Genomic DNA, 144179 nt, shown 5'->3' with positions numbered 1-144179 from the left:
CCTTGTTTTGTATTTTATTTCCATGTCCTTTTTTAAACATGTTTACATTGTAATGGTTGTGAGTGTGTGTGTGTGTGTGTGTGTGTGTGCAATCTCTAAAAAGCACATTATGTTACAAATGTTATTGTTTAAAGTGCTCCATAAATAAGGATTGGTTGACAGATCGATTAGTGCACATAACATTCCTAACATACTGTATCTGTGAAGGCACCATTCGTGCACAGTGATACATGCAGGTTTAGAGTAACATGGCGTCTTTATCAGAGAAAGCTTCCACCACATCACATTTGTATTCGAGCAGCATGGCTCTGATGGCACAGAATCTACATGGCATGTTTTTAAAAATATGGTTTTATATAGACGTACAGCTGGATAGCTTCTTCACTAACACAACAAATTATTAATTAGTAACATAACTTTTCACCTGGACAAAGTTATGCTAGAACTACAATATATACAAGAGGCAAAATAGTTTTCAGAATGCTCCAAGACATCATGAAGACACAGCCTGCCATCTATGTCTGCTCAGCTATGGTACATACTCTGCTGAGAGTGTCTTGGATGGAGAATGCTCTGCTAGTTAAACAATGTTTTAGTGTTATAAATCATTCTTTTATGCATTACATTGTGTTAAAACACAGGCCAACTTGCCCCCACAGATGCATCTGTGATAGGTCAACATGGTCTGATACATATCAGCTCTATATTAAAGCAGTGACCTTTGAACAGGTTTTCATTTCACCCTTGTCCAGTGTCCTGTGGACCGGCTGTGGCTGATGACAGTGAAACACACCACTCTTGACTGACAGGGACACTACTCTGCTAATGCATATTTAATTGTGGGAGCCATTGCGATGCTAGAATATTTCAATTACATGCATTATACTTTCCTTGGAGGAAGAGCTCTGTGTTTAATTTGATTCTGTATAATTACTGTAAAATGGATTTTAATTGTTATATCCAATCTTAAAATAAATTGGCATATATTTTCTGGTCCCTGCTGTGAGGTGGCTTGGATTTAAAACATTGCAGTTGGACTACATTTGGCTAAATGATGAAAATGGAGTCCATCTAGATAACTTTGTTTAAGATAATCAAAGGACAGTAAGTGCTCTATTAACCCACTTTACAGAGGCAGAACCAAGCCCAATGGAATTTGATAACAGAGGGGTGCACTTTATAGTGAGCAGATTAGACAGTTAAAATCTCATGTTTGTTATATGTCGCCATGTTGTTTCCATCCAGCCATGCCAAAAACACAGTGACTATCACAGTCACCTGAGCATCTGTCATATTTTTTTTTCAGTGGGATGCCGATATGGATTTCAAAATGACACTGGCACCTGGGTCTTTGTTGCTCATGTGAAATCTCCCCTCATTAAAAAAAGAAATATGCATCACTCTCTCTCTCCTCTCTCTCCCTGTCTCTCTTTCTCCATCAGTAACTTCTGTTGTCCGAGTGGATCCAGCAGGTTCCGCTGGGTAGAGATGAGCTTCCCCTATTCGAAAATCAGGAGACACAGCCGCCTCATAATTAGATTTGCTTTCTGTGTGGCGCCAGTCCCTTCAATCTAATCTATTTATGCATTCCCTCTTTCAGGCCTCATTGAGATTCTATCGCCTTGTATTTGTACCCTGCCTGTCAAAATGGCCTTCTTTTCTTCACAATTTTGGGCTCATTTCACTGGCGGAGATGGGCGATGATTGCCCGCTGGTCTCATCGCAAATGCAATGTGCTGGAACTTAAGAGGCTTCTCTTCCCTCTTTAAAAGGCTGGAGTGTGTCTCTGTGTGAGAGTTTGTTTAGCAGGATGAGACATATGTGTGGCTGTGGGATGTGTGTTTGTGTTTGTGTTTTGTTCTGTGTACGTCCTTCTGTCTCAGTAGTATTTTATGTGGACATCAATAAACAGTCTGTCCATGTGTGTGTAGGGGCTGTGGTGCCAGCAGGGAAAGAAGGGGGGTGGCAGTGTTAAAGTAAGATTAACTTTATTGATCCCTGAGAGGGAGAACTGGTTATTGTAGGCACAAAACAATAAGCTATGGATGAAAATGCAATACACAGAACATGAAGATATGTGCCATCGTCTTGTCTCAAAATAGTGACCGTGTACTAAAGGATAAAGCGGGTTCACAAAATGGATGGATGGATGCTGAATCTAAAGACATAACAAATAACCAGTTACATATACAGTAAAGGTTACACTTAGAGGAGGATGACTGACTAAACACACTGAAACGGCAATGTCTGGAGTTTGCAACATGTCCTTTCACATTAATGATAAAATTAACCCAAAATGGTTATTTTACTGAGGTAGAAAAAGCCAAGGCAAAATATAAAATCCAACTTATATACTCCACTTGAATTTACTTGTATAGCCACTGCTTGGTTAGGTTTAGAACGTTTCTATAATCTACATATCTTCTCCCCAATCCATCTTCTCTCATCTACAACCATATTCAGCATCATTTACTGCTGAATATTCAGCCCTAAAACATTACATTAAATCACTATTTGACTGGAAACGGGAGTACAGATAAAAAAAAATGCTGTTTCAGTCACTTAAAAATTCAGCTGCTTTTAGTTTTTCTATAACATTGTGCAATGAACATGAAAATGTATTGATAATAATGTAAACATGCTAACATAAAGTTGATACACCAGACAAAGAGCAACATTACTTCATGTTTTCAGGCCACCTGACAAGCACAATATTTACTTTTGGCTCTTTTTGTCTCCAGGCCCAGGAAAAAAATGATTCTCATTCTCATCACAGTCATTTGCTAATTGCTAATTATAGTGGCTTCCATCTGCAACAGACCATCTTTGTTACCATGGTGATAAATTTTGCATGCATAGCTATGTAAACATTGATCTTGGATTTGTAGTACAGTTAAGCTGTGTAGCCATCAGGTTACATGTGGCCGTACAAATTGCATGTTTTAAGATTAGGAAAACCTTTATGTCCCACAATTGGGAGATTTCTCACTCTCAACTTTAACTTCTATTCTAACTTTTTCAGATAAATGGACAAATGTTGCAGTGTTGTGCATGAGGAAGCTCATGAACTTGTATGTGTACGAGCTGTCAGCATGTGCCTTGTGTGGTGCTGTGTTCTATGTACACGCTATTTGTTCATGTGCAAAGGAGAGCGCCTCAAAGTAAATGGGATCCAGGTGACTTGAGGTGCCCCTGGCTGTCTCAAGTGTTTCACTACATGTCTGTCAGCAATGAGACCTGCCGCAGTTTGTTGCCAATCCTATCAACGTGAATGGCAATGTCCCCAGAAGGGCATGGCAAGGCTTCAGTACATCCGAACAATAAATTACGCAGACAACAACAATGAATGCTATTCCAGACAAGTTGCTTGCTATTTTATCATTGTCCACTTGACACCGTCTCCGCTGCCAAGCTGACATTGGTCCCTACTCAAACCAAATAAGGATTGTGCTGAAACCATCTGCCTTGAAGGACAACCACAAAAAAGGGATGAAGAGGAAGAGGAAGAGATGAAGAAACTGTGAATGAGGTTATGGAACAACTAGAGCAATCCAGATAACAATTTTCACATGAATACAGAAGCCAGTAATAGATTAGCAAGTTATATGTTGCGGAGTGAAGAGTAACGCAATTTCGATTATCTGTATGTCCAGCACATATAGCAGATTTGACAATAAAGCTGACTTTGACTTTGACTTTGAAAGCAAAAGAAAAACCACATCATCTCTTAGATATATCTGAAAGAAGAACAAGAGTCCTTGAAGCAGCATGTCTGATTGTGAGCCACAGGTTAACAAAGCTGGAGAAATAGTAACATTTTAGAACACATGGTTATTTTAGCCTGTCCTCACTGGGAAAATGTGTGATGTTGATGGGGGTGAACTTGCTGTGATAGCAGCAGAAAATGCCGAATGCGTGGGAGTATTTTTTCCTTGTGTTTCATGTTATGATTTTGTGTGTTTTAAGATGAACTTCACTTAATCCCTTACCCTATTTTTTATGCCAAATCCATCTATGGTAAAAAAACAACAACAAAAAAACAACGCTGCCAAAAACTAAACCTAACAGCAGGTGAAAGCAAAACAACTTGTGGCATCGGGAGGACACCTAACCACTGACTCCCGAGTGAATGTCCGTTGCATAGATTTCCACTATCCCTCCGTATGATGAATTTTTGGTTCCCATGATTGGATGTCATGGGTCAGTAGGTTCTGTTAGAATAAGGGGTCATACTGGTTGGATTTATTATCGATAAATGCTGGGTTATTTGGCTGCATACCTGATGTTGGTGTATTTACCAAAAACATTGCAAACACTGCACTAAAATTATAAACCTTCATCTATAAATTTCCCTTTTCAAACAAGAATGTTTACAGCCTGGTCTTCTTAGATAATATCCCTGTTCAAGTACAGATAGGTAATTTTTTATACAACTTCCTCTCTAAATTGCACTAAGGCTTAAAGTTATTTATATTAAAAGGCCTTTTTTTTGGGTCCCTCTTTACTTCGTTGCCTGTTTCTTTGGATTAGCTAAAAGTTACATGGTCTCAGGCACAGCCAAGCTGGCATCTTATCATGTATTTTAAAAGGAACAATGATGGCCATTTCCTCCTACTTACAAGCTTTATGTTAACCTAAGATAATTACTCCTTGGCTTTAGCCCAATATTTAATGCACAGACACACCAGGGTGGTATTAGTTGGCTTATCTCACTTTAAACATGTTGAACCATTTTGTCATGTTTCCGTCTTTCAGACGCTTAGATGAAACTTTGGAACATGGATTGATGTTACTTGAAGGATTAGCTTTTTGGAAGATTTTACAACTCAAAACCACAAAAAGTCTTCCAAGCAAGGCACATATTCTAAAACTATAAGTACCACGAGTCACTGGAGGATTCCACAAGACTGTGACTAAACTGCAAACATCCGGAGTCTAAATGCTCACTCAGTCATCCCAAATGGTGAAAGAAGCAGAGCATCCTGTAGCAGCTCTGTTAATCAACCGCACTGAGGAGAAGTTAGCCAGTATGACAGCCTGTTCCTGTGATGTTAGTTTCCTCTGTGCATTCAGATCTCTTGGGCATGCAGCTACGCTTCCTGAGAGCTCCAACCGGCACCACTGTTCAGATGGCAACACCATTACGGTGAGCGATGGTCTGTCTGACAGGGGCGTCTGTCACCACATGCAGGAGGAGTCAGCGAACTGAACGGTCTCTCAGCAGCTGAAGACTTCTGCCTGTTGCCTGAGGGATAAATACTGTCACTGGTTGGTTTTAATTTTACTCCAGTCTAGTTGAGCATTTGTCAGCAGAAACACTTGAATGTGGTCTCTGAAGCATTTTAGTCAACCATTTGACAAGTGCTTACTTCTTGTGATGTCCTGCTTTTGCATTCCTACATTTGTGGCTACGTGTATTATATTAATATCCTATCTGACACATTTAGTACATGCTCGTGCAGAGTGTGAATCTGCGTGTCTTACCACTGTGACAAACCAAAAGCTCATGGGAGCACCTTGAACTTGCGCCTCACAATACTTTGCAAATAAGATTAGAGCAATTTAATTAGGCAGAAAGCCGCAGTAATAAAGCCATTAAATTAGTCACTGGTGCAGGGCAACAGTGGCGAGGAATCCCACTAATTAACCTGTGTCTCTTCAACAGTTACAGTTGCGACGCTGCGATGACCCCAACATCCTAACCTTGTCCAAAGTAGTTTAGTTCTCATCTAGTTGTAAAACTGGCAGAGTTTATTATTATAAACATGCAAAGTGTGCAACGCCACTGTTTTTTTTTCTAGTTTCGATGTGTGCAAAATGTGTTTAAACATCATCTAATGTGCATACATAAGCTTCAAGTTGTGTTTTTATATTCGTCGCTTTTTTTTACAGCACACACAACCTTAACCTTTCCTCTTTAAGTCTAAACAAAAGCATACTTTTTTCTGTTATTTAAAGTTGTTTGTGGATCAAGCAGTTGCTTTTCTTCTGAATCAGATTTCAATTCTTGACCCACAACTGCACCTAAAGCAGCCCAGAGTTAAAGCAGACTAGAGAATAAAAATAAATCTCATCTAAAAAAATGAAAGCTGAGCAGAAATAACATCACCTCAGCTGCATCCATTCCAAACAAATATAACACCAGAATTACGGTACTTCTTTCTTAGAAAGACAATATGAGATGGTATTAATTACTTAACCTGTTCACATTTTCCTAGCAGTGCAGCTAGAGGGCAAGCTGGCATCTAAAACCATCTCACTGCGTGTATCAGAGGGATAAAGGCTAAAAGCGTGGCTACAAGTTTTATATATCAATTTCATATGATATAAATGAAGGATGAGGAGCATTGTTGCAGCCTGACTGAGCTTTGTGCACTTTAAAGGTCCATTCTTTTCTTATTTTTAAAGAAAGAGAATGGGAGGTCCTTTCTTTCACTTTATATACTCATCGTGTCTCATCTCTGAGATGGACACTCAAACATGTGCACTTACACACATGACGTCCCATGTGAGAATCAGCAACTCATGACATCATGACATGACATCTTAAAGATTTAACATGAAGGTCTGAGCAGCATGCATGTTTCTCTTGGTCTTTGACGCAGCATCCGTTTTGGGCGGGTAGTGCTTTTGGCATGTGTCGGCTGACTGCAGCCCCCATGGGAGTGTGCCTAGCCCCTGGCATTGTCATTCTTCATTGATCAGAGGGGAGAGGCTAACAAGGTCTCCAGGCTACATGCTGCTCTCTGCCTGCTGTTAGAAACCTGCTCCTACTGCTCAATCTGGGCTAGGCTTTCTGTGCTCTACTCCACAAGACAGTGTTCAACAGACCAAGCTACTTAAGAATTAAAAAGAAAAGGGATACTGTTTGTGTAAACTCAGGTCTCATTTCCACAGTTATGTTGGTTTATTTCTCTAAGTTGTAATTAACTAATGAGATCTTAGGGTTGACAACTCTCTAAAAGATTTTTGAGAGGAAAAACAAACCAAAATGGTATCATCACCAGTGTGAGTCACACTGTGTGCTAAAACTGCGCATTTAGTGTTTTCGACACGTTTTCGAGTAGGGATAAGGGACTATTTATGAGTGCCCTAGGCAATGTTTAACACTTCCTCGTGGAGAAACGCATCATTAAGTCGATAATAAAAAACACTCATTGTTACATTTCCAACACATTTGGATGTATTTTTGGACATACAACATTATTCTACGTTTAAATTAATGTAGCCTATAATCGTATTCGCTGACATCTTATCATGACAGCAACAGAAGTGCACAAGTCTGACTATGGCAGTGGGTGGGGGGCAGTGGAGGACTTTCACTCATTAGTCCGAGGTTCGACTCCCCCCGCTCCCTCCTCATTTTTTGGGTTTCGATTTCTGTGCGATAAACTTTCGTTTTTCTTTCATGCTGGCTTTATCTTGAAAAAAGTCTGCTTAATGTTAAGCATGAAAAACTTGGTAAGGGGTTGGTAAACAAACTTATTCATAACATTACACACATTTTACAAGGAAACCACTCACATGTGATCGCCATTATTGGCTGCCGTCCCCATCCCCTATGAGCAGGTGGAGATGTGGCTGGAGAAAAAGGCTCAGTTTTCAAGGACTGAAATATTGACCTTATGCAGTGAGAACAGACTTCAATATGATGTTTAATACATAGTTTTTTGTGCTGTTTCATCCCCTCTGTCCATGTACCTCCTCCTTTTTTACCTGCCAGAGTATCAGCAGGAGGGTCTTTACAAATAAACCTGGTCCTGCTCAAGGTTTCTGCTTGTTAAAATGGAGTTTTTACTCGCCATTCCTGCCTTAACTGCTTGCTTGAAGGCCAGACTTTGAGTTTCTGTAAAGAGTCTACAGATATTTTTTATTGTGAAAGACCAAATGTGTTTAAATAAATTGTAATACTTTGTATTGGCCCTTTTCTGTATAAGTATTTCTCTTTGAGATTACATACATTAAGGATTTAAAGCTGTGCTGCAAAGCTAGTTTAATAATGTCACACACACACACACATATACCCTATGCTACACATATATGTAATTATTACTAAAGTAAAATGACCATTACTGAGATATATTGCTGAGCAGAGTTATGTATAGAGAATAGCTAATTACCTCCACATCATCAAATCCAGTGTGGTGATCCTGGTCCTCTTACCTGCAACCTGCCCTCCCTCTGACCTACTCCACCGACCTGCCGCTTGCCCTCTCTCTACCTACTTCGTCATTAGTGGCTGGCTCTCAATGGAAAATCCATTAGTAATCCTACTATCTCAAACAGCATCATCCAGATTTTTCACCTTTCTCTGCATTCACTTAATCATTCTCTACACTAAGCGCACTTTTCACACTGAAAAGGTTTTAATTTTCACTCTCACTATTCTAATTCCAGGCATCCTGTTTGTCTCTTTCCACAGCTTCACGCACTTCATTCCCTCTGTTCCTTCACATGTCTGTGAAATACCAAGAGAGTGAACATACACGCTCCTTCCCACGCAATCCTCCTCTAGCACACGGTGCATCTAAGCAGGGTGAAAATATGGTCAGAAGATGTCTTTGCCGCTTGGATCTAAATTGGCCCAGTGCTGAACTCTGAGCTTCAGAGGATGGCCTCCAGTAACAAGCAGGAAGAGGTGAAGCCTCAACAATGTGTGATGCCAATCACTCATTAAGTTTGCGAGGGAACTTTGCTGCTCACAGCATGAGGGGGAGGATTGTATAATCAGATAAGTTCTGAAGTCGTTGCATACAATCAGTATTGGGTTAAGAAAAAAATGTGGCCTGCACAGATAAATGGAACCTGGTGATGTAATCATTCAATTAATCTGTTTGTTACCTATGTCACCCCGAAGCTACGTGACGCAGAGTCGACTAAATTACACAAATTAGGTTGCTGTAATAGTCACATTCTCTCCATCTTTGTCCTCTAATTAGTTATTTTTGTGCTTCAATTTTTCTTAATTGAAAACGTCACGAAAATGTGTTTAGCACAAACAAAGCAGAGCTAATTGTGCTTGAAACAATGGCAGGCGTGAGAAATGAATTAGCTTGGAAGGCATGTATGAGTGAGTAGAGGTTGTGTGAAATGAGTATGTGCATGAGCATGGTATATCTGAGGCCATATGCAGCAGGAGTCAGGAAGTGGTAAAAAAGCCTACACAAACACCTCAAAGTGGAACTGACACGTCCTACTTTAAAGGACTGCTCAGGTGATACTGCATGTTAAGCCCATTAGCCACAGTTGTGTACACCGTATGTTACTGCTGACCACTCTCCAACACTACAAACAGCTACTTAAAGGTATCCTAACAAAGAAAGTTTGCACTGCGCACACTGTGAAAGACCTTAGTTTGCTGAAGCTTCAGATGCTTTTTTCATCATGTCCTCATACAAATAATAAACAATTTGCATATTCGGTTCAAAACAGGGTTGTATTCCTGCCTACGGAACATATGAAAGTCTTGACCAACGTCATCTGTTCATGAAACTAACACAGCCGCAAAATTCTGTGTGACGAGGCAGGTTAGAGATGGTGGGTGTACATTCAAGAGTCCAGGGTTTGAGTTACTCCTACACCATGAGTGACTGCAGTTGGAGCTAGGCATAAAGTACAGATTATGCATCAATATGTGGTTTAAGGGGCGAGGGTAACAATCATCTCATAACACACCAATTTATAACATTAAAGACATTTTACAAAGAAAACCACTCCCTTCTGCAGCTGACGAATCCCTAACCCATGAAAAAATATAGAGACGTGGCCAGAGAAAAAGTATGGACTGAAAATATCGACCTCATGTTAGGTTTTTCTGGTTGATTTTCTGGGCTGAAATGGTTTTGCATAGAACAAGATCTATGTATTTTGTCTCCATAGTGATGTGAGGGTTTAAGAAGGAAAACCTGCATTAATTCTAAAGGCCAAAAGGAGGCGACTGCTCAATTAAGGAGAGCTCTAGTCCTTTTTTTATATTATGTCAGTCAGATTATAGATTTAATATCAATATGATATTTTTTTACATATATTCTATATCTCTGAGGCCAATGTGGCAAAACCAAGAGTTCAAAATAGTAATCCACAAACGCCATTAGGTCCACTTCTGTCTGTATTCATATTTTAACTTTAACATGACTTACAAGAATAAATTGAGCATTTCATACCTCTGGCAATAAACAGAAAAAGCTGTCTATTGGAATTATGTATAAAAAACAAAAGAATCTGTTTGCAAAAATAGATCGATTTTTTTTATCAACCCTTTTTGACATTTTGTTCCTTGAGGAAGGAATTTAAGAGAAAAGTGAGTGACAACCAATAATATCTGCAAGAGGCTATTGCTAACATTGGCCAGATGAGGCTTCATAGGGCTGTCATATCAATTGAGCAATAATCTCAACTACACCTGGATCTAACCTTGTCATTTCACCCCCTTGCATCCACCATGATTGGCCTTTCCTCCATGTTACGCTTTCGTGGGTTAAATACATGTGGCCTTTATTCAATCCATCCCTTGATCATGCAGATAATGACTTTAGGGAGCTGGTGAGGCCGAGGGACTAGAAGAGGCTCTGTAGGAATGAGCAGTGAGCAGACGGGATAAAAAGATCGTTCACATGCTGTCAAGATGACAAGGTGCTGGCATTCACATTCTCCAGCAGCATCGTATACTGTCATGTGTGTCCATTTTCAAGAGTACATGAGCTGTGCGTTTGTGTATGTGTATTCATAATCGAGCATTGCGCCACTGTGAAGCAGCATGAGTTTAGAGACTGCAGAGGAGGATGCAGAGCTTTTTGCTGAACTCTCATTGTTTCATATGTAACAGTCACATTCACAGCTAAGGGCAAGGTCGATTCTCCTTTTGTGTCATAAAACAGAAATACAATCAAACATACTTTTACAGTACAGTAGGGCTACAGCTGAATCTGCAAACTCTACTTGTGTACAGTAGATTTAGCGCTTGAATAGTAATGGAGGTCACCTCCTATAAAGTCACAACGAGGCAGATCTGTCCTGACACACACTTGTATTAACTCTAAAATGTCAGAGCAAATTTACTCTTTCTCCGTCTCCCTACATTTTATGCCCTTTTTCTTTCAAGCGTGAGCTTTCTTGCTTGCACAGGAAATTTAGCAAGATGCTCAGTCTCCAGAGACAATACAATTTCCTCCTTCTCACACACGAGGCCCTCAGTCAACGCATCTCACTCTGAATTACAGCTGTTAAAGGGAGAGAGATGGCTAATGTGGCTACTCAAACAGTAGGCTATTTTTTTACTTTCAGACCCCTTTAAATGTGTCTTCTTCACTTTTTGCTGACAGATTTTTCAATCTTTGCCTTTCTTGCACACTGCAGTCTGTGTTTTTCAAATCCTATCTGCAAATCCTAGAGACTTAAGAATTTATCTTAACACTGTCCAGCCCATCCTCATCAGGGAAATGTAACATGAGGTCAATGCTTCAGTCCTTAAAAAACAGAATGTGTGGATATTTCACCGTCTGCTATGTGTTTAACGGGGGTGGGACTGGCCATGGCAGCCAACAGAAGTAGGGAACAGTTTATCTTTGTAATTATGAATTCATGTGCTGTTAAGCAGCAACTTAAGTTAGTATGATGTATTTTAAAAGGTGAGTGTCAGAGACAAGGTAAGTAACTCTGACAGAGAGACACATGAATATGTATCTTTTTATGGGATTTGTATTATTTTGAAGAACAGGTCAGGATGCGGTGAGGCCTCATATTCATTCCTTCAGACTGCTCACGTGCACCCATGGGACCTACTTGTGTATTTAATCCAAGACACATAATGTGGTCATGCATGTTTGACATAGATATGCCACATCCCATATGGGCCCGGCGTGCACAGTGGCTTGTTCCCAGGGAAAAGCCCAGTTTACCGTGCAGATGGCCACAGCTGTGGCACATTGGCATGCACTCTGTTCTGCTCTGGGTGACCCTCCCCTGTGCCGGCCTGGGTAAACGCTGCAGCTGTGGTGAATCCCTTCACACACTCTTGCACTGTCCCTCGTACACTCTCACAAACACACACAAGCAAACAAGCTCTCAGTCTCCGGGGATATATATCTTCATCTGTGAATTCAGAGAAAAACAAACTGCCATCAGAAGGCAGCATATGGCCCGCCTCTAATGGAACACATCTCCTGGGCTCAATGTGATACAGTAACACAAAAGACCCATTGACTTGACTGCTTTGCACCACTAATTCAGCTTTAAGTGAAATTACTTGCCAAGCATATGAAGGGAGACTTTTTTATACAGTTCTGAGTTTTGCATTGTTATTTCCACTGAGGATGGTACAGTGGGTGACTTTGCCAGCTTTGAATCCCAAGGACAACAGAAGGAGAAGTTGGTGATGTGAAGGACCCACAAAACTCTTTTGTGTTGATGCATGTAGGTCGAAGAAAAACAAATTCTTATTTACAAATGCATCCTTGAAGGAGAGAATTGGTCTCCTGAGTGGGAAGGGGAGGAGATAGGGGAGGAGATAAAGGATGAGGTTCAGGAAAGCAAAAACACAGCTTGGAGGGACAAGCAGCAAAAAAAGCAGAGCAGAGAGGCAGCACAACAATGACAATAGATGAGGCAAAAATAATATAAGCATGAAGAGAAGCTACAATACAAAGTAAATTCAGAATAAGGGAGGTTGGGGAAAATACTCTCATGCCTAATAATATCAATAATATTATTTCCTATTGCACTACATAGAAAATTAAACAACAGCTCAGTTAGAACCCCATCCAATATTTGATAAGCCCAAAAAAAGGAAAAGATTTCCCTGTGCATTGGAAAGTACAGCTGTCGTAGAAAAGCCACAGCTGACACCTTTTTCACCCGATCTGCTCCACATTTACAAGGAGGTAAATCCAATTTCTGCATTTACAAGCAAGAGAAGATTGTGTCATGACAAAAGCCCGGAGGTGCTGTGATGTGCAGATGGATGTCTTGTAGGGTACATGCTGCATTACGTGTTATGGCTGCCTGAAAACAACAGTTTGTATTGACCCACTCACCACTGACAAAACCATGCTGAGAATGATTCCCTTGACAAAAATACACTTCATGGCCAAACGTATGTAAACAACCAAATGTGTTACTGTCGACACATAACCTTGGCCATGACTCCACTCTACTGTAACAGCCTCCATCCTTCTCTGAGGCTTCTACAAGCGGTTGGCAGGTAATGTTCCAATTTATCCTAAAGGTGCTGGACAGGGTTCAGGCAGGTGAAAGCTCTTTGAAGGCCAGTTAAACAGTCTAGGGTTTCTATATCAGACTATATTCCAAAATCACACACTATGTACTACATAATCAATATGTGTAATCAAAAATTCACAACATTTTGTCTAAATTAATGGCAAAATGCTCTCTACAGGTACAGTACTGTGCCTGTGGGTGAGAGAGTAGCACAGACAACAGCTACATATTATACAACACAACAACACTGCTTTACTAAGTAATGCTGCAGGGGCAATGTGGAGGCACCTACAACAAAATACACAAACAACAGCAGCCCACAGGTCTGGACATTTAAAACCCAGAACAATAAATAAAAAAAACGATAAATGAGAATTTAAAGTAAAATCAAAATCAACTATATAATATATGATTATGTCTAAGTTAAATGTAAAAATCGGTTATATACTTTAATATATATATATAATATACATATATATATATATATATAATATATATATAATATACATATATATATATTAAAGTATATAATCGATTTTTTTTCTGATACTATCTAAAACAGGCTGTGAGAGGAGCATCAGGCCAATGTAGCATCTAATCTGCCTGATCCTAGAAGAATTGACTGTATATGTGAAAAAGTTGTCACATGACACAGTAAGTTCAATTCTGTTACATTACAGCGTAGCAATGTGTTGCTTTTATATCAAAACAGTTTACATGCTTTCACAAAGGCAGATATGATTGATGTGGCATCTATATTTTATTAAGTTGCTAACTTTAGGCAAGCACACATCTGTGTCCTGTCATGCTAGCACCTGGTATAAATTTAATTGGAGCTGGGAACACCGCTTTTAACCTGGGCTCACTGTGCAGGTGTGGTATTGTTGCAAAGTTTCTATACGCCTAAAACTGCTTGTAAACACTCACAGGATGAACACTTCCATCCCAAATGATGAGACAAGGCAAGTGACTGAATTTAAAGAACTGGTGGTGTATTCATATCTTCCTCTTTTTTTGTTGTTTGCAATTTCGGTCCTACACTCACTAAGCGATAACAGCATGAACAGCACAAGATGCCGCAATTTTTACAGTGTAACCAAAAACACAAAATACAATGTCCTTTTAAAGGGCAAAGGAAAAGGTAAGTTAAGGTTCAAGGAAGTCCTACCGCCATTCTTAGTGTCCCAGTGTCCAAAGCTGAAGATGTGTCGTGGATGGATGAAAATCGAACAGATGACAACAGATGATGGATCAACAGAGACATGGGACCCAGTTATGGGCTCTATAAAAAAAACAGCCTACACAAATAGTAGAGAGACAATAAAGTAGAGAATTACTCCTTTAACCTTCTCCTAATGTAATGATAATATCAGCTTCAGCTTTATACAACATAAGCAGCAATAAAACATCCCATAACAGTCATAGTGCAACATTCAATACAGCAGAGAGGCTAAACACAAAATACGTTTTTAACGCAGCTCCTTACACATTAGAACAGTTAACAACAGTCTTCACATAGCCTATCAGCTAGCTTAACACACGCCACGCCTAGCTGTAGCCTACATGTTTTTATTAACATGTTGTCTCAGTAAAAGTCACGCAAGACTCTGAACGTACATGAACTGAGCTTTTATTCATAAATTAACTCTGTTTTTTTTAAAGTGTGCATCCATTTTAATAGTTTTACTAGCTAAAACAGCAATGCTAAAATGATATGCTAGCACAGCACACAATTTGACTGATGCAACTTACCGGGACTCCTGACAAAGATTTAGAAGTTCAAAGTGCACCAGTTGAAACAGTTAGAATAATGACTACAAATATTCCTAGAATAAATATACCTTACCTTGTGTACTTAGTATTGAGACATAGCTATTTATTTTTTCTCAAATGAAAACTACATGTACAAACAATATGGCCTCTTCACCATGTAAACATGAAAAAGCAGAATTTTAAAGCATGTTTGAAACAAACTCTCACTCGTTTGATCATTGGGCCCTTTTTGTACGAGTCCTCCCAAATTAAATAAAGCGATCTCTCTTTGCAGCACAGAATAATTACATTCTTGCTTTGTATGGCCGTTTCCTCTTTCCACTTTTTGAACCCATGCAACACTGCTGGATTTTTTTGGCTGCCAGTTACAGCTGAAGATCAATGACTTCAACTCCTTTTAAATGTCTGAATCTAATGCATCCTGCAGGAAGGAAGGAAGGAAGTAAAAGAGTCAAACAAAGAATAGATGTTATGGTTATGTAACATTGAGGTGTAGGAGAGGACAGGACACCCCCCCCACACACACACACACTTTATGTGTAGTTTTGTCCATGGAAACAAACCGATGCTCTGTGTCATTTTCAAGTATAGAACTGGCATTACTGTTTAGAAAGTAGTGCTAGTTCAGTGCTGTGGTATGTAGGCTACATATTGCGTTTCATCTGGTATGAAAAATTTAGAACATGTGTTATATCACCATCAGACCCACAGAGACATGAATATCAAAGCACATTCTCTGGGTTTTGTTTCATAACATCCATACAATTCTCTTTCTACTTCTCCCTCACCATCCAGCTGCTTATTGATGCAACATATGAGCATGTATTCTGTACATGAACACTGCACGCCCATAGAAAACACAGAATAATCAATGTTGAAACAATGGCGTCAGGCTACACTCACTCCTCCTCTTCTCCCCCGTTTGCTTCTCTCACTGATTCACTTCAGCTCCTCCCAAATCACAAATGAACACAGTTGCCTCCTAATAGACGCTGCTAACTCAAAGACTATCTCTGTTGTAGCCAAGACAACACAGCGTATGATATATTCCCTCCTGATATTAAAAACAAGTGGGATGAGCGGAGGGATTGTCTGGGCTCTGTTATCTGACTTCTGAGAACCTTCATCTTCCTCCCACCCTGCCTCCCCCCCTCCCCTGCCCCTCGTTTTCCTCCTGCTCTCCTGATTGTCACATTGATAACGCGTGATGAAGGGGGAGGTATGCATTCTGGAGGGATAACAAAGTGTGCTAAAGTCACCCAACCTACCCACCCATATGCACCAGATCCCCCTGATGCTGTCTTTAGATCAGCCTATTTGTTTAACACTGTGTTTTTTCTCTTCTACAAGAGACTTTAAGAGAGCTACAATCCATGTTTAACCAGAGCCAGCCTTGCCTTGTGTTCGTTCACCACGTCAGTCTAACATAGGGATATGTGAGTGCTTTTATCCTGTGGCCCACCATGTTTTAATTGGAAACACCCCAGCAATTTCTCACATATCGTTTACATGTTTACTACCACAGATTATAATTTGATTTGGTCACTGCCCATCAGGTTTTATGGGTTTTTTTTTACCAAGGCAACCAACACAGGTTTTATGGGACCCAAGCTTCAGTGCAGCAGCATCCAGCCACAGATCCGGCTTTCTCTGCAGTGTCATCAGCAGGTTGGGTGGTGTTGCTCTTTGATTCTACTTTGTAATTTTAAATGCACTGCAAATCTGAGGCAGCGCTGCCTCCTCGGGCTTACAGCAACTTCTGCTGGTTTCATTGGCTTTGTCCAGATTCTGTGAGATCAAGCATTACCCCTGACCTATAAGAACTTTAGCTGCTTTAGGTCCAATTTCAGGGACAGCGACAAGAAGACGGCAGTCCTTTTAGTTGTGGATGGGGGGGTCTTTTTACTTAGGACCTTCAAAGAGTTTGGCTGGTAGCTTCTCAGTGACTGTTTTGAGCATGAGGTCATAAGGCTGGTAAGCAGGCGCTCAGGAAATGTACCAAAGATTATCTTGACATGGCAGTGTTTTGATTTTGGTTGAGATGTGAAGGTTTACTGGTAGAAAGCTTGGAGGCACATTAGGCATTAAAAGCCAACCTTCAAAATGATTGCATGCACTCCTGGTCAATGTAACTTACTATTATTTTTTTACAGGTTGCATATTCATTTATCTGCTTTAAAAATCCAGACAACAATATGTAGGATTTTAACTAAATATCATCCCATTTGGATGCATTAAAAAAAATTAGACAATGATAAAAAAGGTATATGGTATCAAAAATTATGTTATAAATAAATAATTTAATAATGGAACCCAGCATTTCATCGAAAAGTAAACATAGTGGACTTTCTCATTTCTCCATTTTACAGCCCCTTGTCTCCTCTCTCCTCTGTCTTCCTGCCAATGACTTGGACCCAGAAATTGATCTCAATACTTTAACATTTTCTCTTAAGCAAGCATGTCTTATTTTGTGAAATGCCTGCCTCCTTGTGTCCCTCTAGATAGACTTTCCCCTCACAAAAATTGAAACTATTTGAAACAATGTTAAAATAATTTTAAGACATTGCAGCTTCAGTGTACAGTTCATGCAATATTGTGTTCTATGGTAAGACTCACTTGGATCCATGTCTCTTATGGGGACCTTCAAATTTAATGTCAAGATTCTAGGGCAGTGTATACACACACACACACACACACACACACACACGATAGACTCAAATAACCACTTAGCAGCATGCATGCACTCTACCAGCCCACATGCACATACACATAACAGCTGCTTTGCATAGACCAATAACTTAATGGAGAGAAAGCAATTCCCTGAACAACACAGTGATGAATAATGTAGAATAATACAGCTGAAAGCCGTCTTAAACTTTTAAACTCACCCCAATCACATATTCAAAATGTCCATAAAGAAAGGTAATGGCAGTCAATAGATGTAATGTTGCAGAATCACTGTACAAATAAGATGAGTTACTTGCATTTGTATCCAATTGAATTCAACAAGAGGCAGTCTGAGCTGGTTTGATTTTTGCTGTGATGGATTGTAGTCGGGCCTACTAAACCGCTCAGTCAGCTCCCCGACTCGGCTCCGCATGGTGGGTGGAGGTATAGCTTTGTTTTGGCGAGTAACTTCCTGTCACGCATCAGGGATGAGGTCACCCCAACAAATTGAAGGCAGTAAGCATGTTATCTTGGTGTGCTGGGGATGTGTGTGTGCTGAGGATGAGTATGTAGATAAAGATGTAGATAAATAGCTCAGTGTGGTGCTGCCAACTGGAGTTAAAAACAGCTATGGTTGGCACAATGGAAGCCTGAGGGAGCTCACAGTCAGCACTATCAAGTTGTGGGTGGGTCTATTCCAAATGCGCTGCACTGTGTTGAATAATGAAGCTTTAAAAATCATCTGCATCACATCTCTGTTTAACCAAACCATGCATGTTCTACATTTCAGAACAAATTAATCATATATATAGGTTATTGTTTCATTTTCTATAGCTTCACTTTTCCTGCTACTACATGCTTCCTGCAGTGAAGACCCATCAAATTCATACTGATGGTACGCCTACACAATTCAGTGAGGAGTCATGCATTTCACTGCCACTTTGCACTTCAGCTTCCCTCACAGAGAAGGCAGTGTTGCATGCAGTGTGCACACACGAGACGTGCAACATCTCCACAACATTGTCCTTTAAACCATAACCGTCTGTTTCACAGCTGTCACAGTCAGCAGCACCAGCTTTTCTTACAACGTGACACCACCAGGCTTCATAGAGATACACATAGCAGGTGCGTTTACACTGCAACACAATGAAGAGCAAAACAAAAGAAATGGAATGGAATGGAAATGAAAATTAATGAGATAAGTACATTAGACCAAGGAACAAGCCAGGAGATATTGAATTATTGATTAATTATGTCCCCCAGTGAGCCTGGTGGGTCTTATGTTACAGGATGAACACAAATGAAAGCATTGTTCCTGTTAACCTTACGTCAGCCCTGATTTTCCTTTGCTCACCACAGAACACGCCACATGTTAATCGACCCAACCTTGCAACGCTGTCTTGTCTGTGGTTTGTTCTTCTATCTTGCGCCGTGTAAAAGATTGTAATTCAGATAATCAGTCAGATTAAGTTCAATAATGCAAAATATAACCATTATGTACTGTAGTAGCAAATCGAATGAATGGATGCTGCAGAGATTTAATGAGAAGTATCACAAACATTCCTGTCTCTACCCTCTGCCCGGAGCCAGAATATTTGGGGATTTTCAGACTGTGACAGTATTTCTTACTTGATGAAATGAACATGCTAACAAACAAATCCCAATCTGTTCAGCTAAAATATTGAAAGTACAGATGAAAAATGCAACAAACCATTAATTTTAAATGTTTATATAAAATGTTTTTTTCCTTCACTTCATGAGGAAGCTGCAGCAAATAGAAACAGAAAGAAGGACACTCAATAAGGACTGTGGTCCAGTGTATAGATATAAAATACCTAGGCTACATAATATGATGTAACATAGGGCACTGTAAAACACAACAAGAGACACACATGTGTCTGGCTGACAATCTCAACCAGCAGATCTACTCAAAAGAAGCCATATCACCACTGTCTTCTCCAACAATTTAACTGTCCACCTCTTTCAAAGCCAGTGTCACTTTGACCAGGTGCAGGTCCTACTGCACAGTGGGCTGGTCTGCTGGGACGCACTGGAGGTCGTATCTAGAAGGGGACAGTACATCAGCTGGACGCTAATCGGCTGACTCACCTTCACAATGCTCCCCTCTGGGATGGGCTAGAGGACTAGCGAAGGGGAAAGGCGGAGGGAAATCAGACTGTGAGCGATTAGGTTAATGAAAGAGGAAAATGGAGTGAAAGGACAGCGAAAGGTGGCCCTAAGGCAAATAAGTTTAGAGGAGAGCTGAACCAATTGCACTGACAGCTTCAGAGCACAGCATCCAGACACTGATTGGCAGAGAAGAAATAAGAAGCCAAGATCCACTGACAGTGGGTGAAAGAAACACTTCAGATGTCCTCTTTTGGAACCTTCCATTTATATCACTGCTGGAAGGTTAATGAAAACAGTGCTGTCACACAAAAGTTTTACAGCTGTCTGGTTTTACTGACTAACTGCAAGTTAACTGAAAATCTCCAATAAAGTCTTCTTTTAAAGCGCCGCTTGGCAGATTTCTAATGTATAAACACAACCGTCTCAGTTAAAACTCACTCACTGCCTGTGAGGTAGAAAAGTTGCATATGCATCTTGATGGAAGGAGGACTGAGATCAAGTGCATCCATACTTTTAATTAAAAAGTTTTATTAGCAAAATCTACATTGTAGTTAAAAAAAAACAAACAACAACCTGTTGGATTGTAAAATCATCACCATGCCAAAACATGTGTATTCACCCGCAGCATTATATTTCAAGGCAGAGACAGTCGGCATGCTCTTCTTGTGTTGTGTGCACAATCTGTTCAGACAATCTGTTTAGAAGACTGAACACCTGTGTGTGTGTGTGTGTGTGTTTGTGTGCCCATGTGACAACCTGTGAAAAGTCAAGAAACTCCAAATCTTTCTGTCCATTAGCTCTTTCACTCCAAACCGTGATGTGAACACTGAATTCTGTGATTGTCATACTGGAGTGTAATGAGTCCTGCCCACACCAAGGTAGTCATTCATAATTCATCACTCTTAATTAAAGCTGCTTCTTTATTTTTGTTTGTGTGCAAAGAAATGTCTAAAAGCTGCTACGTGTGTAATGTTATGAGTGGCAGCACAGTGTGTAGACACTCTAAGTGTTGTGTTTAAGAGCGAGTGTTTAATGGAAACAGCGATGTGTCAATGTATTCTGACACTATTCACTGTGTGCTGCAGGAATAAGTGTGTAAGTGTGTGTGTGTGTGTGCTCCTGACATGTTTTGGGTTGGGTTGAGTTTAATTCATTCTACTCCGACTGAATCAGCAGCCAGAGAGACTCACCAAACTGCAGCAAGGCTGACAAGTTGCTGCCTGCTTACCTCAGAGCTGAGTCTGTCACAACACAATGTGACAAAACGTGATCAGAAAAAGTGATCAAGCTGAATGGCAGCTTCCAGAACTAAACTTGTCATTGTGATGCAGCAGCAGTCTGGTGAATTGTTCTACAGGATGGACCCTCAATGAGCTGCTGCTGTTTGAGGAGGCCACGATGACACTCCAGAAATCTTGCTGATGGATGGAGATGGCGGCCTCGACTGGCACATCTTTACCCATCTTTGGTTAACAGTCTGCCATGATTGACTCGAGATTACAAACTACTGGCAGCTGAAAAGAGGGGAGGACTTAATGGTATGACAAAAGAAACCAGGTAAAGGTAAATATATTCTTTCTTAGGGAGTCTTGTCCAAATCCATAACACCATGAGGTGCACTGGGCCTTATAGTAGGGACATGCAAATGCAAGTATCCAAAAAAAAGGAGCTATGTGAACTACTTTAAACCCCAACAAAATCACTGGATAGCTTCACTGCAAAGAACAGCAAAAAGTCAGAACAGGAAGCAAAACAAAGATGCAGTAAAATACTACAAACTCCACAACATGAGAAAACAACATGACAATAATGTACTCCAGATGTTAACACCTGTCTCAAATATGTCTGTGGCTTAAAACATAAAATAAGGAATAATGATGCAGGGTTTTTTCTTGAAGCACATATTTTCAGAACGTACTGGACAAAATGCACAAAATGACATGTAATTCATAGTGAAAAATACATAATGATGTTAAAATACTATCTCTTCTTCACTGACATCAGGCTTTCTTTGTGATTACAGGCTATTACAGCCCTCCAAACTGAAACACTTACAGTGTGGTACAATAGTGCTGCCAGGTTTTCACTCCATTGTTATATTTAATAAATATATGTTACATACGTTAAAGGCCTGCACCATGATAATGTTCACATAACATCCTTTCTCCATCTCTTTATTAGCGGGGAGTGCAGCATGCAGGACGCTGGATTTCAAGTAAATAAGGCTTCACACTCACCTTCAGCAGCTTTTAAATTCATTTTTTGTGCTAATAAATTGTGACAGTGATGATTATTGAAATTTGCACCTTTGCATGAATGTGTGATTTTGGCCCTGGGACATGCTAATGGCCAAGGCTGTCTCTGTATTTGGAAAAATGTGCTACACATGCTAACAAGTATGTTTCCAGAAAAAGCTTCTATTAGGCAGTGCAGAGAAAACCACAAGAATGATGTGGTTGGAATTGGAGATTCTGACCACCAGGGTATTTTGTTAGATACTAAATCACTAAAAATCCTCAACCACAGATGCAGTGCACTGAATTTGAAGTGCTCCTACAACAAATCCTCCCTGCTGATCGCCTACCAAAAAGAAAGAGTTTATTTTACAAGCGTTTTAAACTTTGAAAGTTCCAAAATGTTTTTTTTTTGCTAAGCTCTTACCAGACTATGGTACATGTTACTGAATCTGTCATGCTTCCTGTTCTCCCACAGCTCAGACACAGCTTACAGTGACAATGAGAAGCAGACTATCAGGATTCTTGGTACATTTTTGAATTGTGAGTGAGTTCTTGCTTTCAGACAGAGGCAGAAACCAGCACAGGCTCTGCAATTCCGCAAGCAGGATTTAATTATGTGTAAATGCGTAGCCAATCAGGCCGATTTAGCCTCATGGCCTGGTTTAAAACCTGAGACTTTAAATTAAACTATGACGTGATATTTAGTTGTCAGAAGACTTTCTGGCTTCCAGAAGGTTCCACCTGCCCACACTGAACCACAATTCACAATTATTTATCGGTTGGCTGAACACTGTGTCATATGACTAATCACAACATTTGAAAGTCGAGAGTAAACTGTATGGTTTACTGTTCAGTTATGACCTTTGAATCAGTTCATTCTTTATTCCAAGCGAACACCTAGGCCAAAGTTTCCATGAAAACAACAGAAAACCTAAAAAACATGTTGCTTAGTTTAAATTTCTTTTCTCTATATGTCAATTCTTGAAATTACAGGACTAAAAGCCTTTAAGCACGTTCCTAGGGCTGTATTCATTAGGCTTCCAATGACGAGTTGCTTGTAGTGATCTGTTACCTCAGTATAGTAACAAAACGTAAGAGCAAACACCTTCAGCCCATTCTCATCAGAAATATATAACATGAGGTCGATATTTCAGTTCTTGAAAATGGAATGTAAGTGTATCTTTCTCTATGGGTTCATGGGGGGCAGGGAGCCGAAAATAGCGACTGCACAATGGGAGTGGTTTTTCTTGTAAAATGTATTTAATGTAATGATTTTGTGTGTTTTAAGATCATTTGTACCCAAACCGTTATGCTAGATTTAAATGTCCCATTATAATTAGTGTTTTGTTGCCAATTCGAACCACCAATAAAAATGAAACTTAACGTTAGCCAACATGAAAGTCAACAGCGAGGGAAAACCAAACAGCTTGTGCTGTCAGGGGACTTGAACTTCAGACTACTGAATAAAAGTTTTGTGACGCGGTGTGGTTAGGGCTGAGGACAGTGTTAAGCACTTTCTTACAGACACTGTATACACTGTTTGAAACAACATGCCACTTGAGGCAACATGTGCATGATATAGCCTTAAATATGTCATTATCAAATCAGGACTACACCATAGATGGAGACACCACAGGTTGATTTCAAGACAACACGAAAGACGCTCAGGAAATACTATTTTTGCAGTTGCCTCTAACAATGTGACTTCACTTTGTTGACTGTCTAAAGAATGTATGAACATGAAGAGAACAAATGCACAGTGGTTCTGGGGCACAACAAAAGAAAACTTTAAAGTTACCTGGGGAATTGTTATAAAGAGACGAGCTAATCACATGTAAACATATGTAATGTTGAGGCCAAGAGCTGAATTCAAATGAGTACACAAAAAAAACATTGTGTCATCTATCGACAAGCTGGGAATTTAGTCAGGTCTCTGTCATTTATAATTGTAACTATTATTTAAGATTGTGTTCATCCATGTGACAGGCATCTAGGAGGTGAACAACAAGTGGTTGAAATTTAAAGACTCATTCAGAACAGGTTTTGTTTTCAAGCAGCTAGATGAGCAAGTATCTTTTACTCTGTGGCTGTTCTTTCAATAATACCAAAATCCCTTGTCTCTCACACAGCTTGTATTTTCTTTATAGTGGATAAAAGCCTCATACAAGGTGTCTAGGAAAGGACAACCTTGTTTGAATTCTGTGAGGGTGATGGGGCGTATTTGATTGCCAGTCCTGTCACCTTTGCTGGAGCCTTAGAGCATTGTTGAGATTGGGCCTGTCACTGTGGTGGTGCTGGAGAAGCATTTATTTTGGTGATATACTCCCAGCGTTGCTCCGCGTGGGCCAATTTTTCTCAAGGACTGGCCCCCTCAGATTATATTGGACTCCTCAGGACATCCCAGAACTCAGCTTTGGGAACAAACAAATGTGCAATGTCTTCTGCAGAAAACAAACAAACAAACAAACAAAAGGATGAGCCATGCAGATTTGGGTATTGATTTTAAAAAAAGAAAAGCTCTTCCTGCTGACTGTGGGGCAAGTTTAAGCATCTACAGGAAGATGACCTCTCAAGTCCTCTCTCCACCCACCTTCCTTCTCAGCAGGACAAAAAAAAGACAACTGCACTACTGCAATAAAGCCCTACGGATGTCAAACCATCTGGACGGGACAAGCTGTGCACAAGCTGTAAACAAATAGCCTTGCTGAGCTCCTAAATTCACCTCACACCGCAGTCCTGACCTGGCCCTCACCCAGGATCCCCAACCTGAGCTGGCAGCACTCACAAATACCTCCCCCTGTTGTCCAGAAGACAGCAAAGTGTCTCAGCAGTGTGTGTGTCAGGGTTGGCCTCATAGGTTAAAGGTTACAGCCTATTGAGAAGTGCTTGCTGCTTCATGTCGGAGATGTTCAGTTTACATCAGGGGCGGATCTTGGTGCAAAATATATATAAAAGAAAAAAAAGTGAAAGATATTTTCGTAGAAAAAAAAAAGATTATTTGTCTTCTGAGCCCCACTGAGAGGCACTAAAGTGAACCAGTGCCACTCCACCCCCCCAGCAGCCTCTCAGTGCACCTTCACAAGAGTGTGAAATATAATTGGACACCTGCACCCAAGGAGCACCAAAAATAGCTCTCCATGTTTACACCAGAGCTCAGAGGAAGGAGAGCAGTGCAGCCAGAGTATCACTGTTAGCCTTTGTTACGCTGTTAGGCTGTTTCATTACTCTCATCTGATTGCCCAGCCCCTCCGCAGCTCTGAAATACAAATCCATCCTAAGTTCCTGAAAGAGAAATGGAATTTCAAGTGCTTTTTGGTGTCTCTGTGCACTCTTGAGCACACAACTAACCTTGACACAAATCTCTCACACCAGATGACTTGTCCTGAATTTGCTTTAGTGCAGCTCATTCAGGAGGAAATTCCAGTACAATGCTAGGATTAATTCCTTTAGAGGGGGAATATGTTGTTCTTAAGTGAGAGAGCCTGCTATGGTACACTGCCTTCCGCCCACTCATTCATTCACCCCTTGTCCTCATCCCTCCAGTCTCGATTTAAAGGATCCCTTTTTCCCCCCTTAGTGAACCGTGCTTTTTCAATAATCAAACTAGCTAAGCACCATCAGAGAATCAAAGAGAAAGACTTTATCTTCCAAGAAATGAAGCAATGTGTGCTGAATGCCGCAGAGAAGAGAGGGGAGTGTCCACATGCCCCACTATTTACAGTTCTCTCATGATCAATAGGCGCTCCAGGCAGTGAAAACCTCACTGAACCAGATCTACTTCTCCACCTCTTACCCCAGGGACGTGGAGATGGCTCTCAGCACACAATTAAAATTTCACACTTGACTGCATTGCACAGACTGTCGATATTAGGAAAATGAGTAACAGCAAAGTTTTAAGTAAACATAAAGTTAAAGGGGACAAATAAGTTAAAAATAAGAAACAAGGTAGAGACGTGGATTTACACAGAGACTGAGCTGTTATAAAAGAGGACTTCTTTTTAAAGCCATCTTTGTTCAAATCAAATGCCCAGCATGTGCTCTCAAAGCTCCTTCTACACTGACATCTAAAGTGTTGTTAGCTGCCGTCCCCTTCACACACAAAGGAGGACTGTTATTCCACTGTGCCTCTCTTCCAACTCTCCATTCTGTGTGAAAGGTATGGAGGTGGAACTGCAGGGAGCTGTTGTTGCATGTAAAAGCAGCAGCAAAGGTAGTTATACGGATGAAAATCAATGCCTGTGTGAAAGGGGCCACACCACACAAGACTCAGCTTTTCACACAAAGATAAAGATCCTTCATTATGTGGCCTTTGCTCACCTTCTTCCCATTCACAAACAGCAAACAAAACCAGCCTCAGCATGCATTTTCATAGGGCAATCAGCAGTAAAGTCTCATGTCAGGTGTCTCCTGTGGAGATGTGACTACCCCCACTGGCGGTGCTGAGGCACAACGTTAGGGCACATTGAACGTCCCTGCCTTGCAAACTCTGTGACGGGGCAAGGCCACACCTCTCTGACTTACATCAATGAACACCAACACACGGAGGCTTTCTTTGTGAATGAGCAACGTAGAAAACAAGAAGCTTCTTAGTGAAATTACAGCACGATATCAGCTGACTACCTCCACCACTAGCTTAAAGCAACATCACTGCCTCCCCAACCAGTCTCCAGAAGCTTATGGTAAAATACTGCTAAACCAATGACAACACTGTGCATTGTGTCACTTGCATACACATGCATGTGCTTTAGGATTGAAAAACACCTTAAAGGTAGGGTAGGAGATTTCATTCTGATGCACTTTTTGTTAAAGTAGTGTAACTGCTCTTAACAATCCGATAGCAACTGATTAGTTCGGCAGTTTTGCTTTAAAATGAAAAATATGAATCATCTGTGGAAGCTATAAAACGCTAAAAACATCAGCCAATCCTGTGAGGCGCCCCTGTTGGCTGGTTGTCACTCTCTTCCTGCTCTCTGCGTACCAGAGAGGTACGTGCATGATGGCCGAAGTCACAGACTGGTTGGGAGGCTTCAGGACATGTTGTGGGAGAGGACCTGGATGTTGGATGATGTTTGGATGTTGTCCAAAATAAAGACTATACTGGACTGTCCCTCTCACATGCTCCACACTGTGCTGACCAACTACAGGAGCTTGTTCAGCAACAGACTCCGACTCCCATGATGCACCACTGAGAGACACAGGAAGTCATTCCTGCCTGTCTCAATAAAACTACAGAACTCTGAACTGTAACAGTCACTCAGACACTGTACATTCATACTGGTACATTAATGTCATGCTCTTTACTATGTAAAGGTTTTTATACAGTGGTAAATATGTTTTTCTTCTTTAGATACAACTCAGGGATTTAAATGCTATCTAGGTATTTAGATTTTTATCATATATTTCAATTTTCATCTTTGATTTCTATTTGTGTGTAACAAAAACTAATTTCCCCTGGGGGATAAATAAAGGAATTCTAATTCTGATTCTGATACATGCAAACCTCAGCATGCCAACATGCTTACAATAGCAACATGAACCTTTTGCAGCCATTGTGTTCAGTATGATCAGTTTTACCCTGCTGTTCATAAACATGAAGTCATTATCATAACTGGAAACTGGTTAGGAAGAGACTGTGACAGTAAGTCTGTCTGTGGTCAGCTCAGACATGCTGCACTATAACCATTTTTTTTTTGCACAATGTATTACAAGCACTCATTTCAAAAATGATGAATTATGGATGGAATGAATTTGTACAGAGAGAGCCAGGCTTGTATAATAGTGCTCGATTAAAAGTTAGGGACGGGATCCAAAGTTACAACAACGTGACAAAATTTCATACAATACATCCAGCAGCAGTTAAGACATTTTAGACTGCAGATGTTAAACCCAATGGCCGCACTAGAGGAGGATTTATTGTCTGGGAACCATTCATGTCTGCCAAATGACAGATTGAATGGAATGCTGACCAGCTGGTGGCGCTAGGTGTTAAAGTAATGTGTAAAAGAGGAATAATTTCCTCTCAAGGTCACATCATACTCATGCATCTTTAATTCCTTTTAGTTTGTAGTATTGTATTTAATTATGCAACATGTCCAATATTCCTTGTTCTCTCGTGGTACTGCTGATGTCATTTAAGCCCTCCATATTTGTCTTTTGGGTACCACAAAAATACATAATGTCACTTCAATCCACCCACACCACTGGCCAGACATTGCATAGGTCTTGAGCCATACATGGCTAAAGAAAAAGAAATACACTGCAACAGCACCAGTATTATATGACAACACCAACATCTCGGTATCAAAGAGGTGTCACAGGCACAGGAGGTACAGTATGACTACAGCCTTGAATTCATTACTGCTTGCTGTTTTCCTTCACCCAGCAGAAGGCTTCATCCTCTGGGAGAAAAGCTGGCACGTGACGGCTGCTTTGTTCTCCACTACACACATGATGGAAATGAAACCACTGCAACTGCACCACACTAACTTGGCCAAAAAAAAAAAAAAAGATGAGCGATCATGCAATGTGACACAACCTCTTTATATCTGAAGGCAGATTCTAAATCTATTTGGCCAGCTTGATAAATATAATTTCACACATGCCACGGAGTTTGCATTCCAGCACAGCTCCACAGCAAACCGTGGCAGAAACAAACACAGCAACTGGATGTCCACAGCTGTCAGAAACAATGTGGGGTTAACACATATCTATCTATCTATCTATCTATCTATCTATCTATCTATCTATCTATCTATCTATCTATCTATCTATCTATCTATCTATCTATCTATCTATCTATCTATCTATCTATCTATCTATCTATCTATCTATCCATCCATCCATCCATCCATCCATCCATCCATCCATCCATCCATCCATGTTTGAATTTTAGTACTGCTGATGTTGAGACATTTGATGGTTAAATTTTCATGTGGACACATTGATGCATTACTAACACTGCTTCATTTGTGCAGTTAATAATGTATAAATTACACACATCCAGATAAATTAAATTATTCTTCGTCATGCTAGAAGGGGGATCTGGGGGTGTACAATTATATCAGTAATATTAATTTTCACCATGTTTGTAAGATAGCATCACTTGTGTTCATGGTGACTCACCAAGTGTAAATTGAATTTTTTTTTCCTGGCTCTGTTTCATGTTGTCTGACCTACTTTTTCTAAAAGGGCAGATGACTTCAAACTGCTATAAAGTGAGTCACTCGGCACCTTCACAGCTTATGCTCAGCCATTTTTTTACAGCACAATTAAAGAAGAAGAAAAGAAAAACCTCTTTTTTTTGCCAAATCAAAATTAAAACACTTGATGCAACTACTTCAAGTAGGGCATTTGAAGTCGTTCTAAATCATAATTCTCGGGCTCATTTCTAATGGCGTGACTGCTGATAAGAGCGCTGAGATAAAGGGAGCGGCGGGGGTGGATCCTTGTGGCATCGTGTAATCAGGACATGGTGATGAGAAAAGGTCATTTGTGCTAATGCAACATTTTTTATTCTATGAGAAAGACGTCCGCGCTGATAGATGATCCAAAGGTCACCCGTGTCATCACGCCCATTCTGTCCTGCAGGGTGATGCAAAACACATGTGATGACTGCCCTCCACACACTCCATCAGAGAGCGGGCCAGCGAGCGGCTCATCCGGTGGACGGATAAGGGCCTGGGTGGGGCTTACTCACTCACTCACATGATGAATAACCTTACTCATAATGGCAACCCACTGCTAGAAATGTTTAAGTTTCAGGTTATTTACTCACTGAGGTGGAAGACGCATGGAAGCAGATTTACACTCTTTTGATCTGTATCAGCAACTTTAACACACTAATGAAAAGCTGGCGTCCTCACACCCGACACGCTGCTTGGATAAACACAAATTCATACTGAGCAAATGAATCACCTAGTTGATATGCAAAGGAGCAGTAATCATTATCTAGCTAGCTCATAAGCATTATACTCATAGCCTAGCAGTAAACAAAGCTTATGAAATCACTTTTTTTGTCAATTAGCTCTTTGAGAAATGATGTAGAAGAAAAATACGGTGAACATGATGGACGTGATGTGAAAGAATGAGTGGCACTCCACTCATGCTGTACTCTCTGCCTAAAATCATTAGCACGGAAACTATACATTGATAGGCAAAGGAAATGACAAAGAAAGTGCTCTGCTAACAAATGCTGAAGGGAGTATTTACCCTGAGAAGCAGAATTAGAGGTCTCATTTAAATGGACCGACTAGAATCAACAGCACAGAGATGAAATGTCTCGTCTGAAGTAAACTCAGAGAAACTTGGTGTTCTGCAGAAACGGGTCATGCTGTACCCATGAGGGAACTGCATGTAAAGCCAAGGCTGGGGTGTAATCTATCTTATATATGAGGTCATATTATGATACAAAAATATATGAGTTGTGATTCTTGTAATTGAATTAGGGGAGAGAAAAAATCTGATTAACCAGAAGTTTAGAAACGCTTGATGTATTGTTTAATCACCTGGAAGGGTGAAACAGTGAAGCTTTGAGGAAACTGCTCTGAATGCGTCCTACATTAGTGATGCAGACTTCAGCCCTGCAGCGCAGCAGCACAGCAGTAACCTCCCATCAGAGATGAGGCAGAAGAGCAGCACGTGTGGAAAAGGTGACCACTGTGCTGTTCAGGTAGTGTTCAGTTCCCCCTTTTGTATTTCTTTCTGGCGGTCACAATTCAAACAAATGTGATGTCTTCCTCCCATGACGTGTGCTCTTATCACACAACACAGATGTCTGAGTGGATGCCAGCGGGCTCAGGTCTGTGATGAGAACTCCTAGTTATGCGAGGTGGCACCCGGTGTGTGTGCGCGCTGGCTTCCGAAGGGCAGACAGATAAATTATTCAGCCTGAAGTTTTGCATCAGCACGGCTCAGATGGCAGCACATGAGAGGGATTAATTTATGCAACATCCATGAGAGAGGACAAGGAAAATGTCTCAAAGCCATGAGCTGAGTGAGAGGCGCTCATATGTAGAGAGGCAGATCACTGCTCATAACTGAGAACTGCTGAGTTACTGTAGATGTTTGAGATGCAGGTGATGCTGATAGAAACAAAGCAACGCCTGGTGGATTGGATGCATTGTTTTCAAATGATTTTTTGTCTTGTGTGAAAACTTTCGAATCTTATTTTAAAATCAATAACTTCTGCTTATTATGTTTGGATGCACTGAGGCAACAAAGAGTGTCCCAGCTAATAATGAAATGAAATCCCCGCAGTGCGACTCTTTTTTTTTTTTGGTTTGTTATTGTTGACGTGTTTTATTTTTGCAAGCAATCAGCTTTAATCATCTGAGCCGAACACAGATTAGTTTAAGCATGACACATGTCGAGGCTGAATAAATGAGGTGTGTGTGAGTGTGTGTTTTTTATTGATATTATGTCAACGCTACACTGGCCGCAGATGTGACCATTGCACGTTTGCCTGAATGACTTTGACAACGCTGGCATTACTGAATAGATATTGTCTGAGTGACACGGGGAGGACTGTCAGAGGAGAATTAGCAGACCATTAGCATTCCATGACATTTTCCCATCCGTCCAGAAAGCAGTGGTGGCCCTGTAAACAAAGTGCTTTTGCTGTGCATGGCAAGGAGAAAAGGGAATAGAATGTAATGTAAAATGGCATTGTTCAGTGGCTGAGATACCAGGTGCGCATTCTAATGCAGATACTACAGGGCAACCTCTGGCTGGCTGAAACAGAAGAGGAGGACGATAAGGGAGTGGACGAATGGGACATGCAGCAGGGTAATTGAAAGTGCTTGGGATTTTAAAGGCCAAATGCTACCAGAGGTTATCGGCAGCAGAAACAATCTGAATTTTTTATGGGAGTAACTTGTTATCCGGAGGTTTGTCAAGCTTCACAGAGGGTACACGGAATAGAAACAAGATCATAAAGGCCACAAGAAAACTTTAAAACACTGTAAAATTACTTTTAGCACCTTGTTTGCGGGAACGATGTTTGGACTGTGTCCCCAACAACCTTTGAATAAATTCACTGACCATTGCTGCCTTCACAGTAATTGTCTGTGTAATGAAACTAACCCTGTAAAGTGTTGTAGAATCCGCATGCACTAAATGAGATCAACCACTGGGACAGCAGTGAAGAGGCTTATGAAAGCACTCAGACCTGAAAGGTGAGCGCTGCAGGATATGACGTCATGTGTTTTGTGTTTTCTGGCCACCCGCTGCATACAGTGACGAGGGCAAGACGCACATACTGTCGTTAACATGCACTCACATATACAGTATGTGCTGCTTAACATACACAGCTCTAACCTTCTCTCAATCGGTGGGCAGCCTTAGGAAAGCCCTGAGGCTAAAGCAACAAAATCTGCATCTCATACAACAATAAAACACTAACCCACTCTTCCCCTGGGGTAGGAAGCTGACATACAACACAAATGGCAGATTCCTACACACACAAACACACACACACAGATGTATTGATGCAGCACGGCCCTGGGGAAAGATGGCCATATGGGATTGCCTGCCTCTGTAGAGGAGCCAAATGATAACAGATCATTCTGACTGTTTATATCAGACTGTTTGAAGCAGTGTCAAATTATTACTGCTGTCGGATAGCTGTCGGAAGATGTCTGATCGGTTTGTTTAGCAGCCACTAATGATTCAGTATCACACCATGCTAGTGTTAGTTTGACAAATCAGTCTGTCACGGTGCTATATTTCCATGTTTAAACACTGAATCTTTACCTTGCTGCCATTACATGTGCTACATGGCTGGTGTGCACACATACTAGAAAAGTGACATGCTGTTAAGAGACAGGAGGGAACAGCTGATCTGTCTCACCAATACCTCCAAAAGTCACCAGTTTGATTGTATACAAAAAGATTACCATCACCAAGTTGCAGTCTGTACATGACAGAGAGGACAAGCAGGTACTGTTGTTTGCCTTTAAAAAGAAAATGGTGGCAAAATGGCAACACTGGGAATACAAGCTAGCCCTCAGTATCTGCCAGATTTTGAGAACAACACTATACATGCTGAAATATAAATCAGATTAATATCACAGGCTTCAGTAGGCTGCACTGGAAATGTGTGTCTAGATTAAGAGGGCAGTTAGCTTCACAAACTGCAAAATGTATTTAAAGCTTGTCCACCTGAAGTGCCTGCATCAATCTAACATGTTGAATGCATTTCCTGTAAGAGGAAACAGACTACAAACTGTAGTTAGTATCAATAAAAGAAGAATTATCCTTCTAAAAAACAGACTGGTTTAGTAAAGCAGGGTTAAAGTCATCACTCCTCTGACATGTGTAGTGTCATGTCACTGGGTTGGTTGGTGTGGCAGATCCACAGTAGCTAACCAGCAGTGACAGCTGTGATACCAAACATTTGTAGTGACCACAGTAGGTGTTACATTTCCCCTCTGTTATTTCTAACCACATATTTAATTGAAGCATTAGGAGTAAATTGACTTTGACCACACTGCTAAAAACAACATGTCAATGTTTACGAACTGCACCACGTCTGTAAGTCAGTCACAACACAGACCCACACCACACAGCAGAGTTATTTCTGTGAGAACATCTTTGTGGATTGTGTGCTCTTCTAGTCTTACATGCTTTTATTGACACATCAGTGTTTTCCATGACAGGCTGCTACCAGCTGATGTTTGGTGGTCAGAAAGCTGCAGAATATGACTTTTCTTTTTAAAACTGTGCTTATTTAAAAAGTTGTTTTCATGTATGTTCAGCATGTCAAAGAGGTGAACTGCTCAGGAAATAAAGAACTGTCACTGTACAGCAGCTTCTGCTCAGGTTGCCACTCAGGAGCCCCCCCGCTGACTAACCTTTGGATGACTTTCAAGTCCATCCACACAGCATTGTTATTCCTCTGTCTCCTTTTTTTTTCTCACCACAATCCGCTTGCAGAAGAGAAAAACAAGCATACTATAGCTCCTCAGAAGAACCACAGCCTGGGAAGTACTGTTAAAGGAACAATTTGCACAACACAAAAGCTTTTGTTTCAGCCCTTTCAGTGGGAGACAGGTGGTCACTGTGGGAATAACTTGGCTTTCTGTTTGAAGAGCTATAGGGACCGAGGTGTCAAGTCCAGGCGAGCCACAGAAACAAGAGGATTTGTGTTTAAGCACCGAGCGTGTAAAATGGAACATTATGTTATACCCTCTCTAATTCTGCTCCGCTCGCTATTAGCCTCACACCGTAGGATGTAAAATTTATTAGACGCAGCACATAAAATATTCCTTTTCTTTATTTTCTCATTAGTTGCAGGTATGGCACAAAGAAATGGGTGATAAATCCAAAGAAATACAGTGTAAAAGAAGCCTGATCGTATATAAATATAGAGCACAAAACAGAGAAGAGTGACAGGTCATCATTACAGGGTGTCCGCACAGAACCAGATAAATAACATGACTGAAACACAGCTTTCTCAACAACCTCGATATTAAAGCATCAGATTCCATTATAGCGGCTTTTTCAAGAGCGAGCGGGGAGGGAGAGGAGCGTCCTCTTCGCTGAATATCTTCTTTTTGTCTCCTTGAACAAATTCAGCTGCACTGATGGTAAATAACTTAGTCAGAGTGAGCCTACATGTCGTAGGAAGAAGAAGAAGAAGAAGCAGGAGAAGAAGAAGGAGCAGGTAAAAGAAAAGAAGAAGGAGAAGGAGGAGGAAGAGGAGAAGGAGGGGTAGGAGAAGAAGAATGTGGCAGTTTTTGCACTGGTAAAGTTGTCACACTGAGCAGATGTGCTTTCAAAGAGCAACATACTGCTTTCCTCTCTGACAGAGTAAAATTAAATCTTTGAAATGTGTCTACCTTTTCCAGTTATTTAGTAGGACTGCAGTCAGCCTCCTGTCAAGTAGTCACTCACTGCCGCCTCGCCGCTGTGTGTGGAAACGCCAGAAGCTCGCTGCATTAAGATGGCAATTTTACCCTTGAGAAGGACTCCACACAGTGGTAATGTTTCAAGTTTAATGTGACACACATTTTGTTCACGTTCGAGTCCTTCAGATGAAAACTCGCCTGACAGCTGAATTCACTGAAACTGCCGGTTCTGCTGGTGCTGGCCGTGTCTTATAACCACAACGCTCCTCACCCCCCCCCCACCGGCATCAATTCTGTGTTGAATCAATACCAAGAAAGTGGGGTGGCTTAGACAGTGGTAATTAGAGCTACCAGCTGAATCACGCTACAGTTTTTTTTCCAAGGGGGGTGTGTGAAGCTAAAATAGCATGATGAATGGCACAATGTGACGAAGCCCTTCATAGGTTGAACAGAAAATGAGAACATTTTCACTCAGAAGCGTTGGGACTGTTCATTTTACAAACCCTCAAAGCACCAGGTATGAAGCGGTTAAATACCACGAGGTGAAAAAAAAAATAATAAAAAATAAAAATAATAATAATAAAATCACTGTTTTGCAGCAAAAAGAGGATTTCACTCTTTGTGCAGGATCTTGTAACTTCTAATATCATAAGGTACGCATTTTCCAGCAATTAAGGCAATACTTGCTATAAAGGACATTTTGCCTCATACATTAACTAGTCATGCTACTTCTCACATGGATGAGTTTAATCAGATTTACCAAAGAGCTGGGAAATTGTTTCAACACATTGCATGTTTAGTGGCATTACTGTGAGCACTGGGTACATTCATGCACGGCCACATCATCCATTCATGAATTCCAATGAAAGAACTTTTAAATGAAACTCAGAACAAGTCCTTGTTTTTTTTTCCCTTGCCTCTCCAATATCTAAAAATGGGTAATTTTATTCGCCAAGGCAGAAAAACAAATATGTAATTTTATCAGAAAGGAAGGTGAAGTTACAGACAGAAAGGAAACCAGAGCATCAGGCTGTTTTCCTTCTTCTACCTTCTCAGTAAAGGCTTACTGCTCACAGGAGGGGTGAGGAGGGAAAGTGACCATTATGATGTAATAAAACTGACCAAAACACCTTATGTTGTTAATGCCTGTATTTGTCATGTCAGCTTGTATTTACAGTGGGTATGTTTATGGAGATTAGAGGTAATAAACTGAAAGATATTCTAACATGTGGAGCTTAGGTAGGTGCAGAAACATCCTACAGCTTTGCATATAATCACAAAGGAGAGCTTTAAAAAAACAGCTGACACGCCCTAACATTCAAATCTAAAAGTTGATCAATTATGGAAAACAACCGATAAATGGGGGTTGAATGCATTGATCGTAATTAGAAATATGGTGCATTCAGTAAGGAGGAGGTGGTCAGGGTAAAGGCTCTGATCTACTCTGCATGTCTGGACTCCAGGTGGGTGTTAAAACTAGAATACCATCAGTTTACACATAGATGTTTTCCATAGAAACCTGTGTGCACAATAAGGCAGGTCATGGTCAGAAGTATCAGGTTATAACTGGTCACTTGTACACCTTTCGAAAGCTGACAGCCGCGATAATGAAACATAATCGATGCACGACCACAGGCTTCTGTGCTTCACGTGTCTTTTAAACGGACAGTCGCATCGGACTGCAGCACTTATCTGTACAATACTAATAGAATAATAGAAAATAAAATCTCTGTTAAATAGATTTATGTCATTGTTAATATGAAGGAACTAAATGGAATAGATTCCTGAAGCATTCATAAAAGAATAAACATAGTTATTTTAGTAATTTTAAAAAAATATGGCACTTAAGCAACAAATGTGTACAGGTGAGATAACACACACACACACACACACATACACACCCCAAAATGTCCTGGACACCGGCACAGTGATGGTAAAAACAAAACACTTATGTGATCACAACAAGCTTCAGCGCCCCAACACTTCACACCTTCCACAGCCACACACACACACACCTCTCGTCGCCGAAATAAAGTCAGCAAACACTGTAAGGAAGCACTCACAACGCTGTTTACATATTCAAAAGCTGTTAATCCGACCAAACTGTACTTTGAAGTAGCTTAGAGGACTTTTTTTATCAGAGCTGAATGTGTAAGCTCCTCACCAGGTTCACATCCCTCCTCTACACACACGGAGGGCAGAGGCTGACAGTGAGTGTGTGAACTGCGCAGAAATGGAAATCAAGGATGTGGGGAGAGCTGCTATGACATGGAAATAAACAATGATTCCTTTCACAGTGCAGTTTCAGCCACAGCTCAGAGGGAAAAAAACAACAAAAACAGACAGTGCTTTAAGGGAGAATTTCAATTTGCATGAATGTACCCAGTTTTAATAATATACACCACAAAATAAGTCTGAAAGGCTACTGTTGTAACTCAAATGTACACACAAAGACTCTTATTTTTAAAGCAATAGATTAATATTTTGGGCTTATCATTCAGAGTGATTGGTTGCTCATGTTTGTTAGCACGACTGCTGTCAATAACACACACAGTTAAATTCATGTTTAGCTTTCTTTATGGTGTGTTGACTGTATCTATATCCTTGGCATAATATCATTATTTATTTTTATGATCACTCTCTCACTCTCCTGCATTAGACAATTAGACTTAGGGTAAGCTAAGCTAAGCTAACCAGCTACCAGCTGTAAAGGGTAACACTCAGCAAACCTGTTTCCCCAAAATGTCAAATTATTGCTTTAAACCACCAACCCTGCTGTAACGTCTAATCAATACTTAAGATGCTTCTGCTCTCATCAGGACGTGACCAGGTGCTGGAGGATGTAAAAGGAACAGATAAATCCCAACAAACTCATCTGTTAGTAACAGTGATGACTGTACGGGGCACTTTGGCACTTTTCAGCTATACAACAGGAAGATATAGCAACTAACTAACTGATGGATAAATTATCTGAGCTTTTATTTTTTGGAAATTTTGTCTGAAAGTCTGTGTCAAAGTCAGACACACTTCATGTTCCTGATGTGTCCAAAACAACCTAGAAAAGTCTGAAAGTCGTCATCATCAAAAGCACACAAAAAACATATGTTTTAGTAAAACATTACATCTATTTGTAAGACTGTAAAGAACTCCCAAGAACTCTGTTTACATTCAGCGTGACCCTAAATGTCTGAACCCATATATATATATATAAAAACAGAAATGGATAGCAGGTAATGTCCGTGATGACTTTATCTAACATCGTACAGCATGACCATGACGTCTGTATGGTGAGGATGCCCTGAAATGTTCATCATTCTGCTCTGTTTTGCTTCAGCGTATTGATCTTCTTTACATGTATCAGTTTCTTATCACACCTATTGTACACAGCTTTATGCTCACACACACGTACCACTCGGACTAACCCAGGCTTTCACAGAAGAGGCTACAATATGCTGGACCTTCACACGTCCGCACTCAGGAGGGGGGGTTTCATATCTCACCTATGACTGGGCTCCAGTTTTGTTTTGTTTTGTTTTGTTGTGGCTGCACCACAAAACATGAACGTAAGTGGTTCAACCTGCTGTTAAGAAGAGAAAAGCCTGAATTTGTGGGAGTAGGTCACGCATGTGAGAGAAAATATAAAATGGATTTCATATGTAGAGACCTTAAACTGTATGTTGTGCTTCCTGTACTCCAACATAAAACATTTATCATAAACCTTTTGAATAGAGCTTCTTTAACATTTACAAGTTATACATTTACCAAATTGGTTTACTTCTTATGCTTCCATCAGCTTTGACATTTCAGCAATGCAAAGGGAGACAAGAAGAAGAAAAAGGAAGTTAAGTCATATTCAACAGAAAAAAAAAATAAGAAACAAGACACAAGTCCTCAAAACATTTGTCATAACCAACAATGAACGGAATTTTTCATTTTCTTGTTTTCTCTTTTTTACAATACATTTTTTTTTAAAAACCCCGCTGGTTAAGGTTATGGTCTCAGGTAGAACTTCCACAGTCAATCTTCACAGTTTGTGTAAAAGCAGAGAAACATTCTCACTAGAGTAATAAAATATCATGACTATTATTGTGGTCATTATTATCTTTTATTCTCATATTGTTCCATATAAATGGTGGAGGATAGGGGGCGAGGCGTACCACCCTAATGAAGAGCCAGCAGGTCCCAAAGTTCTCCTCCCTGTACAATGCAGTGTTTTATTCAGCAGTTGTTCTGTTTTTTGTTTTGGATTTTTTGTTTTTTTCTTTTGTTAAAAAATGCTCGCCCGCAGGGAGAGGAGAATTATGGGAAGAGAGTGGGGTAGTCATTCGGCGAAGTGTCTTTATCTTTCTGTATGATCTTTCTTGTCTTTCTGTGGAAACAAAAACGATCCAGTGCCTTACTTTCACTGTTGCCGTTGTTTTTTTTGTTGTTGTTTTGTTTTGTTCCTCCAACCTGTTTCCAAACCTGTGCTCAGGGTCTGCCAGTACTGCCGGGTTGGCTGCTCCACACACTAAACTATGTGCAGGCATAGGTGCATGCACACACACAAACAGACACACTTGCAATGACACACACACACACACACACAAAGGTGTAGCACAACGTCCCTCTGAACACACATGCCCTGCCGTCAGCACTTGTGGGGCAAAAGAAACATGTAGAAAATAGCCCATCAGAGGAAACATGAACAGAGATATGTTAGATGTCGATTAACACTCAGGCTCACGATTCGGTTTTGTAATCTGAAGGCACTTTGTTTCATGGCAGAAAGTAAAGTGGCTTCTGTTCCACAGGCAGACCGCCGACTGAATATTTGAGTCAGGCCCTGCTCATCGGACCTGTCTTTGCTCTCTGCCTGTTCGTCCTCTCCCTCCACTCTTCCTCACTTCTCCACCTCTCCTCCTAAGCTCCTTCCTGCCCTCCAGTCCGGCTGTCTACACCATTCTGATCCCTCTGCGTTTCTGTTCTGCCACCATACCGTCGAGTTGGCCACTTGGACTCGTGAGCACAGTGTTAAAAAGATAGATAGGCAGCTACAGGGGGAGTAAGCAGACAGAACTAAATGTTGCCAGAGTCCTTGTTTTTCTACAGTACAGCACCAAGCAGATAAAGAAATGCCAAGGTGTGACGTGACGCCGGGCCAGAGTGAAAAAACAAAGTGTCGGTGATTGGCATCTGGTGCAAGAAAATGAAGATAAAGACACAGAGAGAAAGGTCTGATTCCACGTGTTTGTAAGCAGGGAAATGTTATATTGAAAAAGACAGCAGTGTCTGTATTTCACCGCCTTCCACAGACATTTCCATAGCTTCATAAAATTGTTCTTGTGCTTTACAAACTGTCCTCGCTCAATGCCTGTGAACTTTTCTGCCAAAGTCCAGGTTCCTGTCTTTGTGCTCGTACAGACGTCCCGAGTCCTGCACCGAGGAGTGTTTTTCTGCAAAAGAGGTCTGTTTAAAAAAATGAGCGCATCTTCTTGCTTTTATTACTTTATCTGTGTATTGTTTTGATCACTATTTTTTTTTCTTTCTTTCATTAAACCTCAGTCCCTCTGTGGTCTGTGGCCCACCAGGGGACGCTGAAGTTTTCAGGATGCATGAATCTTTGGTGATTGGATGCCGAGGGTATAATTCACAGACGGTGGGTCTGAATATTCACCTCTGGGATGATGGTTGAAAAGGGTCACCTTTGACCTTCCAGGAGGGTCAACACCAAGGTGACACATAGCAGCCATATATGAGAGGATGTAGAGAGAGCTTTGGAGTGGAGATCTAAATGGGAAGAGAAACACAATTGATGCAATTATGCGAAGAATGATGAGCAATTATGGATGTATTTACTCCAGCTTATATACTTTTTCTTATTTGTCCATTAAATGTTATGCTATAGCTAGTAACACTTGCTGAGTAGCCAGTTGCCCCAGTAACCTTCTGAAACTAGAACAAAACAAACAAAAACTGTGGCCTCAATTTTCTCTGCAATACCTCCATGGAAACAGCATAATTATGGCTAGACATACATTAGTTACAGTTGATAGAAAAAAACAACAACATTTATTACCCACATGTGTTATCAACAGTGGAAAAAAAATGAGCTGTAGGAAGATATTTCACCACGCAGAAGCGCAGGTCATGCTCTTCTGCCAGTTCCTACCTAAAATCAGCCACAGTTCCATGCTGCACCTTTTGTCACAGCTGCATTAAAGGGTTAATAGTTTTTTGTTTTATAAAGAATAGCATATATTAGCATATAATGTACTGGAGCTGTCACTGATGAGTTGCTCAGCTACGTTTGAAGATCTGCTGCTCAAATGTTCGAACATGAAAGTGAACCTGATCTTCTCATCTAAGAGCAAATACATGTATTCCCTGACATGTCAAACCATCTCCCATAATGCACAGGTAACCCATGTGAGCAAATCCTAGAACAGCTACTCTGAATCTGTTCTTCATCAGTCAGAAGTCACCTCTGATCTGTCCTCTGGAAATATTTCTCATTTTTTTCTCCTCTTACATCACATAAAGTCATGTAAGATTCATCAAGTGAGATTGAATTGCATAATTCATAACATTACTCTGTCCTCAGCCTGGGCGACCACTCCTTTAACTCTAAATGAATTAATGTTGTCACGTTGAATCATAATGGATCAAAATGAAAAACCTGTGCCATTATTATTTGTCAGTAGTAAAAAGAATGCATCTCAACAAACAATGAGTAAAGTGGAATCAGATCACTGAATCATCAGTGACGTGTTAGAGATGCTTCTGTAAATAGCTTAAATAGCAGGAATTAAATCAAACAAAGACGGTTTGTCTGCCTACCGACATCCATCTCCAACCGCTGGCCGCTTCCTGTGTCAGGTTTTGTGTCTTTACCTTTTGTTTGTTCCTCCACTGTAATTACAGTGCTCCACTCAGCCAGTGTGGCTATCATTCATGTGATTACAACCATGTTGCTATGACAACATCCCCCCCCCCCCCCACCCACCACTTCCATGAGATGGTAGATCAGGGCTGCCAACTGTCTGAGATTAGATCCCCTCTCGTAAAAATCTCAGCCTGGCGCTCAAGACACTGTGAGAGGGGCAGAACAGGGGCTGTTGTAGGCTAAATGTGTGGTGCTACTCACTGGGCGGTGGGTCTCGACACTCCCCTTCCTCCAGCGTGATATCATCGATTGCAATGTCTCCCTCGATGCCTGGTCCCCGGACACCTTCGAGTACGACCTGCAGAGAGTAAAAAAACAAGTTATTATACATCCAGCGAAGACAAAAACAAGTCAATTTTGCAAACTGTGAGATAAACTCAGTGCAGTATCCTTATAAACTAAGGCACAAGTGCTTGTTTCAACTAATGTCACAAATTCCAAAACTAAAAATGCTTATGGTACGAGAACAAAAAATAAAAATATAATTAAGCTTCAGTTCTACATATAAAACTCACAAACCCGATGGCAAAGAGTGAGTGGTATTGTTTTCTTAATATCATATAGATGCTGTTCACTGCTTTGCTTAATATCTAGGCTTGTGAAGTGTTATAACACACAGGCCCCCAGGGGACCATACAAACACAGAAAGAGAGGAAAATAGAGGGCAACAAGGCAAAATCTGCTGCACATTGGGCCCATTAAGTCTTCTGCTCTCACCTGGAAGGACGCCGTTGGATGGATGCTTACTTTGGCCTGCTTCCAGCGATCACCTTGGTTACCAATTAGTGACCACACTGGACCCTCTGAGGTTGCTTGGCCCTTCTGCTTCAGGAAGGCGTTCAGCGTTCCTGCATTACAGAGACAGTGTCAGTTACACGCATAGATCTGCCTGAGAGGTTCACGCTGAGTAGGTGTGGACCAGGACAGAGACACAGAACAATAGCTCAGTATAGAAAATGTTCACGGTAAGTATATGCTGTCATTCTCTCAGGCATTGCAAATGACTTTACAATAATTATCTTGAACTCAGGTCTGCTTATTTCATCTTTCCTCCCTGTGACTGACTCCCACTGACTAAACACTACTTATGTAGGTACTATAGGTCAAAACTTCCCGTCGCCGGAACATCCATAACCACCGAGCACGTAGCAGGTACTCATGAATAAATTACTCCCTTTATGTTGCTATCATGGCTACATAGTTAAATGCATGTAATGGGTGGATTTTAGTTGTGCACAATAAGTACACCCTTTTCATGTTTTACACGCTTAACAGTGCTGTTTATTTCATTTTATATAATACACGTCAAATTTGCAGGTGCTTCTTGCCACCAGCTGATTGCATGGTGGTGGCAGCATCATGCTGTGAAGGTGCTGCTCAGCAGCAGGCAGGCTGATCAGAATGATAAATGCAGTCAAAGAAATCTCTGTCCTCATTTTGTCCATTTGTATGTAATCCTGGCAGATAAGCCTCAAGACTCAAACTGTGATCTGTTCATAAACATAATTAAATCTTCTGTTTCTCTTTAAATCTTACTAAGCAGCAACAAATGAGAAGAACACACAGGGATAATAAACTCAGCTGGTTTTTGGCTGTGGTTACACCTCTGACAGAGTGTGACGGCCTTATCCTCTATCCACATAACAACAATACCATTAGGAAAGTCAGGGTGCCCACTGTGCCTCAGCCACGGGATACCTGATGACCGAATGACTGATAACGGCCAATTATTGGGAGGATAACATTTGAAGTGGGCAAAGTTATAGAGAATCCATAAAAAAAGTCATCTACATATTACAACAAAGCATCTGTCTTTTTTTGAAGTTATTTTATGTGAATAGATAACACACCACCCACACAGCAGCTCTCCATTCCAGTTTAATTGCAAGTCAAATTGGACTCTTAAGGTTAATATTCACCTCCATTCTCTGCATTTTGAATTTTAGTATTCTTCTGCATGTGAAGTGGAGCCAAGCAGTAGCAAAAGGTTAAACGGAGGTCATATGAATTGATAGATTTATTATGTTGGGCTCTGCAGGTGATGATGAATTATTCTCTAGCTCATGATGATCCAGTTTAATTATCACTAATGGGCCATGTGTGATGAGAATTTTTTTGGTCAATGTAAATACTTGTTCCCTGGAGGATGGTTCTTCCTACATTACTATTAGTTTTAAACTATTCCAGCCTCAGTCAGTCCAACCACCTCTGCTGGATTTCCACAGAACTAAGCAGGAATGTCACACTGAAGCCAACTCTGCATTTTAAAAATGTAATGTGACACATCGATTTCAACCAGATTCATATATAACCCTTAAAATAGCACAGAGACACGGCTGTTATTGAGACAGAATAGCCTATATACCAGGTCTGAATTGAAGACTCCCCTCAGTGAGACCCCTTGTCTGGCCTTGGGCTTTGATATAAAACTGTCAGATGATGACACTGAGTGCAACCACTTTGCCCTCCTCTCCAAACACAGATTGTGTTTTATTTGCCATGCAGGAGGGAGGAGTGGTGTGCACAAGAGAGACAGAGAAAGAGAACAGTTTGTTTTTGGAGTCTGGTCAGCAGGAGCAGTATCCGATGACCCAAATCAGGTTAGCATCGACTCCATAGCAGAGCTCAGTGAGACCACTGAAGTCAAGTGAAATTTACAAGTATGGAAAGCAGCACCTCTGTGATGACACAACTGGAGAGCAAAAAACAGCCACGAGTTACTGCAGCCTCGCGTTTGATGCATATCTGCCTCAGCGAGGTGCCTCATTACTGCTCAGCCCCCTTCAAAAAACATCTCTTAGAGGAAACGAGGAAAGGCTATACAGCATGTGCCTGTTCATATTCTCTCATCAGCACTGTATACTGTTTCCCCCACGACAGCACAATCTCCAGTGAGAGATGAGCTCTTGTACAGAACATGACCTGCGGTTTCATCTCCTGTTGAAGTGTTTAGGATGTTGGAGGATTCTTGCTGAGCTGGCTGGCTTACATTTTCTTTGAACTCATTGCGATGTAGGTGGTTATGTCAGTGTCATCACATTCCGAGCAAAGGCATATGCTGTATTTTCTTTGTACCTGTTTTTTTTTTTTTTTTTTTTTTTTTTTTTTTTTCCAGAGCAATACCTTTGGCAGACGCTTGTGAAATTTAGAGAGATCTGAGAAGAGAAAGACGTGAGTCTGGTGAAAAGTGAGGAGCTCTTGGAAATTTTCAATTATGTAGTGAGGACAAGAACCAGAGTTAGAGGGTGGTTTGAGGTGCGGCCCCACCCTTCCTGCTAATGAAAAGATGACTCCATTGCTTCTCAGAAGGTCAGGATTAAAACAGACTTGCTCGGTGTGCTTTGCCGGAGACTTAATCCTATAAACAAATGCGACACAGGCTCCAAAGGCAAACTTTGATGTGCGCTTCAGTAATTAAGTGTGACCTTGTCTCAGGTATCCCCCCGCTAGCTAACTACGGAGGAGTTTCTTTGAGCCTGTGCCACTGTTCTCATCAGTGTGTAGGCGAGACTCCTTATCGACTGATTCTGGCCTTCAGCGCCGCCGTGCCACAGTTTGACTGTGACTCACCTCAACAGCACAGACCCGGAGAGCATCAAACCATTAAGATACATCAGATGGCTTTGTGACACAGATCTAAAAGTTCTCAAAGACGAGATGAAACATACAATATGTGAACACAAATGATTAGGAACATTTTTCATATGCATTCTCTGGGTAAAAAAAAAGCTTGGGGGTGAATTTCTCTCACGGCCGGAGAGGCAGAGCACTAAATGGAGCGTAGCTATGGTGGATCTGAGCTGGGTTTCAAGACCTTGACATTTAGCCCATTCATCATAACATACCACAGTCTGGGCATGGGTTTCACTACAGAAGGGGAGGGCAGAGAAGAGAGGGTCTGGCTGGCGATCAATTTGAGCAAATTGGAAATGTCACGGCCTACTCAACCTCGGCAGGGAGCCGGAGGAGCTCTCATCTCCCTGCTGAGTCGCCCTCCAACACCTCTATCCTTACATTCTCTGCACCTCCCTAGCCTCCACCGCTCCAGATGTTTTGTCCTGCCCCCCTGCTGGAAACACTTCCAGTCTGTCTTTCCATGGAGGACACTCGAAAAGTAGCTCTCGCTAAATTTCAGACAGTGTTGTAGAACAGCTCTTTACATTGTTTTAATACAATCATTTATTGATTTATGATTCAGATAGTTTCATTGCCAAACACAGAGTAATGGGCAAGATAAAGCATGCACGGCTCAGGTGGTGGAACAGTTCGAGTTTGTGGTTCAATCGCCCGGTTGTACATGGACATGACACTGAAGCTAAGCCCGCTCTCGATGGCATTCAGGCACCTAGCTCTGTTCAGATTAGCGAGAAGAATGAAGTGTTCTATCGGTGAGGTCTATTCACTGTTTTATCAAGCTGGTTTGTTCAGTTTGGTTAATGAAGGTTGTACAAAGAAACTAAAGATGCTGAATACTCAGTCTGTCCTTATTACAGCAAAGGTATGTTCATGACCTCTGTTTCTATTTTATAGAAATAATGAATAATAGTGTATAGAAATGTTTTCTTCATTTTTGAAATTAATAGAATGTTATTAACACTCATTCTGCCACTGATAAAACCTCCTCCTCTTCGCATCAAGTGTAGTTTTTCAAGGCTAAAAGGAAACTTGTTCACATCACCTGTGATTATGAGGATGACTGATGGTTGAACCAGATACTGTGTTTAATAAGCACTTGACTTGCCACTGACTCAATATCCTTATTTATACGGATGCTCTTTGTTTACTTGAGTCTTACCTCCAAATCTACGTCAGAATCTTTGATCAGTAGAGTGTGTGTGTTACTGAGAAGGCGTTACACTGTTATAAAAGTGATTTATAAGCAACCCCTGCTTAAATATAGGTTATGATAATTTGTGAATCATACTGGGAAAAACACAGGAGTGCACAGTACAGCGTTCAGTGACCAGATTTTGTCAAATAAATAAGATATTGATGTTAGATAAAAATGCCCTCAGAAGATGAACATTAGTCTCAGTAGAATGATTCGTGGTCTGAGCGATATTAATACAAATAAGAGTCATTAAACACACTTCAAGGAGAATAAAAAAGATGCATAAAGGAAAATCAAGCTTGTGAAAATATATAAGCCGACACATTTAGAGTGAAGAAGACGTACGACCAGAGAAAGCCGAGCGGTTCCAAAGCAGCAAGTCCATCCGGAGCTCTGAGAAGTGGAGCAGGTGGAGGGTGGAGATGGCAAAGATACCACCATCGTCCCACTAGAATACTGAAGTAAATGCAGCCAAATGCTTACTGTAAAAGTCTTATCAAAGCAGAGAGGAGTTCAGCTGCCAGCCTGTCGTTATTTCACAGTTTGCTGAATGTCAGGTTTTATGATATAAAGTCCCAGCTCCCTTTGTGTTTATTCACTGTCAGCACTCTCTCTCCTCTCTTTGCTCATCTGTTTTTTAATAAATGTTTTGATAAAAACAATATATGTTTATATTTTAGTGAGGCACTATTTTTAGTAAACTGCATGTTTTTGAGGTGCACTCTCTCTTTTTTGGTGTCACTATGATTTTGCTTTTTAAAAGGCCCGAGGAAATATTAACATGAGAGACTTTGTGTTTTTGTCTGTGCTTCTCTGTTGCTTAGTGTCTGTCCATTACTGTGTGTGAACAGGCTGTGAGCTCAGAGAGCAACACAGAACTCTTCAACATAGCTGCTGGCATATTTATCAGCACTGAGATTGTACAGTCTCTAAGGTTCTATGAGGTAAAATGTCAGTGAGGTTAGTCACCGAAACAATACATTCATGTGTAGAGAGAATAGTTCAAAAAATATTTAAAACACACAGTGGTGTGGTGATCTAACATTTGTTGCATGTGGTCGTGGTTGATGGTCACATATAGGTGCTTGATCAGCGTCCTTATGTCACATTGTGTCACACACAGATTAACACTTAAGCGTGGGTTCTCCAAACTGTACACTGTAGCCAAAGTGAGTTGGTGCAGCTACTCATCTTTTGTGTGTGTGAGAATGTGCTGCAAGAGGAGCAATCTCAAAGCACCAGGGTTGTGGAAAATACACAACATAATGACGTTTGGAATTGTGTGTGTGTGTGTGTGTTTTTTTAAGTGCATAGCTTCAGCTTGAAGCCTGTCGAGCCTTAACAGCATCCAACCCCCACAACACCAAGATGACCCTGCAACCCCGCCCTGCTGGTGCCCCTCACCTGGCTTATGAACCTGCGCTAATGATGTAAGGGTGAAGCTGGGACAGAGAATTAGCTGCTGTTTTTTTTTTGTTGTTGCTGGAGAGTCAGACTTCCTCACTGCTCCCAAATGCTCAAACAGTACAAACATTGATGCACTCAGAGCAGGAGTGGTTGCGGTTGGCTGATTGGGTCCCCAGTGAAGAGTGGCAGGCGAAAGCCACAGAGTGCTCCTTGAGTTGCTCTGCCATCTTCAAATGGGCCATACACAAGGCTGTTATCTACATTCAGGGATGAATGTAAGAGCTAATGCCCGGGATCTGTGTGCACACCTTTGAAAAGGGTTTGTTGCAAAATGAGATATCTTTTGCTTGAAACATCTGACAGCTGCACTTACAAAATTTTAGCATGAAAGCACCAAATTTCCACGCTGCACCCTCCATGGGCACAAACTCTCTGGAAATTCACAGGCTCTTTTTCTTTTGTCTTTTCTTCAGCCCGACAACTGTGTTTCCTACCTTACCAACAAACCTTGTTTTATAAAAAAAAGGAGATCCCACTGTGAAAACACATAGGTGGCAGACAGCAATTTCCAGATTCTCATCTCTCAATTTATGTTTCAAAGCCAGTATGACAGATGCTTAATGATTCACTCCTTTTTGTAAATAAAATTTGTCGTGGGGTTTTCTCATTGAATGCATTTAGTTCCACACAAATGAGAACGCATCCCCTCCATTTAGCAGAGAATTGCTGAAGCAATCTGAGCTCCACATCAACTTGCTTTTCGCTGCTTAAGCAAACAAACGCAGAGACCAGAGACAGATTCTTTAAAGAATCACCGTCTTTCTTCTCCTCATCCATTTTCATTCTATTGAGAAATGATTATTAAGATTTTCTACAGTGCATACATGGAGAATTATTTCACAGTAAAGCCTGAGGAAGGTGTCTTACCTATGTGTTTTCCATACATGTGGTAGAAGAATCCGAAGCAGTAGGCGGGTGGGTTGGTGATACCGTACGGGTTTTTAGGTGCTACGTTGAAAAATGGACTTATGAGCCGTGCCTTGTCTCCATCCTTCCGCGGTCTTGATGTCTCAATGTACATGTAGAAACCTTCAGACATAAAAAAAACCGCAATTAGACACATTTATACACAGAAGGCTGTAAAATTATGAAATTATGAACTATCATAAATATATAAGTGTAAAGAAGAACACATTTACTGTATAAACCTTTACACAGTAAAGAGCATGATATACAAGAATATACACGTATGAATGTACATCAGGCTACATGAACAAATGCCCAGATCGCAGTAGGTAACCTGTTTTTTGTAGTTATGTATTTCCATAGGATCTGATGACACAATAACAAATGACTGTGGACTCATTATTTTAACAGTAATTGTGCTGTTCTTTGTGTTTACTGTGGCTTCAGTCACTTCATTAAACTGAGTGTAACATCAATAAACAACAACCGAGTCACTTCCTTCCAATATTGAGACTAAAAGCACAAAGCGGTTCATTATTCTGCCTTTCTCTAAACTAGACCACAGTCAGACTGATACATTAAAGCAGCAACATTTCGCATCCCAAACTTCTGTTCATACATACATAATGGCAACACACTGCTGTATATACTTTAACCAAACATGCAGCGTGCTTAGCTCTGGATAAAGGACCTTTAACCAGGATGCTCCAGGAAACTGTTCAGACAGGTGATTGGTTGGAGCACCTGTCTATCATGTGTGTCACAGTATGCTGCCATAGACACCTAAAGCATGCCTGATGCTGCTGGTAGCTCCTTTCGCAAGCACATAGTTTAAAGCCGGGTAAGATGGATGGTTGAGGGATTTGTGAGCACCCAGCTGCCTGGCAGGCTGTCTTTTGAACGCTAACAAATTATTTGTCACTTTGAAACACTGTGAAACGAACCCTTCCATATTAGAGATAAGGAGCAGGGTTTTCTATGAAGTTTTACTGATTACAACAACCTGAGGCAAATCAAGGTGATAACAGTGGGGTTACATTCATGCTCCCTCTTTTTTGACACATGTGGACAGCAGCGTTGATACCAGTAAGTCAGATAGTCCTCTGATTGTGAGTCATATAATCTGAAGCCAATCTCCAGCCTGCCACAGGCACAGAGAAGGTAGCTGCTAGTGAGCGGCTCCACGCCCCTCCAGCCCTCAGCTGAATCTCATATCAGATAATTATACGCACAGAGGAATGGGGCTGCTAATGAAATGCTGGACATTTTGAAACCATTAGGTGATTAAAGCCAATGCATTATTTACTGGTTCAGCTGCTGCTGGTGCCACAGCCCTATAACAGGCACCAGAGATAACTTCCAGCCGAGGACTGAAATAAAATCTCTTAATAGATTCCTATCTATTTTTTAACTACTGTAACATACAGAAACTTAATACGCCGACTCCTCTGGTTTAGGTACCATGGAAACAGCAAGAGAGGCTCATTAAAAGATTATCTCGGCAACACATGATCAAGGTTGCACATTGTTAGTTCTGTTCTGTATTAAATTGAATTGATAGCACAGCTCTCAAAAAGTAGCATGAATAAAACAATTGAAAATATATGTTGCCATATTATTTACCATTAATAATCACAGTTTTCCTGTGCACCCTGTGGAAATAGCTGCATTCATGCATGGATTACATAACAAATAACAGAGTGGTGTCTGTTTAAATGAGTGCAGCAAGCTAACCTATTTCTAATCCAGCTAGCAGATATACAGTATTCTAAGGGCCACACTGACAGCTGGAGAAAATAATCACATAGACTTTCACCGGCTGTGGTTTTTCTCCTATTAGTGCATACTTTTGTAATATGATTGTTCAGCCAAACGGATAAATCCCCAGCTGAGGAATGTAATTAAGTTACTTGCTCACTGGTTTGGTGAATGTTGTGGCAGTTGGTGATTTGTGTTCTACATTTTGTCTGTAGTTTATTTATCTGTATTTATACGATGAGATGATGCGTGTTTTTGTTGGTGTAGCATGAGGTTAATTTTAACATTTGTCCAGGCTAGAGAGACCCTGTCAGGAGACTGACACAGACAAACTAAACAATTCTATTGTGGCCTAATTAGTGCAAGTCTATTGGACTTTGACAGAGAGCAGCAGAGTACACAGTATTAAGCACCATGCCAAAAATCTCAAGGAAATAATCACCTTATGAATTCAATGATCCTTTGCTGAGGCTTGATGATACACTTTAACATCTTTCAGTCGTAGCTTACGCTATCCTGACAGCACAGCACAAAAATTGTAAAGTAGCAGTGGGATGATCCTCTGCAGACCCAGTTCACAATGAAGGTGCACTTCTGCAGGTGCAAATACTGTACATATGTAAAAGTCTCCACCTTCAACAATTAGTTGTAAATCCGAGCTCCACATGTGCAAATATAACCTAAAAACATTCTGATATGTATTAGCAAACACATATACCCAATCTACCTTTTAAGCATCTGGACATGTTCAGAGCCAGGAAGTAACTCAAACAAACAGCAGAGCATGCAATAGATCATCTTCTGTGCTAGCTTTGATACAGGTTTGATTACACACCTTCTCTTGTTTCTGGTATTTTTTGGACAATACAGTCACACACTTTGATGTTCTGCTTGGACAGGCCAAGGTCTAACTCCACTTACCCTGCTTTGACCCACCGCGGTCACCGCTGGGACCGGTGTTGGGTGTGTACTTGGTGTCCCGCGTGGCTGCACTGTGCCTTGTCCAATCAAAATCATCATTCTTGTCCTGGGTGAACATGCAGATGGGCTCCTCCTCAAAGCTGCAGTGGAACTCTCCTGATGAGCGACAGAGCAGAAGCAGGCTCTTACATTCACATCATTACAAAAGAAGGAGAAATCACACCACACACTGCCTTGAAGCTACAGTGCATTACTATATTGTGAGCTGTGTGACACCTACTGTATATTTATGAGTTTCCTAGCAGTGTGTATGTGTGTGTGTGTCTCAGGGGGATTTTACAACAGCCTAGTCCTAATTACACCATGCAATCTGGCGAACAGAATTTCTAAATTAAGATGCGACCTCTCTCTGACTGTAGTGGAGGCGTCACTGTATGTATGCAGTTTTTTTTTCTTTTCCTGACAAGCAGTTTGGTTCAGTGTGTAGGAGCTGCCCTCATAAAGAAACCCAACAGGGGTGTGTTTGTTTCAAACAGCCAACTACTGGAGCACAATGGACAACATCCAATAACTAAATAATACAAGTCCACATTGCACAAGAAAACTGTATGTTAAAGGAATTAGTTAGTTGTAGAAACTGAAAATCTTTTCTCTTTTCACAGGACTGAAAAAAAATAATGAGGGAATTGTCCTTGGGTGTTTCATAACGTCACACTTGTAGCACTTTGTGTGGTGCAGTTTTTCAAAAGTCACACCACCACTTTTTCTATCATCTTCCATCTACTGTGTAGTGGTTGTGAAACTTGGAGATATTGAGTTCACCCCCTCCTTTTGCTTCTCCCCTGTTGCTCTCCACGCCCCTCTGACTGCAATTTTTAAACCACTAGAGTGTGCAGGGAGGGAATGAAAGCGTAGGCTTTGTCACCCTTTAAAAAATAAAGAATAATTGTTACTCTAGCATGAGAGTACGGTGGGTCAGATGTAGGGGACTGTCTACCAGTGAATATACTAATGAAGAATCGGAAACTGCGCATGTGGGGAACTAATGCACTCTGTTTAATGAAGGGGTAGAGGAAGGATCAACAATGTCAGAACCTCCATTTAATCCATGTAGCAAACAAAGCAAAACACCTAACCAGAGGACATGGCGCTGCTAAGCCATGTCCTCGAAGAGATAGTAAGAAAAAGGAGCATTTAGATTCAGGATGCAGGCATGTGCTCTAATAAATATTCATTGATTTATTAAAACTTAGCTGGGAGCAGTTTGGAGTGGTGACCTTGAGAGGAGCAGAATCTGCAGCTTTTACTCAGGTAATTGAGGTAACATAGACAGAGGTGTAGAGTGTGGGTGGATGGACCGAGGGATGGAAGAGGGCTATGATGCTGTGAGACACCAAGAGGGAGAAGATAAAGAGAAAGTGAGAGAAAGAAGTGCTGGAATGGGAGACGCGGAGGTAAGGGGGCTGGGTTGCGGGCACTCTTGACTCTGCTCCTCATAGGCATGCACATTTAAATGGAGGTCTAGCTCCTGGCATCAGACATTAACGCCCCCATCCACTGTGAGCTAAACTAAATGTTTTTTTGCCTTCTGCACCCAGGAGAGATAGGAGGATTTGGTGGATAGGCAGAGGAAGGAGGGAGGAAGAGGAGGCATGCAGGTAAGATAGTTTCCTTGAGGGATTCGGATAATGATGTTGGTGATTAGGATGTTTGTTATTATGTTGGCGATGTTTGTGCGAACACCCACCAAAATATATATTTATATAAATAAATATACCGCTGTGCACAAGAGCGCATTGCAGCAGAGCAAACAATGATTAAGTGAGGATTCTCAAGGCGTGAATAATGTGCATTTGTAAAGTTTCAACAATAAAATGCGTCATAAATGAGACTAAACATTAAAGAATAGAAACAGCACAGATGCATGCATAAGTAATGCTCACAAACACACACAAACACCCACAAACACACACACACACAGAGTATCCAAAATGTCCTGCAGCATGTCCTGTCAACATGTCTAATAGCCTGATGCTATCCTATCCTAGCCTATGCTATGGTTTAGGAAGAATTCCTAGAGGACATTGATGCTCATGTCATGTAAAGAATAGAATACCTAGAAAGACATGCTGAGAGTCAGATTTCTGTGGAAACGACTCCGTTTGAGTAACAGCAGGAGGTCGTTCTGTGATCAGTGATGTGTGCATTACTTACTCAGGTGAGGGTTGATGGGAGCTGTGAAAGAGAAAGGTGAGAGACAGTCAGTAGGCAGTCACAGGCTATCATTACATGAGACACTCGTCAAAAGGGAGCAGCACAAAATGTACAGTACAAGCACACAACCTGTTGCACTCTGTGTGGTTCTGTGTGCTCTAATGTAGGTTACAAATCCCAGTTCTAAGGTATGTACAAAATACTGTTAACCTCTCATCTCAACCTGTCATCTACTTGTGAGCGGTAGAAGCCTGATTGATTGCAATGATGTAAAGAGCACAGGTGGAAGTGACACAGGCCATTTGAAGGTTATCAGCCCAGCAGCTGTCCCTTATCAGTTGATGTCAATGCTATAAGTGTGTCTCTACATAAGTTTCTCCTCTACCTGCTAATAGAGCAAAGAACACATTACACTGGCAATCATTACGTTAATGTGACCATGCAAATGTTAAAACCCTGAAACAAACATCATGTTCCAAGGTAAACTTCATTTGCAACAAGCTTCTACACCATTTTTGGTTACCATGGGGACGAGTCCTATCCTGACTGCACCACTTTAGTTTTATTTAGAAGCAGAAACAGAAAGTAAACATATAACCCATCAAACAATAACAGCTAGAGCGCACAATTTAATGATTATTGAGCAGATGGGAAAACGTTGCAAAGGTGACAGCAGTCATTCTCAGCCTGTTAATCTAATGTAAAAGACAGAGGGATTAGGAGGAACCAGCCCGGACACATTAATAAGCTTATAGCGCAACTGCTTATCATTACTGCCATTTACCGACATTGCCGATGTTCTTGTCCAAGGTGACTTCCATTTAGAGCACTAAGCCTATTTCATACATCCATTTAGAAGCCAATAAATCATAAAAATGAGTAATAATCACAGGTGTGTATGCTAATTACTCAGTGGCAAGATCCTTTCTGTTTTCAAAAACCATCATTATAAAAAGTTTTCTCCCGACGTGCGTCCATTCAAACACATGCAAGGCTTGTTCTGCATTCTGCCCACCTATCTGCGGTTCAATGCCTCCCTCATTGATAATTTAAGAGGCTACAGCCGCAGCAAACACATAAAGGTCAAGGGTATCACACAGAGTTGCAACGAGCCAGTTAGTCGGCACTTCACTTTTTGCAGAGTAAATACCATTTAACCTGTCAAGAAGATTCATGGGCATTTTCATGATCGATCGCTGACCGGCTGAATAGATGCGATACATCAGCTTTACTACAAAACTACGCTGTTGCGTGATTTATGAAACCCTGCTGTTCATGGGGGGAATTGATTTTAATCCAACCAATTAACGTGAGTAATAACAAATCATTCCTACAAAGGAAAACATGTACTGAAGAGCGGGGAAGTACTGCGGAGCTGATGGAATCGGTCCTTTTTAAAAAGCAGAAACTCAGGAAGCTATTTCTGTTTATTGCTGTATGGCTCACGGAAATGCATGTCCACTCGCTCAGTTATAGAGAGAAATGAACAAAGACACAGAGAGAAAGAGAGAGACTTGCAGCAGACATTGCATTTCCAATGTACAACCTTGTTATAAAAACTTTAATAATCTGTTTTTCTCTGTGGAAAAAAAAAAAAAAAACCTGCATCCAAACACTGCTTCCTACTGACTCTGTACTGGACTGCACGGAGCAGTACAGATTACAGAGGAGGAAAAAATCATTCTGGCTGTTGCAGAGAAAATGCTTTCAATGACAACTTAGAGCCTCAGGCCTGTGAAACGGATGCTGAGTTTTCTGACAAAACTGTATTCTTTCTGCCCCCCCTCCCCTCCTGCTGGCAGCCTCTTTCCTTTTAAACCTCCTATTTCCTGCAACTATCTTTAACCTCCGCCCAAATCCCATCATGCCACCAACCCCCCCTCCACCTCCCCCAAACCCCCACCTGCCCCTCCTTCATTCTTTCTTTCTTCCAAGACTGTGGTTATGAAAATGTTGCGTTTGTCAGTAGTTATTTTTTTCACCTGTAGCTTCCCCGGGGTGACTCACTGAGCCTCAGTCCAGATGAATGTGTCTGCTCAAGCAATGTCTCAACCCCCACTGAGGAAATCAAGCTGAGCACAGAGCATGCCCAGAGGCTACTTTTGCTGCTGTCGTGCATGCACACTGACTCTCTCTAAAACACAAACGAACAGAAAATGTAACTTCCAATCCAGATGACCGTATCGCATCTGGAAAAACAAACAAGGAGCGAAACAAATTGAGACTGAAATCTATTGCTGACTAACACTTGAAATATAAAATGTCTTTTCAGACATTTTGAAACTGAAAACATGATCTCTTCAAAGTGCACTGGGCTGTTTTAGCATAGGTGTGAAGAGAACTTCAAGCAAGCTGTGAAGGCTTCAGAAAATATTCTCTCTTGATGCTGCAGCGCCCTGTTTTCCCTTCAGGCTAGAAAAAGCCTCAAACAATGAGTGGTGGTTGAAATGTAATTTTGATAGTTGTCAAGATAAACAATTCCAGTGATCATGGAGTTATCCTGGTGAGCTTTGAAAACTTCTGTTACAAAACAACACCTTAGCCTCATGCCTACTTTTACAACTAAGAGGATAAAACAAACTGCTGCTGCTGCTTGATGCATGAGTGCCTTCCATCCAAACCGCCTAATTTTGATTGAAACACAAAGTGAGCGCATTGACCGCCAAAGGACATTGGTCCGCAGAGGCTGTTCCGGATACAAGCACTGACTTCATCTTGGCAGGAATCCCTGCCCACTGGCCTGCGGCTGTATTACAAAGCAGTAGACAATTCAACGGCTGGAGCCAAGTGTCCTCATAGACAACAGCAGCCTGACGCTTTTTTTCCCCCTTTCCTAACTGACCTCATATACTTTCCAACATTCCCATCCATCATGTTTAGGAGGTCTGGATGGGTGCCACCATTTTCCAAGAATGTCCTGTGACTGCCTCACACCTCCAAACATCAGCTGGAATAATAAGAAGTGGGTAAATGTAATCTGTGTTTACTACAGAGCAAAGTATCTTAATGAGAATTATTGTATCGCATCGCATAGTATCGTATCATATCGTATCGTATCATGTGTTGCTGACTCCTCTGTATAAAACAGGAGGTGAAGGAGATGTCAAGCACCCAGTTAAACACCAAATAACTTCATGAATCAGAGTAGCTCACCAAACCAACAAACTACTCCAGTGCAGCCTAGTGCAGCTGTTAAGCCTACTTCAGCTTACAGACTGGGGGCCATGGCCACCTCCAGTCTATCAGGAAATAAAGAAATCCACCCACCAGCATCTCTAAAGATCCCTAAATAAAATGTTATATCTTGCTTAATTCATTCCAAAAACATACCTTAGCACCGAGCTGTTCTGAGGTGTTGCCAGGCAAGCAGAAACTCCAGAGAGTTACTGCTCCCAGGCTAGCTGTTTCACTCTGTTTCCAGGCTTTGTTCTAATCTGAGCTCACTGGCTGCTAGCTACAACATTTATATTTAATGGGCTGATATGAAAGACATATTGATCTTCTCTTGTAGCTCCCTGCTACAAAATGAATAAATATATACCTTTAAATGAAAGTATTTATTTTTTGATTTTGCTTTGATACCTGTTTTACAAGTATGTGTATCACACATGAACATTATTGGAGCAAAAATACCCCTTAATACCAAGATATTTTAACCAACTTAAATATTAAATTCACTATGTTATCACCCATTTGAACTGATGTTAGCAGCTGTTAACGCTCTAATACCTATGGCTACCAGGTGCTTCAGCAGACATTATTCTTCAGCTAAATAAATTGCTATGGAAGTGTTGGATTTGTATAATGATTAATAATTTGTTTTCCTTGTTATATATACAATATAACAACGTATTCCTTTACTTTAGTTACTGTTATATATATTCCTTGTTATATAAGGAATATAATAACAGGTGTACGAGTCCCGTCGGGCAATCAGGAATAATAAAACAAACCGTTGCTATAGCTGCACTACAACCGCGCATGCTCCGCAGTTGCGTCATTCATGTATACATCCAACAGTCATGAACAACTATTACAGTCAAACACATTACCTTAAACGTCCCACACCCACATTAGGAAATAAAGTTTTTCTACTGGAAAATCCTACATACAATATATATATATTGTATACCAAATGTTGAGTTGGTATGTTTTGGGACATCAACATCACTTTGATTATAATAAGGGCCCTATTTGTAGTGTACCCTCCAATGCACTGTTTTGATAAGGCTCCTGCAAATAAAGTCTGTTTTTCAAGTCTTAGTCTGGCCTGGTGATAAGGAGACTTATTTCACAATCCAAAGTGCTCCTTATCAAGTGAGACCAAGGTTTTCCGCTTTGGCCTTACAGTTTTGAAGCTGTTACTGACTAAATTTGGAGATGTTCTCAGGCTAAAGGTTTTTAGAAAAAAAACAACAGGTGGAATTCAGAAAACTGGAGAGGTTAAGGAAGCCTTAACCTTCAGTTACCTGACAATGCAAGCTGAGAACATTCCTTTAAATATACTACGATAATAAAACACCACTGATTTCTCAGGTAAAGCAAAACACTTGACACCACGGAAGTGCAAAAACTCAGACAGACACACCAAATAACTGATGGCTCAGCTATGGCAAAGAGATTGAGTGTGTTTTTTCTTTAGAAGAAGCATTGTACTGTAAATGTCAGTATAGTCTGCATAAAAAAAAGAATATTAAGAAACAGCAGCCGTGTTTTACTGTGCCGCTGTGAGGGCTGACAGGAGGCTTAAACATTAAATCCTGCATGTTGGAGCAAACCAGGCAGAGTGTGTGTGTGTGTGTGTGTTAAAAGGAACACCAAACAGATGCTGAGTTTGTCACTGCAGCAAAATTTAAAAGAGCGTCTTCAGAGCTTGGTGACAGAACCATTCTTCATCCTACAGCTGGGGACACCATAACCGCTTTTGTGTTTTTGTGCCAAGTCACAGAAAAGCTGCTATACCATCGACTTTATGTGCATCAGGATGACTGCTTGCCCTGCTGGGCACTGATAAAAAAAAAAACCTGCTCTTATTTAGACTTATGTGTATTAAATAAATATCAGAGTTGTACATAAATGTTTATCACCCTGTAAAGTGAAAGGCTACAAATGTATGTGCATGTGAAACACACAAACAGGCAAAGAGAGACGTGCAATCACAACCAAACCTGGGATTTATTTGGACTGTAAGTCTTTCAGATTGCTGGTCAAAGTGTTGACTTTGCGATCAGAGCAGGAGCCAATAAACACTTGTGACTACTGCAGAGTCATTTGACCGGGGGGATGGGTCCAGATTGTACCTTTACCTGATGCAGGCTTTAATGATTAAACCTCCTTTCAGCTCTCACAGTGGCACAGCACAACACTTCTTAATATTCCTATCTCCCTGCACATCCTTCAGTGAGGGTTCAATCAAGTAAAAGGTACAAAAAAATACACATCCTCCATGTTGCTTTTTCTTTTTTACCCTGCATGCACATACAGTAACATCTGATTATGACTGCAGGTTTCCCAGTGCTGTGTTCATGACAGTAAATATGCCACCAGAAAAACGAGGGGAAACTAAAAAATCTGCATATATGTATTGATTTTAGTGCAGAAAGGCAGCTTCCTCCAACAGAAGTCCTACATTTCTGAATGCATGAAATTGCTGTGTTACAACTCAAGTAAACAGATGCCCTGTGGGTCCCTGCTCCCCCCACTGAAAATAGCAGAGATGATCCTGGACTGCAGTGCACACACATAATGCAGGGCATCAGTCAGGGCACCTTATGGGACACATTCCCAGAGCAGAGCAGATCCTGCTCAGACCTACATTAGCTGGCTAACTGTGACGCTATGCTGTGTGTGGGAGAACAGAGCAGCCCTAGAGTGATAATTAGTCCAGGCTCTCATTGGGCAGGCGATTTGCGCATCAGCATTGGCTCTCCTCTTGGCTTTTTTTTTTTTTACTTTGTTCTTCAGAATCTTAGTTTTCTCCTCAGTCCACACTCCATCTCTCCTTCTGTGCCTCTCTCTGTCTTAATTAGCCTCAATTCTCTTTACTTCATCTTTCAAATACATTCAATTTGATCAATTTCAACTGCAAGGTTTAGCAGGGACCATGTGATATCACAAACTACTACGAAAATAACAGCAGAGAAATCTGCCTCTTCTTCTCTTCCCCTCTTTCCCAATTCTCTTTTCACCAGCTATGATGAGCTGCAGTGAAACTGAATTATTCAAAACTGCAGCAGTACCACTCAGGAAGAACTCAGCATTCAGTGATAGACACAAAACAGCCAAGTCAGTTAGTGTATGAAAATGCACATCTCAAGTACCTGTGCATGTGTCCGTGGTTACTGCTGGGCCAGCTGTGAATGCTACCTTTGTATTTCAGCCACGCTGCCATCCCTCTGGCTGAAAAATATCCCTCCATTTTCAAGCTGTCGTATCATTCTGTATAGTTTTGATGTATTCTCACTGATCTAACCAGGCTGATGTGCCTCACACTCCACAAAATCTTCCTGATGTGCTACTGGATGCTTGTTTTGTGGCTGCTTGGGGCTATACTTTTATAGTATAGAGCCTATCCCTGCTTTATTTGAGTTTTACCTCCCTTGTTATTATTCATGTAATATACCTATTTTTATTTATTTCATCTCTTTCTCTATACCTATCTGCAGGCTTTTCTGGCTTTAGAGCATCATGTTATGGATATGAAGGCACCGGCCAGAACAAACTGCACAGCGTCTATTGTTATTTTCACCTTTTCTCTTTCCACTCACCCTGATCGGTTGATGTCGACAGGTGCCCACCCTGAGTCTGATTCTGTCCGAGGATTATTGTTCTTGTTGTTAAAAAGGAGTTTTTCCCTATCTAAGCTTTTGAAGAGCCCATCTTTCAGCAGGAAAACATCATAAGCAGGTCATTTTTCACAGCAAAAATAACCAGCCTTACTAATGGTAAATAAGGGAACAAGAACATTTTTTTTTGTGTTAAGACACCATAGAAATAAATTTGTTATTACAGTATGTCATATGTCATTAATAATACATGATGAGCTGGAAAATAAAGCCAAAAACTGCCTGAGGCGGGCTCTCAAGAGAGAGTCGATCCCAGAGTCTCCTGTAGCTTCAGATTCAAACGTTCATAAAGCTCTAACTTGTGCACAATTTCAGGTGTGATCACAATGGTCACACCGTAAATTGTTATTGCTACTCCACCACACTGCCAGTAACTGAGGGTTAGTCAGACTCAGGCACTGCCAATACCAGCTCACAGTGGGTGTGCCCATCTTTAATCTACAGTCCATGATAAAGTCCTCTTTCAAATTTTCCATCAATCAATTTAAACAATAAGACACCAGACCATGTTGTTACTGTTGTATCTGGCCTGTCTGAGCTAGGCTCTACTCAGATGTCGTTCTTTCAGTGGGGCTCTATGAGGTTTGACAAAGACCTTTCAAAATATTTACAGTATGAAACAGAAAAGCCTGTTTGTTGCATGGAAATCATTCGAGGAGACAAATCATATCCTCTGACCCAAGAGACGGAAAGAAATAACAAACCAAAAGGAAACATTTGTTTTTTTTTTGTGGAAACTGAGTAAAGCAAAGCATGACTCATCTCTGACCAGCTCCGTTTGCTCTCACGACCCAAACTACATATTTGAATCATGGTACGCTCTGATGTCACCATGATTTCTCAAGCACAGAAACATCTAGTCAGCCTTTGCCCCAGTCCAGGATAGACCTGACACAAGCAATAAAGGCCACAGAGCCAGCTGATCAGCATTCATCTGACTCAAACTGAAAAAGGAGCAGTGCAAGCTAATATCAAGCTGTCTCGTGACGACTTGAATGTGTTAGATGCATTTCAAATTACTTTAACGAGTTCACTTTTCACTGGTCCTTCCTCATACATATCATGCATAATGCATCATCTTTATGCTCATCGTAATGACTGCTGATACCACAGTGAGCCTCTGATATCCATCAATCACAGTCAGTACAGCAGCACAAAGCTTCAAGTGTATTTAAGAGGTTTTAAAAAATAACAACCAAATTATTTCACTTGTGCACACACATATGTAATCTGTAGTCTGAAGTTAATCCAGCTCTCTTGTGTCCCACCACACCATTGAGCTCTATAGACAGAATATACAGAAGGTAAAAGATTTGATTTGTTTGAACTATTATTTTTCTCACTAAATGCAGGTAAACTGTTCAGTTGTAAATAAACCCTCCAAACTTCAAGTTGTGTTAGGCTGCAGTTAATGTCTTAGCCCACACAACCGTCCACAGTATATTGACAGAGTCCACAGTGATTATATGACTCACCACTGTAGGTGACAATCCGGATGGTGGAGTCCCCCTCCCCGAAACGTGTGATGGGTGTCAGTCGCACTTCGTAAGACTCGGGCTTTACCAGCTCAGTCAGGTTATGTGTCATGAGCTCTCCTTTGTTGATGGGTCCATTCATGGAAATCTCCTGCTCCCACCAGCGTGACTGCCCCATCTGGACGGACAGAAGAATCACAACAGATGTGGATTGTTAAAAATAAATGATTGTCAACACAAACACACGAAGACAAGGACAGTTTATGTACAACTGGTGTCCAGTTGAAGCAGTCCCATGAAGCAAGTGTAATTCCTGTGTGTGACATGGACTCAGACTGGGCAGTGAGCACATTGGTTTTACAATAAATAATCTTAGAGCCCATTAGCTCTTTTGTATTCAGATCAAATCTTAAAAGCTTCCAGTGTTTGTTCCAAACCTTTTGTAGGTGACAACAAAACTGGGTTTAAGCTAAAAAGACTTAATTTAACTGATCAAGACGTTCTAAAATTCAAAGTGAATGGTTTATTGGGTGGGCAAAAAAAATGCTTTGAATTAATCACAATGTTGGCAAGCAGAAATGTCAACAGCTTGGATGGCACCACATAAAGGACAGAGTCATACTGTCTGACAACTCAGTCAGGTACACAACATTTCTAAGACCTCCTTCACTGAGTTTGAACTAAAGCCCAGAATGTGCTATTGTTCAAAAATAATGTCGGTCGCTGCTTTTTTCAACAATTTTTATAGGGGATCAATGCTTTATAGGGGATCGATGCTTTTATAATTACTAAATGGTTTACGTGACAATTTTATCACCAAACTGTAAACGACTGTGTTGGTGCAGTTTATATTTTCTATTCTAGTTTATTAAAAGTCATTTTTTTTTACTACTTATTCGTTCTCCTCCTGTCCATTGTTTCTTTACTTACTGCCTCTGTGGAATTTCTCCAGGTGCTGTGGCTCCCTCAGACAGTCCAAACACAGGGACCTCATTATTGGATGGATATTATTTGACACTTGGTAGCCATCTATGCCCCGAGGCATAACATTATTTCACACCAGTTTTTTGAATGGTTTGTCCAAATCAGAACAAAACTCACACCAGCTCACATTCAGGAAGCCCATTTCCGTCCACCACACTGTTTAAACCCAACTGTACATTTGTATCAGTGCGACAACACAGCCGGCCCGGACAGACTTTGAGTCCTTCAGTGACTGAACTCTTTTGCTGTGCAGACTCTGTCTGTAGAATAATGTGCAGTACAAACATCATTCTTCTAAACTGATCGATTCCTGAAAACATACTACACCCCGCCACAACAAATATGTCGTCCTTTCGCCATCGGTGTGGAAAATTCCATTTCCTCTGACAATTAATGCCATCTATATGCATTTGCATGCTTCTCCAACATTAAATGCTACACAACAACAACACATTTCCTTCTGTAAGCCGCTGACAGCTCGATGCTCATTAACCATATTTACTTTCAAAGCAGCTCCCAGCCTCAAACTTTAAAGGCTGCTGTAAGCATGCAGCAAAAATTCTTCTTATATAAGCAGAGAGAAAAATTCTGATTCATTCTTCATATTAAAACATATACTGTAACTGTCTGAGATATACAGCATGATTCATTTCTTTAAAGATTTTTTTATATAACGATGCTGTGCAGCGTTTTTTTTTCTGTCCCTTAATACAGACACTTTGAATCGGCAGGAATTTCATATCTCGCAATAGCACAGTGCACACCAGCAAACCTGTCTTTAGTTGACTAAGCTCAGGTATCACACGATAAATTAACCTCTTTTCTTGTCTTGTCAAACAGCAGAGCGTCTCAGAAATTCAAAGAAACAAAATGAGGGTTTGTTGTTGCATTTGCTGGGGGCAAGAAAAAAGGAAAAAAAAGGAAGAATAGAAGTACGGTACATTTTATCCTTGAGAATCAGTTAAAGGGGGGGAAGAGAAGTTACAGCTTCTGCATCACAATTAGTGACTATACACGTCCTTCTCAGCCCAAGGAAAAGAAGAAGCACGCTACCAGCAGAGACAGAGATGGAGTGAACGAAGGTGTGATAGCAGTGAGGCAGAGCCGCTGTGTACGTGTGAGAACAATACCAATTAAGTAATTACTTAGAGCCTGGATGAGTCGCAATTATGGGGTGCAAGTTTACATCACCATTAGTTTGCAGGTAAATAGAGTGTTTTGTCTGTCACTGGTAATTGCAGATGTGCACTTGTCCCTACCTATCCTTTGAAAATTTTTGCCTTCCTCCGAAGTACAAAAGGTACGGCGGTTAATTGCCATAAATTACACAGTGCTGGCCTGTAAGCGTGTGAGTGTTTGAGTACTCTAAAAAGAGGATGTATCATTTTCAGCATATTTGCTACTTTTCAGTGAGAGGAGGAAAAAAAACGGGGGAAACAGAGGCTGTTTTCCTGAGCAGAGGTACAAATGTATTATCCTGACATGCATCTTTTCAGCCAGCCACTGCCAGTAGAGCTGTTTTACACATGAACACCAGAGACTCATTTTAATGGCCTAAATACTGTTCTTTTCTTCTTTTTTGTTTGCATTGCAATAAAGTCATCTTATTTATTTTCATTGTATGCAATGAGTTTGTAAATTCTGTTGTCTCCTCTCAGCACGTACAGAGGTGAATTCAACATTTTCAATAATTCACAGAATGAACGCAACATTGGGTAAGTGCAATATTCTTTGTAAGACTGAGGACATTTCTATTTGGTTTTGTTGTGTAATTGAATTATTTTTCTATCACCAATGAACTTAGGACTAGAACAAAGAACACGCTGGAAAGGCTATTTCTGTGTCACCTTTTTTAAATCAGCTTTTGAAAAGCTTTTAACTTTCGGCATAAACTGGAAACCATTCCTTCATTTCTCATTGTTGATCATTGGTTCTTTGTGCTGCATGATTTGTATGTCAGTGTGGTGCAGTGCGTTACTTTATTTAGGGAGAGTATAAGATGCATTATGAAAGAAAAATGTGCCCAGTGATGAATGAACATTACTGATGGATATTGGCGGGATGATTAGTATTAGGTTAGTACCATCATAGAGCTCTTGTGGTCCTTTGAAAGACTGCATGCTTGTGTCTGTACTGGGACACAACATCCTAGAATGTTTTTGTAATGTGGTCCATTTTAATTGAAACCATTGGTTTTCCTAAAAGTAACCAAGCAGCGTAAGTTTCAAACTCCTGTAAGAAAACCTTGAAGTTTTTCCTTCACCTGAACTTGATGCCGAAGATGAGCAGTAGATTACTAAACATATGGTTGCTTGTGCTTTGCCCCTTCAGATGCTTTTTCTTTAAATCTGGCAAGTAAGCAAGATCAAAGTCAAATTGAACTTTTTCATATATACCATTAAAAGAGTAAAACAAAGTCTGAATGTCTCTTTCTTTACTCCTGCCTCCTGTCTGTATACACACCTTTAACACATTGATGGAGGCTTTCATTAAAAAAATGTCAGCTATAAAACCAATTTATTTATCCTTTTTTTTTGTCAAATTGAAATTTAAACAAATAACCACCTTTGTTAAATGAGGGTGATTCTACACTCCAAAAGGTTTCTTCTGTGAGTCTCACAGTAAAATGTGAGGCTGTGGTTACGCTTCAGGTCCCCTGCATGGAGCATTAGCTCAGGCAGAGCACTATTTTCTCACTTGGCTTGGCTGACTGACATCAGCTCTTTCACTCACACTTTATAATGGCTCGGCTCATTTGTCAGCTGACCGTAATGTATGACCTAATTCATACACATATTTAGAGTAGCCGTCCTACAGTACATTACACTTTACATGGTCAATTTACTGATATGATCCATACTTATCGTCACGCATGTGAATAAATGAATGAAAAGACCTAGTTATTATAACTTATTAATGTGTGACATCACAGTGGTAGGATTGCTTTATAAGCTCTTCATTTAAATGGTATACATCAATATGAGCAAAATTAGTGTAAATGTTGTTCATAGACTAGTATTAAATGAACATATATGAACATATATGTATGTATGTGTGCTGTTGTGTGACATTAAAATGATTTAATTGGAAAACAAATAGCTAATCCAAGACTGGGACTGCTGTGTGTGTGTGTGGTTTGTGTCCCAACTCTCCAGGCAGATGGAGGTCTTAGATGCTATTCTTGGCAAAAACTGCCTCAAGCTCAAAAGTGAACTTTTATATCAAAATAGAAACAAATGCTAAAAGGTGTAAATCAAACCATTCTTGAATTGTTGATTGAAAAAACATTTAACTTTTCAGACGTTTTGAATCATATAAATACTTACTGGCTTATGGATTTTGCACCTTTGTTTTGATTCCCATTAATGTTCACCGAATCCCTGCGCCTGCACTCAATTAAGGTTTCTGTTTACATCCCATTACCTTTCATTCTCCTCATTTTCCCCACAGAGGCAGAGTGCTGTATTGATTTAATTTCATTTGATTGCAGCAGCAGTTCATGTGGGTTTTATGGCAACTTCAAAAAACAGCCGGATTGATCAAAGCGATGAGCGAGGAGCCAAAAGAAACACGGGAATAATCAAACTGACAGTGTAATGTTAGACAAGAGCTGATCTACTGTAGATTGCCTGCATGTAATTAGTATGGCTCCTATTGATCTGAGTACGCAACCCTGACTTGTCAGATCAATTGAAAAAAAGACCAAAAAGAAGGGGCGGGGGTGAAGTAGGGATGCTGCTTCAAGATGGCAATATGTAGGCCGAAAAAGTTATCTTGCAGGAAATGGAGACAGGCACTCAAGCTTCTGGACGGAGGAGAAGGGTTTGAAGTGGCTGGCTGCAGTATCAAAACAAGGGCACGTGTAACACCTTTCCTCTGCATCCCTGACAGGAGCGGTGATTTGTGTTTTGTAATTCTGGCCGGTGCACGCCTTTCAGCCAAAGCTTTCACTGCCATTTCGCCCTCGGTCGGACTGTCTTTCACGAGGGCAGTGGACGATAACGCAAAGCAAACCATTACAGCGGCACTGGGTCAACTCGCTCTAAGAATTAATTCAAAAGTAGTGAGAGAAAATGATCATAATTCTCAGGGAATGGCAGGGGAGCTGCTGCTGGATCTATAAATAGATCGATGTGGGGTAGTCCACGTGCCAGAACTTTCTTTACTGCACCGCTCGCTCACTGCCAATCTGAGGGTACCGCTGTATATTTTTTTTATTTACAAAAGGAATTTCTGCTCATTTCTTCTTCTTTACTCTGCTTCCAAATTCACCACAATCAGCCGAGATCAATAAATTGATACTAAACCCTGAGACTCCCATCAATCACAGAGGGTTTACTGTACAGTAAATGCTGCAAAAAGTCTAAGTTTGCCCTACAGCAAAGCATCTCTTTCATCTAAGACAATGGAAGATTGGATGTTTTGCCTCGGAGGAAGGAAATAATGGTCACTGGGAAGTGAACCCTCCTGAGATACCATGCAAAGAAGGTGGAAAGAAATTCATTTTTTCCCAAACCCAGATTCTCTGCCACAACACAAGTGGATTTTAATTAGCTAACACAAAGAAGACCGAAGCATTAATGTGATTTTTGTGAATTACAGTTTCAGCTCCAATGCGGACATTATAGTCTTTAAAGAAAACTGCATGCAAGCAGCAGAAAATATAAGCAAATGTATATTCCTGGCAAGTTTTCAGACCAACGCTTGGCGAGCACAAACACGGGCTCTGCAAGCATAACATAATTTATAACAGACCAGCCGAGATAGTTGACAGCAAAAACCATCGCGCCGTACAAACATAGCGGGTTTTCAATATGTTCAATTCCTTAAGGGTGCAGTGTGAAACAAACATGAAATTATATTATTCATTACAAACACAACTGTCAGAGATGTTCGCTAATTCTGAGTGGAGACGGATTTCACATCGCAGCATGCGCTACATTTTTTTTTTATACGTGTGCCTTTTATACGTGTTCTTTGTTCTTTTTGAACATGCTCCCAAATGGCAGCTCAATGTTACACTGCAAAGGCGATGTTAATCTGAAACTTTGTGGTGTTAATGGAGCAGACACGTCAAACAGTAAAGGTACTGTCGTAAATAAGAGAACTATAAAGACCAAAATGTACTTGAGGGGGAGAAAGAGAGAGAGAGAGAGGAAGGTACACATTGATTGCCAAAAGAGAAAATGTAACCGTGCCATCCATCAATTCTGCCTGCCTGTCATCTGCAGAGTTTACTGGAGAAGAAGGGAATACAGGAGCTATGCTTGCTCTTTCTCGCTGCAGGGTTTCCTCTCCTTTTCTCTGATGGAGAGCAAAAAACAGAAGCAATTCACGGCGGAAACCACAGAAGGTGTTCAGCTGACTGCCCCTGACAGGTTCTTAGTGATTCTGCTGGGCACATAATGGCTTATATAAAAAAAACAGAACAAACAATGTATTGAGGCATAAGATTTCATTCAGTTGATAGAAAGCAACAAGCTGGCACAAGCAAGCTGTGCAGACACTTCTATCACATGCTTAATTTGGCAATAAGAATGCTTTTTGTTGCTCTGTGGCACAAAATGGCTCTAATTTATCTATGAAACGAGGCTGACCACTGACTTAATGATTGTTGCACCAGAACATCGGAGGCCTTTGAAACACGTGTTCTGTCTGTCAAGCAAAGAGACTAATAAAAAAAAGAGAGAGAGAACAAACAGGCAGGATGTGCTCAGACAGCTCCTGGCAGCCCCACCTGTCTGATGCCGAGCCTGTAGGCGACGATGCGGTCCACAGCGTTGGGGTTCATTTGGGTCCACTGGAGCTTGAAGTTGTAGACTCCGGGTAGGTTCTGCCACAGAGGGTTGTATGTGTCATAGTAGAACTCCGGAGGGTAGGCTTTGCCTGGAGGGACAGGAACAGAAATATTAGATATTTACGTTACATTTACAACATTATGCACACTTCTTTACTGTGCATCAGTTGCACACAGTGGTTTTGTGTCTGTATTTAGTCAAACTAAAGTCAAAAAACTTACATTTATACTTTTTTTGGTATCACTTTTGAGGCTGCGTCTACTTTCTGCAGGCAAAACAGACCCGAAAATGACCAAACTACATCACGCAGACCCCAGCTGACCTGCTCGTACTAATGTGCACAAAGTACAACACCTCACATCATACCTCACAAGCCCATGACTGAAATGTTTCCCTATACGGCACGACACACACTAACATTTCAATCTAAGTGTAAAGGCAATAACTACTTTTATTTTGAAAGGTCATAGTAAATTAGGACTGCGAATGTGAGTTCTAAGCTTTAATTATAGAATGCTGCTATGTTATATTAATTATCGTTATTATTCTGATTTGCCAATTATACGCTTGCATCTGGAGGCTTTCAGAGGAGCTCTGCCTTCGCTGCTTTATTTTAAACACGGTGCGGGCATACGCTTACACTTGAGTGTAAATTGAAAATGTGTAAATGTAAACTTGTAAATATTGCACTTTGTAACGTAGTGTGGCTTTTTTTCAAGCTACAGAGCTCTGAATTAGCCTGACAAAGATGTGCAGTATCTCTTATCTTTGTGTTTGTTCTATTTGTATCCACTCTATATCATACATCATGTCGCTGCCGCTATGACCCAAATTTTCCCATGTGGATCATTAAAGTTTCAGCTTGTGTTACGTGATACAGGCGTCTTTTCATGACACTGAATCAAAGCGTGCAGCAAATTTGTGGTATATCTCATAAATGTATCTATGTCTGAAGTGCCCGCCCCATGCAGCAAGCAGATAATATCTGTCCCTACGCTGCCTGCCAGAAAAAGTAATTTCATACAGCTGGATCTGGACTAGCTGTGATCCTCGCCAGCCCATTCTCTCAGTAATATAGTTTACTTTGTTGGAATCTGGGAGGATTTATTTTCTGCACAATTGTGGCAACAACAGAATAAATCTTTTAAGTTTTCAGCTTTTTCATTCACAGAACGCGAGTTGAATTCTGACAGCTGAAGAAGGAGCTGGTTGGACGCAGCATTTTAATCAAGATCCAGAAACAAGCTTACAGGATGACCTTCCAAGGCAAAGCATAGTAATTCACCTCAATGACACGTTGTTGTGTTTGCACCCCTCTGTTATTTGTGCTTGTTTATTGAAGGCTGACAATACCCAAGGCAGATGAGTTTTAATAGCCATGGAAGAGACAGCAGAGCTGCCATTGTTAGCTCAAACAAAGCAGCGCTGGGATTTGATGTGCTCATGTGGAGATCCAGCAAAGACTTTTTGTATGTCAGGCAATTGGATAAACCTGTCAAGACAGTTTATGTCACTGATGAATTATGATGTCATGATTCTCTTAAATAGTTTTACAGGCCTCCTGGGTCCAGCCCTGTGGTCTCCTTGGTTTGAACAGTTCATCTGAACCACTTGGTTTCTTTTTGATTTTCTAGCAGTGATGACGCCCAGGGGAGAGATAAAACTTTGGAAGTTTCTTAAGGTCAAAAGATTAAAGAGTATGTCTGGTTTTTAATTTTCACGTGCCTGCATGCAGTTGCAGTCAAAGCATAGTGGCTTTTTCTTTGTGTCATTTAAAGCAAATAAATACCCACTACCAAATTTTCTGACATATTTCATTTTGTGACAACTCGCTGTAAAAACTCAGAATAGCAACAGTCAGCTGCAGCCAAAGGGGTTTGAATGCATCCAAGCCTGATACTTCAAAGTGAATGTGCAGCGCTTGAGAATAAAATCAAGTTCATTCACACAGAATCCAGCGATGCAGAACATTTTACATTTGAAAGTGAAGAGTGTGTTTAAGCTGCAGGAATGTTGGCTGTATGGTGTGCAGCGATGGAAGAAGGTGAACCAGAATAAACTCAGCTGTAGCTGTACAGCTCTGCAACGAGGGACTCCAAAAAGGTTACTAAAGTCACGGGGAGGACATTTCTCTTCACTTGATTATGTTAAAAATAAAGTTAGTTTTGTTGTCAGATTCCAGACTCATTTTTTTAAAAGAGAAAAAGAAGGTGCACCAATGGTCAAAGAGGTCAGAGAGTGAAAGAAAGAAGAGAGGGTGTGGCAGGTGAATCATGAAAACATTATATTCTGATGCTTTGTTACAGTTATCAGCTCTGAGGATGCTTTAATGCTGAATCGGGTGATTGATCAGTCTTGTTTGACTGACACTTGCTTATCGCCCTCATGGTTTAGTTATAAAGGTTATAGACACTTTATTAAAAACTATCTTATCTTATGAAATAGCATATTTGCAGCGTGTAATGGTACTTCATGTGCATTTTCAACTATTTGTGTGGGTTTCTTTTCACACTTAAAATGGAAAATATACACCCAGTGTCACTGGATCATGGAACGATGAACCTGCATTAGGTTAATGGATGATGCTCAAACACACAGCAGTCTTTAACCCAGGAGTCTGAGCTCACTTCCCACTGACACCACCGCTTTGTTTTCACCTGTGGTTTTATTTCGAGTCATGGTTGGGGTTAGGCATTAAAAAATACTGGTTAATATGAGGTGTTAGAAACAGACAGTAATCACATGAAGGCTGTGGTTTGTCTTAAAACACACACACATATTTTACAAGATCAACAATGTTGTCGTCTGCTGTTGTGCTATTCAGGGGGGAATCCCAGATAAATATGCAGCCATGACCCCCTGCTGATAGGTAACTAAAGGGGGAAAAATATCTTCTCCTGTCCATGTTAAGGCTTAAACAGATTCTTTTCAGATAGGATAGCAGTTATCCAAATGCAAACAAACATCAAAATAAAACTCTGTCTGCTTTGATCAATTATTAAAATCGTCCATGATGATAAGTCTAAATCACCACTGTACAAACAGTGTGTGCGGTTGTTGTGTGCATTTCAGACAATAAATCAGGTTAATGATGCTTCAGGCAGCCTGCTGCAGATCACTTGCCCTTTACATGGATAAAGCCCTTTAAAATATAATACAATGATTTATCAGCTAGATTAATTTATAGCAAATGAAGCAAGAAAAAAAATTGTGTTAATAATCAAAGAATGTAGTTGATGTTTCATATTTTTATGTTTAGTTAAGTATTGTGTCTCCAAAGGTCATCAGCTGGCACTTTCTGTTATAACTGATGCTATCAGGCGAGCTGCCTTCTGTGTCTCTCTGAGATGTTAATGCAACCAGAAAAAAAAACATCACATTTTTCTAACCGAAAAATAATGAAATAAATCATGACTGTCTGCACTTCACTTGGCACTGTATAGAGCCAGCTGTGTTTACAGCACACTGTACAGCAAATGTTACATAAGTCAGCCTGGCAGACTGTGTCAGATTTGTCTGTGTGGCTTGCCGTACAGTAACGCTGGTAAGGAAAAAAAGACCAGACTGTAATTTGCAGTAGAGCTGAAGCAGACTCACATTGCTTTGTATATGTTTTAATAATTTGAAGTGATTGTAGATGTGTTTATATTAATCTGTGCAGCTGTTATGCATAAAATATAAGGAAATGTCTTTGAACATATGCACAGAAAAGTCAAATATTATTACAAAAGGGCCCTTATTCCTCATAATATGTCATGTGTGGTGAAGCACATTACCTAACCCACATATACTGCTTGAAACAGATAACCCTGGGTGGAAGACATCAAACATAAAGTAGAGAGGGCTTAATTGATTTTGTAAAATCCTGTTTATGACTGCAAACCGATGCACTGATTCATAACAGCTCAGTAAAAACCCTTTAGGCAAGAAGCTGACCTTGTTTGCACACTTTCTTTTCATTTTTAAGGGTTTATGAACAAATTTTTCATCTTCAGGAAAAAAACACTTTGTCCCAGCATATGTTGAGCATTTACTGTATACTGCTGCTGATGTGTTATGTGCGCTTTTCTTGCAGAAGTGACGCTTGCATATGGAGCCACAGCTGGCCAAGACAAAGCCACAGCTATACTGACTATAGGGAAAAGGTATTAGAAGACTCTTTAGTAATTGCCTGGTTGTGTCCTCATGGGACAGAGAATAAATCTCTAAGCGGGTCCTCATTCCCTTAAAGTGCAATAGCAGTGAACTGGTAATGAGTCACTGCTACCAGCATCATTCTCCCTCAACTTCTTCCCTCATCAACTACACAACTAAAATAAAATTCCTACTCATTGAGGATATGAACTGACAGGTCTGATTGTATCTTTCTTGGTCAGTTGCTCCTTCTGGGAGACGAGGGAAGCAGAACCACAAAACATTCAGAAAATAATTGAAAAAAAGGACAGAAAAAACAGAGTAGACTCTCTGTCCTTCAAACTGACAGACTTCCAGTGTGATCACAGATAACATTATTCATATGCTGCCTTTTCATAACGTTAGGCTCCATCACTGTCAGCATGTCTCTTTGAGCTGCACAAACTATTCAACTATTCAAGTTCACCTCAGGTGAAATGGACACGGATTTCTGCTTAAAATCACTAAAACTATGAAAAAAATTAAGACAGGAAAAACAGCAGATAAGGTTTATTAATCCCTGAGTCAGATGTTAGTATAAATTCAAGTTAGGTTTTGTTTATTTATGATGAAGTGATGAAAAGCTAGCTGAGAAAAAAGCCCAGGAGGCTGATTTAAGACACTCCTCAAAGAGACAAAGACAGAGGAGAAGATATGAAGATGATATAAATATGATAGATTAAATAAACACATTAAAATAGACTAAAAACTGTTCAGGAATAGAAACAGTGACATGTAACTCTAAAGGGAAAAAAACATATCTCATCTGTCTATCTATCTGACTTAGGACACCACTTAGCTGCCATTTCCACCTCATTACCACAACATATCTGGAGACCTTTAACTTATACAAGCACATCATTATGTGAAATCTCTCATTGAATCTAATAAAAACTATGAATATCTGAACACTGAATTCATTTGTTCATCTCTGCTCATTTACAGCAGCCTGCCAGACAGAGGGCTTACACAGAGAAATGAGAATGAGACAGTTGGCCCTCTCCTTGTACGTCATCAGCTGCTAAAGACACACTACGGAAATAATTCATATGACGCATTATCACATTATGAAGTGCACTTTAACATGGCTCTATCCTTATTTAATGTTGAATTATTCGTTTATGGCTGAAGGGGATGAAAACTCCCATCATCCTACAGATAAAACTGAACAGAGAGTGAGGTGTTTACTCTGAAACTTTAAATGTTATGTAATGGTTCAAGCTGTGATTTGAAAGAAGTTCATAGAGTTGGCAGCATTTTCTGTCTTCTGGTTGTTAGGCAGCATCAAAGAGCGAGAGACAGAAATTCATGTCAGCGAATGCTGTTTGAATCTTAATGTAAGTATTGTCCTTATCATGAATGATTTTATTTTATAATAATTGTATATACACATATAACACACACATGTACAAACACATTTGATGTGTTTATCGTTTAGGGTCATGATATTAAATTCACGTGTGTGCATGTCATCATCAATGCACATGTGCAGGCTACAGTGAGATGATTCCACCTCTGAGGAGTGTGACTTTAGCATTTGTTAAAACCTCAGGTTCCTGTGAGGGACCGCTGGAGCCAAAGCTCAGTGGTACACATTACATCCCTCTGAGGGGTCTCTCTCCCCTGGCACAATTTAATAGCCAACTTGGCTATTACAGCTAACTCACTGTTTCTACAGATGGCACATTAGGCATCCCTGCGCGCACACACACACACACTTACACACTGTCCCTTGGCACAATATACTTTTCTTGTTGACAGCATTTATGCAGGCATAGGAGTGGCTTGCTGCCCAACTTTGGTGTGTTTGCATGTGTCTGTCGGCATGGTAACATGTGCTGTAGGTTGTGCATGGTTTGCTGGACCTTCGAGCTGAGGTTGATTGGGGCCAAATCTCCTAAACTATAAGTTTATTACACATCACTAAGAAGAAGGATATCCACTGAGATGTCTACCAGATGCCATCACACAAATCTTAGGAGCTATTTGTAGATTTTCTTTACAGCTGATTATGTATTTACTTTAGTAACACTACTGAGCAGCAGTGATTTTATAGCATCTGAGTTTAAGAATGAAATTTAAAAAAAGCATATGAGCTGGTGTTAGGGGACTGAGGCACAGCAGATTTCATAGTTGATAAGAGGAACCAACAAGGATTTTCTGCACTATGCTCCTGCACTCAGGAGGTTACTAAAAGAGCCTCCATACCTTTGGCAAACCACAGAGTCCAGATGGTAGGAATCTGGAGCATCGGGCGGGAGGGAAGAAGGGATAGAGGATGAAAGGATAGGAAACGGAGTGGAAGTAGAAGGAGGGAGGGAGCATGAGCAACAGCAGACAAGCAGCCCAGCCCTGCTGAGAAAAACAAACAGCTGAAGGGGACTTCTGTCTCTCTGCTCGACCTGTTTCACCAAGAAGGACTGATTTATCTCACACACACACAAACACACATATAGGGGACTGCCCACCTCCCTTTCTCTAAAAAAAGAGAAAGAGGATGAGAAATGTTTAATATGAGAAAGATGAAGAATGACGAAATCAATCCATAGACAAAAAAAGAAAAAAAAGATAGAAAAATCAATTATTAGCTAAACTATTATTAGAACATAGCAAGAGAAATAGACAGTATCAAAGAGGAGAGCAACCTGTGGCAAGGGATCAAAGTGACAAATACTCCTGCTGTGACCCTGCAGCTCCTGTCTCTAATGGGAGGTCTGGGAGATTGAAACCTCGGCCAAAGTTCCTGCAAACACTCAGTGTGGCCAAACTAATTCAGTCCTGTCATGACAACAAGGAGATGGACATTTGGTGGTCTTGATGGAAAAAATGGGGCTAAAACAGAAAGAGCAGAAATGATGGACATACCCGCTTCAGCCTCCTTTTAAACCTAACACATACAAAAACATTGTCACATGTTTGAGGAGCCAGTTTCAGCTGTCTAATAAACACTTTAATCACCACCTAAGGGGCAAATAAAAGAACTTTTAGACATGCAGATGTGTAGTTGGCAAGTGAAGGAAAACACACTGACAGGTCCATCTTATAGCACTAATACCACTAATATGTATCTGAGAGTAGAAGTGAAGTATGGTATGTTTCTAGTATATAATTAGAGATAAGATGGTTGTGGAGTGTGGAGTGTCACCTACGCATTACCAACAGATCTACAATTAAATCTGTCAATATAATCAGGCCTCAAAAATCTTAAATGTTCTCCAGAATTTAAATCAACCTGCAACACAAATATCTTCTTTTTACCTGTTTTACTAATAAATAATTAGGTAATAAAAAGGGTCAACTTACAGATATTAAAATGTGCAGTTTTGTGTACATTCACAGAGATATTGTATATCCAGAGATGTAAACCACAACTGGATCGCAGCCCAACAGACGAGGTGGCCGAGTGGTTAAGGTGATGGACTGCTAATCCATTGTGCTCTGCACGCGTGGGTTCGAATCCCATCCTCGTCGCAGGTTAACATTAATCTTTACTCAATTTCCCTACGGGGATTAATAATAATCCTAATAATTAATAAACTTAATCTTAATCTTACATAAAGTTTTTCAGGGGTCTTAAACTGCTGGGACTTCTGGCCTGCAACTCCACACCTGATGCTCAACATGTAATGTAATCTGGGCCCCATTTGTAAAAATTTATTTTACATATCGATTTAAGCTATTCAAAATGTACAACTGAAATAAAAATGTACTCATTTATGTACGTATTTTAACCATGCGAGAGAACGATTAATCAAACTTAATCAAACTGAATGTTTCTAAACAGAGACAGGGAGTTTGTGCATTTTTGTGCATCTTTTTTGGCAAAAAACATCCTGGAATTTGACTCATCATCAGACTTGGCTCTGATCACAAATATCTACCGATGATTCTTTTTACCATTTTTGACCGAGTGATGGCAGAGACACACTGAGGAGTAGATGATGTGAACTGTTGACCCGCTCCTATACGCCTACACTGGTGGACTCTCCCCCCTTTTTATGATCCATCCTAAAATAGAATCCAGATCTGCAGGCTGTACATGAAAAACTAGTTCTAAAAAATGTTCACTCTATCTGTCTGACTAAACAGAGGGAATAGTCTCTGTTTGGTGGAGCCCTGTTCTCTTTGTCTAAATCTTCTGCAGGTAACCAGTCATGTCACTGGTTCCTAATTTAGCTCTGTTAAAGGATCCAGTGAGCAGGAACCATAAAGAAGCTGAGCTGCTGAGAGGGAACAAACAGCAGCGCTTTCTGTCAGTGTAGCACACAGAGAGGAAATTACTAGTTGCTACTGTTACCAACAGTGGCAATATATTCAATACAGTAGTTTTCAAAATACTATATTTAAAAAGTACTGAAAACTGTATTGATTTCGGGCCTCCACTAGGAATTATAGCATTCACCAGAGCAGCTTCATGTGGCCATTGTAAGTGTACCAAATCCTGGATAATGCAGCAACAACCCTGCAGTCATTCATTGTTTTTTCTTTTAAAGCTGTTCTCAGACTATAACGCATATTGTATCTAATACCATTGAAACAACAATGAACCAATACCAATTTTCAAATGGCGTACATCTATATAAAGATTTTTTAGCTGTTCCAAAAATGCCAGGAATAAAAGAAATGAATCCATCACTGTTGATCTGCATTAGCGTCGGGGCTTTCATAATGCATTGTGGGCATGTTCACAGTAACACATACACTCTATCAGGTGACACTACAATTATCGGGGTATTTTAATGGTTGGTACTCCATCCTGCACATTGTTGAGGAACTCTACACTTCATTATAGAGCCTAACCAAAGTAGCCATCTGATATAAAACAATGAAACATCCACCTTGTTTTGGATGTTCAAAGGTTCAACCATTCAGCAGTATATGTACATATTTTACTCCTCTTCCTCCCCTATGGGACACTACGCTTCAATGAGCTCACTCCATTGAATATGTACATATTAGCTGTATGTCTGTGATGCTGCAGGAAGATTGTAAGCAGACTTGAAACCTTAAAAGGTCAACCAGATAGCTGAGGATTCAGAGTTATTGTATACTCTATGTATTGTGAAGTCATGACCCCCAAAAAATCAAGTAGATAAACTCTTACCTGTGACCTGAAAGGTGCATTTGCCTGCTCCCGCTTCATTGATGACATTACAGGTGTACTCCCCCCAGCCATCTCGATTCAGGCTGCGGATGGTGTACTCCGTCTCGTCTCTTTGGGAGTCAAAGGCTCCTGCGTGGAGCAGACGGTTTGATAGAAGCCACTCAAAGCGCAGCACGCGGGAGGGGTGCGCTCGCAGCACCCTGCAGGTCATCACTACAGGCCTCCCCAGGCCCTGACGCATCTCCATGTAAACCGGTTCCACTGTTGGAGGGTCTGAGTGAAAGACAGAAAGACAAATTCAGCTGACATTTAACAGAGACAGAGAGGTGTGTCAAAGATGTCAGTGCATGGGGAAATAGAACTAAATGTAAAAATGGGCTTTGGATAAACATGACTCAGTGGAAGGCACGCTGACAAGATACATTCTATTCAAGCGAGGCTCCGTCTGTCAATCTGTGACTTCCACAGATACAATGATACAAAACAGAGACGAATTCATATGATCAGTGTCATTAATACACGCATGTATGTAAGCTTCACATGTTATAGAATGTAAATCATAGGAAAATTAGCTCTTGGTAACCTCAAGAAGGACGAAAAAAATAGCAGATTTTGAAACATAACTAGTACACATTTAAGTTATGCACACAAACATGAAAGAAAAATGATAGAGCACAGAGAGATACAAACATGGAAAAGAGCAGAGAGGTTGTTAAAACATTTTTTTTTTTTTATCTGAATAACTAGAACATTCTGAACAGAAATCAGCCGCGGCTCACAGAAAAAGGTAACAGTGCATGTCAAACTTCTAATAATGGAAAATTTGTTATTTGAGTGTGCGATTGCATGGCTTCACCTCCTCTCAAACACATTCATGCAAAAATCATGATTGAAATCCAGACCTGCAGACGTGAATACGTGAGAGTTTTAAGCACATGTGAATGTTAGATCACGTGGGCAGTGCTGTGTGTGTGCATACAAGCAGTTCTGAATAATTTCCCCGTTTTAAGCATGTTTGCTCTTGACATGCTCACACAGATGCTCGACAAAAGCTGCGACGGTGCTTGAAAAACAACAGTGAATACTGACGAGATGACACAGAATGACACGATAATTGCCTGAAATTTGCATAATTTCTGACGTAGTAAAGGAAAGGTGGCAGCTACTGCCAGGGCTGGGGATGTTATTTATCAAAACGTAATCTGTTACAGATCACTGATTACCTGATTGAAACTGTAATCTGCAACATAATCTTCCACATTATTCACACTCAGTAATGTAATCTAATTACTGAGCCTTCCAAACTTGATAGGATATGCAATTAAACAAACAGTGTATTGAAATTTGCAGCATATAATTTGATAACACTATTAATGTCATTATCTGCAACCTTAATCAGCCAAATTTCTAAAGATATGTAAAAAGCTAAAGATCCTTTTTTTGGATGCTGAATGTGCAGAGACAGTTGTAATTTTTTAGTATTTTTTTTTTGGTCTGTTTTACTACACATAATTGAGCTGGTAGCACTGCAGGCTGCAGAGTGGGGCAGGTCCAGGAGGCCAGAGAGGCACACATGGGGAAACATGGGCTGTAAACAACACAGTGAATGCAAAAAAAAATGCCCTGACATACAACAGTCCATCATGGTCCTCAATGCTATCACCAAACACACATCCTGCTATTCACTCAGCTGCGAATATGATTAATGACACTCCATTAGATCAGATAATGACTGGCTGAAATGTGGAAAATAATAAATCATAACAGATGATGTAAACACAGGTCTTCCAAGAGGTCTGGACAAAAAAACAACAACAAAAACAAACAAAAAACATTTGCCTACTTCACCTGCTCACACTGCGGAGAGTAATGTGGTTTTCACCAACACTAAATGAAACAGTTCCTCCTTCAAATGAGCCTTGCCTGAGCTTTTACCCAAACCAAAAGGCTTATCTCTGAGTCCAAACAGAAGGATCTGAAACGCTATTTATCACATTAAAATTGTAGGTTTGTGTTCAAAACTGAATTACAGCTAGCTCCCTGAGTGGCACTAGACCAAATTGCAGTAAGTGCAGTTTCATTCACACAGAAAGACAAATGAAGACAGGGTTTGGGTCTACAGAAAATCTGAAAAAAAACTCTTATATAACCAAAACAAGGGCACATGGCTCATCTCCCCCTGTGCGTTTCCTGTGAAACAGCTGCCCAGAGCACAGGAGAAGGAAGGCGGCGAAAAGGTCCTGTGTGATATTCCCCGAGCAGTGCTCGCCATGGTTAGTGTAGCAGCCAGGTCTCAGAGTTGCTGTAAGTCACACAGGCTGAGGGAAAGCCCTGAGCACTGGCTGAGAAGTAATCCATCAACAGTCACCGGTGGATACCTTGACAGTAATGTGGAGAAAAACAACATTTAAGAGCACAGAGGCCTTTCCCCTACGGTCCACATGGACTGCATCCATTGGGACAAGGCCTGAACAAAGGCACGAGCATCCAGGCAACACATGTGTGTGTGTTTGCACACGTGTGTCATGCTGCGGTGTGTTTGTGTGCAGCTGTATTATCGGAATACTGCCTGACTGGTTTACGATAAACTTCAGCCTCAATTTGAGTCTATCTGCTTCTGAGAAGGACATGAACCTCCTGAGGGTCAGCCTGGAAGCATGGATTGTACTGTGTGCTCCATGCATGTGCACATGAAGTGTGCATGGCTGCCTGCAATCCTTCTGTTCGGCTGGAGAAGTATCAGAAGTACCTTTTTTTTTTAAATCCTTTTATATTTGAAAGTTCTTTCTAAGGTCACACTGGATGATGATGGAAAAAACAATCTTTTACATAAATCTAAGTAATGATACAATAATATAATGATACTTCATTACAAGTAAGAGCCTTGCATTTAAAATCTACTTCATAAGCTGTTATAATAATATAGAATCGTGCAGTGTGAAAAACTTGGTTGCTGACTCATATTAAAAATGAGTCATAGAACAATAAAGGCGGGTTACTAAGACAAGGCAAAACAAACACTGACCATGCAGAACGTATACATGTAGATTTCACGATTTAAAAATAATCTACATTTTCCAAATGTCCTTTATTGCAGTTAGTAATAGAGGAGATCCTTTATCTGTAGGGTGTGTATGGGCTGCAGGGGAGTCGGATGACCTTTGACAGTGTGACATCATTGTGCAGGGTGCATTTACACCAGGCTGAGATCTGATTGCAGTGTGAACCTGACTGCCTACTGTTGCATTATTTTCCATAATAAATGTTATATTTAACACTGGACTTCATCCATGCCCATGCTCTTCTATTCCCCACTGCTCTATCTGTAGTCCTCGCATGTGTATCTTTAACTGATAGACTGAACAGTTTTGGTTACTGCTGTAGCTGGATGAGGTGTGTGATGTCAGATTATTTTAATGGTATGAACAAATGAAATCAGACTTGAGCTTGATGTGGTGGATTTGCAGTGGTGGATGGTTAGTCTGTGTAACATGTAACCCAAGTACTATTCTCTGAACACCTTATATGTAGGCTAACTAGAAATACTAAATAGGGCAAATAGAACAAACTCAAAAAAATCTGATGCAGCACTGAAGTGAACACATATTCATTCAAAAAAGAAAAAAGATGAGTGCTTAGGAAGGAGCAGAGCTGTGAGATCTGTGGGGGCAAGATAACTGTGGGGGTAATGCAGGGATGACAGGAAAAAATCTGCATCAACATCGACTGCTTTTGAAGAAAGTTATCAGATTGTTTTACTTCCTTCGGCTTTGGACATACATTGAAATGAATCTGAGGGGAATCTCGTGACAACCTCTAAGACAAGAACTTTAGATGCTGTGTTTTCTAAGAAGACAGATGTCTTAAGTTTAAGAGCTGCTGATATTGCTATAGTTTGCAGTATATTTCAGTTCTAAAATGTAATATATATGCACAATGAAGCATAAAAAAGAAACAGTTATACTTTAAAATAGCATATTCTTCATTCAGTAAGCCTTGTGTGATGCATCCATTAATCTCCAGTTGCTGGATGAACATGTGACGTACCAGTGCTCCATTCAGGTGAAAAAAAAAAGAGTCACTTTTTTCACACCATCGGCAGCTGAACGTGGGAGCATAAAAGAAAAACAATGGCCTTGTATTTAGATGGAAGCACACGCATTCTTGTAGGAGAATAGCCTTTGTAGCATAACATGCTTCAATATTGAGTCTTGATAGAAAAAAAAAACATTCATTAGGAAGTCAAACAGATATATACGGAATATGAAATGATAACCCTGATTCATCTCATTTATAATGAGTCTCTGTGTTGAATAATGCAGGGAATCACTGCTCTGCATCAATGCCCCCCCCTTCCCCTCGTGCTACTGCAATCAAACAATGAACTTAAGCACCATCTGCATTACCATACTGTTATTAAAACGTTGGGATAATTTATAAAACTAAATATACAATTAATGATAATCAATGTAGATTCTTCAGTGCGAGGAGTGGCCTAGTGATCCGCAGAAAGGTTTAGTTCAGTCATTGACCAACTTATGAATTATTTTGTCTTAGCCGTGTGCCGGCTTCTGTTTACAACCTACATACTCACTGACCTTTTCTGCTGTGGATTTGATGCGGACGATCAATTCAGCACCCCCCCCCCACCACCCCTCCCTCAAATGTGGTGTGTGAGCTCTGCTGTAATGCAAAAGATTAATTTGCAGAAGTTAGGTTGGCGTTAGGCTAATGTGAACCGTTCTAATATGATTCACATTAGAGCGGGCCTCAGGGGCCAGCATTGCGGGCGTTGAATGCAGAAAGGAAAATTAATTAAAAACAATAATTGTGTAATTCTGCTCATTACGTTTAGCCAGGCAGTAGCTCTTTATCCTAGTGTGCCTTTTTGATGTATGCCAGATAGTGAGTTGCTTGCTCAAGGGGACAAATGCACAGTTGCATCAGGCAGGTGTCGCGGGTGTCGTGAGGAGGAACAGAAGGGAAGTCTGTTTCCTGTACATCTGGGCAGAAGAAGAACTTGAGAAGTCTCACTGTGACAGACAGTGGTATCTAGGACAGAAGACCACTCTACACCCCCTTCCTTCTCTATTTTTCTCTCCAGTTTTTCACTCCCTCTCTCAAGCCCCTGGACCATGCCAAGTCAGTTTGACTAAGAACATTAGGGTGTCACAGCTTGGGATTTGGCGTTTGCAATTCTATTAGAGCTACGTCTCTGAAGGCAGACGTCTTCCATTGCCTCTACCTCTCCTCCTGGCGTTGCCTCTGCCAGCCAACAGATGCAGGTTTTTACATATCAAAGCTGTTGACTTGCCAGAGTCGTTCCTTCACGCCTCTAATGCTCTTTGCTTCAGAGGACTGTACCTCAGTCCCTTGATCAAGTTACTAAACGCGGCTTTGCACATGGCTCACCACCAAAGGCGGGTGGCTCACGCTGGGACCTGGAAATGCAGGCGAAAAAGGGATCTCAGAGGGATTGGCTTGTGCTTACACACCACGAGACGGGCCAACAGAAAGAAGGGTGGGGGTGCATACCAACAGTTGCGTAAGTAACAAACGACAAAAGCTGCTTCAGATGGTGTTAATAAAGTAAATAGAGGTACGACCCTGTTTTCAAACAAGTCGGGACACTGTGTAAAATGTAAGTAAAAATGAAAAAAAAAACTGGTGCTAAAACAGGTCAACAGGTCAGCCGATTGGCTGAGAATAGAAGCCTTACAGACTGGATGAGTCTTTTAGAAATAAAGATTAGGGGACTTACAGAACTGTATGGATAACTGCACCGTGGTTAGATCAATGTAACTTTTAATTTTTTATTCTTTTTTTATTAAATTGTGGACACTGAGTTCTCCCAGCAATCTGTAATAGAGGCACATAAAGGTGCCAACCAGACAAGACCAAGAGCGTCCTTATTTTAGACAGACACATAGCAACATGCCAACAGCATGGATGTGTACTAGTTCTGAACTAGCCTGCCTGCAGTCCACAGCTGTCACCCACTGGAAGAATTTGGCTCATTATGAATGAAATATGGTGAAGGAATAAAAGCTGATGTAACACCGTGGCAAACATGTCTGTGCCGAACATTTTCTGAACTGTGTTTCTAACATCCAATTAAATATAGATACATATTAAAAATACTCTTTTTAACAAAATAATTAGTAAATCATTTATTTTTGCTTTTATTTACTTTACACTGCATCTTTATACATTTTTTAGAAACGGAATTTGTAAAGAGTACGTGTTGTACATATGGCGGACACACAGTCAAAGTTTGTCATGGCAATTAACAACTCAAGTGCTTTTTTAAATACAGACTTTGATGCCAACTATTAATAACTAAAAAGAGTTTGACAAAATAATAGACTGAAGCATAAACCTGGATGAATGACTGATTTATCACTGCCAACGCCTTAATAAGTCTCTTTATTTTGTGTGCAGCTTTGAAGATGGAGATCAGACGGAAATGCAGCACGAGAGCTGCAGCGAACAAGAGGTGCTTTATTAAAATAATAAAACATAATGAGAAATGCATTCTCAGAATAAATTGTGTTGAAAGGAAGAGACAGGCTTTGCAGCTTGCACCAGGTGTGTTGACCTTTGATGCAACAACATGCCGAGGCAAATCTGTGTGTGTGAAAAGGGGCTGAATTTAGTGGCATGAACGTCCTTCAGTCGGAGGCCTCGGTGCCTCTGTGAGCCCCCTCCTTGCCTCTTGAGGCATGTCCTCTTCATCTGAGTGTCACTAACAACAAACACTCTCTGTAACTGACCCCTGTCTACTGTCTACAGTGTGTGTGTGTGTGTGTGTGTGTGTGGAGGTGGGGGGAGAGCAGTAGCAGTGTGTGATAAAATTTGACCTTTCGTGGCTGGATGTCACAGCAGGGGAATCTTGCCTGAAAGCGCCTGTGATATTGGCCTCCTCTCTGAAACGGGGTCATTGCAGGGATGAAGACCTTCATGAGAACTGCTAGCTTCCTAAAAATACTGTAGTTTTTTCAGCTTACTTTGGATTGAACTGGGTCAAGAAAGAATGTGATAAAAATGAAACCTTGAGAGTTTGTCTCTATACATTTAGAGGCTAGTTATACCAATTAAAAACAATTTAGGATCATCTTCCATCCATCTTTCTTTAAAATCACCTGTTATACTTAGACAGCACAGGCAGCTGCTGATTCAATAAACTCTAACAGTGAAACAGATTAACATTTCTTTTTACTTTCTCCACAGTCCTTTCTGTCATCTTACCTGCCTTCTGCTCTTCATGACACATTCTGTCTCTTTGGTTCACCTGTCCTAGGTCTCATCTCATTGTCCCTTCTCAAATGAACACACCACCACGCCAATCTCCAGAAAACAACAGGACACAACACCAGGGCAGGTGTAGACACCCTCCTTGCTCTGCCAGCCTAACACAGATGCAATCCAGTGGACACTGTGTTTGTTTTCAAATTGTGTCTTTTACCAGGATTTACTTTCCTTGATAGTGAAAAACACTGGCAGCAATGATTTATTTTTATGTTTTATCCAAATTTTTTACGTGTTTTTGCTGTAAATTCTTGATAATTGTCTTTTGTTGTTGACCAAATGGCTTCAGAAAGGGCTTGATTAGTTTTTTTTTCTCTCATATAACAGTGCTGCGCCAAAACATAGTACTAGACAGAGTGCACTGTACGCTCCCTGCTGCTCTGCAAAGGGAGGTGCGGTCGCAGTGACCTATTGCTGCTTGTGACAGCAAACTGCTCTCTGGTGAGATGGAGCAACGGGGGAAGTAGCAACATTCATTCTTCAAGGGAGTCTTTATTATGCTCTTGTTAAAATATGGAGCAGCTGCTCGACAAATCTACTTTTGGCCTTGCCCAAAAAAAACAAAAAAAAAAACAAAAAGGCAGGAGCTGATCCACTGAATTCTGCTAATTTAATGAAGGACATCTTAGAATCTAAATCCTTTGTTTAGTTTTTTGGTTTTTAGAACTGGTGTGTAGTGAAGCCACAAACCTCTGCATAATCAAAATCAATTCAGCTCATTTCAAAGCTCATCATTAGTTCTCTCAGCACACTGAAGTGGGTAACAGCTAGCTGAAACAGGAATGCCTCAGCTAAGGGTACAATAAAACCCTTTAAAAAATGAGGGTAAAATTATGCACAAAGCCTTGCTGAAAACTTTCTAAGTGGTGAATAGGCAGGTAGCACAAATTAATTGCCATGTATTTCACAAAGGATTGACATAATGCTGCACAGGTTCTTTTCAGAAGAGGGAGAATTTGCCTAAGTTGAAATAGAGGAACGTATGGATTAACTAAGTAGGCCACGAGGAAAACAATAGGATCTATGAGGCTCAGTTTTTCTATTTCCTATAATCACTTGCCAGTGAATGCTAAGCGCCGTGCATGGGCCGCTTTCATTTCCTCCACATCCATCTCCTCTTATTTTTTCAGAAAGAGAAAAAAACATCCCCAGTGCTTCAGTAAATGACACTGCTTTGAATCCCTGGTGTTCATTGGAAATATTCCATACAAATGTCCATAAATGAACACAAAAAGAGTACCAGTTGGAATAAATTAGCCGCTCACTAATTAGTCACTAAGCTGTCACATCTTAAAAAAGGGGATGGAGCTTCTCAATGTGCGCCAGCAGCGGGGAGTCAAAGGGGCCTGTGTAAGTGGCATGCTGTGATATGAGCACACACACACACATACACACTAACAGACAGTAACAAGTGTGGACATGAGCATCTCGAGCTTTGTTCCTCTGTTAATATTAGTTCTGCCCAGTTCACACTCTGCAGATAAAGTCCTCCCTTTAGTGTAAGAGGTGGAGTCGAGTGGTTTTCTCCCAGACCTGACTGAGGCTACCAGGGGACTGGACTAATTTCGTAGCCTTCAGAAGGAAATTGGATGGGCGTGAATGGAAAGAAATGGGTGAATGTTCAATTTTGGTCACACTGAACAAGAACCCATAAAGATTAATTACACTACACACAAAGAAAATATCTCACAGTGACAAATGGCACGGCAGAGGTGGAAACACACATCACATCACCGCTACAATAAAATGCATTCACACACATACACAAAGTACTCAGAGTTTGTCTACTTACATTGTACGATCAGTTCCACCAAGGCCTCCCGAGGCTTCACGTTGAACCCATTATACTGGCTGGTCTGGCAGCGGTACGAGCCTGTCATCTCCCTGGACACATTAACAATCCGCAGCACACCATCGTAGCTTTCCATCTGCATGTTCCCATCCGGCATGGGCGCCTCCTTATCCGCACGCGACCACAGAATGATGGGCTTAGGCTTTCCTGAAACAAGGCACTCCAGCTCCACTGTGTCACCCTCGCGGGCCACCAGGGGGGACTTGCCCCGTGGGACTGTCAGGTTGGGGGGAACTAAGAAAGAGAAAAACAAAGGAGGGACTGATATGGGGCTCTAGAAAGTCAGCAAGCGAGGTAAGAGGAAATGGTCAACTTTGGGGGAAGAAGTGGCGAAAAAGGTATGGCGGGGGGAAAGCGAATGAGCATCCACATTGCAATGTCAATGAAGCTGAGGCTCAGCGACATACACAGCTTGTATGGACGGACCATGCGAAGATTAGCTGCAGTAATGGCTAACAGCTGGGACCAGACAGTCTGAGCATGTACACTATGCAAAACCATCATGAAGGACAGCAGTGTAATGTTTTCGAGCAATGGCAAACAATGAACAATGCAATGAAGCGCTGACAAACAAATGCAAATAATCAATGAGCCATATTCAACCAAACACACCCACCAAAAGGCCAAAAGAATACAGGACATATGCTTACAGAGCTAAAAGTGTGCATTCCCATCCATTTTAAAGAAACACAAGAATAAAGGTTAAAGAGTCTGATTTCAATCTGTAAACCCTCAGCAAAAAATCAATGGATAATCTAAAACTTTACATATTGGTACCATATCAAGTGCATTGATAAGTATGAAGATACATCCATAAGCAATAAAGCTTAGCACAAAGGCTAGAGGCAGAGGGACCCAGCTAGGCCTTGCAGAAATAAGGCTAGCCTCGCAGCTTAACAAAACACTTTGATGAATATAACTTAAGCTGCTATTGATCAACACTTTCTAGCTCTAGGATGTCATGAGACTCCCTATTTTCACCATAATTTAAAAAAAAACACACTCTGTGGTACCAAAAGAACCAAAATTACCGTAAATTATATTATATTATAAGCGCTCTGATTTCTCAGAAACTGATTACAATAATAATTCAACTGAACACAACAATCACATGTACAAAGGATGCCACTATTACAGGAGAAAGAAGCTGTGTAGAGACATTATTGAAGACATGTTAATGACACCCAAAAGAGCAGCCCATACTCAGCCATGTGACACATCCTCACACAAAATCCAAAGAGCTGTTGTAGCATTCCTCTGGTTTACTAAATAATATCTGGCATGTTGAAAGTTAACTTTACTACTAATATGCTATTATTGTTTCATCATAAGATTCATCATCATATCACACATCACAAAATTATTTTCAGCATGTTTTTAACCACTATTATACTTTCAGCTTTATCACTTACATCATTCCCAGCACTCTCTTAGCTCTCTGAAGAGCTTTTTACATCCATACCCTCCTCCTCGTACAGCTACTGAGCATCTTCAAGCACCGTATACTCTGACTCAGAACATCTACAACAGAACACTCCCAAAGGATATATTCTAGCTTCACTGCTATTCATATCTCAGATCCTAAAATCTACACACACACACACTGTAAATATATATTTTCATGAACAAGCGATTCTCGTTTCTAAAGCCTAGTTAAGAATGAAAGAATGAAAAAGATGAAGGACGACTGCAAAGTGCTAAATGTGTTTGTATGTGCATGTGTGTGCATACGTCTGTTCTAAGTTTGGAAAGCAGGAAATCTAGCAGGTTGGATGATGCAGTGTGGTTGCTCATCAAGCATGCTGGCCAAGTAAATTTGTTTAATTAGTAAACCTGGCAAATTGCACCGGCTCCTAGAGTGCTGTGTATGTGTATTATGTGTTGTTTGTGTGAGTCCAAACCATCAGCAGACTCCAAGACTGTTTTGTAGCACGGCTCCCAAAAATAGTTTACAGCCAGCAATTCCAAAATCTCCTCAGCAATGATGAAACCGTGTCGTGCTTCCCTGATGATTTTCGAATCACTGTCATTCTGCCCAAACAATACCGCCGCTGGAATGGAGTCAAGCCACATTGAAGTTTCACAGTGATGAAATCACAAGCAATCTCAAGGAAAAACGAAGCAGGGTCCAGCTATATTTCTTTTGACCCCATTTCTGCCTGGGTGAGAGGTAAGAGTCCTGCTTTCAGTTACTCTTTGTGTCCTTTTTTCACCCTGAATCATAGACAAGTCTCACTCGTAGAGGAAAAAAAGGCTTAACATGCACTCTCTTCTCTTAGGTTGTGCTTATCACATGCAAAAATGGAAATCATAGCTTATGCACAAAAAGTAAAATTAGGTCATTGTTGATTCTACAGTAGAGCAAAACAAACGTTCAGGAAAAGCTGCAAATCTACAGAGATCCTTTCTCATCTCATTTGTGGAAATATTTCAAAGTTCAATAAGAGCAAAGCTGCATAAAGTGCAGTTTTTAAAGTCCCTGGTGAGAAGTGTCTAAATAGATATCCAAACAGTACCACACTTTAGCCCTCATAAAGCTGTGGGCTCCAAAACAAACACTGGAAGATGCTAAAAGGCAAAAGATGGATAGTCTGTGTTTATGTCTGCTCACCCACAAAGTCATTTGATGCAACACAGCATGTAAAACGGCTGCTTTATTTGACTAATAATAATAATAATAATAATAATAATAAAGTTTATTATTATTATTATTATTATTATTATTATTGAAATCATCAGATAGAGGGTATGAGTGTGATGTCAAGAGATGCAGAAGTAATTGATGTTACACCCACTGAGTGGCTGAAGCTTGTTAAGTGTCAGTGTTGTGTCACCACAACAACACAACTGTTGTGTGATTGACTGTACAAAAACCTTCAACAGGAAATCTGAGCCATCATTTCACAGACTGCCAACATGAATTGCTGCAATTTCCAGGAACAGCAGCTGAAAAGTCAGTCTGACATGCCTAAAAGGACTTTGCTTAATACAAACAATACAAAGCTTGTATTGTGTTGACCACTCGTCTCCTAAATACTTAGCATTCAGTTATATTTTATAATACAGTTTCCCCCTTCTGAAGCCAGTCATGTTTTTGGCTTGGAGTGTTTGATCTGCTGTTTTTGCACATTATTATTACACAGTATGTGCAAATGCTGCTCCAATAAGATGAACAAATAATCATCCCTCACATAAACCAGACTATTAGTAAGTACTGCAGAATCATATTGCTGTCATTAGCGCTGAATAATGAAGACAGTCCATTCACAGATAAGTATTGGCACTTGTGTTTGGCAGCAAAAAGAGCAGCAAAAATGCTTTTGAGACACATTGTGCATACACACACATTTTATTCCCATCTGTTTTTTTATCCAAGCAGTCAGGTGTCAAGCTGCTGACATATTTCTTTCCACAGTATATATCTCCACTTTTCTGAACATTTCCTTGGGTCCAAACAGTTGAAGTGGTGAATTGACAGAAACAGGACAGGAGGGGAGCAGCAAGCATCCATTAGTGTGTGGAGAAGAGGTGTATTCACTGAGCTGCCATCATTACACCTGGCCTCTCCACTTCTACAGATTAGGCAGACAATTACAGTTGTCTGCCTCTTGGGTTTGGCAGTGCAAATACTGGCTATCAGCTGCCATTGTCTGACTCCACACCATCATGGAAACGCAAACAGGCGTACATGCATGCAGACACTTGCTCATCTCCCTCTCTTACTTACTCGGTATTTCCTTCTCCTCATCCTCTCTCTTACCGTGCCTATGTGTGTGAGACTGACCACTGAGATTCTCAGTGTGGCAGAGAGCCTGCGACTGGTCTTCACTGTGCTCTCATTGTGCCAAAGCCATCCAAATGCCAGTGATGCCTGCAGGGCAAGCCTGCTGCGTGTGTATGCCTGTGCAGTGTCTATGTGGTTTTATGTCTCTGCATGTGCATGTGTGTGTAGCTGAGTGTTTCTTTTCCTTCCCATGGGGGACACCATGCTGTGATCCTGCCTCAGTTACTCAATGGGAAGCTTCTTGTTGTTGTTGACCTAAAACACTGCATCTATGTGTGCGCACTTTGATGGACCTAAATTGGGACTGGACCTCCTAGTTTAGCCTCTGTACCGCTGCACATCTCTGGGGCCTCAGCTGGAATGATCTTCCAACTGTTAAGGCTGACAGCTGGAGCCTTTCAGCAGATTCTATCCACGCCGCAGCAGACACAGGGCCATGTGAGCAAACGTGGAAATATCTGGCACTGTGCATTTTCTTACAGCAAAGAAATGTGCACAAATGTCTTTGAGAATAAACACTCCAACTGCCCCCATTTTGGGTAAGTGCAATGACATCACTCCCTATCACCATGGCAACATAGCGTTCTCACTTTTACTGCAAGTCCTGCAGAGTGTGCCTGTATGTGAGAGTGTGAGCTCAGACAGCTTGGAGCCAATGGGTTGGTCACAATGTGACAGGACTCTGTGTTCCTCTAAGTCCTGGACCTCTGGGGACAGAGTGAGGAGTCCCGAAGGTCCACAGCAGACATGTTTGTGAAACTGTGTGCATTTCTGTGTGTGTGTGAGTGGGGGGTGACTACATCCACACTGAGTTGCTGATGTGTAATAAATGTCCACAGATGTGTTAAAATTGGCTCAGTACTCACTGTTGTGATAGACCACAACAGCACACAACTGACCACTGTGACAAGTGCACATTTTCGAGTCCCCCTGAGATTGTATAACTGATCTTACAATCAATCCTATGAGGTCATGTGGATGTGATTGTAAAGCAGCAGGCTTTCCATACTTTCAGCAGGTTTGATTTGTCGTCCCCCTGCTCTGTGTAATGTTTTTTTTTTTTTTTTCTCGAACATTTACCCTACCAGGCAGAGTAAAAAAGATGCCCGGTTGAAACAAATACACACATCCAGCAGGACCACTAAACAGTGAGCAACTCCCAGAGAAGGACCAGAGTTTATGTACATCGCTCAAGGTGCCATGACAGTAGTTAATGAGGGAGGGAGAGTGTTTCTTATTCATGTCTCCCTCCTGGATTTTCCCAGCTGGACAGGGAGGTGATTTCCCAGATGGCCACCTCCATAAAGTATGACTGCAGGTGGTGCAGTTTAGGCTATAGGCAGGTACACCCTGGCATAATGTAATATGTTATCTCTTGTTATTAACATATTTTATAGACTTAGCACAAAGTGAAAACTGGTCAGCGTGGTCCTACAGTGTCAGACTACACCTCTGCCTGCTACGCTCTGATTGGCCTTAAAGATTCTCACATGTGATTGTTTGCTGGTTTTTCTTTACACAGATTTTCACAGGTGTTGTGCTGACACACGCTGCCAAGCTGCTGTATACATCATTCTAGAAGTGGCATGACTCTGACATCTACTGCTGTCGTATGGCAGATTTCTCAGGACAGCATCCCAGCTGTGGGACAGCTGTTAAGCTCCTTCTTCTCAATTCACAGCTCACTGGGCTTGTATCTGAACCTCCATCAGCCTCCAAACTCAGCGAGTGGAATATGATGCGGCCTGTGTTATAGGCGTCATCTGTATGTCAGTAAAAACCCCAACAAAGATTTTCAAAGTTACTTTGCAGACGTTCAGTTTCCAGCTTTCCTGATTTGCATTTTTATCGCTCCTCAGGAAGCTAATGACAGACAGGTGACCTTTTTTGCCCTATTGGTAGAACACTGTCTCTGTGAATGTGACAATAACTGGAAGGAGTGGAGTGGAGGAACTGTTTTGGCCTCTCTAACACAACAACAGAAGGAAAGGAAGGTAGGAATACTTCATTAGTACTACCTACAATAAAACTGTCAAGGCTGTGACATACATGCTTAATGTAAGATAAAGGTTAAGCACTAAAAGCACATGTACTGCGTAGTATTTCCTCACTAACCGTAACATGGTCCAGAATAACATCAGAGGTTTATAGGGCAGAGAATGAACAGTCAAAGACAACAACAGTACATTGAGGAACTGTATACAAGAACGATGCATATTCCTGTTTTTGGATCATTAGCTGTGGTGAATGCCGTCACTGAGGCATGCAGCTTTGGCCTCGCATCACCCGCTTAACCATCAACTGCATATCAAAGACTCTGCAATCAGTTTAAAACATGACAAGAATATCATATATGGTGTGTGAGAACAGAAAGCTGCAGGTCATTCTGACCAAATATTTTGCTTAATTACCTAAAATCTAATGTCAGTTATGCTACCCAGAGAATCAACACATTCAATGCAACATCAACCATGACATTATGTCCACATCACATGAATAAACGGGCAGAAAAACTACTTGTTACAGCAGTTGAACTTTTTCACCCTGTAGGTGAGTCAGGGTGCAAAACCAGGTTACTCTTTATCAGGTTCAGTGAATTTGCTGAAGGAATAAATACAATGCAGAGGGCAACAGCCAGCGGCCATGCTGTCCCTGTTAAGAGTCCAATGTGGCACAGTCACTCAGGGTATGTCCGCATCAAACAGACAACAGGACTGTTAAAAAGAAGACAGAGATGAGCAGGCTTGCCATGAGCTTCTGATGACTCAGATTCATTCCAGCAAAAAAAAAATGCAGTTCTCTCTCTCTCTGTCTGTGTGTGTGTTTATCAAACCAGCTCATTTTTTAATCAACTGAGCACTTAATTGATTTGCTTAATTCATTAACTGCAGCGATTCGTAAGATTGACAGAAACACTGGGTGGTGCCAGGATTTCAGGTGTGAGCGGGATGCTAATTGAGGGGCTCATCAAGGAAGGATTTATCCTCCACACACGAGAGGTGACTTTCAGTCTTAATACTTACTTTGTGTTCATCCATCAGACAGAGCAGCGTCGTTTGCAGAATCTAACATGTATCAACAGAGTTCTCTCTCTACGTGTAGTTTAGACACCACTCCACAGTAATTATGATACAGAGAGTGCAATAAGCGGGTATCAGCTTATCAGCCATCAGCAAAGTGGCTATCAGTGTTGAAAACTGGCTTTAAATGTCAAGAATCCATCCGTAATAACTCCATACGCTATTAAAATTTTATCTCTAAAATGTCCCAGTGGTAGTACCAAGCAGAATTCAAATAACATTTCAGAGTCACAGCCATCGAAATGACAATAATCACATTATCTAACAATAATCCAGCTACACACATCCACAAAGTACACATTTAACAAAACAGGGTGATGAAAGGATTCATTTGCTAGCTGCTGTTAGAAGTTTATGGGATGTTTTACACTAATGCTCGTAACTCTTTTCAGCTGTTCCTGTGTCTTGTGGCTTTTAATATTGACAGCATCCAAAAGGGGGAGGTCTGTGTCCTTGTTTCCAGACCACGCTCATAAATAAGCATTAGCGCCGCAATCTCGACTGACGAGAAGAGAAGTTATTTAATGAGCGTGTCACAACAGTAAATATTTGTGCTCTTCTGTAAAAAAAGGCAGAAATCATGATCATCTGTGTTCATCAAAAGTTGAAAGAATGGAAGATAATAAATATTCTCTTTTATGAAGACGTGCTTTGGGCTGGGTGAGGGCTAAGCCCTGGGTTGGTATCTGGAACTGGAGCCAGTGCGGGGAACAGCCAGCAGGGCTCCACAGTGTTCAGACTAGAGACACTTTAGGCTCAAACGCTTTCCAAACACTTCCCCAGCACGAAACCCTGGCAGACCCACAGCGTAATCTCCTCTAAACACTTTTATTAAGACTTCTAATTGCAGCTCGGGCTTTTTCCCTTCAGGAGAACAGGCAGAGGAACAAAAACAGGGCTTATTCACCCCATAACAGGCTGCAGGCGTACGGCAAGGCAGAGGCACAGGGCACTTTGGTGCACTGTAGCTATACACAGCTCTGACTCACAACATCCATCTGAAGGAAGAAAAAAAAATGCTACACATAACAGGAACCGTCCCGTCACTTCCAGGTAAAGCTGCAGGAATGGTATCAGGCAGAAACAAAATTCGGTATGTTATTTCCTGTGACAGCAACAGCTCTGTGACAACGCAATTCTTTCATAATATTTCATACCCACACATCTGACTGGAACAATGAAAGCTTAAGAAGCAATCAAATCTAAGCCTTAAGGAAACCTTTCATTTCACATGATCACAATGGAGCCAGTTATTTCTTCGGTTATTTTTTCAGTCAGACAGCAGCAGCATTTTTTTTTTTGTGCACATTAAAGGATCTGTGTTAATGCATTGGCATCGCCCAGGCACTCCAAAAGAAGAGACTGCACTGCTTAAAAGATAATGAGGAAACAATCTTGGCAGATGCGATTGATCCCACTGTTTTATAGCGCAGGGATTATCAAAGGATTATCTAACAATAATTATGCACCCGAGGTTGACACACTGCTTTCTTGTTCACACTATGAGTGGCAGCAAGGTGTGCAAGACAGAGGAAATAGGTAAGGCTGAGCAAGTGTGTGTGTGTGTGTGTAAAAGGGGAATCACAGCTTGCTAAAAATGTAACACTGAGGTAGAATACACTGCACGACCCAACACTCACTTATCGGAACTGAACAGAATGCCTGTAAATTCAAAGAAAAACAGATATCTACAGAGCCAGCAGCAACGGCATGTGGGAATCCCCCCCCCCCCTCCCACACACACACACACACACACACCATCCCCCCACACACACACCACCCGCACCCCCCACACAATGGAAATGCAGGAGACTCCCAATCTTGGAGTCTTCGTTGATTTGATTGGGTCACATCCCTGAGTGGAGTCAGTGGACAGTGAAGTGATGCGAGGTGACAATGGAGCATTACCACACATGTGCTGCTCACTGATTGACCTTATACTGGAGATTACAGATAAAGACCACCATTTCTGTCCCATTACACATGTTATTGCTTTGTCTCTAACCGCTGCATTTCACTGCTATTGTAAAGCCTGGAGGAAATAAGTAAACACAAAACGCCCTGTAAACTTTACTAAATGTGCTGTGTAGCCATCTTCTAAAATGCCAGGCTCTCCTTTGTTGCCTCTCTCTGATGGTGAGGCTGTTGATTGATGTTAAAATCTAAACAATAGACAAAAAACAGATGCTTGACAGTAGATTCTCTCACATATTTGCTGTCTTCTTTGGAATCAACTAATGTACAGCAGTGCAGAAGATAATGAATAATTCCTGTTTCTTTGAGATTAGCTCAAAACATGCCGTGAGTAAAACTACAATGATGCAGCTCAGTAGACACAGTGGACTGGTATGCTGTGTTACCAACATGCTGTTTTTACATGTATACAAATGTTAGTCTGAACAATGGTGGAAGCAGCCAATTAAATGGAGGGAAAATGGATGTTTAGTGTCTGATTGGTTGACGGATGGAGTCAATTGCATCTTGTTGAACGGTTGTTGCAATACAATGCAACTGATACTGTAATATATAAAATAAATATCTGTATACTGTAGAAATGACCTAGAGAAAAGAGGTTTAATGATTCTCAACCACATTCAACAGAAAAACATGAATTTAAGATGTCATCTTCTGATGTTTTGACATAAGACTTCCATCATTATGTAATAAGTAAGATCGGAACTTCTTGTTCACTTTGACCTAGTTGGCATTGCCTGCTGTTGGACAGACTTACAAATAGTTAATGAATCACAACCAGTGGTGAAATGTAACTAAGTATTTGTATTTCATTGCTGTACTTAAGTAAATTTGTATGTATTTATACTTTACTTAAAAATATTGAATACTTTATACTTTTACTCCATTACATTTTGCAGCTAGTATCTGTACTTTCTACTCCACTACAAATTTTTACAATGTCTGTAATTACAAGTACATTTATGAATACAGTTGTGTTCATACAACTGTGCCGGACTGCACTACTGGACTGATGTGAGGTCAGACTCTGCATGGAGGTGGTGTCACGCTGTGAGCTGTGTTTCCATAATGAGCCTCATTCATGATGCCGGTGCACTGGCTCAGTTAGCTGACTAGTTAGCTACTGTCTGCTAACACAAATCCATCCATTAATGTCTGATAAACATTAATCATAACATTAATCTAAGCAGGAATACTTCCACAGTAAAAATGGTGAATGCCTGTTTTTTTATTACCAGTCTCTCTGTTCACTTGATGCCCACAGCTTCATGACACACAGACCTGTCCATAGCTGCTTCTGGGTACATTTCAAAGATGTCTGTACTGAAAATGTAAATGTCCATTTTAATTGTAAGATGATTTTCTTTTATTATTTTAACCTGTTCAGATATCCTTTGCAATGGAAATCAAATATATGTATTCAGTGAGTGAGTACTTTTACTTTTTAATACTTTAAGTACATGAATACTTTTATTTAAGTAGGATTGTTGATGTAGCACTTCTACTTTTACTTGAGTATATATTTTGCTGGGTATTTGTACTTTTACCTAAGTACCAAGCTTCAGTACTTCCTCCACCACTGATCACAATACATAGCCATCTTGGCGGCTATACAAAAGAGCGTGCTCTATATGTAAATATAAAATCACAGTAAAGTGAAAAATGTCTCTGTATATGTAAAATATTCACTGTTATTGTACACTTAGCAGCAGATATGTAAAAAACTCTAAAGTCTACCTGCACTGATAGAAACCACTGAAGATCTTATTTGATATTATTATTATCATCCAATCAGTGAAACAGACAGAACACTTGTCATCAGACAGCATTTTCCTCTTCAATTATACCGTGTGTTTAACACTTTGCTGTTGAGACAAACCTGAAGGTTATCAGTTATTTTTGTCCCTGTCACATGTGAGTGCTAACAGATGGTAATTTCTATCTTCACCTTTTCAATTTAAGAGCTTATGTCAAACAACTGATGATGATATTACATTGTACAAATTATAGTTCTGGTTTTGAACGACAAGTTTAAGATCATTGGATAGGACTGATAGTTAAATCTATACACATAAGACAATAAAGTAAGTCACAAGTTGAAGGCAAAAATAGCTTTGAGAAGTCTGTGTGTGTCATGCGTGTTAGGGAGGTGTGTAGATGCGTCATTGACACAAAGGGTTGTGAGGCTCACCAGTTGTGGAAGAGATGTTGACGTCAATGCTGATCTCAGGGATGCCTCCTCCCTTCAGCGCCGCCACGCAGGTGTATGTGCCGAAGTCTGTGAACTTGAGGTCTATGATGTCCAGGTTGGTGGTTCCGGGTGATATGTCGGGGTCTGTTTGTGTGATGACCATCCGCTCGGAGCTCCGCAGGGCACGGCCGTTCTTCAGCCAGCTAAACGTCAGCTCCTCTGGTGGCGTTGCCTCCACCTAGGACATACAGCTCTTAGTCATTTTTTTTGTCACAACAATAGATAACTAAGCCATGGTGGTTCTGTTTAAGAATACCTGACAGGATATCTTGACTTCACGTCCGATTTGGATGTTGTCATCGTTGTGGTAGGGGTCAGGAGTGATCCAGAATCGTCCCTTTTTCAAAGCTGGGAAGAGAGCAAACAACAGTTGATAAGAACAAATGTACATTAGTACAGCACCCTGTTAAGATCTGCAGCATACTGCTGGAACGAACCCTGACATATTTACTGTGGGTTATGGCTCTGCTTGTCATATTGATGTGCTTTTTGAGATGTAATCCCAAAGGCAGGATTTTATGGATTTTTAAATAGATTTTTTTTTCAATGCCCACACTTGAGCTATAAATTGTTGTTATGCATCTCCAGTGAATGTACTGTAAACCTGAGTGTGTTACTCTGGTAACACGCTGGTACAGATCTAAAATTCACCTGATTGTGCCACCTTCAGTGATCAACCTACACTGCACACATTGTTCCAGTGTATCAAAAGACTGCATCTGTCTGCTTGAAATAATTAAGACACCTGGACAAAAGGTTTCAATCAGCAGTGTAGAAATAGAGAACAAGTGGTCTACATGAAACTGCAGCTTCTGGTACAATGGAAGGGTCAGAGAACTTAACAGATAAAGCAGAATTGTGTCGGTTTTTAAGGAGCTAAAGAGGCTTTGAACCCGCATTAATGTTGATAATACAGACCGAGGAATCCTGCAGTGCAGAAGCAGGTTCACACACAGCCCCACACGCAAACACACACTGTGAAATTGGAGAGATACCTAACAAAATATCCAGCGTTTCTAATCCAATTTGGTTTGCAAACTCCATTTTCAAAGCTTAGTTTCTCAGAAAGCAAAGAAAACGAAGATGATTTCATTATAATGCATGCTGTATTGGTTCCAAACCCTGCGTCTACTGTTCAATTCATCTCCTCAGCGAAAAAAAAAAGCTGACGGCACCATGGAAATCTTTTCATCTAGCAATTCCCAAGTGACATTATCATATTCAGTTTGGTAAAGGGAAACGAAAACAAAACCTGCGTGTCAGATTTAAACACAGGAAATTGAATGTGCAAAACATTGTGATGCCTGCCAAGCTGCACGCTGAAGGAGAGACGAGTGACACACACCTCCTTGACACCATCTTCCTCCTCACGTTTGAAATCAGTGTCGGCAGGCAGAGAATCCTATTTCTGACGCGTGTCAGATACAAATATTACAATCATGTCAACATTCTCCAAACGCCGCCGTGCATTTGCATTCATTCTTGTATTCCATATATTGTTATTCTCCAAGGCACCACCGATCAATGGTGTTGCATATAATTCAACAGTACTGGCATGGAAACTGTGACAATTGGTATATTATGGTGTTCAGCATACATCTGTGACCTTTATGGATAGAAAGATAACACAAAGCATTACAGGCAGCCTGTTAGGCTCAGCTCTGCATCTCGGTGTACATCTGCTACATGGATGCAAAGATTCAATTTCCTGAGAAGCCAACATTACACATAATAATGTTAATGTTAACGATGTAGCAGGAAGTGAGCAAATCTGTAAGGGAACACAGATTTTTTTGCCATCACAGATGTCAGACAGCGAAAACATCCAGAGTCAAAGTCATATCTTGACACTTTGGAGCAGCTTTTGTGTCTCAGTGACACCCCGAGTAGAGTTGGTATAACCGCTTCTTAAGGCAGTATTATGTTATTCACACACACACAAACACACATTTCCACACATTTGTGTGAGTCTGAGAGACTGTGCTGTCACAGGTGACAGTGGATAAACATTTGGATTAACTGCAGAACCTCTTTTTGCATTCCTCCAGCTCAAGTATGTTCTCCTTTAATCTCTCAATTCATGAAGATGTCTGTCAGACAAACCAGCACAGCTCACACTCTTCAACAGCTCATGTTACTCTGTTCTGCAGTATATGTGGTGAAAGGGAGACTACACCAGCAAACAAATAAGTCTCTGTAGAAGGAAGAGGTAGCAGTCTAAAAAATATCTTTCCACTGCACTCAACACTCAGATTCTACTCTGTACTCTGTCACATCTGTCTGATGTCAATTAATTAGAAACCTGGCATTCACTGTTCTCTACTGTCAAAACAACTTATGTGTGTTACCACTTTATTAGCTACTCATCGAAAATGACAGATCAATCTCAAACGACTTCTAAACTACACAACCATATTTTAACAGTATATTAAATTACATTTGCTCATTACAGGTCTGTGCTACAGTTATGTCTGATGTTTAACATTAACCCTTAAAAGTTGTTACCTGCAATTTTATGCATGGGTGCACCAGTGTTATCAGTGGAAAACATAAGGGTTAGGCTGCTGTGCCATGTTCTTTAAAACTGGACCTTTTGGGGAATACATTGAAAACCTGGTGCTGTGTAGATACAGGTTGACCTGCTAACATTACTAGCTTTTTGATATATCTGGCATTCACTACATTTTGAAATTAAACAAGGTCAACAATATAAAACGACTTGCATACAGTTATAATTAAGCAATTACACAATGACATCTTCAGATATCTTCAGATCAGGAGCAGCAGACATTACAGTCCACACTGCCCTGTGTGCACATGCTCCACTTTTAAACACACACATGCTATGATGATCAGTAAATAACACTACAAGGGTTCAGATGTAACTGACTTAGAACTTATCGGTCACTGCAGAGTCAAATGTAAAGATGATGAAATGAAAATCCATCGTTTCTCCATGCTTGCACACAGATATTGATTAAAGATGAACTTTTTGCTAAACTGGAGGTAGAAATATCTGATACAAATCTTTATGGACTTTTTTTTTTGTTCCCTATTTTCTCTGTGGCGACACAACCTTCCCTCATTTCCTCACAGAGCTGCAGAGCACATCAAAATAGCCTGTGCTGCATATGTGCACTCATGCATATTTCAAAATTGGGTCCCTCCGTGTCTCCTCCACATTCAAAAATCCTTTCCTGCCAGTTTATCTGACCATAAATATTAAATAGGGAGTAGGCATTCCTGTAAATCGACCACATTTGTGTACAAGAGAGATAAGTGGGCATTACTTTCGCTGGTTGTAGTAAATTTTGCTGGACATCTGCAGCGACTAAAATGGAGCCTGTTCCTTTATGCATGGGAGAGAATCCAAAACTGGAGTTTTTTGTCTTTAAAAAAACACTTGTGATGTGGTGAGAAGTGCAGAGTTGGGAGACTTTATCGGGTGACGCTGCGTTGTCACTCCTCCCCCGCTTTTCCTGATAACCAATTCAAGGCAAAAGTCACATAAATCTTTAATGAGGGCTCTGCTTGGAAACAGAACTTTCCCATTTGCTCTGGATGTACATGGTGTCCCTGAACACTGTTAACAATTTTCACAACATCATTAATATCTTACAAGAGTAGTATTGTGCCTGTATACAATTCAAGTAACTTTGTATACATACAGTATATACGTACCCTGTAAGGATGTAACACTGTATCTACCCTGTTTTTTTCAGAGCTGTCAGGGCCCATGTCATCATCTTCACATGTGCAGCGAGGATTTCTTAGATTGTATGATGCCTGGTTTGAAGCTTACAGTATCAGACAGGGGTGTACATGGGAAGATCTGACAATTCTTTCAGTGTGGAAATGTTGTGAAAGACTTGAAACAGGTATGTGATTGGGAAACGGTGAAATGTGAAAGGAACGGGAAAGCCTCTGCAGATAAACAGCCCGAAGACACAGAAGTGTGCAGAAAGAAATTTCATGAAGAAATTTGGTGAGTTCTCAGTGTAGCTGGAATGCTGCTTCTCAAACTACCTTACTCATACATACGCCTTTTCTCGTTGCAGACCTTATGCTGCTAATGCCACATGAAGAACTCTATAGATATGTTCTGAGACAATACCACAGACTTGCCAAGGTAGCACTAAAAGCAAAAAAAAATGCATTCAGTGAAATGAAAGCATCACTTTGTCCATTTAAAACAATAACACCATTCAACATATTTGAATAAAGATATAGCATAAGCCATCCAAATGTGGAATTTCTAACAAAATGAAAGAATGCTAAGGACAAGGGCACCTTTTTGAAGTGTAAAGGCACAGACTGCTGTCGCATTAGCCTTGGAAGAGAGTACTGTGAATAGGGAGCATTCAGCAAATTGAGCTCAGTGACCGGTGGTGCTTTTGTCCAAATCTCTATCCAATGCACGCAGAAACTGAACTATTCTGCTTCCATTAATTTGAGTGTGGACTGATTTTGTTGGGTACTGTTGTTGACCTGTGTCAGTACAAAACAGGAAACCGGAGAGAAGTGTGCTGAAGATCTTTTTAAAATAATATCTGGAAATGACGCCCAACAGCAGCAGCAGAGAGCGAAGAGCAGGATGAAGGAGTAATTTTGTAGTTTTTGTAGCATATTGTTATGAGTGGCCAACAAATTAATAGCAGGCTGGTGTTGGTGACATGAAGTAAGGCTAAAAGAGCTGTTTGCATGACTTCTTGTTATCTTGATGAATTCTACAACTAGTGTAACAATCCCTGTCAGTGGGTTTGAAACAGCTGTGTAGGGAAAAACAAAGCAGAAAATGCTGTTAACACAGTAAAACATACAACACTGACCACAATTACTTTAAGCACTGACTGGACAACCATACATTTTTATCAGCGTCAGCAGATTTGTGCCATTATAAGCTTTTTAAAGATCCATTTTATTGCTGGTCCCTTTATAACACACTACTTTGCTGCTTTATTAGCTGCCAAATAAAGCAACAAATGATAAGTAAAATGTAAGCACAGATATCAAGCGCCATAGCCCAGCTTTATTTTTTATTTTTTTTAAAGTGAAACCAGAACCACTGCGGCACCAAACACAAGTCAACATATGCACAAACAAATTCTGCATGCATTATTGATGAATTTTGGAAGATGGTTCCCTTTTATCATCATCAGAGCTTCCTGTCATTGAACCTTGACTGTGGCAACACACCAAGGAGTAAAACATCCACTGAAGGAGCTACTTATCAAGAGGCAAAATGGAGGTTCAGTTTGTTCTCATTACAAGTATCCTGCATCCCATTATGCATGAGAGGTGGCCTGCAGTGCAAACAGTGATTTTGGACATATTCCTTTGGTTCATTACCGTACGTATAAAGTATTATGTTCTTGTGTTCATTTTTTTAAACTATAAACTAAAAGGCAGCTTTGCCTGCGGTGAGCTGTTTTTTGATTCTCCATAGCTTTAATAGCTTGTGGGAATAATGGGTGGCCTGTACATGAAAAGCATAGATAATCACACAAAGAGAAAAGCCCTAGTTGAGGTCTTCTTCTTCTATAGAGAGCTTGTGTCACACAGCAGGATTACAACACAACCACAAGGGAGCTTCTTAGCACGGCATGCACAGAGCCCTGACATGCTGGCTTATGATCAGCATGTGCATGTGCATGTAATGAAAAAGACACAATGGCATCAACTAATGCAAACACATACGTTGCAAACACACGGAAAGGTTTAGGCATATTTTCCCCTCACTCTCTCCTGTGTGTTTGCTCTGCCTTTGTCTAACAGAGAAGAAAGACGTGCCTCACTCCACTGTGCACTCTGCATCATTATCCTCCTGTCTACCCATCAGTCCATCTCATTTTTCACTCCGTCCTGTCTGTCCATCTCACAGCAGGCATCACACTGTGCTCTCCATTCATTCTTGTGGAGAATATCAGCATGTGCTGAACGCATCTCTCAGAGCCAGATGGATGTCTCTAGAAACTGCCACTCTTCACTGTAGGCTCAAGGTTAAACACAGAAAAAAGGACAATGGGCAGTAGAATGGTTCAAAACAAAAAGCGCCACACACACACACAGAGACACACACATACTTGGATATTTGTGCCACCATCCAAACACCTTTCATTTTCCCCTTTTCACTCCATGTGCCGTCACATTAGCACCAACACATCCCTCATGCATCAGCAGGTTTATAACATCACAAGCAGTCGCACATGTCCTCTATGCTGCTTTCAACCTTCAGGCTGACCTCCGACTTATAGCTGTGCTGAAAAGGCTTCACAAGCACTCACAGAGGCTGCATGTATTGTCAAAACAAGTGAGCGCCCGACTACAGCTCATATACCCATACATTTACACTGGCACACAGACAGTATTAAGGGCCAATGCACACACAGCGGTGGCCTGTCTGTGCCAGTTTTGGCCATCCAGCCCACTGAATCTGGCATTCATGAATGGAAATGTATTCAAGCTTTCAACCAGAATTCATTCCAAAGCAAATTTGATAAGGGTCATTCACGTGTTGATTCACATGCTGACAGAAGGCACGTCATGAATGTTTTCTCCCCCCAAAACAATCTAAATATAAACAGTGGGGAGGCCACGATAAACAAGATCGCATTTTTGCTTCTCTATAAATAACAGCAAGCTGCCAATCCAAAGCCACAAACTGTGCAGCTGTTTGACTTTGTATGTATTTATGCTTAAATACATGTACACATGTGGGTGTGTGCAATTAGTTGTGTCTGCAGTTAGTGGGTTGGAATGATGGATGTCTTGGATGTAAAAGCCTCATACCTGAATTTGTCAGTAACTCCTGGTGGAATTGTTAGGAAAATCCGACGACAACATGGCAACGTTTGATTCTGAATCTTTGATAGCTACAGCAATGCTCAGTTCTCCACCTCACACAAAGGGAAGAGGCATTGCTTTGCAAAAAGAAGGGAAACACACAAGGCAACTGTGTGAACGCAGAGAGACATGAAAACAAAACGCCAGGCCAGCTGTCCGTTTCAACACTATTTTCAGACAGTTGTGTCTCTTCTCACCAGTTCTCCATGTGAAAGCTGACTACACACAGTTGATACACAACACACAAAAGAGGTGCTGAGTATTTTTTTGCATTGCTGCAACAAACAGTGTGTCGCACACTTGTGTCTTTGCTGTGGACAGAGTGGACTGAAGTGGCAGAGAAAAAGCAGGGTATTGACCTGCATTTGAAGACGTGTTGCAGACCCTTAATCCATAAAAAGGATCTTGTCAGCAGGGTGATGTGATGCCAGTAGCCTGCTGGGCTGGCTGTGGAGATGGCCAAGCCCTGGAAGGCAGTCTGGCTGGTGGGACAGTATGGCCAGAGAAACTACCATCTGCTGGGGAGAGATGTGTGTTTTCACACACGCAGCCCCCTTTGGCAACAGCAGTTTGTTAGCGCTTCTCAAGGACTGGACAGGAGGTTGAACAAGCTGAAAGAGGGAATGAGGAGGCTACAGGGTGACCCTGCAAAACAGCAACCCACACAACCAATGCAATGAACATCAACATATGCACAGACTGCATTTCCTCCTTAGTGATTACAGCTCCAAACAATAAGCCTTCATGACTACACTATACATATTTAGTGCCTGGTGGAGTATTGTTGCACTGTGCAAGGCTTTTTCCTTGCACATTTTTTTTACATACACACACACACACACACACACACACACATATCAAACAAGGGGTGCTACTAAAGGTCTGCCTGCTGTAGCCTGGAGTCTGGCTTATCCTCTTTCCATTTTTCCATCTTCCTTCACTTCAAAGTACCACAATCATAAAAACTTGGCAATGGAGTAACTGCACTATATACCTTATAAAACATAATTAAAAAAACAGCCTATTTTTCATGTGTGAATATGTTATGTTTCATAAAAAAGAAAGAGATGAAGCAGCATGACAAACACAATGGGTTATTTTAATTTCTATGTGTGGGATTAGAATGTGATCACAGTGGAATATGCATGCCTGAATCATAAAGTATAACACTTTGCATATAACACAGTATATGGTGTGTTGAATGGAACACATGACATAATGTTTGCTTTGTTCACTGGACTTGTATTGCATTTATCCATGATTGATTTGCACAGTAGGAGGAGGAAGGTAAAGAAAAGAAAAGGCACTCTGGCAATCTGCTCTGCTTCTATTTGTGCTGTCACTTCAAGTGGGTTGCCACTTTAGGCTCTTCACTAATAATGCGAGCTGAAAAGAAAAGATCTGTATAGCTGTATTTAGAGAAATCCAGCCATTGGTTAGAATAAATCAACCACACATTCAGAGTGACGCCTGGTTAGTGGTTGCCATTTTGTTTGCTGTGGTGTGCTTGGGCAGCAGACTGAAAGCAGAGGACACAAACAGACTCAATAAACTCATCAGAAGGGCCGGTGATGTTGTGGGGGTGGAGCTGGACTCCTTGACAGCAGTGTCAGACAGAAGGATGCTGTCTAAGCTGAGGGGATCCTGAAGAACAGCTTCCATCCTCTCCACAACGTGCTGCTGAGGTGAAGGAGGACTTACAATGGCAGACTGATCCCTCCTAAATGCACCACTGAGCGCCACAGGAGGTCATTCCTTCCTGTACTGTACAACTCCTCCCTCTGAGGTCTTATTAATGATATCCACATTGGATGTTATTGTAATGCTGTTATATTTCTACTCAAGTCATTTTTTGACTTGACATTTTGTTATTTTTTTTTAGAATTTCATGTTATTTTATTTACTTCATGCTATTTTGCCTTTCCTTTGTTTTTTTTTCTTTACTTTGTTTCTTCTCTGTTATTATTTCTGACCATGAACGGAGCACCTGGAATGTGAACAATTTCCCCCTGGGATCAATAATGTATTTCTGATTCTGACATCATGCACTGTCCCTGTTACAGTTTTAAAATTTTTAGTTTGATGAAGCTCGCTGTCTTCACACTGTCTCTTCTTCTGGTGGGTTTACACGAAAATTCACAGAAAATTAGCTGACGTTAAAATTAAAACATCTAACAGTATCCATGGTGATTGAAGTTCCCTACTTAATATGGAAATTTAGCACCCCCAGCCCACACACCAGCCCCCTTAATATGGAAAGCTGCTGTGAGCTTCTTTTCATGTTGCATGACACTAACAGGGGCAATCGGTTTGACAAAGTGCCGCCGACATGCTGCAAAAACGTAGACAAACACTGGAGAAACTGCTAAGAAAGACACCACTTTCCAAAAAGCGACTTGCCAAGGAGAATGCTATTATTGATACTAAAAGCTAGTTTAGTTTTTTTTTTAGTACCTCATTAAACAAGTCCTGGAACGTCAGTATGGCTGAAACCTGAATATCACACAGGTTAAAATGGAAGTTGCATCGTGTTTGCATTCTGATTAAAGCTTCACAGAGGTACAAATGACGCATCATAACACATTAATCTCTCCCGCTGCACAGCTAAAACCACCACAGTCATTTGGCTCACATTGGTCCCAAAGTTGCACGCACATCAGTGACAGCTCCTCAGACACAGAAGAGCGATCTGAGATGTGTGATAACATGCTGAACCCGCCTCCTGTTAATTAGTGAAGTCAAATAGACCCCTCGCTCCTCTTTTCAACTGATTGTTTCCTCATGGTTTTATTAACCTGTCACATAAATAAAATGAATACAGCAAAGCTGCTCGGCTTCTGCAGCTTTCATGCCATCTTTAGAGCTTGGTTCAAATTCACTTTGACATTCCATTCTAATTGACTTTGCTTTGAAAGTATCCCTCGGTGTGTACAAGCTAAACTAAAATGTCATTCAAGTGTGTTTATCCAAAATGTGCACTTCATCACAGTTTGTCACAGAGCGGAGTTTTGGGGTTGATTAGATGTCATTTATGCACATTCATTTTAAACAAATTATTGATGTAACAAATGCACTGATGTGACTGTGTGTTCATCAATCTGATGAAAATGTTCCCAATTTATTTTCTGTTTTATTGATCTGTAATTTGCTTTGTCACACATTGATTAATTGTGTCATTTAAGCATTCCCCTCCCTCAGTTCTTTACTGGGGTTTGTTTTCTCTCCGGTTCACTCTAAGATGTCTCATGACTCATTGATTTGACTTTTACAAAACACAACTTCTTTGTCATTTGTTCATCCATTTATCCTCTTCCCCTATCTGACAGACTTCCATTTGAACATATGGTCCAACTGATATTAGTAAAGGCTTTTAGGCTTTTATCTGTGACCTTCGCTCCATCTTTGTGTGTGTTTTTTGATGAACCAAGGATTATGAGCTCAGATAGAGGAGACTCCAAACACTATCACTACGGCTGAACGGTTTGAGCTGCACAATTAAAAAGAAAATCTCTAATCTAAATTCAAGATTTGAAAATAATGACACGACACACACTGCAAGATATTCTTGAGATTATTCTGCCAGAAGGAGCGCCTCACGAGATGTTATGGAGAGGCAGATATAAACACAACAAAGACTTTGGTGCAACAAATTGCTGTAATGTAATGTCAACTCCTTCATCTCCTTGAAGACTTTTTGGCTGTCGTGAAATAGCATCCCCCTGATTGCTGGGAAGAGGCGACTCTCTGCCAGAATCTACCTAATTTCCTTCTCCTGTGGGCCTAGCCTTAAAAACACCTAATGACTGCAGTATACATTTTGAAAAATTGTTGAACCAGTTTGTTAAATAAAGCTTTTGTATCTCATTTGATGGAGCCAAACAGTGGCAGGCAGCATAAATGTAATCCTTGTTTTTCCTTAAAGCTCTGCATAACTAATTGGTTGCTTTGAATCCTGCTGCACATTTAGTCAGGATGAATAATGCATTTTCACCCTGTTTAACTTTTAACTAGTGCACAGTGCTGCACAACATTAGACAGATGTGATACATCAGAGAGTGTATATTCAAACGTCATATATTTTTTAAAATCCTTTTTTTTTATGATATTCAGTCAGGATCTCAGTATTGTCAGCTCCAGATGTATGGCACATCAATGAGAAGCTGATATTTATTGCAGTGTTTGCCTGCAGTGAGTTCACTCTGACTTATTTTTCCTCCTGTGGGACACCTGACATCTTCTCTTTGATGTAAGCCTCTCACTTCTTAAGTCCTCCACTGTATGGGCACTTTCACAATACAGAGAAGAGCTTTATCTGTCAGAGGGACCATCAGGAATGATTTGTCGATGATTTGATTTTCATCCTACGGAGTATATGGCTGCATAAATAAACAGACTCAGCACAGAGGCGACCTGATGATGGAGCTGTGGCATAATGTCTGAGATGAAAGCAGAAAAACTAAGAGAAACTTACATTTATCAGCTAAAATATGATTATTTAAATAATGCAAAGTGTATGTACAATACTCTCTGGAAGTTCAAATGTGCGTGGATCATCACATGAATGCTGTTTTTGCTTGCAGCGTTTCCACTAATTAATGCAGCTTTATTCACCTGTAAGCGGTGTCTGCAATATTACATTCAGGGCGTTGGGATCCTATGTTGTGTCACCGATGAAAGCCTGTTCACAGCCCACCAGTAATCCTCATAGCAATCGATTTAAAAGTATGAAAGTCAATTTCCTCATGTATTATGCTGCATCTGTGCAGGTCTTATAGCAAAACAGCGTTTCCTTACAGATGGTAAAATTGCCTGTCTTAAGACCCGCATTAGAATTTTAATGGATGTTAACTGTACATATCATGAGTCAGACTCTTATATAAAGCTGCCTATCACCCTCTATGCATGCAATGGTGAATATGACTCGCATGTAAGTGGTGGTATTCAGATAACAGCTGTGTCGACGCTCTCCTGCCTCCTTTGGTACTCAAAAAATATCATTAGAATTTTTTTTTTTTACTGTTTTTAAGTTACTAACAGAACTGAATATAAACCATAAACTGTCTTTAAAAAATTACCTGAGGTGTTTCATCTCTGAATAAATAAATAAAAATAAATACAGGCAGCAATAAAAAATATGCTAAATACAGTATATCTAATTATTGTTTAATTATGTACACATCCTATCTAATTATTTGTGTACGGTAATTATTTACCTCCCTTTGAGGCTTTGAGTGTTTCCACCTTTAGTTTTTACCCAAATAAAATACATAAATAAACAAATGAATTGTAGTAAGTATAATAAGCATTTTTTTCTTGCTGGTTCATTCAGAGTTACCGCCACAGCTCTTTGGTTGTTGTAGTAAAGCAGGAGCTGTTTTTTGAATGGCCAGTTCTTTAGCTAACATGCACTAAAATTCTACTTACAATGACCTGCTTTGATCCATACATGGCCTCAAACATGCAGTGTTCTACCACACTGATTCACACAAACAGATTAGCCAATAATCTATAAGATAACAATAAGAAAGTTGAAGATAAAGCAGGATCATCCATGAAAAAAAAAGAAATAATGACACAGGTGAAGTAAGATGAAAAAAACTCTCGGGCTCTGTATCTCTGATCGAGCAGTCACGTCTTCTTACCTCGTACAACGATGGTGGTGGACTTTTTGGCTGGGTTTCCCACGTTGTTGCTGGCTACGCAGCTGTAGACCCCCGCCTCATCTGAACTGATGGCCGGCAGCGTGAGTGTGCCTCCCTTCACTACGCTCCTTTCTGGCAGGCTGTCGTTGCTGCTGACCCAGGTGAGAGTGGGTGGCGGCTCGCCTCCTGTAGTGATGCACACCAAGGAAACTGTCTGTCCGGGATTCACCACGATTGGATCCTCCACCAGCAGTTTGATGGATGGGGAGGCTGTGGAGAAAGAGAGCGCGGCTTCTCATTAGACTGGCAGCAGATCGACAACTCTGGCAGTTGCAAAACTCACTGCACACTGCACACCTCTGCTTCTATGTTGTAATATGATTTAATACACTTATGTGAATTACTGCATAGAAGAGTCAATATTCATACAGGGTACCTGTTTTATTGGTCAGTCTGAAGATAACACTGCGGTCAGGAATCCCACACACATTTCTGACCGAGGCGATGCAGCTGTAGTTGGCGTAGTCCTGGGGACGCAGGTTCTTCAGCTTCAAAATCTTTGTTTCCCCCTGCAGCTCAGACCAAACCAAAACTGGTATGCAAATGTGTGCAAAAACATCAACAGTAAAAGAAACGCAAAGAAGTAGGCTTTGGGAAGGCAAAGGCCAAACGCCTCCAAAGAAAGGTCAAAGAGATGAATATGTAAAGTTTTAATGGAGATAACAAAACAAGAGGCTGCAAACTGCAGGCGTATTTCAGTAAAATATGAACATTTCACTGAAAGATCAAGAAAATTAACGTGTCAAGTTGCTCCATAGCAATGTGTGGATTACCCTGCACTGTGCACCAGTGAAATATGGATGGTCTCAGTAGGGGATCTCTCCACAGAAATGGCGATCACATCGAGCATGTGTTTGTGACTCCAGCTGCGCCTGTCAACTATGAGCCCTGCCCAAAAGGGTGCAAGGATGTAAACCTTTGATCTGACTGACTGGTAAGTCTGGGAGTGGGTGTAGGGGGTTTTGGGGGAGGGGGCAGCAGATTAAAAAATGAGTCACGCTACATGCTGCGGTGGACCACACAACACAGCAATCACTTATCCAAGCCCTTTCATATCAAATGAGACTCATGGACATGTTTGTATCAGATTAGCCATGGACCCCACATTTCATTTCCTTTTTTCTTTCTGTCACCTCCTCTGCTCAAAAGCAGATATCAGGGGATGAGGTCTGCGGTACCCAGGATGTGAGCTGTACTCACACAGTAGGGAGGTGGCAACTGAATGGAAAATCTATTTGGAAAATGCAAGGAATGAAAAGGACAAATGCATTAAACCAAACAGAGCAGGGGATTGACGGCCATATTGATGGAAAGATTGAACACTAAAGTACACAGGAGTTTCAGGAACGAGTCTTAATGGCTGTCTGTAAAGGGCACAAAAACCATGGAGGAGCGCTGTGTTTTTGTCAGGTAAAAATATTGTACAGCCAGCTTCATTTTGTCAAGCATGAACTCAAAACTCTCTGGATGGACTTAGAATGTTCGGATAAGGGTGTTTTCAACATCACTTGTAGAGTGATTGAGGGAGGTCAATGAGGACGTTTAGTCCCCCATTAATATGAAAACACACTCACCACTACAAAAACTCAAAGAATTGTTACAGGGATAGGAAATGGGTGAATTTAATCTTTGATAATTGTGCTGTTCTGTGGGGAAAATGATGGCGCACAAAGTGGAAGAGCAAGTAACAGACAGCTGAAAGGACAGGGTTTCTCTAAAAAAAAAAACCACAGCTCTGAGCTTCACTTAATTATGAACCAGTTCTCCATGCAGTTTGAAATGCCACCTCTGCACTTCTACAGCATCAGCGGGAATATAAAACATTTGCTAGGCTGGAAAAGGTGCTGAAGTGAAGCTAGAATGAAGAATAATATAGGGAGGAGGGTATAAAGACGAACTAAAGTCCCTCTGGCAAAAATGGTGGACAAAAAATAAAAAAGCGGGCCTAACATGACCCTGTAGCATCCATTAGAGGAGTCTGTGGATGTATCAGAATAGTATTGTTGAAAAATAATGTTATTATCCATTTATGAGAGCAAATTACTAAGAGTTTAGTCTGGATTTATTTGAGGTTGGGATTCAATTCTAATCTCTGGGCTTTGGCTCAAATTTTCAGACCCAATTAAAGCTTTAATAGAGGGCAGGATGAAGGCGCAAAGAGGTATGAAGAGCAGCATGGTGAAAGGAGCAGTGTCTTCTGAGGCCCAGGCCCGGCAGTTTCATCACCCACTCTATTACTTCCCAGCCATCTTTCTCTATTTGGCCAAACATCAATTTCACTTCCCTTTTCTCCCTCTTAAGCTTCTTTTCCCTTCTCACATGTCTCTTTCTCTCCCTTGCAGATTTGCATTCTCTCGTACACCCAGTTCCACATACAAATCACATTCAACTTAATCGAATTCAAAAAACTACAATTCCCTTACAAGTGACTGAGCAATCTCACTCACTTCTTTGTTGACTGCACAAAAACCGTTTTGGGAACAAAGCTTCTCAATTTGAGATTGTAAAGAAAATCCACTTGCAGCCTTTTCTGCATCTGTAATTCTCAGTATGCATGTAACTGGTGAAACTGGGTTAGTGAAACTGATGCTGCCATTCAGGGGGTAAAAATGTATTATTGCATGATGAGGGGGGAATACAATTCTTATTTCAAATACATCAAGAACACAAAAACTGCAGTTTTACACTGCAGTATCGCACCTTTCTAACACGATGGTGCTCATTAGTTAATCAGTGTTCACAATCATATGAGGGTCTTGTGATATGAGCGCATGCTGTTTTGAAGATCAACAGATTTTTATTTGATTTCCTCTAGGGCTGAAAAATGAAACTGCAGTTCATCATGTGGCCACTAGTGATTTCAAAGACATGCATGTTGTAGAAATTAATATAATTAGAGTGTGATATATACTTTATTATTTATTAATCCCTTTGGGAAGGTCTCTCATTTAACCATCTGAAGCTCACTCACTTTTGCACCCTGTAGGCTCATTTTTCACCACAACATAAAAACCCTGCACATCTTTAAAAACAGCAGACTCAGGCCTGGAGTAGATGATGAATGGTATAAGGTCAGCAGGTTTTGGGGGTTCTGAGGGTTATGAAACCTATGGGTGGCAACAGTTTATCCAATCTGCTGGTACTTCCACATCCTGCTGTCTTACCTGTGTGAAAAAGGGCTCATAGATCTCCACGCCCTTGTCCGATCCCTGCGTCAAGACCTCTCTCCCACGATGCCAGCTGTAGCGGACAGGCGGGTTGGAATTGGCCACGCAGCGCAGGAAAACTGTCCTCTCATAGTAGAACTGTTCCTTTGCTTCTCCTATACTCTGGTGCACTGTCACCACTGGGTCATCAAGGTCTGTAAGAAGACGATACACACACACAAACATTATTAATAAACATTCTTGGATCAATCAATCACACTGACAACATCTTAAATAAATATGTATTTTTCAGAGCCGTGGCAGCTACAACTACCAAATCAGGTGTGAAAACTTTATAGGATCAGTAAACAAAAAGACAATCTGCTTCTTGATTGTGGTTAAAGGGCATACCGAAAGGGTCAGAATTCTCATTGCATTAGGAGAGCCAGTTATTGGCATGCACCCCGGGGTTGATGTGAGAAAGGAGGTAAGAAGCCCACTACTTGAACTACTTAAGTCAATAGGATGCAGCCCAAGGGCACATTGACTTCCCAGTCAAATCGAGCTGCTGTGTGTTCCAAGTCGCGCTCCATTGTGAGCTTCAAACATGAGAGATGATGACAAATACTGTGCACAAAATGATGTTTGATGTCCATCACTTCAAAGAACACTGTTTGGCTGGCCTCCACTCTGATTTAGACACTCTATGATTTGACACATCTGTTCCTCTACCCGTTTTCCCAACAGATCTGAGAGAAGTTTTACCCCAACACCAGACAGTTGGTTATTTGTGGAAGCGCTTGTGCTTGATTAAATGGATTCAAAGTTAATCATCTTACCCAGCTATCGCATTAAGCCTCGGTAAATGGTGTTCATCATAGCTGTGGTGTCTTTTAGCATGCTAATACTCGCCTTTTAGATTATGTCCATTTGCACGCTCAAAGAACACAGGGAGCTAGCTGTTTCCCTTTCATCTCCATCCGAGATGCAATCAGTTTTAAACACGAGCAAAAAGGCAATTTAAGGGAGAGGATGAGAGAAGCTAATGCAAGTTATCCCTCATGCTAAAATTCTAACTGATAAGGGCTGACCTTTTGCATATGAAGGGGAAAGTGATTGAGAGTATTAATGAGTGAGTTAGTGTATCAGTCAAGGAGCAACAAGGTGGATGATTGAGCTGTGAGGGGGGGCCGTGTGAGTGAGAGAGGACAAACAGCTTACAGTAAATGAATACCCAAATCTTTAATGATTATAAGCCTCCAGAGAAAAAGTACAAACGCCTCAGGTATTATTAATGGATGAATTCATTGCTTTTAATTCAGTGGCTGTGGCCCACCCCTGGATTTGCGGAGGATCAGGTCGTAATCAAGGTGCCTGTGGGCCACAGTGCACAGCATTCAGCCTCCATGCACAAGCCAGAGAATGCTGATTCCTCAGTTTCATTAAAGACGTGTTCTGCCCTACAGCCCCTTAATCAAAATCTAGCAGCGGTCAATACTTCATCCAGGATCCATTACAGTGTCTCAGGTAAGAGCAATTACCTTTGGGGGGGTGGGGAAAAACAGGAGAGGGGTGGGCTCCCAAGAAGACAGCGCAATTGCAGGGCCATTTTAGAAGAGCAGATCACTCTGAGTAAATACACTGATTCATTATAGAGAGGAGGCGGAGAGTATGAATCCTACATCTTATCTCTGACTCTACCCAGCTTCTGTATCATCCGTTTCCTGCTTCAAACAGTCAATTTACCATCGGTGGCAGAAATGGAGTGATTCATTGACAGCCCTGTCTACCTTGGGATACATGTGTCTTTGAACACTGAAACTGATAGAGGGTTGTTTTTTTTGTTCTTCTTTTTTTTCTTGCAGTGACAAGAATAGGGGTGTGTGTTTGTGTATTAGGTAAGGACCGGTTTTGAGCTATTATTAGGTCCAAAATGATATGCAGAGAGGAAGTGGATGCTAGGAGCGCGAGATAAATATGGAAATATGGAAATTTACACACTGGATTAAAATTTGATGAATTTCAAACAAAATTCCACCTCCACCATCACTCTCTCTCCTGTAAGGATGTTGTATATGTGTGTGTATGTGTGCGTGTGTCACTCTTGTGCAATTAGCTTCTGAAGTCACGCTTGATTGATTGTGAAGCTTAAATCCCTGAGCCCAGAGGAAAACTGCGGTGTACAGGCTGCCTGCGCCAGAGTTGTTAGGGTTTGTAATTGCAGGTTTAAGTGTTCACAGGCCGGTAAATCTGCCCATGTACAGCTAAACGCTCCAGCGCTCCAACCATAGCATCACTCCCGCTCACCTCTACCAACCATGACAAGTGTCAAAACTCAGGGTTTCTCTGATATTATGACGTGAGGAGGAGGCTTAGACACAAAGATGTGTCAACGCAACGCCCGTGTGAGCAAGAGGAAGACTTGCAAGAGGAATAAAATTCAGTTTATCACCAATCTTTTTGATTCTGTGAAGTGAGAAAACCTCAAACGAAACCTGAAGATGTTGATATTCCCATTTGAATAGCCGAAAGCAGATTTCTACTTTATAGGCCTACCAAAACATTTGTTGGACAAATAGGTGCAAGTGAGTGGTTTGGATAAAAGAGAAGATGAAGACTAAAGAACGCGCTTCATTATCACATCAAACCTTGGCTCCTTCCTTTCATGTGCCCCCTCTCCCCCCTTCTCCAAAAAAGAAAAACAGACACCTGCACGAAAGCACACACATTAGCCCATAGTACCAACACAGCCATCCACACAAACACACACCTTATGGAGGGCTGTCTCACGGGTGTTAATCGAATGCAAGTTAGTCTTCTTTTTCATCTGCTTTGATGTCTCTCACCTCCTCCACCTGATTTGCCAAAGTCACCTGGGAAGAGAGCACCCATCAGCCTCCCAGGCTGTCAGCCATGAGCGACAGAGGCCAGCGATTAATTTCACCTAATCACTGTCCCAGCGTGATTACCAGCAGGAGCCGCTGACCCGAATGCCATTTGTGTAATGTCTTTCATGAATATAGGCAGCCCTGTTGTGCCACTGACAAGCAATTTGCTTTTATTTTGGGAAGAAAGACTGCCACAGCAACAGAGGCAGGGAGGGAGGGGTACGTGGTCAGAAAGAGCATCTGAGAACTTCTGTTTTTACTGCTGTAACTCTGCTTCAGAGTTAGAGCAGTTAGCTGGAAGGTGCATTATCAAGCATAATGATGAGTGATTGGCGTCAGTCTAAAATATACACTAACAGGTAGATACGGTGCTCATACATGCACGTCACCAATAACATACACTCAACAAAAATATAAACGCAACACTTTTGTTTTTGCTCCTATGTTTCATGAGATGGACTTGAAGATCTAAACTTCATTCCAGATACACAATATTACCATTCTTCTCAAACATTGTTCACAAATCTGTCTAAATGTGTGATAGTGAGCACTTCTGCTTTGCTGAGATAATCCATCCCACCTCACAGGTGTGCCACATCAAGATGCTGATCTGACATCATGATTAGTGCACAGGTGTACCTCAAACTGCCCACAATAAAAGGCCACCCTGAAATGTGCAGTTTTGTCTCACAGCAAAATGCCACAGATGCCACAAGCATTGAGGGAGCGTGCAATTGGCATGCTGACAGCAGGAATGTCAACCAGATCTGTTGCTCGTGCATTGAATGTTCATTTCTCCACCATAAGCCGTCTCCAAAGGCGTTTCAGAGAATATGGCAGTACATCCAACTGGCCTCACAACCGCAGACCACGAGTAACCACACCAGCCCAGGACCTCCACATCCAGCAGGTTCACCTCCAAGATCGTCTGAGACCAGCCACTCAGACAGCTGCTGAAACAATTGGTTTGCATAACCAAACGATTTCTGCACACACTGTCAGAAACCGTCTCAGGGAAGCTCAACTGCATGCTCGTTGTCCTCATCGGGGTCTTAACCTGACTCCAGATCGTCACCGTAACAGACTTGAGTGGACAAATGCTCACATTTGATGGCGTCTAGCACGTTGGAGAGGTGTTCTCTTCACGGATGAATCTCGGTTTACATTGTTCAGGGCAGATGGCAGACAGCGTGTGTGGCGTCGTGTGGGTGAGCGCTTTGCTGATGTCAATGTTGTGGATCGAGTGGCCCATGGTGGTGGTGGGGTCATGGTATGGGCAGGCATCTGTTATGGACGAAGAACACAGGTGCATTTTATTGATGGCATTTTGAATGCACAGAGATACCGTGATGAGATCCTGAGGCCCATTGTTGTGCCATACATCCATGAACATCACCTCATGTTTCAGCAAGATAATGCACAGCCCCATGTTGCAAGGATCTGTACACAATTCTTGGAAGCTGAAAATGTCCCAGTTCTTGCATGGCCAGCATACTCACCAGACATGTCACCCATTGAACATGTTTGGGATGTGCTTGACCGGCGTATACGACAGCGTGCACCAGTTCCCACTAATATCCAGCAACTTCGCACAGCCATTTAGAAGTTTAGATCTTCAAGTCCATCTCATGAAACATGGGAGCAAAAACAAAAGTGTTGCGTTTATATTTTTGTTGAGTGTATGTTGCCTCAAAATTCACATCTTTAGGCGCAAATGACATCATGACATTATCGAGCGTGATGGAATGACTGTTACCTTAAGAGTCGCTTCAGCATGGGTGACAGAGGTAGGAGCCATATTAAATTCTGTCAACACTACAAAATTAGAGAGAGACTTCTTTTTCTCTTCAATTATGTGGAAGAACTATGCACTTTTAAGGATATCAGCAATCAGACAGATCAACAGAAATCCATTACTGCGCATCCCTACTAATGAGTAATAAGACACATCCTAAACCTAATATGAAGAAAAGGGGACCTGCAAACAAAGGGGAGTTATAACAACTGACTTTAATAGGATGAAGGCATCCCCATATTACATATGCATATATATATACTTTTACTGTTTAGACACAAATCTTTAGTTTCAATATCCACATTAAATGTCCATCCCACCACTGATTTGTCTTTTCGTGTCAGTGGTAGCTGCTGAAAATTGAGATAATGGGTTGTAAGGGATTCAGCATGAGATTCAGTGTGTGTGACATTTTTCCAGGAGGATGCATTATGTCGGGATTTAATGTAGCTTGAGAAGACCTAAAATTGCAGACAATGTGCAGCATCGCTATGTTAGGTGTAAACATCAAATAAGACCACACAAATGAAACGTGATAGAAAATGGTGTGTAATTTCAGTTTGCTGAATGGTGCACTTTAATGCATTCCATTTGTGTGTCAAAAGGTTAATAAGCCATATTTGTGATATATAACATCCATCTCATGCAGAGGCCTCTAAAGGAATATGTGACTCCAGCATGTAATTTACTGTCAGAACATTTCCTTTCCCTCCATCTCTCAACCCCTTGGCAACAGTGACCTCTATCTCATGGCTACACTCCACAATAACTACCTCCTGCTAGCTGTATCTATTTGGTGTCAGCTGTTGCTTCATACTAAAGTGTGATTGTGGCAGTGGATGGATGTGTTTGGAAGGTGGGCGAGGGCCTGATGCATCTATTTCTGCAATAAGTCCACTCTGACGCTGGCGCCTGTGTAGCAGAGATATCTCAGTAAACTGAATATCATTCTCTGAGACATGAGATATGAGCGTGAGTAGCTTCATGTGCCGCTCCACTCTCACTGCTGTCAGGGGGGATAAAAAGGCAGGAGGGGGATAGAAAGCAGGGAGGTGTTCATTCAGTTGTTGCGTGGCTTCTGAATGTGGCAACGTGTGAACAGTGACAGGACAATAGTGATGCATACCCAGAGATTTATTCCAGCAGTGAGGGGATCATTGTGACATGCTGGATCACTCACAGAAACGTTAAGACTGCTCCTTTTTACAGAAACAGTTGGCTAACCGGCTATTTTAGGTTATCACATGCATTTCCCTGTAACTAATGTGTAGACTGAACACATAAAGGAAGCAGTAATATTATTAAGGCATATTTTTAATGTCTTCTCAGCTATTTTCTTTCACTGTTGCTTCAAACATAGACTGAGATAAAGGCTCTCAGAAACCTATGAGTGAGAATTCATCCATAGTTGCATACAGTCTATGCTTGTGGCGCATACTCAAGCAGCATCACAAAATAATTTGACTCTTTCCATCACATTGTTTTTCAGCATGAATGTCCTATGGGCTCGACTTGAGCTCTCTGTAAGTCTGCAGTGCACAAAGCAACAGCAATAATAAGCAGATAAAACTGTGTAAACACTAGTTTGAAAATACACCTAACAAGCTTTTTCTACAATGAACAGACTGACATTTACTCTTTATACATTAAAAACAAATAATAACAGATGAATCATTGGGTTCTGTTGTGGGTGCACTAGTAGAAATATAATGAATAACTACAAATATCCATTCAGATCAGTGAGTCACTGCAGATTCATTAGGATGAATGGCTGTATGTGTGAAGTTTTAAGCTGAAATCAAAGCGGCAGCTCAGTTACCAGGGGTCAAACAATTTTAATAAACTGTACAGCGGTTAGACCTTTAAATCTGAGGGGTTATGACGGACGACTTCTCTGTCTTTGCGACACACATATTAGCCCAACTGGACAAGTCAGGTTAAGGCTTGTAAAGGGCAACTCACTATCCCTGGCATTGCTGCTGTTTGGCATGCGTGTGTGCCACCGCGTAACAAGCACTGAATTATTCATTACACACTTCTACGTTTGCTTGAAGTTAAGTTTCTTCAGAGAGGGGGCAGGAAGCTGCTTTCTTTATAAAAATTTCACCTTACATGACTAACCCCTCTTCCTTACACATGCACTGTCTCCTGAGCCATCATAGGATATGCATTAAGTATTAAGGTAATGGTAAGTAACTCTCTCTCTCCGAGGCCAAAGTCATCAGGCCTCATTAAGAGTAATTACTGGAAATTAAAGTAGCAATGTAAATTGGAGTCAGTGAAGCGATGGTGAAGTATATCATGCTACACTGTTGGTAGCAGCAACCCATACTGATAAGAAAGGACAATGAACTTGTTAACAGTATGACCAGATATTTTAATGGAGAGTAAACTGGGGTTCTCAAGTTACTGACTGCTGATGAAAAATAAAAACAAGAATTTATTCCATACACTTTCTAAGAGCCTAAATGTAAACTTGCAGCTGTATTTTTTAAAGACTGTGAAATAGATTATGTTTAGGCCCTCGCTGTGAATTGTTCTCAGACATTCTGCACCTTCACTGTTGCTTTAAGAGCTGGAGCTGAATCTTAGAACGGCTGCACCTCCATCTTCCTCAGTGACAGTGCTTTTCCAATTATTCCATCTTTGGAGGAACACTGCATGTCTGTAGGTGTGTGTAAAAGACCAACGTGTGCGTGTGTGTGTTACACATGGACACACGGTGTGATAAATGGAAGGGCAGACGTCAGCAGCCTCAGTGAAGAGGCTGCAACCCCTCACTTCCTCCTGGTGATGGAAATGGGGAAATAATGAGGCCCAGTCCTGCTGTGTGTGTATTTGTGTGTGTGTGTGTTTGTGTGTGTGTGTGTAAGGGGGGGTGGTGAGGAGTAATGAATCTCCTCTTCATCCTCTCCCTTAGACAGTGGCGTCTGCCTCAGCCCATCTCCTCTCTAATTCATCTCCCTAGAAAACAAGCAGGCCTCAGACCACTGATCTAAACAACAACACCAAGAAACCCACCATTAGAGCTGGAGGCAAAGCACCAGCGACATGATGGAGTTCTTTTCTGGTCTCAGCCTAATGACCTTCTCCTTTGTTTGGTCTGGCCATAGAGCACCCAAGGACAGGACGTCTCTCCTGAATGATGATTAAAGGCGCTCTCACTAAATAAAAAATACAGATCATTATTCATACATCTGCTGTCGCAAACTTACTTTTTATATTTGACTCCAACACTCATGTGGAACTCTCAAACAATATTTACTCAAGTGATATAAATAAAGTAACGAGTGTGCAATGCCTTAGTGGAGTGGAACAAGAAAACAAAACAAAAGAAGATCCTTCTGTTCCATTGCTGTAAGGGCCGATTGACAGTTGCAAACATCATGCGTTTGTTACAATTGATTTCCCATTGCGATCAAAAAAAGACAACAGCCTGGCATGCTGCACAAACTCCAGATCCATGTAGCTATGTTACAGCTAGCTAAGCTTAGCACACATGCATGTGTGTTAAACAATGAGCTCATAGCTGGCAGTGCTTATACAGGACAGCACTGGAGAATACAGCCTTACCTTTCAAAATTAATACAATCAATATTTATCTAAATGCTTACTGTATATTCTGGTCTTTAAACTAGAGTTGCTTTGCATTGGATAAAACAATAGCTAGCTGTCACTGTTGCCCTGCCTCGCCCAGAGACAGGATGTTAAAAAAACAAAAGGCAGATCAGATTGAAATTCTACAAGAGGTAATCACATTAGCATACACAACACAAACACACTGTAGTATGTTTTAAGCTCCTGATGTTGAGAAAAACAAAGGCAAGAGCCGAGGTTGATTCCACTAATCTGATTAAGGGCCCCTCCTCAGAGCAAGTCCTTGAAAGAGTAATGGGCAGTCGTGAACTGGCTTTACCTCCATTAACCACAGCAGCAAACATTTACATAATGTACACATAATGTGCTGATTCATTCTGTCCTGATTCAAACTAGGCTCAGATAACTCACCGAGCCTGTATCACACCATTCATCACACCAGGTCATTTACATCCAAAAGCACTTAAAAGGTGCTGCACATATATCTTTGTCTACATACATTATGGGATCTTTCCAAAAAACTGTACAATACATTACTCTGTATCAGGGATTGTAGATCAGATCATACAGATACACTAAGATGGAGTTTGATGAAGCTGTCATGTGAGGTCTTGTCTTAATGTCGTTTTGCATTAATGTACTCCAAACAAATGGAATATGGAGGACTGTATATATTACTCCCATTTAGTTTTCACATTCTCCGCATGTCCTTTGTCTTAAGGGCAACTGACAAATGTGGTGCCGTGTCATGTTAGCACGCAGAGGAAGGGGGGGGGGGGGCACACTGTAGGGATGATTGGGGAGATAGACTAGGAAGTCCTGTTTAATCAGAAAACACTGCAAAGATAAGCTTGTTCAAATATGAATCAAGCATTGTCTCGGATATGTCTGTGTTATTTCATTTGACCTCCTATCTGAGGAATGGATATTTCTGTATACTGTATGAAAGTGCTGGTCATTTATCTCTAGATATTTTTCAATTTTAACAAAGTTGACGGTGGTGTCGGGCAAACTGTAAGGTTTCACCCAGGAAAACATGGTTTGAGCCACATGTTGGACCAAAACGACCTTCACTTTAATGTTACTTTTGGTTACAAGTGCTGTTTGGTTGGGTTCAAGCACCTGGACGGACAGAGGAAAAATATCTCAGCATGGGTTAAATCCGACCCTTTCACAACATCAAACGTGTTACAGGGGAATATCTCTATCTTTGTTTGGTCAACGCGGTGTTGAGTCCCACCCCAAAAGGGAGTTTCTACATGAACTAAATTCTATCATCATCTATTATTCATTTTGTGAACAAATACACCTCTTTTTAACCAAGTAAACTTGATGTATGGGTGTGTCACGATTTAAATGACTAAAAGCCTTACACTATTTAGACAGCCAAGGAGGAGAGAGGGCACAAGACAAGGCCAAATATGTAGAAACATGCTGTTTGAGGTGTTAGCAAGATCTTTTTTTTTGATGAATACTTTCTAAATATTAAAAAAAATGCTGTCACTATTTAGTAATAACAATTCATCTTCACTCATTTATCTTTAGCAGCTATTTCTCCTGCACTGCCTGTTATGTTACATTATATTATATTACATTAGAGAGCTTGTGACAGTTCAGAATAAACAGGACAGTGAACACACCACAGTGATAGGAGCCTTTTGGTTCGGAAGAACTGAACATGCCATATGTAAGACATTATTTCAATATGCATCACAAACTGTGAATCCGTGTGGGACTTGATATAATTTGCCATTTTATCTCCATGTCAGGGATAATTATTGATTATAAAAACTTAAGTAAGGTGCCACTATTGTGGCATATGCATTAGACAACTGTCTGACTTTGGAGATGCACAGATGGATCCTGTTGCTGTGTGATAGTTCTGGTGATTTAATAAACTAAGAGGGAAGACTCCTGCAAACAGCTGTAAGCCACAAACTACACTTCAGCTCCTATCAACATTTTAGCACCTGGATTACATTCATTGGCAGGAGCAGACACATTAATCCAACCTGTTACAGACTTAATTGCATTAAAAAGCTGCATTTTTGGCGAATATTTCAATTTGTAATGGATCTGAATTTGTGGGGGAAAGTTAATGAGGGAGGCCTCAGCAAACACCGAAGGTGTTTTGAGATTTTGAAGAGGTCTGTGTGCCTCTATCAACTAGAGCTACACAAACTGTTTTCTAAAAACACATCTGCATTTCCACATATATTGAGGTGGTGTGCATGTACAACACACACAATTATTTATACATTTATGTTGCTTATACACCTATTTCAATCACTTCAAAATTCAAATATCACTGTTGGTTGTGCTTGTGTTGTCTACATCGACTATGGACTAGTAAGTGGGGGCTGAGACATTTCCTGGTCACATGGTCACCTGTAAATCAGTCGCGGTTTTCAGTGTAAATGTTCTGCTGTGGGAGAAGCTTAACAGAAGCTGCAGGACAGTCAGCAGAGGATAATTAGTGGCTCTAATTTACCTGATATGGGAGTGTGATCATCTGTTTATTCATGAAACTGTTAAAATAAATGTTTTTTATGATGAGATGAGGGTCTACCGGTTTACAGTTGTATCTTGCTTAAGTGTGAGTCATAACTCAACCTATTGAACCTGCCTCCAGCAGCTGCTCCTTCCACCTAACCCACTAATCAATCGTCTCCCCTGAGATCACCATCCCACACACTTCCCTCTGCGTATACCCAAATACATTACCAAGTCAGTCAGAAGAACCTCTTCAGGCTCTATAAATGCAAACACCAGTGATGAAGGGATATAGAAGATAATAGGACTTGGACGGGCCTTGGTGATCGCCACCATGCTCTGAGAGTCAACCTTTTCTCACCTCCTTGTGTTGCTCTATACACACACATTTACCCAGACGCCTTGCAGCAGGGCAGCATGAATTGGACACCTGATGAGATAGGAAGCACCAGTTTTACTGACCGACTGGATAAAGCAAAGCCAGCACGTCCACAAAACAAACACCATCAGCTGCTGTTTGGTCTCTGAGCTCCTTCATGAACTCCATCGAGGGAAGGCAAACATAAAGCAGACACACTTCCCCTAGTCAGCCTCACCCTGCACGCTGCTGCACAGTGTTGCACAGCTGAGGAGGCGTATGCCAAGACAAGTTAAGCCTTTGACGTGTTTGTGTGAGTCAGGACCTCGCTGGTGGAGAGTGTGTTCATGCATAAGCATGTGCTTGAACCCACTGGGCAGCCTCTATTTTTGTTTCTTCTAGCACCCATGGGCACACAAAGAAATGGACACAAACACATTCACACTTTTCCAATTTAGAGGAATGTTGCTTTTGCACCCTCCACAAAAAAGGTTCAGGTTCTAACCTGTGTGCTAACCAATACACAAAAAATACACACAGCACACACAGTATCCTCATTAAAATTCTCTGGCTTCTGCACCAGCAGTGTGGAGTTAGGGCTGCGTAAGTCCCTTCACAGATAACACAGGGAAAGCAGGCTATTGTCTTATTCTAATCCCTTTGAAGGAACGTAGAGTGAAATATCAGGGAAGAGTGAAGATATGTGTAGAGCACTGAGTGAAATGATATCTACAGTCCAGTAGGTTGTTTCTCTACAAGAAAGGCAAGACTATTTCAAAGCCACTAACAAACAAGCACTGACTGACAGCTGCATCTGAACATTAGCATAGGGACAAACAGTCCAAGGTGTGCTTTGGTTTCTTCACCTCTGCATTGCTCTCAATTTATTCAGAGCTCATTCAGACAATTTTAAAGAGAGTTTTAATGTGGTCCTCCATCAGCTGAGTTCACTAAGAGCTGTGCAGGTTTAAGATGCAATAATTTGTTTTCCATTTGGCCATCAGCTGAGAATAATCTGTTTCACTCTCTGAGTTCATTTGATAGCTGCACTCTTAAGGAACTTTTTCCTCAACATGCAGTCTCATTAACAGATGGAAATGATCACACACACAGGAAATAAAGTCCGGGCATCAACAACACATTGTAGGAGGCAACCCCATCCCATAACATTAAATAATCAGATTGTTCTTTTTCGGGGGGGTGGATGGGAGGCACAAATTCAATATGAATGCATTTCAGTTAGAATTGTCTTTTGTGCCTGCAGCATGTTTTTTCCCCCAATAAAATATTCTATTATTATATTATATTGATGTAATTTAATATATTGTTTCGTGCAGGCTTACATGAATCCTTTTTATGATAGCCAGCAGAGCAACCCTACAACCTCACTGTTGTTTTTAATGTCTAATTCAAGCTACAAGTGGAAAATGAAATGTAAGTGGCAGATGAAATTCATGTGCATCATGCACACCAATTCATGTTGGTGTGCATGATGTCTAAAATATATATATGCTTAAAAAGGTTGAATTGACATGCACTGATTCATATGACTGCAGATGTATGATATGTAGCTACTGTTCTGTCTTGTCTGACTTTTATGAAACAGTTTGAAGGTTAAGTTTAGAAAATAGACTCTCATTTATGTCTAGGATGGTGTATAAATACCTTGATTTGTCAGCGAAAGTCAACAAAAAACTGCAAATCCTGAGACTAAGGACGGAACCATAGTGAACATTTGACTTCCTCGATCATCAAAATGGCTGCTAATTAATTTTTTCTTGAATCAATTTATCAGCTAATGATTTCAGCACATTTAACATCATTAGCGCATGCTATGAATGACTGGAGGAAAACAGCAACTCTTTAGTGACTGTGTTCTAAGAGCATTAAGATTTCAGGCGCCATCTCTTCCAGCTTGTTTCCTATTTTTGTGGTCAGTCACTTCACTGGACAGTTTCCCGAACTCGCCCTCTGGCTAAATCTCTTTCAGATATATTGTGCTGGCGATGGTCAATGAAGTCTCTGAGCCTGCAATAAGCTACCCCTGCAGAACTCCTAAGCCCTTCTCAATCAGTCACTCAATGAAACATTAGAAGCTGCAGCAAAATTAATGCAGCTGAAATTAAATGAAAACACTGAAAAGACTTCCCTGTAGGAAAAAGGAGTGAGCATCTTAGGCTTGGATCGATTGGTGTAGGAGTTGGGCAAGGTTCATTATTAACTTTGCAGAGGACCTTCCCTGTAGACCTAACTGTGGACAAACACAACCGAGGTGTCAGCAGGTATAAAATGTGCTTAGATGGACTTCTGAGCTTTGTAAATACGTTAGCTTTGAGCCAGCCATATAGCTAATATCAGCTCCTCTGGGCTGCTGAGGTCAGTTATTACCATTAACTATCCCTTTGCTGATTTTGTCAGCTGTTCTCATACCGCTCTAAAGAAACCAACCTCTGTCTGTCTGACTGCCTGTTTATCTGCATTTCCAATTGTGTTATTTCTATCTACATTACATCTGTACTTTTGATAGTTTCTTTTTCATTTCTCTGATTTAAAAAGGCCAACAGGGTGAGGGCTGCATTCGGAGGAGAGCGGTTGAAGAAGCATGCTTACTGATCTAATAAAGGTGCACATATGAATTACATCTCGAGTGCTTATTTTGAAAATTGAAAACAAGACCCTTGATTCCAGGAAGGCGAAGCGAATCAATGGTCTTGGGAAAAGAAAATGATAAAAAGGAAGAAACCGTAGAGAAAGACCGTTCAGGCTTTAAGACTCTTGATGTAAAACATGCTGGGGTTCTATGTCTCATTTCCCTCTACAGAAGACACACAGTCTCAGATACTAAACAAAGCTGCATGAAGGGAGACATGTGCCATACATTTGAAAGAGACAGCGAACATAATTCAAGGTGTTGTTGTTGGGAGGTCCAGCAACAAAACACCAATTTTAATACTAATTAAAAACTGTAGCTGCAAACCACTAAAAATAGCATGCACTGCAGAGGCCCATCAATTATATTCATCCCCAGGGGACAGCTGAAACGTTGCTCTGTAGAAATGATGAGTTTTTGCTGCAACATAATACTATGCGTGTCAAGTAAACACATACTGTGTTGCAAGGCCAGATGCAAAGGCATCATACGGATAGCAGTCTGCAATATTCTTCCTGTTTTTGATGAGTCTGTAGGAAACAAAACAACGGCGTGCTAGATTACACTTTTTAATTGCACTGTTCACATCGATTCTAGATAGTCCTGTATCATGTCTGTACACACAGAAGGAGGGTCAGATAAATAAAACCATTATCAGTTACCAAATCATCAGCTCTCCCGACCTTAAAAACGCCAGATGATGAGGAAACGTGCTCTCTGATTATCCTTGAGGCTCTGTGTCCATCATGTTATCTGGCTTCATTTCCACGTCTGCTCCTCCACCTATTTAGTGCAGCCAAGGTGAAATGGTGCACAGAGGAAACAAGGTTCTGACTGTCAGCTGCTGAGATGCATTCAGCCCCGACCTCCTGCACCACTAAGGCCTTCCACAAGCTTTCTAAACACGTTTCAATTCCACAACCTCTGCCAGTGTCAGTCCAAATAAACAGGTACAAGAGTGCGGCTCACACACCGAGACAGAGTAAGACAGAGACATGAAAGAGGAGAGAAGAGGAGAGCCAGGTAACAATAAGCTCCAACTTTGTGGGAGGCATAGGATAGAGGAGTGCTCAGTGAGAATTCAGGGTATATAAAGGAGAAGTGGATAAGGCATCACAAAATGGTGTCGCATTTATATAAATAAAAGTTGCAGTCATTAAGAGAAAAAATGCACACTAAAGCTGTGCAGTCATCTTTTCTCTGACTTCCCAACCAGCGTACAAGGGCAGGGTTAAAAATGAAATCATATGGCTCTTCTTGATCCAACTAGCTGAACTGAATGAAACACATTCAGAAGATAAGGTAATTTTACACTAATAGAACTTGATGAACAGAAACACAAATGCTCCTAAAATCGAAAAAAAAATTAGGATCTGTGAAGTCATGACAATTTACAAATACTTTCTTTGTGGGTTTTTAATCCCTACACTACAAATGAACATCAACAGCACTGAACAACATTCAGATGAGGCTGTCATGAAGCTCGGCAAAGCGGCTGAGTCGGCACTTCTTATCTCAGAGCACGGTACAGAGCTCATCTGTGCGCTCTTGGTGTATCTTGACATAAGTTCCACAGCACAAAGCATTGTGGGTCCCTGCAGCTTAGAAAAGCAGTCTCAGAACCATACTGTGAACTGGGACTATGTGAACAGACATCCTGGTACTTTTGAAATATTGCAGTATGCAGATATATAACTAACTGTCTCCCAGTTAGTCTCTGTCGCTTTGACATAAAGCAGCATTATTGTGGTGATGCACGTTGCCTTCATCGTTGTTAATGTGTTAATTCAAACATTCATAAATAATAATAATAAAAAAACATATTTCTGCAGCATATTTGTTGGCTCAAAGCGCCAGTCTTCCTCCCTGGGGGAAACTGTAGTATCATTCATAGCTCTTAACTAAGACTTGTGTTTTACTGCTCAAAAATGCATCAAATAAACACAAGGTTTATATTGGAAAGGGACCCAGTTCATCCTAGTTAGTGCAGAAATGTTCTGCTTCACCACCTCTTTCTTTCCTCTGTGACTGAAAATGAGGCATGAGGGGTTGTCAATTTTCAAAGATACAGCCTTTTTTTTCTATGTAGCTTGGCATGAAATGAAGAGCTGCTGAGGACTGAAGCAGTGCTGAAAAATTAAGGAGGCAGCTTAGAGATCTTTCAGGCACCAAGCACGTGATTAAAATATATCTCTTTCCTTTTTTTTTGAAGCTGAAACAGTAAGACCAGAGATCCACCAATAATGCCACTGATTATAAGACATCATACTATATTTCTTATCGGCAAAGGAATTGGCAGAGACTGCACAAACAGTCATAAAGAGGAAGGTAAAGTCTGAAACAGGGCAGTAAATCCCACGTTGTAAAACTCATGAGGTAAAATAGGGCAATCAATGCCAAATCAATAAAAACAATAACAATAAATCTCTGTTTTTTGATGAATGCTAATGAACCTTCATTGTTTGTAGTACACATACTTTAAAAGCAGAGCTTGCAGTCAATGGCTGTGTCAGGATAATAAAAGTGTTTTAGTTTAATTAACATTCTCAGGAGAGCGATGGGGTCTCTTTGGATGCAATACCTTCAAATAACCACTGTTCATTTACAGCGGGAATATGGAACACAGCCATTGTGGGCAGTCAGTTGTTACATGTACGCTGCAGCTGTTTGTTCACAGCTTTTTTCTGTAATTTGAAAAGTACTTAGGAACGTATTTAACAGCACTCGTTTCATTTTATATTTTTTTCTATGACTTAAAAAGTGACTGAATAGAAGATTTAAACAATAGCAAAGTGGTTTATAAGAGCTGTGTTGCTCACTTAGTACACTACTAAGAGGTTTTATTTGTTACATAAAAACAACTGTGAATAGAAATCCTTTCAGGGTTGTGGCCATCTGGAGTCTGGCCTAAAAAAAGAAACGGGCAGAAGACAAAGTGACACCATGCCCAGTCCTTAGCAGAGTAACACAGATACAGACTCTGATAGCAACACCTCTGGGCAAACCACCATTTTGTCTGCTGGACAGTTTTTTTTTTTTTTTATCCAGTCGAAATCTACACAAGAAACAAAAGTGCAGTTTCTATATATCACACTTACAGTAGACGTCCACCCTGATGGACTTGATGGCCGGAGAGCCGAGGCCATTCTCAGCCTTGCAGTAGTAGCGGCCTCCCTGAGTCCTCAGGATCTTTGCGATGTGTAATGTTTCATTGAACACGCTGGAGTCCTGGAAACGGTCTGACACACTTCCAGCTGTCTTCGTCCATCGGATCTGGGAGAAGAAAAGAGTAGAAATGATTTTTTTTTTCAAGTGCTCTGGGTCTAATGACTGAGGAGACAAATATATCTTCCACATCAATACACATCTTAAAGGTTTAAGGACAAATATTGACCTGGCAACAACATTAAAGGCTTTTCGATTATTTATACAAGCCAGTTTCAAATTATAGCCTGGTGTTCTCTGCAGACAAAGTAAATCAAATCCCCAGTCACTAAATTTGTAGCAGATTATCTGGATCGTCCTTTTTTTTAATACAAAGCACAAGCGACAGAAAATAGAACTGCTGTGAAATGCAGTACAAAGTGTTGATGTGACAGGTAAAAATCTTCCTCTAACTTCCTTCTGCTCTACACAAGACTGACCTCAGCATGGCCTTCTCAGCGTGAGTACCTTTCACTAACTGATGAGACCCAGTTAGCCCATGGCATTGAGGTGTAATGAAAGGTGAAATAGTGTTACTCTCCAACATGAGGTTGTAATTGACTCTCCATCATCTCCCTCTCCTGTCCTCATTAAAGCATACAGCATGAACAGGTACTGTGACAACTCTGGCCTAGGGGGCCACACAGCCAGAACCACCAAGCATAAAGCTCCTTTCTATTCCTCATCCTAAGTAAGCCGCAGTTGGACTGGCTTCGCCTGCAGAGCCTCACATATCTCTGTCTTGGCAGGGAAAGCTATGAATTAGAATCCAATATCTCCACACTGTATGGTGATAGCATCATCTTGGATACTGATAACATCCCATTTTACAGAGATAGCATCAGATGGAACAGGGATATCAATGCATGCAGGGACGGGGATTGGGGTGCTATCACAGAGATTGCTGCTTTAGCTGTGGGGGTTTAACCATGACGACACCAGCCCAAGGTTATAACAGCTTGAAGTTTGGTCATTTTTCCACACAGAAAGGGGAGGAGGTAAATGAAAGGGTGGGTGGCCCAAAAAAAACGGATAATGGCACCCTATTCCAAAGGCTCAAGGGTAGAAGATGACAAGAAGAGGAATGCACATGCAGCAGAAGTTGAAGTTTATCAGAGGAGTTTCAGATTGTCTGTCTTGCTCCGGGTGTTACTGTTCAGAGTGGTAGAAATAAATTAGCTACCCTGAAATTCAGAGGATGTGTGTGTTATTTCTCCCTTTTCAGCGACCTCTTTCTATGAAAGTTCTGTCGCCAGATAGTGCTTTCGTCCCATCGTTTTAAAAAAACATTCTTTAAATGGATATATTACCATTGAAAGAAACGCCTCTAAATGAACACACTGCACAGAAGAGGCTTCACATGGGCTGTTTTAATCATACTGTACAAAAAAAAAAACCCAAACGCAGCAACTGATTGATGCTCAAAACCTCACTGTTGGAAAAATCCTGGACCTATTTGGGACATTGTGAGTTCAGAAAAACAAGCCCTAAAGTTAAATAAGTTATACGCATAAATTAGACGGAGCACAGTTTCAGAATTCTGTGTCACTCCTGCTCTGGATTCCCCTATGCAAATACAAAGAGAGCTGGCTTATAGCAGACCTCAGCAGAATTCAATATTCTCCCAGCTTATACCTCAAGTCATTTTTCTTCATCTTTTGTGTAAAGAGCTTTGAGTTTTAGGAAAACGCATTATCAATAAGTGCATTGTTAGAGTGACACAAAGAAGTAGGTATTCAAATAACTCTTTATATTTTCAAAAAGATATTGCCGCTGTTTGTTCAACAGGGGCAGCAGCCCAGATTATTGGTGAGCTTTAAACTCCCCCCACTGTAGCCTGAGGCTATTTCCATTCCTTCACTCTTCTGACTTTTTACATCTGAGCACCTCTGCCCACAGGGGGAGTCCTGAAGTGTGCCTGGTGAGAACAGTTTGACCCTCTTCACTCTCCTTAGTGCAATGCAAATACTCTTGATGTGAGAGGCGCTGGCGGATTTGAGCAATATGATAATTGCCCCTCCTAGCCTACTGACAGCCTGGCTGTGAGTTTTTTTAAGGCTATTTTTGCTGCTCTTTTCACATGCTTCAGCTGAAAATCATAAAGTACCTGCTAGCACACACTGAGGAATAAATCATACTGGCCATGATGGAAACCCGTGAGCCTTGTGATTACATGCCTACTGTATTATTACCACGAAACATAAAAGGGGTCTGGTTGTCATCTTTCACCTGACAGATATTGCATATTCTATTTTTTTTTTCAAATAGTCAAATATATGTCACCAATTAGTTCCACTAGGGAAAAGCAAAGTCAACACAATAATAACACCGTTCCTTCTAAAATCAGACATCCCTATAAAAAGATCAACATTTGTTTACATGGGAGGCAGAAGCTCATCTAGATTAGCATCCAACTGAAATTCCTAGCAGCGTCTGAGACCACACATGCTGCGATGTCACGGCAAGAGCTAATTAAAATGCACCCAGTGTCTGTTGTTATGCAGAGATCGTATGCCGGAGCACGCGTGTTCGTCGAATCTCTCATAATGCCCGCTGTGACGTTTCCCTCTCGCCGACCACAGACTGGTTTCTAATTGCTTGCCATCTTTTCTTTTAGACACTGAGGATAGTCTGTGCTGCTCAGTGGTGCAGACAAGCGTGGCTGAGGATGACAATCAAGTGATCAGAAGAAGCAACGGGGGGTTCAGATCACAAATTGTGAGTGCACATACTCCACAGGTCTATATTAGAAAATACTGGCCCTCATAACAATTGGATGATCATATGAAACAAGTCAAGGCTTTGATGGAGGGAACACACAGATACATAAAAATGAAATCATATCAGCATTTTCCTCTTGAACTACATCCAGTGTGTTTGACTGCTACAGTTGAATTTACTTTTGACGCACCCCAGTGTCAATGCCTTGGGTAGGGTGCTCTTTAGGGATAACCTTTGAGATGATGCCCCTTCTGATACTGCTGTTTGTAAGGCAAACACACGATAAAATAGAAGGTTAAATCATCTTCTAAAAAGCACCATCTGCTAAGACACCAGCACTGTAGGCTAACTGTCACGGGAGCATCCAAAACAGATCACATACTCCAATTGGTCTGTATAAAGCGGGATGTCTCCGGGCCTGAGGTCAGCTTATTTGTACTCGCTGACCCATGGTGCTGTGAGCTGAATCTGGCTGGCCAATAATTGAAACAAAAAAAAAAAAAAAAAGGTGTTTGCAATGTGATGTTTCTGGCTATTGGTGCCTGGTACTCAAACAAAGTAGTGTGGACATAATGGAGGGAGGCCAGGGCAGAGGAGACAGGGGCAGATGGCTTCATCGTCAGGGACTCTTTGATGTCTGTTCATAGCATCAAAAACAATGAATGAATCTGGGAAACGGTGACCATGAAAGTATGAACATATAAAGCTCTTACAGTATATGGCGTTCTGATACAGAGTGAATCGGAGATAGGACAAAAGAAAGGGTGGAATTTATTGTCAGCGTTTGTCTCTAACTTGTTTTTTATCACTTGTCACCAAAGATTGTAATGCCACTAAGCATTGTGTGGAAGCCAGTTACTACATTGAAGCTCTTCTCATTGTGCCACCCTGCTTTGAAATCAAAGGGCGTGTTTACAGAAGAATCTAGATACACTCTGGGTGAAAAGGAAGCGACTCCCTGTGGCTAGAAACTGGCCTGAAGATGAATCCCACCCAGCTGACAGCCAAAGGGCATCCGGCTGCATGGCAGCAATTCTGAGAGGTTATGTGTGCACATTTACCCATGATTTTTTTTCCATCTTACCAATTAAACCTTGAATGCATAATATGGGATAAATGCTCATTAGAGTCATTTTTGCATTTAACACTCTGAAGCTATGAGTTTTGACATTGGGACACACACACACATACACAGATGATGTGACACATGTTGCTGCCCACTCCCTTGAACTACTACCCTTGCACACCAGATGACACAGAACCATCTGGGAAGTCGCGCTTGGAAACAGTTTGGAGAGAGAAAGCACTTAATGAAGCATCTGTTGATCATGGGCAGACTTCAACCAATCAGATTGCTCCATGCCACATAGCACCTTTAACTGTCAAGGAGCATCATTGAACAAGACAATGGTTTATGTGTAATACACCGCCAATCTTTAATACACTTTATGTGGATTAGCAGAATGCCACCTGTCATTAAAATCAACATTGTTGTTATCCTCAGCATTTTAATCTGTGACTGGTTAATTCTCCTTTGATAGAAGGAACAGAGTGAGGAAAGTGACAGGCTGGTGTTCCATAAAGAGATGTGTTTTCTTTTTACTCATAGGGTAAACTTGCTGTGACCTCAGCTCTATACATATATAACAAGTCGCCCCCTAGATCATCCAGATGCCAACAGATTCTGTCTGCCACACAGCACACAGTAGTACCTTGAAATGCCAAACCCACAAGGCAGCAGTGAAAAAGCACACATTCTACTGTGTGCGGGTGACTGACAGGTACATACATTTATTTGACAATTAAATAGAAAGGCAGACAAGTGTTGCAGCTGCCATGTATGACTTATGTGTGTATGTGTGTGTGTGTATGTGGTTGGATGCATCTGTGCTTTTATTATTAGACAGCCTCTGTTTTCCCTCAGAGGTGGGTGGGTGGAGATACCCACTGCCTGCTTGGATAAAATCCAGAGACTCCCATCAGTGAGAAGGCCTAAGGGGGCCTCTATGTAATTTAAGAAGTGTGCATGTTGATAGACTTGCAAAGAATTAAAACGGTGGTGAAATTGCCAAACTGCCGCCCTGGTCGGTCCTTTAGTGTGACCGCACTTGAAACAGCATCCGTCAATCTACGCATCCTCCTAGAAGCTATAGTGCCTAAAGTCAGGAGAGAGACACAAATCTGGACAGCAATGATGGGGAAAAAAGCAATTTTGTGATTTGCTAATGCAGAACTAATTGAAGCTATTTACAGTGATCAAGTAGTGTGACTTGGCCCCATGTGATACTGTGGTCCAGATGGTGAGTAGGATTTAAGCTACTGTATGGAAGCTGTTCAAGAAAATCAAACTGAGAATGACTCCACAGAGAGGAGAAGCAACTTTCACATAAACTCTTGGCACAGATGTGGTTGTGGACAGCAGGGACATGCCTGACCTATCAATGTCAATGTGCTACTGCTAGCTGCCCCCGGCAATATATTTTAATAACCTGATGAATTTCTCATTTTAATTACTGGTGAGGTCACTGCAGAGTTTTCAGGTCTGTTTAATATTAAGTGACCTGTTTTCATTAAATAGGATGGATTGAGACACAGAGGGTACCTGACCTGATGACTTCATCAGCTATGAAAATAATAAGGATGATTGTAAATTGGCCCATTTGTGTTAATTGCTCAAAGGTTTTATTTCAGCATTACTTTGAGTCAAAACGCCTGAAGCTGGAGGAAATATTCTTTAAAGTGGATCTCATTCGCAGCTCGGTGCTTTCATTCTAGGACCTGGCTAGAAATGCGATGGCAGACTCACAGCTCTTGTTTCTGTGTTTATGCAACTCTACATCATCCTCTGTCTGAAACAAAGCTGTTGTGGCTCCTGCCTTTTAGTTCAGTGTCTTTGAAGTGCCTCTGTATGGAGTGTTTATCCATGGACAGTCTATTATCTGCAGTAGTAGCTTGTTGGTTGTCCCAGCAGACAAAAAGTACCAACGTGAACTGCTGTGGAAACGGTCGGCAAACCAAACCAGTTTTTGCACCTAAAACAAATGTATCATCACTTGCCATCCATCTTTTTCAACATTAACTGGACTTATTATTATTTCACTCACCTCAAAGCCACCAGGCTCCATTGACAAAAGCAATAATTTCTCCTCACAGTACACAGGAGATGTCGGGCTACTGCTGAGTGCATTTATAACACATTTATTGGTATTCAGAAACACAGCAACATCACACAACAGTACAACGATTGAGGCAGCGATAGACTAACAGCTCTGGTGTCCTGTGAGGTAAAAACATTGAATTTATGAAAAGCCTGTGTTAAACCGGTTATTACACATTTCAAACAATATGTTATACTTAACGTTTTAGGTGCTAAAATATATTTTACAGTACGCTGACTCCACTTTATGGCTCAGCTTCAGTGTCTGCTTCCTTAAAATAGGGGCAAGCAACCTGCAGATAGTTCACTGTAGTGCTGTAAGATGCACTGCCTGCACCAGGACACACTGTGTGAAGACATTTCTGAAAAGATCAGCTCATCACAGAGGAAGAATTTTGTGACAGACATCAATTGCTCGGTGTGTCCCCCTTCAGAAGAACCAAAGTGTCAGTCAATGTTTTATAATCTCAGATTAGCAAAGAAGGATTTTCTTCTGTAGCATTGATGTTTAAGATTAGCCGTCACTGCATTCACTCTGAAGGACACTGTGTTAAAGATGTTTAGCAAACATGCAGTTCTGTGTGTGTGTGTGTGTGTGTGTTTTTCAGCAGATAATGAGTTATGAGTGCATCATTTATATTCACTTTCAGCTTGTAGCTACAATTGACTGCTGTGCGTAATTTTATCTGGTAAAAGGTGTGTGAATTTTCTTGTAATATGTTTATTTTGAAGATCGTAATTATGTAGCAGATCAAAATCAGCTGTAAATGGTAAAACCAAACCAACAATAAATCTAAGACAGGACTTTGAAAATGCACCTAAAGATCTGACTTCTTTTTTTCCCGCTTGTAAGATGAAAAAACTCAACTCAATTAAAATGTGGAACTTTGGGGCAAAGAGACTCAGAATGTTCTGAAGGGATTAATATTTAATTCTAATGAAAAGACAAGCTGTTATTGCTGTATTAACTTGCAAGCCTGTTTCCGATGAGGTCACACACCCTTGTGTTTTTTTTTTTTCCACCAGCATCACAAAAAAACCAGCCTTTAGGTATGCTGCCACCTCAGATAACCTCTCCAGCTTCCTACAACACTCACAATGAGCGAGCGCTGCCCCCAAGCCCCATACCACTACCACAGGGGGACCGAGCTGACACATACCAAAGTCCAGAGAGACACAGCCCGAGCTCTGCCGTGCCAGGGGATCTGCGTGAGTCTCATAATGACTCTGTTTCAAAGGAGATCCTGCCTCTCCTGCCACAGCCATGCAGAGCTTTTGATCTCCCACTCTCCTCTCTCCCCCCCCTAACACCACCACCACCCCTCCTTCCCTCCTCTTCCCTGCTCTGTTTTTCAAAAATTCTAATTAAGAGGAAAGACAGAGATGATGAGAGCAAAGCTTCCCCCCCACCCCCTCCTCACTGTGATGACAGAAGGAGATGAACGGTGTGCCTGGAACTCGATAATTTAAGAGGCCTCACCTTTTCAATTGAAATATAAAAATCAATATGCTCTTTTGCTTTGGCATCCAGAGGGCAAGTGTACAAACTAACAGCCCATGTCTATCGATCAAAGGGGAAATTATATTAATTAATGTGTGCTGAGCCTGTTCAGGGGAATCTGGAAGCTGTGGTATCAAGCAAACACTTAACCAAACACAATTTAAATTATAATTATTTATTAAAAAATAAATGTTTCTTTGTGCATGCACAGGTCAAAAAGAGAGCAAAAGACCACGGTAAGCTGTTTGTGAGCAGACAAGACTACAAGTATAAACAAGTATAAACAAGATTTAGATGATAAAGACAGTAAGTTCGAAGCACAATAAGAAGAAAGTTTTAATTAGTTCAAATCACAACAATAAATAAATATGTAGGAAAATGTTTCTCTGATACAGAGAACCTCGTGTGATTTCACGTGACCCACACACTTTTCTCTTTTGTTTTTTTTTTTGCTGTGGCCTGTTTCTCACTCATTACATTTTGTTTCGGCAGATGTTTTTCCTGTTTTGTTCCTGCATTCTCATTTGCTTTGCGAGATTTCATTATCAACACACAGGTGCACGGTGCAACCTAAACCATCAATAATTAAAGGATTAAACTTTTAAGCTGGTTTAGTGCTGGGATATGTGACACTCTGATGGTAATACAGAATTAAAAGAGAGCTTGCTGAAGGAGAGACTAAAGGAGAGATGAGCTACAGAATCCTATCCCATGATTTGTGGCTGTTTGTGTCTGTGCTGTCAGGAAGCTGAGTTTCATACCTGTGGTCGTGGATGTCCCGTCACCAGACAGGTAAGCTCCAGCGTCTCTCCTTCTCTAATGGTGTAGACTCTCTCCGTGTGCCTCTCCTCTTCGACGTTGCAGGCATGCCCTGAGTGTATAATCCGGACAGTCGGAGGTGCTGAATAGCGAGAGAGAGAGAAAACAAGCAGAATGTGTTGTTAGTATTCTGGTCATTTATGGAAGAATGAGGAGTTTTGCACAGTAGATTGAGTATTGACTAAAAGGTTGTCTCACTTAAAACAAGGCTATTCCATAAAGATTTGTACTGTACCCAATGGAGCGCACAGATAACCAGAGGCGTTTGTCGAAGAATGAAACAAAAAGAATTAAAATATTTTACTTTCATTTTCTTTGGCTTGGTTTTCAAAGCTGGTGGTACATTAAATAAAGTTATTTTCATAAAGAGAGACACAGTGGCACGTTCAGTGACTTGTGGTCTGTGATTTACTGGCTGTCTTCATTTGTTTGCAGATTCTGACATTTAATTTTACATAGCTTCACTCTAAATTTACATACTTAGTTTAGTTTATAGAACATGTATAGGTACAGTAAGGCTCACGATTAGGACCCCATCAATCATCAATCAATCAAGCTTTATTTATATAGCCTTACAGAAGGCTATACAATGCACACACGCACACACATATACCAACAGCCCACTGAACAGTATAAAGATGAAAAAAAAAGAAATTATAAAACAAGGATAAAAACAGGAAACAAGGAAAACATCTAAAAAAGATAGTCCTGTATTTGATCTTTCTGCTGTTTTTTGTGATATTTTGTGATCAAAGCAGAACAAATAGTGCCTTTTAATTCACTTGAGGCTACCTGGAAAATATTTGTATTGAGAAGGGGTCATGGCTACACGTTGTTATCTTTCTTGGTTTATTCACACAAGTCAATATTTGACCTGATGACCTTGTGTGGTACACACAGACTTTTCCCTGATGCACCGTGGAAGAATGTAACACAAAAACAGATAACTAAATAGAATAGATGCGGTACTGTAGGTGTTTGCAGAAGCAGAAATGATCAATATCACTAATGTTTAAATCAAAGTGATGCTCTCTTTGTACTAAATTAGGCAGTGCGTGCAACAAAATCAGTGTTAAGCAGATGGCTGACTGTGACTGAAAGCCATGAAACAAAAACTCTCACATGCTCTATACCTTCACTGACAGAAAATATGACAACTAACGTGGAACTCAGTGAACTTGCTGTGAGTTTCATTAACAAATCATATGTAAAGTAAATACTGAAAAAAAGAATGGAAATTAAATAAAATGCACTGAATCAAACTGGAAAAAAATAAATGTCTCTTCATAAAATGTCAGTTTTAACCTAAGAAGTGTCCTTAGATATGGAGAGTGAGTGCCCATATTCAAATCAGCTCAGACCTCATTTTGGAACTCATCATGTGGCGCATTCATTTTATACGTTTCTAATGTAATCCAATCAGGGATATGTGTTTACAAAAATGCCAGAAACTGTATTACAGGCGAATTAAACTCTGCATTTTGCAGCACTGGTACACTGCAGTGAGACTACTTACAGCTGTCCATCCACAGCTGTAATTACTAAGCAGCTGTTTCTCTCCAAAACAACAACTTAGTTGACCCTTCAGAGACAGAAGGGGCATTTTAATGTCTCCACACCCCAGCAGACAGCGAGCGAGGGTTAAACCAAACTGAAAAAGGCCTTTCAATGATCCTTTCCACTGAGCTGTGAAACTGCAGTTGCGCGTTAGCGACCTCTGACAATACTAGCATCTGTTAGGCATTTAGTCCTCTCCAACTTACATGATTAGTGAAGAGGTTTTAGGATGAGATGATTTAGCAAGCGGATATGGGTTGTGATTAGGAGGAGGAGTACAAAACGGTGAAAATGGGGAAAAAAAATTACAAGGAGTTACAGACTGCAGCTCTTCTTTCATGTTGGAGGAGCGGCTTCCTGTGTGGGCCTCTCTCTCTCTCTCTGCAGAGTCAGGCCCAGCAGCAGGCTCACTATCCAGGCTTAGATGCTAATGAGCATGGCGACACTCCTCCCCAACGCTGCATTGGGAGTCTCAGCCAGAGTGTATCCTTAGCCACACGCTAACCACTCGTCCCTCCCTGACACCAGCCATGCTGTTTGGATCATTCAGCTTGTTAGCTAAATGCTCTGTTGTGCTTGCCCTGCCTGTCTAAATACCTACCCAGACTGATCAACACTGATGAACATGCTAACTAGCTACTCACAAAGCCTTGCCGGACTGTTCCTGCTCTTATCCTTCATTGTCTTCCTCTCTCCGTTTGGAGATGAATACACTGGTGGTGAATTCCATAGGGGGGGATAAGGGCTTGAGAAATAGGCTCAGTGTAAGGGAGCTTCACGCAAGGCTGCCACTTAAAACAAAAAGGCTTAAAAACAAGACCCCTGGGCACTAACCGAACAAAGTACTAATGCCATTTACTCCAATGAGCCAGTATCTCTGCAGCATACTATCAGTCCTGGAGGAAAGTAGGAAAGCACATGTAATTAATGATCTTCAACTGCTATCACAGTTACTGCAGCAGCTACACTCACACTCATATAAACACACACTCGTTCTTTACCACACTGAGCTTAAAGCCACAAAAGCAAATAACCCCGCCTTGAGCATACATAATGAGCACACTAATGTTCCCACATTCCAATGCATTCTTGCAAAGACCTACTCTCTCAAATTGCTTGGCCCAAAGCATGGACTAAAATCGCTGCAGTCATTACCACATGTTTATTTAGGTTTTAGGAGAGCTACTTGATATCCTACTGACAGTAACCACTCATATATTTAGTTATCAGACATGAACACTGTGGAATTTTAGCGTTAGGAGTTAGGTCTGCATGAAGTGAGATGTCAATGCACTGACAGGACTCAGATAAAAAGACGCCTGAGTTCAACAGACAGACATCGGAGTAGACTGGAATTGGAGGGTTACGTCCCATAACATCTTAGCTTCATCCTGTACAAGTACATTATGTGCAGCAGGGTGATGTCTTACACACTGGGAAAGCTATGGTGCTGTGGAGCTGCCTTTTATCTCACCTCCTCTGAACTGTTATATGCTTTAAACATATAATAGCATCTTTTTTTCAGGCTATTTAGAGTCAACACATAAGATTGATTAAGAAACGTACATCAGTCAATCCTGAACCAAGACCAGCATGCCGCTACAAGAGATCTCAATCCAGATTATACATGATATCTATAGTGGCATATTCTTTGCTAATCAATAACTTGAACCTCTGGGACTTCACTCTATCACTTTATCTTATTTTTATTGCTTTTCAAAACTGTTCAATCGTTAATCGTTACTTGTTATACTGTACAATGTAATTTGCTACATTCAGATGTTCAGAGATTCTGCAACATGCAGTTCTATTTCTGTTGATAAGCAACTCTATCGATGATGTTTATACTTTGCTAGGATTAAAAAAACTGCTACTTTCTTTCTTTTAAGATGATAGATTCCAAAGACTTGTGTTTGTAACAATAGCAGTACCATCAGAGTTATAAAAAGTTGGCACGGATCATGTTCGAGGGCAAAAAGTTCTTCTACTCAGTCATTACAAGGTTACATCCCTCCAGAGTAAAATTACAAGCTGTTAAATGTGTCAAGCATGAAAACTGTGGTCGTTTGGAAGCTGTGAGCTGAAATAATATTCTGCTGGTGGCAGATTTGGATGTTAATGAGATGTTGTTGTTCTTTGTTTTTTTTTAAACAGTTGGGGAATTGGTATTGGCATAAGAAGCACATCTGCTACTTACACTGATGTGAGTGAAGGGTAGAAAAAAATCCTGCTAAATACTGAATGAATCTTTACCCTAAAACTAATGCAGAACAATTCTGAAATTGTTTATTTGCTCAACATGCACTTGTGATTAGACAGTGTTGTTGCAAATGTTGAGCAAATGTTGTCATGAACCTGTGGGTTATGATGAGGAAATTTACATAAATGTGCATTTCTGCCTGCAGTGTCACTCCTCCTCACTCACCCCATCCACCCAACCATCTGTAGGCACACACAACTAAACTCTTTCCTCACACACACAGAGCTCAGCTTCCTCATAGTTAAAAAAAAGAAAATGAAGAACCTGCAGGCTAGAAGTAGGGAGTCTTAGATGTGCATTTCTTCTTTCATTTTATTATCTCCATAACGGTGACATCATTTTCCCCATTGCAGAAACACACAACAGGAGGAGAAAAGGTAGGGGAGGAGTGCAAGAGTGGCTTGGCACATGCAAGTGAGCATGTTAGACACTTAGTTTAGCACTCTCTTTTTCATTTGCACGTGTGTGTGCTTGTGTGTAGAATGTGTTTGAGTGTGCATTACGTCCTTGTGTGGTGAACAAGCAGCTCCCAGTGGAGTGCCTAGCCTTCCTTGGCCTCAGTTGCAAAAGATGGAGACAGCTTTAGCCACTACCGCCAATGGAGATTAAATTGGATTTGGCTAAAAGCAGCCTTGTCACCACAGTTCTGGAGTGCCTGAGTGGCAGAGGGGATTCTTGGCGATGGTAGAGACTCTAAATTCAACAAACAAATGAATGTGGGAAAAAAAACTCCAACAGCTGGGGCTTGTTGTGGCTGTAGGCTTGATGTCCTCAGACCAACCCCTGAGGACCACTAACCATATCCTGCTAGTTTTCTGGCTCCCTAATCACCATGAATGAAAGAGTGGAAGAGTGGGGAAAACAGTGAGAAACAGGAGGCAACATATGCAACATATGCAATAAGCATATCGTGACAGTTTCCAATCAGTTGTCGCTATCCCACCAAAGTCATTGTATTGTAATTTATACAC

At 40.9% G+C, this 144179-nt stretch overlaps 1 protein-coding gene and 1 non-coding gene across 2 annotated transcripts; one reads left to right on the top strand and one right to left on the bottom strand.

Annotated features, from left to right (window-relative positions):
- Positions 1 to 41985: 41985 nt before the first annotated feature.
- LOC114429057 (MAM domain-containing glycosylphosphatidylinositol anchor protein 2) lies at positions 41986 to 140214 on the bottom strand. Its single transcript, XM_028397906.1, has 17 exons — positions 140184 to 140214; positions 139334 to 139473; positions 131088 to 131262; positions 114227 to 114423; positions 111439 to 111571; positions 111003 to 111272; positions 98774 to 98865; positions 98458 to 98695; positions 87369 to 87662; positions 78269 to 78541; positions 68931 to 69079; positions 62210 to 62387; positions 53890 to 53910; positions 51676 to 51831; positions 48958 to 49119; positions 42510 to 42640; positions 41986 to 42090 (listed from the first exon to the last, which is right to left on the bottom strand). The coding sequence occupies exons 1-17, from the start codon at positions 140212 to 140214 to the stop codon at positions 41986 to 41988; spliced, it is 2745 nt and encodes a 914-aa protein (XP_028253707.1).
- On the top strand, positions 76554 to 76635 carry trnas-gcu (transfer RNA serine (anticodon GCU)). The gene has a single exon. It is a non-coding gene; the product is annotated as a tRNA-Ser (tRNA).
- Positions 140215 to 144179: the final 3965 nt, after the last annotated feature.

Source organism: Parambassis ranga, chromosome 24 (genome assembly GCF_900634625.1).
Source record: "Parambassis ranga chromosome 24, fParRan2.1, whole genome shotgun sequence".
Lineage (NCBI taxonomy): Eukaryota > Metazoa > Chordata > Actinopteri > Ambassidae > Parambassis > Parambassis ranga.
Note: the sequence above shows the minus strand (reverse complement) of the source record. Positions and strands in the feature narration are given on the sequence as shown.

What these genes read in the sequence shown, in the direction of transcription:
- LOC114429057 (XM_028397906.1), bottom strand. Translation starts at nt 140,214, where the DNA reads ATGACCCCTTCTCAATACAAATATTTTCCAG. An exon ending in CAGACTGACCAATAAAACAG is followed by an intron (nt 111,273 to 111,438) that starts GTACCCTGTATG and finishes CTTTCTCCACAG; the next exon opens with CCTCCCCATCCATCAAACTG. An exon ending in CCGGATTGTCACCTACAGTG is followed by an intron (nt 53,911 to 62,209) that starts GTGAGTCATATA and finishes TCTCTTTCACAG; the next exon opens with CTCCCATCAACCCTCACCTG.